Here is a 143873-nt window from a genome sequence, read left to right as displayed (position 1 = left end):
CAAATTATAGGTGTGCCATACAGAATCTAATTAGCTGTTACAAAAATGATGATGCTCTAAGTATAGCAGAAAATTGCCATCACAGGTAAGGATGCACCAATGATTACTTTTTTGATTTTAATTTTGTCATAAAACGGGTGCAACCACGTGGCATTGCGGCTCTGAATCAATTTGTCTAAAACCTAAAATGTGGAATATTGAAGTGAGTACTTTTCAAGTGTTAAATAAGAATTTACCATCCTAGACCAGTGTATCTAATCCAAAACTTGTATTAGCCCAGCATGTTAATAAATACTTGATTGTGTAAGTTCAACCCACATTCGAACACTCAAACTTTAGTGCAGATCTGGAGAGAAGGTTATCCTCACCGCAATCATATAAGAGCTAGGGATGTAATTACTGATTATTTTCATTATCTTTCACTGTCTTTTTTGTTTGTTTGTTTAATCACTTACTCTTGGCCCATGCCAAGTTCCTAGAGCCCATGATATATTCAATTTATAATTATATAAAACTACAAACTTTAAGTCATCCACAGAATATTTGGCATCTTTGTTTGATAAATGCTTCAATTATCTTTTCAATAATTGTTTATTAGTTTTTAATTTATGTAATTTAAGCAGTAATTTGAGCTTGTTGTCACTGAAATATCTTAGCTACAGTACAATGATTACCAGAAGCTTATATGACAGCTGAAATGTCTAGTTAATGATTTGGCTTAATACGGCTTTACAAGTCATATTAAGCCGTCACTGCAGACGTCCTCAGTCGTCTCCTCTTTTAGTTTTCCGCTTTCCGTCTGCCAGGCTGCATCTTCAGCAGGACGACAAAGGATGTACAAACGCTGGAACGCAGGAAAGAACAAGATACAGTAAGTAATTTAACACACAACTGGAATCATTATGACACCCACAGGGGGCATTTTGGACCCCCATAGTTAAAATTTCAGGACACCCACAGTGTCCCCAGTAGATCCTCGACAGACATGGGGGTTGAGTGGTAGATGAAAACGAGAAGATACTGCTAATTCCACTTTTACATTCAACTGCTAAGTGATTGTGGTAGGTTATTATGATAGGTCCTTTAGACTATAAATCATACTTGGTCTCACACATGGCCTCTACTATTATCTCTACGAGGATAATAGTAAACATGAAGGAGCGAACAGCTACAAGTTTGACAACGTAAAAAGAATGTGGGGGTGTGGAGTTAGAACAGGAGTGGAGTGCAATGCTAAATTGAATAGCCTACTCTTTAAAGTAAAGTGAGCACTATTGTGAACTGAGGACACAGAAGTGATTTTTGATAAATACAGATACACGCGTACTATATTTACATCTGGAGGCTGGTGGTAGACCTTACAGAAGAGGTTGGCTCCATTTCCCACTTCCACTGTCCAACTGTCATACCCTCTTTGTTGAGGTTTTTAGGATATTGTTGGATTTATTTTTGTTGCCATATTTTTCTCATATAATGCTTGATCCAAAACTCCTCTTTGAGCACACACCTGTCTGAAGGTTCCTGCTGTCAAACACATCTGTCCAGCTGCCCACAGTGGCACCATGAGAACAGAGGAGAGGGTCATGGCCCATCCTAGTGCGTACGCCCAGTCAGGGTAAATATACCAGTCATTAATCTTGAGGTGTTTGTAATCAACCAGGTACAGGATTAAGGAAATCTGTTGAGTTAAGAATTACAAAGCAAAGTCCAGGAACATAAATAAATACAACAATGTGTCATTCAATAAAAAACAAAGTGAGGACACTGTAACTACTGCCGCCGATTCAAAATACAGAACATAAATGTTGCTTGGCGGCAGCCGCAGCAGCAACCGCTGTCTGGAAGCACCTTAATGGAGACTAATAGTTTACTCCTTTAGATACAGTTAAATTCTAAAACAGCATAACTGTGGCCTGAAATTAGCTTAAAGTGCTATCAGAAGTTAGTCACAATTTTCTTGACAAATGTAAAACTTGACTGACAAATTCAGCTGTACTGTGTAGATGCTGAACAAATTCAAATTTACTGTTGACCAGTGAGGAGGGACAAACATAAAAGTGTTAAAACGGTTCTGTCTCACCAGTGACAGCAGAGGAATGATGTATTTCCAGCACAGTTTGAAGAAAACTGACGGTCTCTGTCTTGTCATGTCCTCAATGATGTTAAAAAAGCGGTCAGCACCTAATGGAAGTTCATGTACTTCATTTTCACATTATGTAAAGTTATTATGAATTATGCTGCAAAATACTGATATTAAGGCAAGAGTGTGATCAAGACAGGAGGATAATCTGTTCAAAAGATTAAAATATTGGATCAGATTTTTCTGATCTTTAATTTCTTGGAAAACTTCTGGAGTTGATTATTTTGAATTTTCCAACTATATGTTCATCTGAATAACATAAATGTATCCACCCACAACTCTGCAGCAGCCCTACTGAAGGTAGTAAACACTTGATACTCATTATGGAGTTCCTCAAAGAAGCATTCTGGGGCCTTGTCTATTTTCGTTACACCTGCTGATCACAATGTCTCTCATCACAGTAATGCAGATGACACACAATTGTATATCTCTGCTTCACCCACTTTTTGTGTGCTCTTATTGCTTGTCTTGCCTACTTTAATATCTGGATGTGTAAAAAATGTTGGGATTTTATGACTAGAAAAGACAGAAGCAAGACTCAATGTTTGACTGTCTGACTATCAGAGTATTCCTCTCGATACATAGCTAAATCACATAATCAAAACAGCATAATTAATTAAACTAATTGGTAAGTGATTTTTACTCACCAAAAATCCAGGCCATAGCCAGGCATTGACATACAGCCATAAAATCCTGACAAGCTCTGGTACAACCGTAATAATCAATAAGCTGGAATATGTAAATTCCTCCCTAGGGCAGAAAGAGGCAACAATTGAATATTAGACATCATTTTGAAAAACATTCAAAACATCAGTGTGATTTTATGTTTAAATATGACTCATAAATATGTGTTTTGTTCACCTCAGTGACCAATGTAAGATGTATGAGGAAGAAGGACGAACAGATGATGAGGACAAAGATCTCGCGCCTCACTGGTGCACGAAACAGCTTTGGAAACAAGTCGCTCACAGAGGTAACAACACTCTCTACTGTCACAAACTGGGGACAAAATGAAAGAGCAAGTAGTGTGGTTTCTATGTCTACCTGTAGGTGTGATTTCAAACACAATTAATCAATAGTTAGAACAACAATCTTACATGTGTGTCAACAGTCAGCAGAATGAGCATCAGGAAGAAGCAGACAGTCCAGAACTGTGGCAAAGGCATCATAGCTGTTGCCTGAGGGTAAGCAATGAAGGCCAAACCTGGACCTGTGTGTTGGACATTAACGAGAAGAGAGTCGATACTGACACGCTATACATATCTTAATGTTTGGATTTTCAAAGATTTTGTTTTTTTAAAGAGTTATACCTGACTCAGCCACAGTGTCAACATTAACACCCTGTTTCTGAGCCATGAATCCGAGTACAGAGAAGACGACAAATCCAGCAACAAAACTGGTCCCACTGTTCAGCAGACAGAGCCAAAAGCAATCCCTGGAGGTCAAGGTAAGACAGACAATTTAAAAGTTTACTAAAGAAACAAGACTGAAATGGGATATACGATGGCTAAACCTACGTCTAACCTCAATATAGAAGAAAGTTCATGTTATATCTAACTTATACTTACTTGTAACAGTTGTTGTTGTAATGATTATAGCTGCCAAGAACATTCAGAGTCCCTATGGTCAAGCTGTAGGAGAAGAATATTTGTGATCCTGCCTCTATCCAGACCTGTAATGTAAGGGAAAATAGTAACTCTTATGACTCTTGAAAGCTGATTGAAATTTGTGTTTTTAGCCAAGCTAGTGGCATGGCTCTATATGGTTGGTCAGTCCAACAACTATTGGATGGATTGCCATGAAATTTTGTACAGATGTTCGTGTTTCAACATCAACGAGATGAATTGGCACAAAATTTCATAGAGACATCGGTGGCTCCTAGACAATGTATTCTAATGACTTTGGTGATCCCCTGGCTTTTCCTCTAGCACCACCATGAGGTTCACATTTGTGTTTTTGAGTGAAATGTCTTGAAAACTACTGCATGAATTGCCATGAAATTTGGTGCACGTATTCATGTCCCCCTAAGCATAAACTGTAATTACTTTGGTGATCCCGACTTTTCCTCTCGCGCCACCAACAGATCAAAAGTTTTATTTGTCCAGTACTTTGGTTTATAAACAAATACCTGTAATAATGACATTCCCATCAACCTCAGCTGTACTTTGTATTCCATGCTAATTTGCTTAACTAAGATGTGATCATGGTAAACATTATACCTGTTAAACAACAGCATGTAAACATTGTAACTGTGCACTGCTGTGCCTAAATACAGCCTCACAGAGTTGCTAGCATGGCTGTAGACTCTTAGTCTTGTTTCATACACACTGTACCTCCTCCTATTGCATGTGCAGCCACTGTTTTTCAAAATATCTGTGTAAGTTTAATGGACAGCCAATTGGGCTAACGACTAATGCACATTTCTGTACTAATGATCCAAACCAAACACATAAAAGCATCTAAAATAGAAATAATCAAAAAAACTTCAAGCAGATTTTAAATTGTGTTCCTCTTTAGTGATACCTGATTCATTCTAAGTTAGTATTAAATACACTGGTCACCTCGAGGTTAGCCAGGTGTTTCAAATCTGGATACAGGTAAAAGTAGATCCCTTCCCAAGCTCCAGGTAGTGTCAATCCCCTGATGAGTAGGACCAGGAGCATCACATACGGGAATGTAGCTGTAAAATATGCTACCTAAAAAGAAAAGGACATTTTAAATATATTTTTTTTAACAATACTAACATCATATGAGGAATTCTTGCTGTGCAAAATAAAATTGATAAAATATTTCCACCGACCTTTCCAGAAGATCTGACACCTTTCCAAATGCTAAAGTAGCAGAACACCCAGCTGGCCAGAAGACACAAGGCCAGCTCCCACCTCACACTGCCCAGCTCCTCAATGCCTCCAGACATGCCCAGCACACGCCGCCTGAGGAGAGTGGAAATTTGGCAAATGTTAACAACTGATTCCAGAAAAAACATCATTGTCATCTTGCTGTTTTCAAAGTTGCATCAAAATGCTGTAATCTGGGGCATCCTGATAGAACAGTGGTTAATGATGATGATACCACGTAACTGCATCGCCCCTGGTTCAATCTTAGCCGGGAATTTTTCCCTCGTTTGCTGTCTGCCACTATACTATCCACTGTCCAATGAAGGCGAAAATGCCGAAATAAAAGCACAAACACAAAGACTACAGCCAGTGGTCAGCTGGCAATAACATGCATGTATGTTCTGTGCCTGCATAGTTGTACTTTTAATATCTAAATATTTGACAATGACAGCATTACAAAACGCTGGATAATCTGATGTAGAGTGAACCGTAAGAGCGCAGAATCATTACATATCATTAAATAACACTGAACAATGTTGTTATGGGTACATTCATCATACTGAAATTTTGAATGTTTACTGGTGCAACACAGTCGATGCATATTAGTGACACAGTAAGTTACACTTCATTATGGCTCATTAGAAGAAAAAGAAGTTAGACTTACTCCCAGAACTCAGTTGCAGCAGAGGTGGTGTTGGTCAACATGGTTTGAACTGCTGTCAGATTAGATGAATTAAATGTGTGAAGACCAAGACAGTTAGCTGGGTTTGGGAACAAACAAAGATTTCATAATGGTAAATGTGAAAGGAATGAATGAATGTCATACAATATAATACTACAATGACAGTGGCTTAATAAACAGTCATCTATAATACATCATGATTGAACCTGTAAGAGGACACATGTTCCTACAGGCAAGTATCCATCAAATGATGTATTTAAAAACAATATTACAAGAAGGCTTACATGCAGTTATAATAATAACTTTTATTATTAGTGTTACCACTGTCCCAACTGAAACCACAGTCTTTTACAGATGACCACTAAAGACATTGTGGGTAAAACATCTTGTTTGCAGAGTTGATTTTGAGTAAAATCTTGTCTAATCTTACCTGTATTCCAGGTGTTCTCACAGCTGGCCCAGGGGAGCTGGGATCTGAATGAGAACACCAGGTAGAAGAGAGCCCAGACTTGGACTAAAATGTAGCTGAAGTCATAAAGTTTCATCATGAAATATCCATATCCAATTCCTGAAATGAAAATAAAAATTATGCTTTAAAATGTTCAAACCTGTGGAGGTCATTCAAATTTAGCCTTGAGCCACATTGTCAGAAGGGCTTGAATAATTTTTGCATAATATACTAAGTGGGTTTTTTTTTTTTTTGCTTTTTCTGCTCTTGATTGATTATAATGTAGCAGAAGTCATACAGTTTAATTATAATATTTCCATATCCAATTCCTAAAAAACATAGTTTACCTTTTTAAATGTTCAAATCTCTGGGGATGGTTTAAATATTTCTGTGAACCACATTGTCAGAGCTAGTTGAGCTTTGGACAAAAAAAAATTTAATTTCTCAAGTTGATGTTAAAGTTTTTTTTGTTGGGTGCACATTTTAGCTCAGCACACATCAACTCACCTTGTGCCAGTGGACACAACTTCCTCCAACAGGTGATGAATCCTTCCTGGGTGTACTGACCAACTGAGGTCTCCAGTAGGAACAGAGGTATCCCACACACCACAGCTAACAGGCCATATGGCACCAGAAAGGCACCTACAGTATTGATATTACATTTTCCCATGGCAATAACAAATTTGTTCAGTGATATCCTTTAATATCTGATCATCAATATAAAAATGTGCATATAAAAGTTATACGGACAAACGAACATGGCAATGACAATTAATTAAATTATATATTTTCACTCACCAATCATCAATGCTAACATTATTTCAGTTCACTAAACCCAGAATAATGCAACTCTACTCAAAACAGTTCGTATGATTCACCTCCACCATTCTTGTAGCAGAGGTAAGGAAATCTCCACACGTTGCCCAGGCCGACCACATTTCCTGCAACGACCAGAATATATTCTGTTTTACTGGCCCACTGTCCTCTGTCTCCAGCCCTCCTCTCGTTTTCTGTTTTTCTTCTTTGTTTGTTCATCTCAGCATCAATAATTTCATCTGTTGTGTGTTTCAGTTATTATTCCAAAGTACTGCAAACTGATCGTTGCTGCTTTTATTGTCTTTTCCTAATTTGACTATATCCTGATCTCAAGCCATAAAACAAAAACCAGTTCCAGTGTGGAGGGGGAAGCCTAGTTGCTATAAAAGAGTAACCAATCGTGACTTAGTTTGAAAGCATGCATTTAAATATGTGCAAACTGATCTTTGCTGTGTCTTTTTTAATTTGGCTACATCCTGGTCTCAAGACAGCAATCATTTTTAAATGTGAAACTGTCATTCTGTTGTTTAGGTCAAATGTTGGGTTTTTGATTTGAAAAAAACCTTACAAGCCATTTTGTTCCTCTTTCAATCCACCTTTACAGTGAAACATGCAAACATACCCCTGTTACAATAACCCTGTTAAACTCAGGTTTATTCAAACTGTTGTTAGTTTTGTAAATTAGTTGTTGTTCTCTGTAAATTGGATTTGAACTGTGACTGGACCAAGCTGTGGATAAATGAAGCATTAAGATCCACTAACACTAGATCTGATATTTTGCCATAGTTGATGAACGCTGTGGTGTAGTTGAAATCCAAACTAGAGAATACTGAACACTTTGATAAGGCCAACAAAGGGTTAAGTTTAGGAGAACAGCTCATAACTAATACTGAGAAAACACTTAAGGCACAATCACACACAAATAGTCAGATCAGTAATGGCTAGCTCTGGTAGTGCATTAATAATCAATAAGATGGAATATGTATGGATGTAAATCCCTCCCCAGGGCAGCAAGAGACAAGATCATTTTGTGACAATTTGTGTGAAGGTGCTTTCTTGGAAATATTTAATTAATCTCTGACCGGGGCCAGATGTACAGGGTATGAGGAAGAAGAAGAACAAACAGATGATGAGGACAATATCTTCCTCTCAACCCATAAAACCAAAAACAGTTCCAGTGTGGAGGGGCCTACCTTGCTGTTTTACAAGAGCCAGGGGGACTTATTAAAGAGTAATAAATCCTGAAATATGTGCAAACTGATCTTTGCTGCTTTTATTATGTGTCTCATATTTATTTGGCTACATCCTGGACTCAAGACAGCAATCATTTTTAAATATGAAACCATTCATTCTGTTGTTTAGGTCAAATGTTGGGTTTTTGATTTGCAAAACTCAGATCCGATCAGATGTCTTGAAGAGTTTCAGTTTGTCCACATTTCCTGCACCACCTAAAATATTATATATATATACATATATATATATATATATTAAAAAAAAAACTTATCATATATTTCATTGTCACTCAGGTAGGCAGTAGCGTGAAGGGTCTTGCCTAAGGACCCACACTGGATGATGGGTCATTGCTCATTGCATATATATATATATATATATATATATATATATATATAGATATAGATAGATAGATAGATAGATATAGATATATATAGATATATAGATATAGATATATATAGATATATAAATATAGATATATATAGATACATATATATAGATATATATATATATATATATATATATAGATAGATAGATATAGATATATATATATATATAGATAGATAGATATATAGATATATATATAATGATGCTTACTGGCCCACTGTCTCCAACTCTTCTCTGATTTTCTCTTTTCCTTATTTCTCTGCTCATCTTACGACCAAGTACTTAAATGTAAATAATCCACTGTGCCATTATACAGCTGGACAATGTATTTTTTATTTTATGAATCTGCTTCATATAAATGTACAGAGGATAAAGGAGAGAGTCTGGAGGGAAATAACAAGGAAAAAAACTCTAGCTAGCCTACAGCTAACATCTGTACTAAAATATTAGTTTGAGGCAAATAGACACTAACGGTCCATGAAATTCACTTTGCTGTCTAAACACACATATGACGTTCACTTGTGGGGTTTCTTTGGGAACATGAATATTTGAATTCATTAACACACCCTTGCACATCAGCTGATTCAAAGATGACAGTTGACCTAATTTTGTTTTGTCAAGGAAATAGCAATGCAATTATTACTTAATTCATCTAAGATACTTTTACCTCAGTAATTCCACCAACAAAGAACAAAGAGGACAGGGGGGGAAAGTCAGAAGAAAACTGTTACAAACACAATTAAAACAATTAAAAAAGACCCAATAATAGGATTTTTTCCAAAAGAAATTAAGGAGCGTGTCAGATACGTTTATTTGCATTGAGCAACTGCTGCAGACTTTATATGATGATCTTTTGGAAAAACTGGCTCAGCTAACACACGGACACACACAGCAGCAAACTCTTCACAAGGACTTCAACACATTTTATTTTTCAATGAACACCTACCTAACATTGTTGGAAACTGAAACTAAACATATGTGTTGCCCCAAAATAAGGTATAGTGTGTTGAAAATGACACGTATGAGGTGGACAGGATTTCAGTTTGAGAACAAATTGCAAGTCTGCTGTGCTTTATCTGTGTAGTTCTTTCAATAATGATGCTCTAATTACAGTACAAAAGCTAAATCATTACAGTTCATACACCCAAATGGCATTTGAAATTTCAATTTGTGTAACAATGTAAGTAATCCAAGCCTTTTATCGGACCAATATGTTACCTCTGTATAAATAATTCAGTGGGTAGATTCAACCCATACTTGAAAATGTAAAGTTAAAGACCCAGACTTAAACAGAAGGTATAGCCTCATCATAATCATATTAGAGCTAGGCATGCAGCCAATGATTATTTTCATTATCTTTTTTTATTATTATTTATATCAGATTTTCTATTTACTTAAGATGTCAAAAAATGCTAAGAAACACCTCAAGATGACCTCTTGAACTGTTTTGTTTAGCCAACAGTTAGCCTACAGGTTACTTTAAAGGTCCAGTGTGTAACATTTATGAGGAGCTATTGGCAGAAATGGAATATATTATTTATGTTTATATATAATATATATGTTAAGTATGTATTAGTGTATTATCACCTGAAAATAAGAATTGTTGTGTTTTCATTACCTTAGAATAAGCCATTTATATTTACACAGGGAGCGGGTCCCCTTTCACGGAGGTCGCCATGTTGCACTGCCATGTTCCTACAGTAGCCCAGAACAGACAAACCAAACACTTGCTCTAAATAGGACGCCTTTTTCGCTGTTTTTGCGAGGTTCACGGCCACCATAGTTTCTCCTACATGCTCAGAAGGGGAGGGTGATGCAAGCAGTTTTCAAATGGTTGCAAAATGCAATTTCACCGCTAGATGCCAATAAATCCTACACACTGGACCATTAAAATAAAACAGAATAGCCACAAATGAATTGTCACATTTGGCATTTTTGCTTGATAAATGGCTAAAATGATCTATTATCAAAATGAATGTTGTTTACGTTTAATTTTGGTTGTTTCAGCACTATTTTGAGCTTTGCCATTTAAATCTCCTAGCTACACTGATTACAATAAGCTTATTTACAGTATGATAGCCGAAATGTCTAGTTAATTTGACTTTGCAGGTCACACTAAGTTATCACTGCAGACGTCAGTTCAACAGCCGTTCTATCCTCTCCCATTTTATTCCTCTGCCAGGCTGGATCTTCAGCAGGACGACAAAGGACAGACAAACGCTGGAACACATGAACAAACAAAATGAGTTTAGTTTACAGTTTGGACAGAGTTCGGTGAAAAAATTGTCATTTTGAAGTCAAAGCTGCATTTTGCAAAGTTGCGTCAGAATGTACATTTAACATTGTGAATTTTAACCAATAGCAAAAGCTCAACACCAGATAGAGTCCTTAAAATTTTCACAGTTTTAAAAACAGATGAAAAAGTAATGCAATGATAGCATGTGACTTGTCTGAAGACATCATAATTCTCACATTTACGTTGGCTTATTTAGTCAAGACACTCTAGGACTGATCATTCAAATCAAATGGTGGGAGAGCTAATGAGTGATCACTGACTGAACCAACTTAAAATATAAGGAAATAGATACATGCAAAGTACACAGTAATACTTAATGATAACTGAGATAACTGTGACAGTTTAGGGAGGCCACTGCTAAGATGTTAGAAATGTACTATTTCTGACAGACAGAACAGTGAAATGCCCCAAATCAGTGTTTTTACTTATTCTATAAATGACCTGATGATAGATTAAAGTGTCTAGTTAATGTAACTTTGCAGGTCACACTAAGTTGTCACTGCAGACGTCGGCAGTTCAACAGTCGTTCCCTCCTCTCCCATTTTTGTCCTCTGCCAGGCTGGATCTTCAGTAGGCTGACAAAGGACGGACAAACGCTGGAACATGGAACATGAACAAGATTAGTACGTTTAAATGTTACTTTAATAATTATGACACTCAGGACATTTTGGCCCCCAGACCTGGAAGTGTAGGACAGCCATGTCCCTCAGACCACACCAAAGGATTTGGAAGAGGTATTATGCAGTCCAACATGCCTAACTACCCACACCACAAAATATGAATGCATGGGCTTCAATCCCATCATACAGAGTGTAAAACCAATCTGTACTTCACACAAACTTTCACGCAATTTGAAAATTATAACTAAACACCAAAACCAGCCAAGTGCCCCCAGTAGATCCATCAGGTGCAGATACACTTCTTCTTTTCCTTTCGGCTGTTCCCTTTCAGGGGTCGCCACAGCGAATCACGTGCCTCCATCTAACCTTGTCCTCTGCATCCTCTTCACTCACATCAATTAACTTCATGTCCTCTCTCACTACATCCATAAATCTCCTCTTTGGTCTTCCTCTAGACCTCCTGCCTGGCAGCTCCAACCTCAGCATCCTTCTACCAATATATTCACAGTCTCTCCTCTGAACATGTCCAAACCACCTCAATCTGGCCTCTCTGACTTTATCTCCAAAACGTCTAACATGAGCTGTCCCTCTGATGTACTCATTCCTGTTCCTGTCCGTCCTCGTCACTCCCAAAGAGAACCTCAACATCTTAAGCTCTGCTACCTCCAGCTCTGCCTCTTGTCTTTTCTTCAGTGCCACTGTCTCTAAGCTGTACAACATCGCTGGTCTCAACACCTTTCCTTTCATTCTTGCTGATACTCTTTTATCACACAACGCACCTGACACTTTTCTCCACTCGTTCCAACCTGCTTGCACTCGCCTCTTCACCTCTTTTCCACAGTCTCCATTGCTCTGAACCGTTGACCCTAAGTACTTAAAGTCCTGCACCTTCTTCACCTCTGCTCCCTGTAACCTCACCGTTCCACCGTTCCCTCTCATTGACGCACATGTATTCTGTCTTACTGCGGCTAAGCTTCATTCCTCTGTTTTCCAGAGCAGACTTCCATCTCTCTAGATTTTCCTCCCCCTGCTCTCACTACAAATCACAATGTCATCCGCAAACATCATAGTCCATGGAGATTCCTGTCTAACCTCATCTGTCAGCCTGTCCATCACCAGAGAAAACAAGAAGGGGCTCAGAGCCGATCCTTGATGAAGACCCACCTGCACCTTGAACTCCTCTGTCATACCTACAGCACACCTCACCACGGTCTTACAGCTCTCAGACATGTCCTGCACCACTCTCTGCCATTCCAGACTTCCTCATACAATACCACAGCTCCTCTCTCGGCACCCTGTCATATGCTTTCTCTAAATCTACGAAGACGCAATGTAACTCCCTATGACCTTCTCTGTACTTCTCCATCAGCATCCTCAAAGCAAATACTGCATCTGTTGTACTCTTTCTGCTCACCTCTGCCCTTAGCCTAGCTTCCACTACTCTTTCCCACAACTTCATTGTATGGCTCATCAGCTTTATTCCTCTGTAGTTGCCACAGCTCTGCACATCTCCCTTGTTCTTAAAAATTGGCACCAGTACACTTCTCCTCCATTCCTCGGGCATCCTCTCACTCTCCAAGATCTTGTTAAACAAACTAGTCAGAAACTCTACTGCCACCTCTCCTAGACACTTCCATACCTCCACAGGTATGTCATCAGGACCAACTGCCTTTCCACTCTTCATCCTCTTCAACGTCCTCCTCACTTCACTCTTGCTAATCTTTGCTACTTCCTGCTCCACACCAGTCACCTCTTCTACTCTTCGTTCCCTTTCATTTTCCTCATTCATCAACTCTTCAAAGTACTCCTTCCATCTTCCCATCACACTCCTGGCACCTGTCAATACATTTCCATCCTTATCTTTAATCACCCTAACCTGCTGTACATCCTTCCCATCTCTATCTCTTTGTCTGGCCAACCTGTACAAATCCACCTCTCCCTCTTTAGTGTCCAACCTAGCATACAAGTCCTCATATGCTCTTTGTTTGGCCTTTGCCACCTCTACCTTCACCTTACGCTGCATCTCCCTGTACTCCTGTCTACTCTCTTCAGTACTCTCAGCGTCCCACTTCTTCTTAGCTAACCTTTTTCTCTGTATAAACTCCTGCACTTCCTCGTTCCACCACCAAGTCTCCTTGTCCGCTTTCCTCTTTCCAGATGACACACCGAGTACCCTCCTGGGAGCACTTCCTGACCACCCAGAGTCTGTCTCAGCTCCTCCCTGAAAACTGCACGACATTCTTCCTTTTTTAACTTCCACCACTTCGTCCTCTGCTCTGCCTTTGTCCTCTTCATCTTCCTCACCACCAGAGTCATTTTACACACTACCATCCTGTGTTGTCTGGCTACACTCTCCCATACCACTACTTTACAGTCACTGGTCTCTTTCAGATTACAACGTCTACACAAGATGTAGTCCACCTGAGTGCTTCTACCTCCGCTCTTATATGTCACCTTATGTTCCTGCCTCTTCTGGAAGAAAGTGTTCACTAGAGCCATTTCCATCCTCTTTGCAAAGTCTACTACCATCTGTCCTGCTGCGTTCCTGTCCTGAAGACCAAACCTGCCCATCACATTCTCATCACCTCTGTTCCCTTCACCTACATGCCCATTGAAATCTGCACCAATCATCACTCTCTCACCTCTGGGGATGCTCTGCATCACTTCATCTAATTCACTCCAGAATTTCTCCTTCTCTTCTAACTCACATCCTACCTGTGGGGCATAACCACTCACCACATTGAACATCACCCCTTCAATTTCCAGCTTCAAACTCATCAACCTGTCTGATACTCTTTTCACCTCTAGAACATTCCTCACAAACTCCTCTTTCAGGATAACTCCTGCTCCGTTTCTCTTCCTATCAGCCCCATGGTAGAACAACTTGAACCCTGCTCCTAAGCTTCTAGCCTTGCTACCTTTCCACCTGGTCTCCTCGACACGCAGTATGTCCACCTTCCTTCTCTGCATCATGTCAATCAACTCTCTAGCCTTCCCTGTCATAGTCCCAACATTCAAAGTCCCAGACTTATCCAGACTTGGGACTGGCACAAGAAGACACTGGCTTGTGCCCCCTTGTGGTTGCATTCAGGTGCAGATACACAATGTTCAGTAATCTTTCAGAGCACCCACTGGTGGGTGGCCATAGATTGTAAAATGATCATTAATTAGATTTAAAAAAAAAAAAAACATTAAGCTCTTTTTGAAGCACCCAGAGTTGCAGAAAAGTCCTCTTTGAGCACTCACCTGTCTGAAGGTTCCTGCTGTCAAACACATCTGTCCAGCTGCCCACAGTGGCACCATGAGAACAGAGGAGAGGGTCATGGTCCATCCTAGTGCGTACGCCCAGTCAGGGTAAATGTACCAGTCGTTAATCTTGAGGTGTTTGTAATCAACCAGGTACAGGATAAAGGAAATCTTTTGAGAGGGAAAAACAGAATAAAGAGTTTATCTTAAAACATTTATTAGTACAGAGACCCTTTCAAATACCCTTAGTTATTCTGCAGAAATATGTCATATATTACTGCTGAAAAAACAGCCAAAAGCCTGCAAAAACAGCCAAAAGCCTGAAAAAACAGCCAAAAGCCTGCAAAACAACAGACATCCTTATCATCCTCAGCTATAATTCGTGTTTAGTGATGATTAGCTAATGTTAGCATGCTAAACTATGATGTGTTTAGCTTCCAGCACCGCTGTGCCCATTTACAACCTAACAGAGCTGCTAGCATGATTGTAAAATCTTCAACGTCTTGCTATTAGAACAATGGAACTAAATTTTGTTTCTGTTAAAACCCTTTCTGACTCACCAGTGACAGCAGAGGAATGACGTATTTCCAGCACAGTTTGAAGAAAACAGAAGGTCTCTGTCCTGTCATGCCCTCAGTGATGTTAATAACACGGTCAGCGCCTGATAGAAATTCATAGACTGTATATTAGACTAGTTTAAAAGTCTTTATTAGTATTGCAGAGTGTTGTAGCTAAAACAAGACTGTGACCAAGGAAAACATTTGGTTGCTTTCAAGCAATGCAGCCAGTCTGACCAAAGCTATTTAATGAAATCATAGAAACCACTCAAATTAGCAGCATTTCTATTCATCCTACCTTTTGACTTGGGACAGTTTTTAAATCATAATCATAATTGATTATTGAATAAAGACATTTAAAGCACATATATATACAAATATTCAGATCATATCATGAAAAAGGGATACAATATAAATGCTTTTATGCTTACCAAAACTCCAGGCCAAAGCCAGACACTCAGTTAAAGCCATGAAATAATGACAAGCTCTGGTAGTGCCATAATAATCAATAAGCTGAAATATGTAAATCCCTCCCTACAGCAGGAAGGGACAAGATTTTAATGTGAGAAAATTTAAAACATTTTGTGACAATAGTTGTTGAATTTACTTTCATGGAAATATTTTATTCACCTCAGTGACCAACATCAGATGTATGAGGAAGAAGGATGAACAGATGAAAAGGACGAGTATCTCATGTCTTCCAGGTTTACGAAACAGCTTCGGAAACAAGTCGCTTATTGAGGTGATAAAACACTCGACTGTCACAAACTGGGGAAGAAATAAAATGAGCAAACGATTCATTTTTTTTGTTCCTGCAATGTATTGGTTATTAATCAATAGGTGATGCAACAAAACATCTCACATGGGTATCAACACTGAGGAAAAGGAGCATCAGGAAGAAGCAGACAGTCCAGAACTGTGGCAAAGGCATCATAGCTGTTGCCTGAGGGTAAGCAATGAAGGCCAAACCTGGACCTGTGAACAGGAGTTAAACAAGAAAGAGAAAGTTATTTGTATCTGAACTTAATATGGAATTTCAACAACATGTCATATCAAATCTTTAAGTATACCTGACTCAACCACATTATCAACATTAACACCCTGTTTCTGAGCCATGAATCCAAGTACAGAGAAGACGACAAATCCAGCAACAAAACTGGTTCCACTGTTCAGCAGACAGAGCCAAAAGCAATCCCTAGAAGCCACAGAAAGAAATATAAAATGTCCTTGTCATAGAGAGGAAATTTGTATTAGTACGTTACCTAATTAAAATGGTAATGTATATGTATAGGTGTATATGTACATGGTATGTATATTGGCTTTTTAGTGCACTACAAACATTTATTCTGTTATTCCAGTTGTTGGTTGTAACATTTAAGTCTTACTTTTTAAATAAATGGTTACCACAGCATACACACTTTTCAAGGAAAGTATTCTTACATAAGTGATTGTGTTTGCAGCTCATACTTACTTATAACAGTTGTTATTGTACTCATTATAGCTGCCCAAAACATTCAGATTTCCTAAAGTCAGGCTGTAGGAGAAGCATATTTGAGATCCTGCCTCTATCCAGACCTATAATATCACAAAAAGTATATTACAGACATATCGTACTTGCATCTTCAAGATCGTTTTTGGCCTCAATAGATTATCTTTCGAGCCTCTGGCTCTCAGCAGGCTTTTACCAGGGGTGGTCATACAGTCTCTTGAGATTTCTCTTGAGGAATGAGAATCTACTGAAGGCCAGATGTTTGATTGGCAGCTTTTTGTAGTTTCCATAACAGAGGTTTTTACACGGTGGCGTTGTTAGCACTATGGCCAACCCCTAACCTGGGGGTCAAAGTGCAGTGGCTTCTTCTGTCAGGCCCCTCACCTGAGACCAATCTGGCTTGGCTGGAGCTGCTGAGAGCTAAAACTCCGACCAGCCTAGCTCTCTTTGAGACACTACACAACAAAGTAACAGCACAAGGATACAGCACAATGAGAAATACAGAGCATTGCTTGTACTTACAGTACTACTGTATTGAGGCCTATCTGTTACTATGAAGATTTACCCAGCGGCCATTTCATCTTACCATGCTTTGACTGACAACAAGACCGTGGGGTTACATTGTCTTGTAAGTCGTTTTCCGAAGGGGGCTCTCCTCATCCTGAACAAAAACAATTGTTGCCTAGCCTGAAGGCTCCTCCAACTTCTCCTCATATCCTCAAATATTTTTAATTAATTATAAAGATGGGTATAAACTGTTCAAAAGTCAACAAATGAACAGGAACAATCTCAAAATATTGTCAGTCACTTCTGTTTTTCTAATTCCATTTGATAAAGAAAGGAAATACAAATATGGGCTGTGATGGAGAAGATTACTAACCAGTTGCGCTGCTCGACTGTCTTTCTCTAGCCTCACCTAGAATGACTGTCAATATGCTGTACATGCTAACATAAACAAGACACCTCAAGGTTAGCCAGGCGGTTCAAGTTTGGATACAGGTAGAAGTGGATCCCTTCCCAAGCTCCAGGTAGAGTCAAACCCCTGATGAGCAGTATTAGGAGCATCACATAGGGGAAAGTGGCAGTGAAGTACGCTACCTTTGAAAAAAAAAAAAAAAAGCAAATTTGACAAATTATATGTATTAACCAGAATTAATAGATGTTATTAATGAAAACAAGACATAGAATACTTACATAAAATGCATACTTATGGTTTATGTGTAACATTTTAAATAAAATATTTCCACTGACCTTTCCAGAAGATTTGACACCTTTCCAGATACTGAAGTAGCAGAACACCCAGCAAGCCAGAAGACACAAGGCCAGCTCCCACCTCACACTGCCCAGCTCCTCAATGCCTCCAGACATGCCCAGCACCCGCCGTCTGAGGAGACAAGAAATTATGATTTATGATTTATAGACATTTTGCATAGTGTTACAAAGTGATGTCTAGTCATATCACTCAGTTTAATCCCTGGTCGAAAATGTTTATAGCCCATTTATGTATGTCTAAGGCAGTGGTTCTCAAACTGGGGGGCGTAGAGCCACTGCGGGGGGGGCGTGGATGTTGAGCAGACCTAAAGCTGCATTAATATGATTCACGTGGTGATATAAACAAACAAAAGTGCTCTGATGCTAGCAAGGACTTTGCTAACCTTAATCTTTTGTTTATTTCAATCACCCATTTTGTTAATGATTGATGAAAATAAAAGTTTCCAGTAGGTCTGCTGTTATTAAGCAGACTCCTGGCTCCTAGCTGAAGTCAGGTCTTCAACATACGAGCCAAGGTAGGAAACTTGATCTGGCATAAATTAATTTTGCCAATGATTTACATGTATTTGTTTGGATTATTATCAGCAGACAAGTGGATACCTGACTTGGATTACGGTTCACAAGGAGTTTAAGCAATTGTATGAAAGTTGTGATATTGTTTCTCTAAATTCGTCTGATCAGCATCATCACAGAAGAAATGGCTATAACAATAATTAAATGGGAGTACAAATGTTTTGTCAAGTATTATAAATTACAGAGGGAGATTAATTGATAGAAAAATTATGATTTTTGGTTGAAATAATCCTTAGTGTCAACAACAGCACCATTACTTAAAATATTTTTTTAACAGACAAGGTTCAGCCGCTCTACTTCAATTCCAAAACTAAAGAAAAACACTATGGACTCTTCTACTTATACAATGTGTCATTGTCAATTCAAAGCAGACAATTGCATCAAAAAGATAATGAATTAGCATTTCTGATGAAGGTTTCCTTTGCTGTTTTATAATAAAATGTGGGCAAAGGTGTTAAACAGTATGAGGATGCTGGAAATGAGCAAGAATCATACTGATAATGTCCTTTGAAGATTGCTGTTGTGGCACATTAATGACACTATGTGTTGTAGGCATGCAGTAACTTGGATGTCATTGTTGGTCATTAAAAGAAAATTAATTTAAACTCACTCCCAGAATTCAGAAGCAGCAGAGGTGGTGTTAGTCAACATTGTCTGATTTGTCAGATTTGTCGAGGGAGAACCCAAAAGACCCATACAGTTAGCTGGTTTAACAAACGAAGGATAATAGTAAATGTGAGAAATTACTGTTACACACATTAACACACCTGGATAAAAGTGCATATGTAATGGTATTATAGAAACTTTTTGCAAGATTTAAACATTAAAGTAAACTCCATAATCTTACCTGTATTCCAGGTGTTCTCACAGCTGGCCCAGGGGAGCTGGGAACTGAATGAGAACACCAGGTAGAAAAGAGCCCAGGCTTGGATTATAATGTAGCTGAAGTCATATAGTTTAATTATTATATTTCCGTATCCAATTCCTAGAAAAACAAATAAAAAACATAGTTTACCTTTTTAAATTTTCAGTCTCTGGAGATGGTTTAAATATTTCTGTGAACCACATTGTCAGAGCTAGTTGAGCTTTGGACAAGAAATTATTTAATTTCTCAAGTTGATGTTAAAGTATCGAGTACAAAATATAACTTTTTTTATGTTGGGTGCACATTTTAGCTCAGCACACATCAACTCACCTTGTGCCAGTGGACACAACTTCCTCCAACAGGTGATGAATCCTTCCTGGGTGTACTGACCAACTGAGGTCTCCAGTAGGAACAGAGGTATCCCACACACCACAGCTAACAGGCCATATGGCACCAGAAAGGCACCTACAGTATTGATATTACATTTTCCCATGGCAATAACAAATTTGTTCAGTGATATCCTTTAATATCTGATCATCAATATAAAAATGTGCATATAAAAGTTATACGGACAAACGAACATGGCAATGACAATTAATTAAATTATATATTTTCACTCACCAATCATCAATGCTAACATTATTTCAGTTCACTAAACCCAGAATAATGCAACTCTACTCAAAACAGTTCGTATGATTCACCTCCACCATTCTTGTAGCAGAGGTAAGGAAATCTCCACACGTTGCCCAGGCCGACCACATTTCCTGCAACGACCAGAATATATTCTGTTTTACTGGCCCACTGTCCTCTGTCTCCAGCCCTCCTCTCGTTTTCTGTTTTTCTTCTTTGTTTGTTCATCTCAGCATCAATAATTTCATCTGTCGTCTGTTTCAGTTATTATTCCAAAGTACTGCAAACTGATCTTTGCTGCTTTTACTGTCTTTTCCTAATTTGACTATATCCTGATCTCAAGCCATAAAACAAAAACCAGTTCCAGTGTGGAGGGGGAAGCCTAGTTGCTATAAAAGAGTAACCAATCGTGACTTAGTCTGAAAGCATACATTTAAATGTGTGCATACTGATCTTTGCTGTGTCTTTTTTTAATTTGGCTACATCCTGGTCTCAAGACAGCTATAATTTTTAAATGTGAAACCAGTCATTCTGTTGTTTAGGTCAAATGTTGGGTTTTTGATTTGAAAAAAAACCTTACAAGCCATTTTGTTCCTCTTTTAATCCACCTTTACAGTGAAACATGCAAAAATACCCCTGTTACAATAACCCTGTTAAACTCAGGTTTATTCAAACAGTTGTTTCAGTTTTATGCTTGTTTAACTGGGGGAGGTTATGGCAAATCCGATCACTCATTAGCAAATTTAATTTGAATGGGACCACTCAATGACACTTTGTAGTTTTGTAAATTAGTTGTTGTTCTCTGTAAAATGGATTTGAACTGTGACTGGACCAAGCTGTGGATAAATGAAGCATTAAGATCCACTAACACTAGATCTGATATTTTGCCATAGTTGATGAACGTGTGGTGTAGTTGAAATCCAAACTAGAGAATACTGAACACTTTGATAAGGCCAACAAAGAGTTAAGTTTAGGAGAACAGCTCATAACTAATACTGAGAAAACACTTAAGGCACAATCACACACAAATAGTCAGATCAGTAATGGCTAGCTCTGGTAGTGCATTAATAATCAATAAGATGGAATATGTATGGATGTAAATCCCTCCCCAGGGCAGCAAGAGACAAGATCATTTTGTGACAATTTGTGTGAAGGTGCTTTCTTGGAAATATTTAATTAATCTCTGACCGGGGCCAGATGTACAGGGTATGAGGAAGAAGAAGAACAAACAGATGATGAGGACAATATCTTCCTCTCAACCCATAAAACCAAAAACAGTTCCAGTGTGGAGGGGCCTACCTTGCTGTTTTACAAGAGCCAGGGGGACTTATTAAAGAGTAATCAATCCTGAAATATGTGCAAACTGATCTTTGCTGCTTTTATTATGTGTCTCTTTTTTATTTGGCTACATCCTGGACTCAAGACAGCAATCATTTTTAAATATGAAACCATTCATTCTGTTGTTTAGGTCAAATGTTGGGTTTTTGATTTGCAAAACTCAGATCCGATCAGATCGGATCTCTTGAAGAGTTGCAGTTTGTCCACATTTCCTGCACCACCTAAAATATATTACATATATTAAAAATAAAAATAAAAACTTCGTCCTTCACCCTCCGCGGGTGGTCTCATCCTTCGAGCTCGGGTCCTCTACCAGAGGCCTGGGAGCTTGAGGGTTCTGCGCAGTATCTTTGCTGTTCCTAGTACTGCACTCTTCTGGACCGAGATGTCTGGTGTTCTTCCAGGGATCTGCTGTAGCCACTCCTCCAGTTTATATATATATATATATATATATATATATATATATATATATATATATAAATATATAAATATATATATATATATAAATATATAAATATATATATTTATAAGGAAGGCGGCCGTGGACTAGTGAGTGTGAGAGCCACTATCCAGGATGAAACATCCAAGATCCACAAGTACATCCAAGATAAGGCCCCAACAGATGACGTGCTCAGGGAATGTCTCAGGCAATGGGGAACAGAGGAAGACGTGCTGGAGGAAGGACCATGATGGGAGGACAAACCCCTACACGGGATGTACCACCGGAACATAACTGAAGTGGCTGATATCAAGAAGTCCTACCAATGGCTAGAGCGGGCTGGATTGAAGGACAGCACAGAGGCACTCATCATGGCTGCACAGGAGCAGGCCCTGAGCACCAGAGCAATAGAGGCTCAGATCTGCCACACCAGACAAGACCCAAGGTGTAGGCTGTGCAAAGAGGCCCCTGAGACAATCCAGCACATAACTGCAGGGTGTAAGATGCTGGCAGGAAAAGCATACATGGAGCGCCATAACCAAGTAGCTGGCATAGTGTACAGGAACATCTGCACTGAGTATGGACTGGAAACCCCGAGGTCAAAGTGGGAAACACCTCCAAAGGTGGTAGAGAATGACCGAGCCAAGATCCTGTGGGACTTCCAGATCCAGACTGACAGAATGGTAATGGCGAACCAGCCTGACATCGTGGTGGTTGACAAACAGCAGAGGAAAGCCGTTGTGGTTGACGTGGCAATACCAAGTGATGGCAACATCAGGAAAAAGGAACATGAGAAATTAGAGAAGTACCAAGGGCTCAGAGAAGAGCTGGAGAAGGCCTGGAAGGTAAAGGCAACAGTGGTACCCGTGGTCATCGGAGCACTCGGGGCAGTGACCCCCAAACTGGAGGAGTGGCTACAGCAGATCCCTGGAAGAACACCAGACATCTCGGTCCAGAAGAGTGCAGTACTGGGAACAGCAAAGATACTGCACAGAACCCTCAAGCTCCCAGGCCTCTGGTAGAGGACCCAAGCTCGAAGGACGAGACCACCCGCGGAGGGTGAAGGACAAAGTTTTTTTTATATATATATATATATATATAGATGCTTTACTGGCCCACTGTCCTCTGTCTCCAACTCTTCTCTGATTTTCTCTTTTCCTTATTTCTCTGCTCATCTTACAACAAAGGACTTAAATGTAAATAATCCACTGTGCCATTATACAGCTCGACAATGTATTTTTGATTTATTTTTTATTTTATGAATCTGCTTCATATAAATGTACAGAGGATAAAGGAGAGAGTCTGAAGGGAAATAACAAGGAAAAAAACTCAGTCAGGCTGAGCTGAACACAAACACACAGGCACACTCCAGTACGTTAGCTAGCCTACAGCTAACGTCTGTACTAAAATATTAGTTTGAGGCAAATAGACACTAACGGTCCATGATATTCATTTTGCTGTCTGAACACACATATGACGTTCACTTGTGGGGTTTGTTTGGGAAAATGAATATTTGAATTCATTAACACACCCTTGCACATCAGCTGTTTCAAAGATGACAGTTGACCTCATTTTGTTTTGTCAAGGAAATAGCAATGCAATTATTACTTAATTCATCTAAGATACTTTTGCCTCAGTAATTCCACCAACAAAGAACAAAGAGGACAGGGGGAAAAAGTCAGAAGAAAACTGTTACAAACACAATTAAAACAACTAAAAAAAAAAGAAATTAAGGAGCGTGTCAGATACGTTTATTTGCATTGAGCAACTGCTGCCGACTTTATATGATGATCTTTTGGAAAAACTGGCTCAGCTAACACACGGACACACACAGCAGCAAACTCTTCACAAGGACTTCAACACATTTTATTTTTCAATGAACACCTACCTAACATTGTTGGAAACTGAAGCTAAACATATGTGTTGCCCCAAATTAAGGTATAGTGTGTTGAAAATGACACGTATGAGGTGGACAGGATTTCAGTTTGAGAACAAATTGCAAGTCTGCTGTGCTTTATCTGTGTAGTTCTTTCAATAATGATGCTCTAATTACAGTACAAAAGCTAAATCATTACAGTTCATACATTGTTTGCACCCAAATGGCATTTGAAATTTCAATTTGTGTAACAGTGTAAGTAATCCAAGCCTTTTATCAGACCAATATGTTACCTCTGTATAAATAATTCAGTGGGTAGATTCAACCCATACTTGAAAATGTAAAGTTAAAGACCCAGACTTAAACAGAAGGTATAACCTCATCATAATCATATTAGAGCTAGGCATGCAGCCAATGATTATTTTCATTATCTTTTTTTTATTATTATTTATATCAGATTTTCTATTTACTTAAGATGTCAAAAAATGCTAAGAAACACCTCAAGATGACCTCTTGAACTGTTTTGTTTAGCCAACAGTTAGCCTACAGGTTACTTTAAAGGTCCAGTGTGTAACATTTATGAGGAGTTATTGGCAGAAATGGAATATATTATTTATGTTTATATTTAATATATATGTTAAATATGTATTAGTATATTATCAGGTGAAAATAAGAATTGTTGTGTTTTCATTACCTTAGAATAAGCCATTTATATTTACACAGGGAGCGGGTCCCCTTTCACGGAGGTCGCCATGTTGCGCTGCCATGTTCCTACAGTAGCCCAGAACAGACAAACCAAACACTGGCTCTAGATAGGGCCATTCAAGCGTTTTTCCCAGTTTTTGCGAGGTTCACGGCCACCATAGTTTCTCCTACATGCTCAGAAGGGGAGGGTGATGCGAGCAGTTTTCAAATGGTTGCAAAATGCAATTTCACCGCTAGATGCCAATAAATCCTACACACTGGACCATTAAAATAAAACAGAAAAGCCACAAATGAATCGTCACATTTGGCATTTTTGCTTGATAAATGGCTAAAATGATCTAGCATCAAAATTGATGTTGTTTAGGTTTAATTTTGGTTGTTTCAGCACTATTTTGAGCTTTGCCATTTAAATCTCCTAGCTACACTGATTACAATAAGCTTATTTACAGTATGATAGGCGAAATGTCTAGTTAATTTGACTTTGCAGGTCACACTAAGTTAACACTGCAGACGTCAGTTCAACAGCCGTTCCCTCCTCTCTCATTTTATTCCTCTGCCAGGCTGGATCTTCAGCAGGACGACAAAGGACAGACAAACGCTGGAACACATGAACAAACAAAATGAGTTTACACACTACCATAATCATTAGGACAATTACAGGAGACATTTTTTAGACTCTTTGGACCTGTTGATCAACCAGTACCAAAAACAACAGCTGCACATGCAGCATATTGAGTGATAGAAGAAAGGTTTCATTATCTCAAAAGGAGAATAGTCTGCTACAGCATTTTGTTTAGGCTGTAACAGATGGACACTCACCTGTCTGAAGGTTCCTGCTGTCAAAAACATCTGTCCAGCTGCCCACAGTGGCACCATGAGAACAGAGGTGAGGGTCAAAGTCCATCCTAGTGCGTACGCCCAGTCAGGGTAAATGTACCAGTCGTTAATCTTGAGGTGTTTGTAATCAACCAGGTAGAGGATTAAGGAAATCTGCAAATGTGTGGAGACAGTTTTTGTGATACATAAACATAATAATAAGTTGATGCATTCCATTAGATCATCTGTACTTGTGTTAGATGGTGCAAAACATAGTTTTGGCAATGCAAAAATCACAGTCACAGAGTTTACATACCAGTTCAAACCTCAAGGTCTGCTGATGATGGAATGTGAAAATGTAAAATTCATACAAAAACATACCCAGCAGCACAAAATCCAGCTGTACTGGTTTGGCAAAAACTGAATAAACTACCAAAGCTAATTAAAGTATGTAAAATGATTGGTAGCCACAAAGAAAGTTTTCTCACCAGTGATAGCAGAGGATTAACGTATTTCCAGCACAGTTTAAAGAAAACAGACGGCCTCTGTCCTGTCATGTCCTCAATAATATTAGAAAAGCGGTCAGCACCTGATGGAGGTTGAAATCATAGTCATACCATATCATCGATAAGTTAAAGAATAAGGATGGTGATATTTGCCATTTTTCTTCATGTCAACAAATACCATTAAAAGACAAATATGTGTATTAAACCGCCACTGAAAATAGTCCCCAACAAATGCACTATTTTTGACTGTTTTTTAAAGATTTACGTCGCCATTAACAACCAGTGGACTTGGGGCTGAAAGCCACACAAGTGAGAACATGTTCGGAGAAAAAAAAAGGTGTCAGAAGAGCTCTCTTGGATGCCCCTATGGTAAATAAAACATTATAAGGTGCCCCTCCAGTAGAGGAAACGTGATGCAGCGCTATATATGCTGCTGTTTCACCATAAATGCATCAGGACGTTTTGCACGCTGGTGCCCCACCACCTGCAGGTGGTTCGCCCCTGCCCCTCAGACAGCAGACAGAGTCCGCCACTGAGCAAAAAGATAGAATAACGCGAGCCTTATGCTTTAAGTAAAAAGTAATCTGACTCACCAAAAACCCAGCCCACAGCCAGGCATTCACAAATAGCCATAAAATTCTGACAAACTCTGGTAGAGCCATAGAAGTCAGTGAGTTGGAATACATAAATTCCTCCCTAAAGCAGGAAGAGACAAGATTTGAATAAAACATAATTTGAATTACATATTTTAAAAGAAATGTGTTTACTGTTTTTAAATATGTTTTATAAAGAAAGTTTCATGAAAATATTTGTTTTCACCTCTGTAACCATGGTGAGATGTACGAAGAAGTTGGATACACAGATGGCGAGGACAAAGATCTCACGCCTCAAAGGTGCACGAAACAACTTCGGAAACAAGTCGATCACTGTGGTGATAAAACTCTCCACAATCACAAACTGGGGACAAAATAAAATGAGGAAACTATTTTATGTGTGTCTGAAACACACCGAATCTATTAGTAGGTTAATGTGACAAATGTTATTACATGTGTGTCAACAGTCAGCAGAATGAGCATCAGGAAGAAGCAGACAGTCCAGAACTGTGGCAAAGGCATCATAGCTGTTGCCTGAGGGTAAGCAATGAAGGCCAAACCTGGACCTGTGAAGTGAACGAAAAGATCTTTGATACTATTAAACTATATACCTATTAATATTAGAACATTGTATTCAACTTTGGATAATTTACTAAGATCTTAAACATTGCATTTGATGAAATCTTTGAGTATACTGTACCTGATTCAACCACAGTGTCGACATTAACACCCTGTTTCTGAGCCATGAATCCGAGTACAGAGAAGACGACAAATCCAGCAACAAAACTGGTCCCACTGTTCAGCAGACAGAGCCAAAAGCAATCCCTAGAAGTCACAGAAAGAAAATAGATCCTTGTCAAAAAGAGGACATTCCTATGGATATAAAATTTATCTTTAAATTAGTCTGTAATCTGACATAAAATCAACTTCTAAAACGAACATAATACAATATAAAAGTTGTTGTGATATCTGACTTATACTTACTTGTAACAGTTGTTGTTATACTCATTATAGCTGGCTAGGACATGTAGACCCCCTGCAGTCAGGCTGTAGGAGAAAAATATTTGAGATCCAGCCTCTATCCAGACCTGTAACATTAGAAAAGGGGTATTATAAACTGAAGTAGGAGTCCTAGTTTAATTTTCAGTGTGATTCCTCGCAGTAATGCTGCTTGACTGGTAGTGTGCACGCCCGATGTAAAAGAATCCTTATCGCAGTGGCCCGGGTTTGAATCTAGACTGTGGCCTTTTGCTGCTTGTCACCCTCTCTCTCTCTCTCTCTCTCTCTCTCTCCCTCTCTCCCTCTCTCCCATATTTCCTCTCTTCGCTTCAGCTCTTCCTATCAAATAAAGGCAAAAAGCCTAAAAAAAAATCCTCTTTAACGCCCCCCCAGATAATTTGACTGATAACTTGATGAAGCTCTTTTTTTAAATTATTCCCCCCACAATTACCTGTCACTTTTCATGTGAACAATGCAGAGTGCAACAACATGAAACTTGTAGACAGCTTTGTGTCTTTTGTGTGTCTGTGTTGTCTTGACATGAGGAATGATACAAATGGTGGTGAAGTGTGCACCCTTATTCACCATTTGTATGATTAATCATATCGAGACAACACAGACACAAAAGACACAAAGCTCTTAGAGAGAGATCATGGAGGCAGCGTGATGCAGCCAGAAGGATGGTATAACTGCTTTAAATAAATTAGCCTTTAGGTGTGGTTGGGAGACGCATCATATAACGTAGTTTGGTTGATGCATAATAAAGCCTTAAGAAATAATCTAAAATGTTTTACACAGATTTTAAATTATATTCCTCTTTAGTGATACCCAAGTAATTCTAAAGTGATCAAAAAAAGAAGCCACCTCAAGGTTAGCCAGGCGGTGCAGGTCTGGATACAGGTAGTAATAGATCCCTTCCCAAGCTCCAGGTAGAGTCAAGCCTCTGATGAGTAAGGTCAGGAGCATTACGTAGGGGAACGTGGCTGTGAAATACGCTACCTTAAATGAAAAAAAAAAGTTATGATTATAGGTTGCTGATGATTATATGCACCACAAATAGATAAAAGATTAAAAATGTTTCCACAGGACCTTTCCAGAAGATCTGACACCTTTCCAGATACTGAAGTAGCAGAACACCCAGCAGGCCAGAAGACACAAGGCCAGCTCCCACCTCACACTGCCCAGCTCCTCAATGCCTCCAGACATGGCCAGCACCTGCCGCCTGAGGAGAGTGGAAATTGAACAGATACACATGATGTGACACAAAGTGCTGAAAAGGGACATGGGAGGTTAGGATTTGCAGAGTAAACCACAATAGCTGTTAGCAATTTTGCAAATGTTAAAGGACATTTCCAAGCAAACTTTTTTTTTATTTATTTTTTTACATCTTTTATTGTTGCCTCTGACACATTTTTGAATGGTCAATTGTTTTAGTTTGGACAGAGTTCGGTGAAACAATTGTCATTTTGAAGTCAAAGCTGCTTTTTGCAAAGTTGCAACAGAATGTACATTTAACATTGTGAATTTTAACCAATAGCAAAAGCTCAACACCAGATAGAGTCTTTAAAATTTTCATGTTCTTGTTCTGCGTACATAAACTTTTAGAAAGCTTTCATTTCAAAGTACTGTACTTGAAGAACCAGAACAAGTGAAAAACAGAAATCCTTCCTAATGTAGCATGAAAACATAGCATGAAAAACATGGCACTAATGCATCAAAAGTGAAATAGTGATACAATAATTTAGATTTCATTATGGTTCACTAGAAGAAAAAGAAGTTAGACTCACTCCCAGAACTCAGTTGCAGCAGAGGTGGTGTTGGTCTGAACTGCTGTCACATTAGATGAATTGAAAGTCTGAAGATCAAGACAGTTAGCTGGTTTTGGGGACAAACAAAGCTTTTATTCAGGTTAAGTGAATTGAAGGATTTAAACTGTAGGGGTGATGTGAAGGTGTTTCTGTGTTTCTGTGTGTTAACCTGGCGACCTGGTGGTTTAGCACAAGTTTAGCACAATTGACCACTGTGTTTTAGGTCAAATTTTGTGATTGTGGAGTTCCAACTTTTTCCCAAGCTTTAACAATTTAAAGTAAACTCCATGGTCTTACCTGTATTCCAGGTGTTCTCACAGCTGGCCCAGGGGAGCTGGGAACTGAATGAGAACACCAGGTAGAAAAGAGCCCAGGCTTCAATTAAAATGTAGATGAAGAAACAGAGTGAAATCATCAGTTGTCCAAATCCAATTCCTACAATACAAATACAAACCACAGTTTTGAAAACAGCACTTGTTGAGGCATAAAACATTGGCAAAACAGCTTGAATGATTTTTGTAGAAAATTGTGCTTTCTTGTCTCCGTATAATAGCCTTATCTATAAAGTGTGATTTGGGCTTTTTTTCTTCTGTTGACTGCACATTTTAGTTCAACTCAAATCAACTCACCTTGTGCCAGTGGACATATTTTCCTCCAAGACGTGATGAATCCTTCCTGGGTGTACTGACCAACTGAGGTCTCCAGTAGGAACAGAGGTATCCCACACACCACAGCTAACAGGCCATACGGCACCAGAAAGGCACCTACAGTATTGATATTACATTTTCCCATGGCAATGACAAATTTGTTCAGTGATATCCTTTAATATCTGATCATCAATATAAAAATGTGCATATAAAAGTTATACGGACAAACGAACACAGCAATGACAATTAATTAAATAATACATTTTCACTCACCAATCATCAATGCTAACACTATTTCAGTTCACTAAACGCAGAATAATGCAACTCTACTCAAAACAGTTCGTATGATTCACCTCCACCATTCTTGTAGCAGAGGTAAGGAAATCTCCACACGTTGCCCAGGCCGACCACATTTCCTGCAACGACCAGAATATATTCTGTTTTACTGGCCCACTGTCCTCTGTCTCCAGCCCTCCTCTCGTTTTCTGTTTTTCTTCTTTGTTTGTTCATCTCAGCATCAATAATTTCATCTGTTGTGTGTTTCAGTTATTATTCCAAAGTACTATCGTAGAAAAGGTTTCAGTCGTAGTCATCTGGACACTGTTTTCAGAATCAAGACGTTTGGCTCCCATCCGGAAGTCATTCTCAATTGTGAAAAATTGGACGGGAACTGGAAATTTAAGCTAATCTGAGTTACATAAGCCCTGCCCTCAGGAGGAATCTGCCTGAGTATCTGTTAATAGCTAGTTTCACCTGAAACTGACCTAATAGTTTCAAGATGGCCCAGTTATCAGTAATCAGGCCTATTGTTCTCTGGCTGCATCTACTTCATCACTGTTAAGTGCCTGATTAGCATGTGATAGGCAAGTACTGCAAACTGATCTTTGCTGCTTTTACTGTCTTTTCCTAAGTTGACTATATCCTGCTCTCAATCCATAAAACAAAAACCAGTTCCAGTGTGGAGGGGGAAGCCTAGTTGCTATAAAAGAGTAACCAATCGTGACTTAGTTTGAAAGCAGACACTTTGTAGTTTTGTAAATTAGTTGTTGTTCTCTGTAAATTGGATTTGAACTGTGACTGGACCAAGCTGTGGATAAATGAAGCATTAAGATCCACTAACACTAGATCTGATATTTTGCCATAGTTGATGAACGTGTGGTGTAGTTGAAATCCAAACTAGAGAATACTGAACACTTTGATAAGGCCAACAAAGAGTTAAGTTTAGGAGAACAGCTCATAACTAATACTGAGAAAACACTTAAGGCACAATCACACACAAATAGTCAGATCATATCATGAAATAATGACTGGCTCTGGTAGTGCATTAATAATCAATAAGATGGAATATGTAAATCCCTCCCCAGGGCAGCAAGAGACAAGATCATTTTGTGACAATTTGTGTGAAGGTGCTTTCTTGGAAATATTTAATTAATCTCTGACCGGGGTCAGATGTACAGGGTATGAGGAAGAAGAAGAACAAACAGAAGACGAGGACAATATCCTGCTCTCAACCCATAAAACCAAAAACAGTTCCAGTGTGGAGGGGCCTACCTTGCTGTTTTACAAGAGCCAGGGGGACTTATTAAAGAGTAATCAATCCTGAAATATGCGCAAACTGATCTTTGCTGCTTTTATTATGTGTCTCATATTTATTTGGCTACATCCTGGACTCAAGACAGCAATCATTTTTAAATATAAAACCATTCATTCTATTGTTTAGGTCCAATGTTGGGTTTTTGATTTGCAAAACTCAGATCCGATCAGATCGGATCTCTTGAAGAGTTTCAGTTTGTCCACATTTCCTGCACCACCTAAAATATATTACATATATTAAAAATAAAAATAAAAACTTCGTCCTTCACCCTCCGCGGGTGGTCTCATCCTTCAAGCTCAGGTCCTCTACCAGAGGCCTGGGAGCTTGAGGGTTCTGCGCAGTATCTTTGCTGTTCCTAGTACTGCACTCTTCTGGACCGAGATGTCTGGTGTTCTTCCAGGGATCACTGCCCCGAGTGCTCCGATGACCACGGGCACCACTGTCGCCTTCGCCTTCCAGGCCTTCTCCAGCTCTTCTCTGAGCCCTTGGTATTTCTCTAGTTTCTCATGTTCCTTTTTCCTGATGTTGCCATCACTTGGTATTGCCACGTCCACCACAATGGCTTTCCTCTGCTGTTTGTCCACCACCACGATGTCTGGTTGGTTCACCATTACCATTCTGTCAGTCTGAATCTGGAAGTCCCACAGGATCTTGGCTCGGTCATTCTCTACCACCTTTGGAGGTGTTTCCCACTTTGACCATGGGGTTTCCAGTCCATACTCCATGCAGATGTTCCTGTACACTATGCCAGCCACTTAGTTATGGCGCTCAATGTATGCTTTCCCTGCCAGCATCTTACACCCTGCAGTTATGTGCTGGATTGTCTCAGGGGTCTCTTTGCACAGCCTACACCTTGGGTCTTGTCTGGTGTGGTAGATCTGGGCCAGTCAGCAGTGGGGACAAAGCATCTCCTTGGTATATGCCACATTTGATGGATACTTGTGCAAGTGGTTTGCCATTGGCCTCAAGGGTGGTTTTCCACAGCCTCATCGAGTTTGCAATGAAGTCTCTTAGAGTCCTGTTGATGTTGTACATCTCCAAGCATTCAGTGATCCATGTGTGTGGCATTGAGTCATATGCTTTTTTGTAATCAATCCAGGTTGGTGTGTCGGGTTCTGCAGTCTTGGGTGACTGTTCTGTCAACCAGGAGTTGGTGTTTGGCTCCTCTGGTTCCTCTGCTAATGTCCTTCTGTGCTTTGCTCATGTATTGATCCATGTATCCACTTATCTTAGCCGCGATGATGCCTGACATGAGCTTCCATGTTGTGGAGAGACAGGTTATTGGCCGATAGTTGGATGGGACTGTACCCTTTGCGGGATCCTTCAGGATCAGGATTGTACGCCCTTCGGTAAGCCATTCAGGGTGCGTCCCATCTCTTAGCAGCTGGTTCATTTGTGCTGTTAGGTGCTCGTGGAGTGCAGTGAGCTTCTTTAGCCAGTAGGTGTGGATCTGAGACTCTTTCTTGGATGTCTGCCGCTGTGATGGTGACTGGATTCTGTTCAGGGAGGTTGCTGTGGTCCTCTCTTGGAGCCACCAGCTCTGAGGCTTGTGTGATGCCTTCATACCCAATCTCTGTTTGGGGAACCGCCGATTGCTCCCCTCTGACCTGTTGTCCTGGCTCCCCCTTGCCGTAGCATTTGTGTTGTATCTCGTCAATCTCAAGTTGTGATAGCAGTTGGAACACTGAGCTACTAGTTGCTTCGCTGTAAGCCTTGATTGTGGGTTTCGAAGTAACCATTCATCCCACATCCTGTGCATGTAACCCCTCTGACTAGGGTTACTGGAGTAGTAGCATTCCAACAGAGCCTTGTTATCGCATCTCGCCCATCTCCGTCTTGTTCCAGTAACCCATTTATCATCTCTGTGCTCTGGTTCCCCAACACCTGACGCAGACCTTGTTTGGCCGGGCAACGTCTGAGCCGGCAAATCAGATATTTCATTGTCACTCTTCTCTGATTTTCTCTTTTCCTTATTTCTCTGCTCATCTTATGACCAAGGACTTAAATGTAAATAATCCACTGTGCCATTATACAGCTGGACAATGTATTTTTGATTTATTTTTTTTATTTTTTGAATCTGCTTCATATAAATGTACAGAGGATAAAGGAGAGAGTCTGGAGGGAAATAACAAGGAAAAAAACTCAGTCAGGCTGAGCTGAACACAAACACACAGGCACACTCCAGTACGTTAGCTAGCCTACAGCTAACGTCTGTACTAAAATATTAGTTTGAGGCAAATAGACACTAACGGTCCATGATATTCATTTTGCTGTCTGAACACACATATGACGTTCACTTGTGGGGTTTGTTTGGGAAAATGAATATTTGAATTCATTAACACACCCTTGCACATCAGCTGTTTCAAAGATGACAGTTGACCTAATTTTGTTTTGTCAAGGAAATAGCAATGCAATTATTAATTACAGTACAAAAGCTAAATCATTACAGTTCATACATTGTTTGCACCCAAATGGCATTTGAAATTTCAATTTGTGTAACAATGTAAGTAATCCAAGCCTTTTATCGGACCAATATGTTACCTCTGTATAAATAATTCAGTGGGTAGATTCAACCCATACTTGAAAATGTAAAGTTAAAGACCCAGACTTAAACAGAAGGTATAACCTCATCATAATCATATTAGAGCTAGGCATGCAGCCAATGATTATTTTCATTATCTTTTTTTTATTATTATTTATATCAGATTTTCTATTTACTTAAGATGTCAAAAAATGCTAAGAAACACCTCAAGATGACCTCTTGAACTGTTTTGTTTAGCCAACAGTTAGCCTACAGGTTACTTTAAAGGTCCAGTGTGTAACATTTATGAGGAGCTATTGGCAGAAATGGAATATATTATTTATGTTTATATTTAATATATATGTTAAATATGTATTAGTATATTATCAGGTGAAAATAAGAATTGTTGTGTTTTCATTACCTTAGAATAAGCCATTTATATTTACACAGGGAGCGGGTCCCCTTTCACGGAGGTCGCCATGTTGCGCTGCCATGTTCCTACAGTAGCCCAGAACAGACAAACCAAACACTGGCTCTAGATAGGGCCATTCGCGTTTTTCCCAGTTTTTGCGAGGTTCACGGCCACCATAGTTTCTCCTACATGCTCAGAAGGGGAGGGTGATGCGAGCAGTTTTCAAATGGTTGCAAAATGCAATTTCACCGCTAGATGCCAATAAATCCTACACACTGGACCATTAAAATAAAACAGAAAAGCCACAAATGAATCGTCACATTTGGCATTTTTGCTTGATAAATGGCTAAAATGATCTAGCATCAAAATTGATGTTGTTTAGGTTTAATTTTGGTTGTTTCAGCACTATTTTGAGCTTTGCCATTTAAATCTCCTAGCTACACTGATTACAATAAGCTTATTTACAGTATGATAGGCGAAATGTCTAGTTAATTTGACTTTGCAGGTCACACTAAGTTAACACTGCAGACGTCAGTTCAACAGCCGTTCCCTCCTCTCTCATTTTATTCCTCTGCCAGGCTGGATCTTCAGCAGGACGACAAAGGACAGACAAACGCTGGAACACATGAACAAACAAAATGAGTTTACACACTACCATAATCATTAGGACAATTACAGGAGACATTTTTTAGACTCTTTGGACCTGTTGATCAACCAGTACCAAAAACAACAGCTGCACATGCAGCATATTGAGTGATAGAAGAAAGGTTTCATTATCTCAAAAAGGAGAATAGTCTGCTACAGCATTTTGTTTAGGCTGTAACAGATGGACACTCACCTGTCTGAAGGTTCCTGCTGTCAAAAACACCTGTCCAGCTGCCCACAGTGGCACCATGAGAACAGAGGTGAGGGTCAAAGTCCATCCTAGTGCGTACGCCCAGTCAGGGTAAATGTACCAGTCGTTAATCTTGAGGTGTTTGTAATCAACCAGGTAGAGGATTAAGGAAATCTGCAAATGTGTGGAGACAGTTTTTGTGATACATAAACATAATAATAAGTTGATGCATTCCATTAGATCATCTGTACTTGTGTTAGATGGTGCAAAACATAGTTTTGGCAATGCAAAATTCATACAAAAACATACCCAGCAGCACAAAATCCAGCTGTACTGGTTTGGCAAAAACTGAATAAACTACCAAAGCTAATTAAAGTATGTAAAATGATTGGTAGCCACAAAGAAAGTTTTCTCACCAGTGATAGCAGAGGATTAACGTATTTCCAGCACAGTTTAAAGAAAACAGACGGCCTCTGTCCTGTCATGTCCTCAATAATATTAGAAAAGCGGTCAGCACCTGATGGAGGTTGAAATCATAGTCATACCATATCATCGAAATTGCATTAAGTTAAAGAATAAGGATGGTGATATTTGCCATTTTTCTTCATGTCAACAAATACCATTAAAAGACAAATATGTGTATTAAACCGCCACTGAAAATAGTCCCCAACAAATGCACTATTTTTGACTGTTTTTTAAAGATTTACGTCGTCATTAACAACCAATGGACTTGGGGCTGAAAGCCACACAAGTGAGAACGTACTGAGAGATGGACTAATACATTGTTCGCTTTGGTCTTGTCATAGGATTGTTGACATTAGCAACTGCTAATGGGTGCTCCCATGTTCGGAGAAAAAAAAAGGTGTCAGAAGAGCTCTCTTGGATGCCCCTATGGTAAATAAAACATTATAAGGTGCCCCTCCAGTAGAGGAAACGTGATGTAGCGCTATATATGCTGCTGTTTCACCATAAATGCATCAGGACGTTTTGCACGCTGGTGCCCCACCACCTGCAGGTGGTTCGCCCCTGCCCCTCAGACAGCAGACAGAGTCCGCCACTGAGCAAAAAGATAGAATAACTTGAGCCTTATGCTTTAAGTAAAAAGTAATCTGACTCACCAAAACCCAGCCCACAGCCAGGCATTCACAAATAGCCATAAAATTCTGACAAACTCTGGTAGAGCCATAGAAGTCAGTGAGTTGGAATACATAAATTCCTCCCTAAAGCAGGAAGAGACAAGATTTGAATAAAACATAATTTGAATTACATATTTTAAAAGAAATGTGTTTACTGTTTTTAAATATGTTTTATAAAGAAAGTTTCATGAAAATATTTGTGTTCACCTCTGTAACCATGGTGAGATGTACGAAGAAGCTGGATACACAGATGGCGAGGACAAAGATCTCACGCCTCAAAGGTGCACGAAACAACTTCGGAAACAAGTCGATCACTGTGGTGATAAAACTCTCCACAATCACAAACTGGGGACAAAATAAAATGAGGAAACTATTTTATGTGTGTCTGAAACACACCGAATCTATTAGTAGGTTAATGTGACAAATGTTATTACATGTGTGTCGACAGTCAGCAGAATGAGCATCAGGAAGAAGCAGACAGTCCAGAACTGTGGCAAAGGCATCATAGCTGTTGCCTGAGGGTAAGCAATGAAGGCCAAACCTGGACCTGTGTGTTTGAGGAGAAAGTTGATATACTTCTTTGTTTGGCATTGAAAACAGTACATTCAACTGTGGATCTTTTTTTTTTGTAAATTACAATTCAATCTAATATTAGTATATACCTGACTCAACCACATTGTCGACATTAACACCCTGTTTCTGAGCCATGAATCCGAGTACAGAGAAGACGACAAATCCGGCAACAAAACTGGTCCCACTGTTCAGCAGACAGAGCCAAAAGCAATCCCTGGAGGTCAAGGAAAGACAAAATATTTTTGTTAAAAATAGGAAATTCTTGTGGCTGTAGAGTGCAGAGAATAGTATTTAATATTGTATTTATTCAATTATTGCACAGTATAGTATTTAGTCTGTTGTTTAATTTTTGACAAACTACCACTTTGCTATTTATTGACACAAGAATGACAAATATCTAAAACCAAACTTGTAGAATGTCAAAGTTGTTGTGACAATGTGACTTTCACTTACTTGTAACAGTTGTTGTTGTACTCATTATAGCTGCCCAGAACATTTAGAGTCCCTGCAGTCAGGCTGTAGGAGAAAAGTATTTGAGATCCGGCCTCTATCCAGACCTGCAATGTAAGAAAAACACATCTTGTATTCTGATGTAGGAGTATCTGTAGTCCCAGTTTAACTTTCAGTATTTCTGTGACTCGTACGGGCCCTAATCAGGAGAAGGACTCCAGGTCAGATCCAGAATGGATGGAATTTTATTTTCTATGGCAGCTGGCCAGGAAGCACCACAGGAGCCCACAGCAGAAGATGAAGACATCCATTTGTGCTGCTCTACCTTTTCCAACTACTGGAACAGAAACCCAACACAATAAAGTTCTTGTCAGAGTATCTAACAGTGTCTGAAACCCTATTTCTGAAAATCAAATTATTAAAAATTGATTGTTGTAACTTTCCAGAACAGGGAATTTGACAACCACGCCCACTTGATGCAGCAATCGGCCAGGTGTGCAGAGGTGTGAAAGTAGTCAGGGTTTGAACTTCTCTCTCAAGCTTTCTTTTTTTAAATTCTTCCCACAATTACCTCTGTCACTTTTCATGTGAACAATGCAGAGTGTAACAACAAGAAACTTTAGGACACTCTCTCCTCTCTGAGTGCGCATCCTTATCTGCCATTTGTATGATTAATCATATCGAGACAACACAGACACAAAAGACACAAAGCTCTTAGAGAGAGATCATGGAGGCAGTGTGATGCAGCCAGAAGGATGGTATAACTGCTTTAAATAAATTAGCCTTTAGGTGTGGTTGGGAGACGCATCATATAACGTAGTTTGGTTGATGCATAATAAATCCTTAAGAAATAATCTAAAATGTTTTACACAGATTTTAAATTATATTTCTCTTTAGTGATACCCAAGTAATTCTAAAGTGATCAAAAAAAGAAGCCACCTCAAGGTTAGCCAGGCGGTTCAGGTCTGGATACAGGTAGTAATAGATCCCTTCCCAAGCTCCAGGTAGAGTCAAGCCTCTGATGAGTAAGGTCAGGAGCATTACGTAGGGGAACGTGGCTGTGAAATACGCTACCTTAAATGAAAAGAAAAAGTTATGATTATAGGTTGCTGATGATTATATGCACCACAAATAGATAAAAGATTAAAAATGTTTCCACAGGACCTTTCCAGAAGATCTGACACCTTTCCAGATACTGAAGTAGCAGAACACCCAGCAGGCCAGAAGACACAAGGCCAGCTCCCACCTCACACTACCCAGCTCCTCAATGCCTCCAGACATGGCCAGCACCCGCCGCCTGAGGTGAGGGGAAATTGAACAGATACACATGATGTGACACAAAGTGCTGAAAAGGGACATGGGAGGTTAGGATTTGCAGAGTAAACCACAACAGCTGTTAGCAATTTTGCAAATGTTAAAGGACATTTCCAAGCAAACTTTTTTTTTATTGTTGCCTCTGACACATTTTTCATGTTACTATGAATGGTCAGTTGTTTTAGTTTGGACAGAGTTCGGTGAAACAATCCTTCCTAATGTAGCATGAAAACATAGCATGAAAAACATGGCACTAATGCATCAAAAGTGAAATAGTGATACAATAATTTAGATTTCATTATGGTTCACTAGAAGAAAAAGAAGTTAGACTCACTCCCAGAACTCAGTTGCAGCAGAGGTGGTGTTGGTCTGAACTGCTGTCACATTAGATGAATTGAAAGTCTGAAGATCAAGACAGTTAGCTGGTTTTGGGGACAAACAAAGCTTTTATTCAGGTTAAGTGAATTGAAGGATTTAAACTGTAGGGGTGATGTGAAGGTGTTTCTGTGTTTCTGTGTGTTAACCTGGCGACCTGGTGGTTTAGCACAAGTTTAGCACAATTGACCACTGTGTTTTAGGTCAAATTTTGTGATTGTGGAGTTCCAACTTTTTTTCCCAAGCTTTAACAATTTAAAGTAAACTCCATGGTCTTACCTGTATTCCAGGTGTTCTCACAGCTGGCCCAGGGGAGCTGGGAACTGAATGAGAACACCAGGTAGAAAAGAGCCCAGGCTTCAATTAAAATGTAGATGAAGAAACAGAGTGAAATCATCAGTTGTCCAAATCCAATTCCTACAATACAAATACAAACCACAGTTTTGAAAACAGCACTTGTTGAGGCATAAAACATTGGCAAAACAGCTTGAATGATTTTTGTAGAAAATTGTGCTTTCTTGTCTCCGTATAATAGCCTTATCTATAAAGTGTGATTTGGGCTTTTTTTCTTCTGTTGACTGCACATTTTAGTTCAACTCAAATCAACTCACCTTGTGCCAGTGGACATATTTTCCTCCAAGACGTGATGAATCCTTCCTGGGTGTACTGACCAACTGAGGTCTCCAGTAGGAACAGAGGTATCCCACACACCACAGCTAACAGGCCATACGGCACCAGAAAGGCACCTACAGTATTGATATTACATTTTCCCATGGCAATGACAAATTTGTTCAGTGATATCCTTTAATATCTGATCATCAATATAAAAATGTGCATATAAAAGTTATACGGACAAACGAACACGGCAATGACAGTTAATTAAATAATATATTTTCACTCACCAATCATCAATACTAACGTAGAAAAGGTTTCAGTCGTACTCATCTGGACACTGTTTTTAGAATCAAGACGTTTCAATGACTTCCGGATGGGAGCCGAAACGTCTTGATTCTGAAAACAGTGTCCAGATGACTACGACTGAAACCTTTTCTACAATAGAACACTCCTGGACGAATGAGGGACTACACCGTCTTTTCAATACTAACATTATTTCAGTTCACTAAACCCAGAATAATGCAACTCTACTGAAAACAGTTCGTATGATTCACCTCCACCATTCTTGTAGCAGAGGTAAGGAAATCTCCACACGTTGCCCAGGCCGACCACATTTCCTGCAACGACCAGAATATATTCTGTTTTACTGGCCCACTGTCCTCTGTCTCCAGCCCTCCTCTCGGTTTCTGTTTTTCTTCTTTGTTTGTTCATCTCAGCATCAATAATTTCATCTGTCGTCTGTTTCAGTTATTATTCCAAAGTACTGCAAACTGATCTTTGCTGCTTTTACTGTCTTTTCCTAATTTGACTATATCCTGATCTCAAGCCATAAAACAAAAACCAGTTCCAGTTTAGAGGGGGCAGCCTAGTTGCTATAAAAGAGTAACCAATCGTGACTTAGTTTGAAAGCATACATTTAAATATGTGCAAACTGATCTTTGCTGTGTCTTTTTTAATTTGGCTACATCCTGGTCTCAAGACAGCAATCATGTTTAAATGTGAAACTGTCATTCTGTTGTTTAGGTCAAATGCTGGGTTTTTGATTTGAAAAAAAACCTTACAAGCCATTTTGTTCCTCTTTTAATCCACCTTTACAGTGAAACATGCAAAAAATACCCCTGTTACAATAACCCTGTTAAACTCAGGTTTATTCAAACTGTTGTTTCAGTTTTATGCTGAACACTTTGATAAGGCCAACAAAGAGTTAAGTTTAGGAGAACAGCTCATAACTAATACTGAGAAAACACTTAAGGCACAATCACACACAAATTGTCAGATCATATCATAAAATAATGACTAGCTCTGGTAGTGCATTAATAATCAATTAGATGGAAAATGTATGGATGTAAATCCCTCCCCAGGGCAGCAAGAGACAAGATTTGAATAATTTTGTGACAATTTGTGTGAAGGTGCTTTCATGGAAATATTTAATTAATCTCTGACCAGAGCCAGATGTACAGGGTATGAGGAAGAAGAAGAACAAACAGATGACGAGGACAAAGATCTCCTGTCTCCCTGGTGCAGTTTCAAAAATAATTAAATTCAAAAATGTTCACTGAGGTGACAAAACAAACTTAAAGAAGCAAAAGAAAATAAAGTTAGAAAACACAAACAAAAAATTATAAATGTAACCTCTGTATTGCTTTTCCTTATAGGCATTATAACAGGGTTATGTTAGAACGAATAACATTTTAATTGCATTTTTATTTATAATACTACTGTACTATATAACTAGCTCTGCTCTGCATTTCAAGAACACTGCTGCTCATTTATTTACATGTCTTCTACATGGATCAACAACTGGTGAGGATGCTGACTTTTTACCTTGGACAGGCACCTTTTGCCTTGATCAGTCTTTAGCTTTAGCCTCAGTCTTTTAGCATTATATTATGTATGTAGCCACCCTGTGCATATTTGAGACATTTTTATTGTTGTTCTCTGTAAATCTATGGAAACATTAAAAGTCAGCTGAAGTTATCACAACCCACTGACTTTATTTGCTAGCTAGCTACAGCTGATTAAATCTACAGTCACAGACTTGAAATTAAAAGCCTGCTTTTGTTTATTTCTGTGTGAAATCACCAAACCAAAAGCTTCACCAGCTGCATTATTTTTACATTTTGCAAACTATGTTATTGTTTTAAAAATTTGCATGTACTTTTCCAGGCCTTCACTCATCCGCACAGTTTGAAAATCAATTAGCAGACTCAGTTTTGTAGAACATCAGATCAGGTGGCACTAATATTTTACATTATTAAGTTTCATTATTGTTGTGAAGTAATGCAGTTCAAACTTTGTTTTTGTCATTTTATCTATCTTATTTTATTTTATTTTATTTAAATACTTAATAATTAATTTTGTTTTCTTACGTCTTAGCCTCATATGCTGCCTTTTATTGATCCCCCCGGGGTGAAAAGTGTTGCACATAAATAAATATGTATAATTACATAATCATGTTATATAATATTCTGGTGTACACTACTATAGCTGATAGTATCATATTACTCTTATGTATACTATAATATGCTGACTTTGCTAATACTAATGACACCACTATGTCACTTTGCTTGAGATGGTATTGAACAGCATCAATTCATGTACAACACTACTTGTGGGTACCGTATGTGTACTGCTATTGCCTGTAAGTTAGAGTTTTTTATTTGAATTGCTCTTGTTATTTTATATACTTATAATTTATCTATTTTATTTTAAGTTTCTCTATTTATCTGTACTTATATCTATACTTAAATACTTCCAATTTAATTATTTAATTTATTAATGCAACAACAATAATAATTCAATATTATATCATAAAATAATATAACACTGACAGGGGCAATTCAACTGGCTAAATTTTTCAGATAATCCTTTTGAACTTTTACATAAGTAACATTTTTAGTGTAGGTCTTTTACTTTTAATGGAGTAACCTTGCAAACACACTGGTATGATCCTTTAAGATCACTCTTCATTGTAGGTACTAATGTTTCAGCTGTAGTATTAGTAAAGCACCTTCCTCACTGAAATAGGAAAAACACTGAATCCCTACCTGCTCCATAAATGCTGCTTTATTCTTCAACTTCACCCATAACCTCCCTGAGGACTTTTGTTAATAAAGCAACTTTTACAGACTTTATATTTATTTAAATATCATACTGAACGACTGAATGTTGTTGTTTTTTCTTCATAAAATGCATAGAGCATTGGGGAAATAAAATTAATGGTGCGGAAATAAAATGGTTATATCCTCATTTGTAAGCACTAATCAAGCAATACAGACAATGTAGATTAATGTAATTTTATTCCCCAAACACATCTATGCCCGCTGTCTAACACATTAACAGTGAAAGGAAAGCTACACGCTACAAGACTATAATAACCAAGACACAGCTGTCAACTAATAGGCTTAGCTGGACTCTGAGCCCTTTGGTACACAGTTAGGGTGGGGTGGGGGGTCTCAAATAAATATGTAACTCAGTATTATAAATTAACACCTTAGCCTGCCTTCTCCTAAAGCAAAGTAGCAGAATGTGTAAAGAAAGGTATACAGAGAACAAAACCAGCTCATATTACTGAATAACCCTTCCATCCCCATAGATGATGAACAGTTGACAATGTGGTCTTTGGGGACTTGTTGCTCAATGATAACCAGGCTACCCTGTTAGCTCACTCAGGAGCACCACACCCTTTCGCTCCCTCGTTGAACACACAAGACAAGTGGGCCAGTAGAACTGGTATTTGGATTAGCTAAGCACTCTAGCATGAAAAAGGATATCCCTCACTGTTTCGGGGAGTGGCCAGAAAATGTATTCAGCCACTAGTGGTTTGCCATGGCTTTTGCTCCATTATGGCATCTGTTGAGTGAGGTCAGACATGATGCATTTTTATTTAGGAGGAGTCCTTCACAGCTGCGGCTCCCACAGCATACAGTCTTAAAGACAGCTGAGTCACAGGCTACAGAATTATCCTTTTTTGGGTTTAACAATAGCACCAGTGTTCATAATTTTTCTATTACATTTTCTTTAAAGCAGCTCACATAAAACATGTCTTCCACACGGTGTGACATCATACATGCATGTGTCAGTTGCCCTGGTGTTTCTTTGAAGCTTTATTTCACTTATATTCAGTAAAACATTCAAATCTAAGAAGCAGTTTCTTTTATGGCTGCGCATCAAATGGAAGATTCTTTTCATTTCTTGTTTCATTTCCCTGTAATTCAGCATAACATATTTGTAATCCTGGAAAACCCTGGGATCTTGAGAAATTAGCTTTATGGGTTTTAACCATAGACTATAACAAAGCCTGTCCGCATATCATGCATATATATTGAAGGACCTGCAAACAGGTCTACAGGTTAAAAAGCATGACAAATGATCACAAGCACATTTCCCATATTATTTCCCTAAACTGAACCACTCTTTTATTCTATTTTACTTTAAGAGTTGTAAGTAATTTTGGGCAATGTTACAAATTAATGAGAAAAATCCAATACTGCTTTATGACAATATTCAATTATTTTTGCATCAATGTGATTAAGTACCTTGACTTGTCAAGGATCCAACATTTTCTCAATGAATCTGCCAGAAAATTTACAACATAATGATATATATCAATAGTGAAATGTAAAATTATATATACGGTGACAGAGGATTTTATCCATATCACCCACTCCTAGCACTGGTGCTTTAGATACAGCATATTATCATTTTGTTAGACTTTTGCTATTAGTCCACTACATTTCAAGGGGAAATAATGACTTGCCTGTAGTTACTACTTTCTGTGAAGAATGTTATTTTAAGTGCAGAACATTTCTTGAGCTCAAAAAATTTGATTCACGGTTAAAGTTTAACTCATACATGGAGTAGTCAGATGACTACAAGACTGTGACACCTCAACTTTACTGCAGTTCTAATAAAGGGGTTCAGACTAAGGAGAGTTGGGCTACTGTCTATTGGACTAAAAGGTCAAGATTAGGACTACTTTACTTGCTTTATTATGTCCAGTAGTGGAATGTAACTATACATTTACTCAAGTACTGTATTTAAGTACAATTTTTAGGTATTTCTGACTTCTTCCATTTAATGCTACTGTACACTTCTACTCCACTACATTTCAAAAGCAAATATTGTTCTTTTTACTCCACAACACTTATTTGACAGTTATAGTTATTAAATACTTTCCAGATTCAAATTTTCCATACAAAACCTATGAGTTTATAAAATATGATGCATGTTTATAGATGAAACTATCCAACAGTATGTGAAATGGTTAAAATAGATCCAACTTGACCAGCCACACATTAAAATGCTTCTTACACATTAATGCAACAACAATAAAAATTATATTATATATATATTATATATTATATTATATAATAATATAACACTAACAGGGGCAACTCAGCTGGCTAAATTTCACACAATCACACAATACTTTTGTACTTTTACATAAGTAACATTTTCAATGCAGGACCTTTACTTTTAATGGAGTATTGTGACATTGCTATTGTTGTATTCAGATGGAAGAAGTATTCATATCCCTTACGTAAAAGCAGCAATACCACAATATAAAAATACTCAACTACGAGTAAAAGTACTGCATTGAAATGTGTACATAAGTAAAAGTTCTTAAGCGTTATCAGCAAATTTTACTTAAAGTAAAGTATTAAGTATTAATAGTAAAAGTACTCGTTATGCAGAAAGGCACATTTTATAGTATTATATTACTATATTTGTTCTGTTATTGGATTATTTCTGATGCATTCACATGTAAGAAGCATTTTAATGTCGTAGCTGGCAGAGGTGGAGAAAATGTAAACTACATATATTGTTGGTTAGTCTCATTTATAGCAATGGACCATATCTTTATAAGCTGATGTAAAATCTTTATCTGCAAAGTAAAAAAAAATTACTTTAGCTGTCAGATATATGTAGTGGAGTAAAAAGTACCCTTTGAAAAGTAGAGGTTTACAGTAGCAGAAAAGTACAGATATCTTATAGTAAGTAGACTACAGTACTAGTAAATGTTACTGTAAACTATGATATTTCCTATTGCTTTTAGAGGCTGATGTGTGTTTTTGTTGATGTCCACTGATTATTGAGTATTTCTTTAGAATGACACAGTGAGGAGGGGAGCGCCGAGGTGACGTCATTGTGAACCACATCCACAGCGGCAGGAGGGGTGAGGTGGCCAGCCTCATCCACCGGTGTCATGGCTTCCTAACAGGAGGGGGAAGTGATTGAGAGGAAAACAAGGATTTTTGTTGAATGTCCGACAGATAATCGCCCTTTCCAGAACCTGAGCTTGGGACAGAGGGGTCCGGTCTCTCTTTTCGACCCCCCCCCCGCCCGCTCCTGGGATCCAGGATTTACTTTAATTTTATTGGTGAATTTCCATTCGTAAACCGTGGAAGATGGCCGACCCGGCGGAGTGCACCATCAAAGTGATGTGCCGTTTTAGGCCCCTGAACAGCTCCGAGGTGACCAGAGGCGACAAATACATTCCCAAGTTTCAAGGGGAAGACACTGTTGTTATCGGGGTGAGTTATTTTGTGTTGCTACCTATTTGACAGCCCTCTGTCACGGTCAGCAGTACGCCATTTTTGATTGTCTTGTAGCTACGGTAGTTAGCACCTTAGCTTATTAGCTAACGTTAGCAAGGGCTGACCTGTTCACCGTTGCGTGTTCCACTGGCCCTCAGTTGCAGCCAACTTCTGGCGCCACCAAAGCAGTCAGTTACATTTAACTTGTCACTTATTCGGTCTCCAGTTCGTGGACAGTCGGCAGCAGCATTCAATTTCACATTTTAAATAAGTCAGTCCAATTGCTGTTGCCGTAAAATGTCTCTATTCGCAGTTGCCCTGTCATGGCTAGCGAGCTGTCATTCAACAAAGCCACAAACACATTGGCTGGCACAGGTTAAAATGTCGCCAGCGTTAGCCTGCCAGTCTTGCACGCTATTCACTGCATTATTATCACGACATTAATTAATAAGTAGCTGTGCATCTGTAACGATAAAGCTATTAATTATGAACAGTTTGCGTCAGCATAAAGCGTAAGCCAGCTTTGATTTAGTAGTGGCTAACAGACTGTTGGCTAGCAGGCTAGGCCAGCTGGTAGTTGACAGATTAGCCGGCCTTGGCTAGCTGGCTAGTTTTAGTACTGTTGCTTAATTAAAGCTAACATTAGCTAGCTGACCAGCTGGCTATATAACCAACCCTTTTGTAGACAGAGTTGAAATGAATCATAGTTTTGAATATAACATAGAATAAAAATATGCTTCCATTAGGGAATAAGAACCACAGACAATGGTAACGTCAAAATAATATCAGTGGCAGTGGAAATGTCCAATTATATGCAGGCCAGTGGTGTTCTGTTGGCCCTCAGTGACTGGGCACTTTACAGTTAATAACCCAACAGGTTCAACTACAAAATCAAAATTTTGAGTAAATACTTAATTTGTTTTCTTTTAATGGGGATGTTCAGTTTGGGACAAACTTTGTTGTCTTTGGTTTAATATGGCTTCTGGTGATCCAAAACCCCTCCTGCACTTGATAAGGATAATGGAATGGACACAATTTCCACTATGACACAAGAAGGATATGCCTTTACTAATGCTGTGCCATGTTACCTCCACTTTACTAAATCAACAAAGAATCTGCCCTGACGACAGTTTGCAAATGATGTGCACTTGATGCTTTGTCATCATATGCCTATACAGTATGTCTTAAAAAGGCACTGTTTACACAACCCCGGTTCATGCCTCTGCACCACATCTATATGGCAGGATTTAAAATCATGCACAAATGGAAAAAGGTTGGTCTTTTCATGTACCTTTATGACTGTAGTAATTTGGAAGCATAACTACAGCATGAAAGCCAGGCTGACATCTCAAGTTTGTACATGCTAAATGTGCAAAAAATCATTGTTAAACATTAGGTTTCCTTAGCGACAAACTATCATTCTCTTTGTGGACTTTGGTATCTCTGCTCACCTGTGCTTTAAAAGAGAGTTTACAAGGCAATAGAAACTGATCTTGAATTCCATTCATGAAGTTGCAAGATTTGGCTGAGTGGATATGAATCACATCCTGTTAGGTTAAACTACTAATTTAGGTGGTGAATTTAGAACACAACAGGACTATTCATTTTGTCATGCAAAACAGAGAGGACTGTTGTAGCTGTGGTGACTTCTTGAATAGTTTTATTGACACTGACTTCAGGCCTTTAGCTAATAGCAAGCATACTGTCTGTGCCCCTGGTGTTGCCCAGCCCAGTTCAGAGTGCCAGTTATAGTGCCAAAATACCAGTGCACATTGTGAAGGACGCAAGTGTTGCAGGCCAGAACCTAGTAACCTCTGCTGGTGCATCTGCTTTGAGAAGTACAACACTTACAGTGCCCATAAGCAGCAGCAGCACAGGCCTCCTGGGTAATCCCCCAGTGTTTTCTCTCCTGCTAACCAGCTGTTCGACCAATCAGAGCAGGCATTTGGCCGTGTGCTGGGCAATCTCTACGGGTGGGGAGAGTAATTATTATGGTGATGTACTTTGTTTTGCAGATGCTCTTATCCATGGTGACTGACTCACTTAGCTCATATTTTTTTATCCGTTTTGAAACAATTTAGGGCGTGGACCCTGTATTAGGGCTGAAGCCTCAACAGCAGTGCTCGACCAGTGGTGAAGCTGACCACACTGCATGTTGTAAATAAGTCTGACAAACAGCTTCACCATTGCAGGCCTTGGTGACGCTGCTTTGACACTCTCAGATATTCCTGCAGTACGCCTCAGCTGTGGCTGACTTCAAAGTCCTGCCAGTCTTCTGCAGGAAAGGGAGGGAGATGAAGTTTCCAGATGAGGATACTACCTCATGTCGTAACTAGCTTGGTTTGCCAGCGTATTGTGAGTGTGCAGCAGGTGAATTATTCATGCATCTATTACTTCCCTGTCAGTTTAGCACATAAAAGATCAGGTCACTCCCCCATGCTTTGCTTTCAGATCTCCTATTTGCATTACAGTAGCCTGGGATGCCCCGCAAGAACACCAATGAGCTACTTTTAGATAGCGTATTGGTGGAGGTGCGTGAGAGATAAAAGGAAAGAAAGGATTAGAGAGATAAGTAAAAGTGTTCCTAAGTTATTTAAACAAGTAAATAACATAGAGGCAATTGCAGCTGTTTGTTGTGTGTTTTTCCTGCCAGCTTTGTACCATGAAGCAAGGTTACCAACAAACCCAAATTGATAAAACTGACCTATTTTGCCTAGCAGCACAAATCCCAATTACATTTCATACATCATACAACAAGAATCATGTGGATGCTGCAGAAAAACCTTGGACTGTGTGCTACCATTTCTCGTGAATAGTTTAGCTTGGGCAAGAACCATAACAAAGTCATCAGAAAGCAGGAACATGACGGAGCACTTTATTAATACTCTTAACAATGCTTTTCACTGTAATTACGTTGTCAGCAAGTAATCCCATTAGACAGAAGTGTAGGTAACGAAGCCAGTAGCAGCAGTAACGATGAGGACTTTAAACTCTGGCTGTGCTATTGTTTGCTGACAGTGTCTGGTAGGCCTGATAGTGGCTCAGCGCTCTTGTTCTGGTCAGGGTTAATTGCCAAGATGTGACTAGCTGCAGTGAATTATCAACGTCCTAAGATGCTGTTGGTCTGTGTTGCACAGAGCTGTGCTTTAGATGTGACCGTCTGTCAGGGGGGATTATGAGCCAGAGTGCAAATTGAGGACATCTCAGCTGTAGTAGTCTGAATAATTCTAGTACTGTTAAAGGTGCTGTTAGCTTTAAATGCCAGTCAGTGGCATATTTGTGGTTTCACCTTGAGTTATGAATGTGTTTACATGGTCCTAAATGAGAAAGCCCTAATCAGTGGCGACTCCAAGGTGACACCTGCTGCTTGACAACATTCTCAGCCTTCTCCTGCTCTTAAAGGTGTTAACACTGAATCTGACAATAACTAATCTACTGACATCTACTAAGATATGTATGTTTTGCAAACTGTGTTATCACATGCAAATGTGGCTGTCTTGTTCTTAATACACCACAGCTAGAACCCCACCCATCAGGCTGGAGAAGTGATGAATCAACTGGGACTTCAAACCTCAAGACAGTGTGCCAACTCAGTTGTACCTCAGAATTGCTTGTAGCATCAGTTTTATTACCTTGTGGTTGCCTTCCTAAATCCAGCTATTGATTGCTATCTCACTTGAATTGTTATTTTAAGTTGTGACTGGCCAATGGGATATCACAATCAGCTGCACTCAACAAGCTCAGGGTCTAGTTTAGTTCATTATAAATGCTGTGCCGAGATTGTTGGAGAGGAGTTCAAATGCGATGCGATAAGCTGTATCAGGGAAGCTAACTTTCATAGGTAAACTAGAATGCAGCCACTCGCGATTAAGTCGGCCGGGTGTACGGGCAGGACCTCGATACCACGGGTCCAACCCCCATCACTACTGCGCAGACTCCAAATGATACCACCAGTGCAAGATGGCTGTGCCCGTATCCGGGATATTTTGGCTTCATTTTTGCACAGTGGGAGGAAGTGGAGACGCTACGTCCACATCAAATTGTGACAGCTTAGGGGCGTCCTGGTGGCAAGACTGACCATGTAACGCAATGTTTGAGTCTGGCAGGGGATCTTTATTGCATATCATTCTCTTGTCACCCTCATTTCCTGTCACCTCTTGTCGCCATTAAATAAAGGCAAACATGTCTGAAATACTTGCCCATTAGTGAAACACACATGTTTTGAAAATCTAGGTACAATTAAGGGTGACTGACATGAGTGAAGAGTCAGTAGGGACTGTATGCATATGCCTTTTCTTTTTTTTTTTGAAGTTTGTTTCTGTAGGTAGATCTTTTGTTTTTGGTCACCTCAGCCATGACAGCAATCACTGATCATGCTATATTGATTCCAAACAAACAAACTACTGTTACTGCCATTGGATTTGCAGAATGAATAACATCCTGTCTGCTAAAGGATTTTTCTCAGCAAACACCTTTCCAATGCTTGGTGTTGAACTAATGTTGAAGAATGGCTTTTGTGTTTGTCAGTTGGTGAAATAAAATAGTACACACAGATGTGTCACAGATCATTATTGTGAATGAGATTACACTATAATGGGTTTTGTTTTGGTACTATAGCTGTTACTCACTCACTCCTCTTCTTCTCTTGATTCCAGGGCAAACCGTACATGTTCGACAGAGTGTTTCAGTCAAATACAACACAGGAACAAGTGTACAATGCCTGCGCCCAGAAGATTGTAAAAGGTGAGGTCTCACTTACTTACAGACTTATTATTTAGAGGCAAGTACACAATGAATGAAAATGACACCAGCCCAGCCTTTTTTAAATCTTGACTTATATACAAAAACCCTTTGAGTCCTTGCTTCAACAAGTTCTGTGGGGTGTCTTCTAGATGTTCTGGATGGATACAATGGGACAATTTTTGCATACGGGCAGACATCATCTGGCAAAACACACACCATGGAGGTAAGGATGACTTCTAAGTACTGCTGTTATTTATTATCCAATTAAGTGCATCTTGTTTTTTAATCGAAATCTTAACTTCACATTAAATTAATTTGCTCTCTGATTGCAGGGGAATCTTCATGACACAGATGCAATGGGCATCATTCCCAGGATAGTGCAAGATATCTTCAACTACATCTATTCCATGGATGAAAACCTGGAGTTTCATATCAAAGTAAGTAGTCAGAACGGGCAAGCTGTTGAACTGTCCACCAACATTGAGTGCTGCAATGGTTATAGAGACACTGCCCTCCAAATTAGAAAATTACATTTTAAATCCCCAAATTCAAATTTCAGCTTCAGATAATGTGTTTCTAAGCATTTAAGACAAAATAAGTGATGGAGGAAGCTGACGTGTAACATGATGTGCTGCATCATATTTCCTGGCTGACTCTCCACCATGTTTGTTGATCTCTACTCTTGCATTACAACACATGGTGTTAAATAATTGTGTTGAGAATGATAGAAATACTGAAATGTGAAATTATGGGTGGTGAGACATTTACTTAATTCAGTTTTACTTAAGAGGTTTTTTGCTGTTCAGAAAATACCAAATATATGTTGCTTCTGTGAAAATATCAGACTTGAGCTGCCTGTCTGAACATAGCCAAAGTGTAAACTATCAGAATCCCTGCAAGGCAAGAAATAAATTCAATTATTCAAGGAAAGAATCTGAAAAAAAACCAAAACATTAGAAAACATGCTCAAAACACCTTTCCACATCTGGTTTGTTTGAGGTGAGTCTTTTTTCTGTGCCTCTTGGGTTTTCCCTTATTCATAATAATTAGGAATTAATGGTATCTTTTGTCTTTTGTGTATTTTTTAAAACCTGTATAATATTACTGTTTTATCATTTGCAGTAAACAAGGCAACCCCTTTGTGATTCTCTGGTCTGATAACTCTGCATTGCTAAATAATGAGGTTCTTTGTCTGTTTTACAGGTTTCATATTTTGAAATTTACTTAGACAAGATCCGGGACCTTTTGGATGGTAAGTGGCTGCAATGGTGTGGTGAACACTATACTCATCATCTCTCCTAGTTGTACCATACAGTGGTAACAGACGTGACAGAACGAGCTGCTAAAAGCCTGTGAAATGTCAAGAAAATGAATGAGCATCTGTGTGCACAACATGATGGAGGGGGATATTAGCTGTAAACGCACTGACTTTGTTCTTAATAGTCAGTTGTATACGTGTATATTCTACATATACAACAACACATAAAAACACTTGATATTCTCTACTAGTCTACTAAGCAAACCATTCCAAGGCAAGGCAGTTTTATTTGTATAGCACATTTCAACAACAAGCCAATTCAAAGTGCTTTACATAAAACATAAAAGCAATTTATAAAGACATTTAAATACACTTAAAAAGAGTTACAAAGAAAATAAAAATAGGATAAAACAGGAGAGTCAAAGTTCCAAGACGAGTGTTTTGACATTGGTCACCACCTTGAATCAAAGTGAGCTGCAGAAACTTAAAAATGAAAATCTTTTTGTTGTATCTGTTATATTATACTTTAAAGTTCTCATATTACCCAGTTCTAATGATGATGATGTCAAAAACACTATGACTTGGTAAGAATTCTATTTGTTTGCAATTATTTTTAATTAAACGAAAAGGAAATGTTTAATTTGAAGACAGTCCCCACAATACTTGTTCTGATTGGCTAACAGTTGTTGCTCATCTGTTTATACGTTATATAAACCTGCTGAGTGGAAGTTTTCTGGTTCTTATGCTGTAAATTGGCCAGTGGGGAAAGATTTTTTAAGTTATTTCCTGATGGGAGCCATTCAAGTCCAAGACCATTTCAGATGTGATGACCAGAGATCATGCAGACTAGCAGCAAAAGCTTTTGTTAAACATTTTAAGCACACACAAGGATATAAACAGTATAGTATAACTTCCTGTCTACGTAAATGTCAACTGCGTAAAGCAGTAAAAATTGTGGTATGCCTACAGTATGCCATGTGTTTCCCTGACACCTTTTTTTTTCTTTCCAGTGTCAAAGACCAATCTGTCAGTGCATGAAGACAAAAACAGAGTACCCTATGTCAAGGTGAGACCTAACAAGTCACATGTCAAGTATCCGGTAAAACTTGTTTGTGAAGGCCAATAATCTCACCTCATATTCTGCTTTTCTTAAAAGGGCTGCACTGAGAGATTTGTCTGCAGCCCAGATGAGGTCATGGATACAATTGATGAAGGCAAATCAAACAGACATGTAGCAGTTACAAGTAAGATACCACCCTGTTTTACAACGATCTGTGTCACAAATCCATTAACAGCCTCCATTTTTGAGGCTGGTACATTTTGACCACATGGATTTCATTTCTCCTTTTAGACATGAACGAGCACAGCTCCAGGAGTCACAGTATTTTCCTGATAAACGTCAAACAGGAGAACACTCAGACAGAGCAGAAGCTCAGCGGCAAACTTTACCTGGTGGATCTGGCTGGCAGTGAAAAGGTACAGAGAATCACGGGACAGCCAAACCATCTGTCATACATATTGGTAGATTTCTTTGATTAGGCGTAGTCATTATTTTGTGATTAAATTTTGTGATCGACATTTTTGGTAGACCCATTTTCCCTGTACTGTCTTACCTGGGTTGGGTTCAGATTATAGTTTGTTCTTTGTCTTAAACATTAAGCTGCACAGCACCTTGTTGAGGTTGTTGTCTGTGATTTTCAGGTCAGTAAAACAGGAGCAGAGGGAGCTGTGCTGGATGAAGCCAAGAACATCAACAAGTCTCTGTCGTCCCTGGGAAATGTCATCTCTGCTCTGGCTGAAGGAACGGTCAGTAACTCAACTTCAACTCTCTCTTTACTCGTGGAGGCTTTGGTGCATTAAATCTGTTGCAATTATGGAGATCCATTTGTTGAATATGTTGTGGTGTTCTGTGGGTTTTGGTCTTTTAATTTGCGCTATAAGTACAAGTGAATTATCTGGTGAGATAAATGTGCTTCATAATGGAGCTTACTGTGACAGTTAACTGTCTTGTGAAGTAAGCTTTAATCTATACTTCAGAACATAATGAGCACAAATTTGTTTTTGGCATTATCATGTAGCTTTTTCAGCACAACAAATGTTAGATCTGTTATAACCTCAGGTGATTATTTTCCCCCCAAATGTTTTTAGAGCATTTTGAAATTACGGACATTACTGTTAATGTAGCAGACATAAGGGGCGTCTACTATTTACCAGCTGCACTGCCCAGAGCTAGGTGTGCATCTGGAAAACCAAGCAAAAGCATCTTTTTCAGTTATCTTACTGTGAAAGGGCCATTTTCAACCATCTACATTTTCAACCATCTATCCTTTGTGCTGCAGAAATAACTTGAGCAGATAAACTTTCCTCCAAGCAATGTTTTTGCTTTAGCTGCTTCCCAGTTTTTACTGTAATCAACGATTGGTTTGTTCTAAGGCCCCTTTGCTGTGTAAACAACCTGGGGCGGACAGCTACTGATGTGTTTGTGATGGTCTAAAACAAATGAGCTACTGTTCAGAGATGTCTCACTCCCGACTGAGCATAGTGGTGTCTAAAGATTCATAGCAGACTGCTGCTGTTTGTAATACCAATAATATATCAAGTATCATTTAATTGCTATCTAGTTTTCCTAAACACATGAGAACTGTAACCGAAGCCATCACATCCAGTTGGCTCAGTGCTGGTGAAACCACATGCCTCTTCTTCGGTTCCAGGACAGCAGCAGCAGCATCATGTTTAAGTGTATTATCCTAGCTTAGAGAATACCATACTTTCTTTTGTATATTTTTCCTCTGTTTAACTCCGGGGATCTGTCACATAGGGTATTATTGACAAATAATCTCTAATCAAGGTGGTGTACCAGTCAGATCTAGATGCATCTAGTCTCATGATCAGTTTAGGTTAGAGATGATAGCTTTAACAGTAGCCACACATAAAATATATGGCTTTTGCTTTGTGAGATAGCACCTATGCTCCTTCTCCCCAAAGTAAAATTAAGTGTATTCAGAGGTGTGGAAAACTGATTTGCTTTTTAAGTTGTGCTGTATGTGTCTCGGTCAATTGTCAGTTGTTTTTTTTTACCACAACTCAGATTTTGTAGGGTCCACTACTGCTCATTTAGATTTCCTGTATGTATTTTTGTGTATACTAGGCCTACATCCCTTACCGAGACAGCAAGATGACCCGTATCCTGCAGGACTCACTGGGTGGTAACTGTCGAACCACCATTGTCATCTGCTGCTCGCCTTCCTCCTATAATGAGGCCGAAACCAAATCCACCCTCATGTTCGGACAAAGGTTGGTAGGCCAGTAGAAGAAACAAGCCATCCTGTTCTATGCAATTACTTCAGTTTGTAATATAAATACGTTTAAATTGAGATCCCTTTTAAAAAAAAATGCAGTTTTTAATTTATTATTTAAAATAGAGTTTAAGACGTCCATGTATATATGTGTAGTATGTTATGGAAGTTAGTTATGGAAAACCAGACATGTAGTAATAATTGTCACAGTTGGTCCAGTGATGGTTCAAGCTTGGTTGCTGGTACATTTAGGTACCTTTTTTTTGAGGGATTAATGGTACATACAATTTCCTTTTATTTAGAGTCCTTTCGGTGGAATAAAATCTGTTATTTTCTAAATCCAGAGCAAAGACCATCAAGAATACTGTCGTTGTGAACATCGAGCTTACAGCAGAGCAGTGGAAGCAGAAGTATGAGAGGGAGAAGGAGAAGAATAAGACCCTGAGGAACACCGTCACCTGGCTGGAGAACGAGCTCAACCGCTGGAGGAATGGTGAGGAAGTAGTGAAGTCTGTCTTATTCCATTGTTTCATCTATGCCCATCCACAGAAAAAGGAAAGCATTTTAACTTTTTACATTTGATTCAGGTTCTTTTGGAGTTTGAGGTAGAAATTTTAGTTTCCTCTTTGTATAGATGTAATGCATTAACACCTAGGAGTGATGATAATTTTCTCTTTGTGGTCATAGACTGCTAACTGCATGTAGTTTGAAGGGCTGGTTTTGGTATACAGAGTATCGGGGACAACTTACTTTAAAATTATTTGCTTTTTTGATAGTACAAATGAAAGTCCTTACACACCATCTGTGCATGCTTAACGTGTGAGTGTGTGTACCCACCTCAGGTGAGAGCGTGCCAGTGGAGGAGCAGTTTGACAAGGAGAAGGCCAATGCCGAGGTGCAGGCCCTGGACAACATACTCAATGACAAGCCGGCCTCCACGCCCAACGTTCCGGGTGTTCGCCTCACTGACGTGGAGAAGGACAAGTGTGAGGCTGAGCTGGCCAAGCTTTACAAACAGCTGGACGATAAGGTGAGGGAGAGGAAAGGGTGTTCGTAACAGAGGTGTATGAATGTTGAAACACATTGAAACAAGAATATGTCATAATGAAGTCCATCATAAAATATGCAAATTACACTTAAAAACCTATTGTAGGTTATTTGGAGGGAAATAGATCAAACTAACATGAAGAATGACATGCCTAGGTAACTAAAGAGTGATTAACAAGATTGAGTCCTTCAGACATTCCTCGTCTGCCACAAGCCTCCCATCCAATCTTAAATAACAGAGAAGCACGGCAACTTCTGGATTCCAAGGTGTTCCTGCTGTTCTTTGGATCGTAGGCCACCAGATGTAGAAATAATTATAGTCTGACAAAAAGAGTGGGACCACTTTGAGAATTTCCATTTTGTAGTTGGTAGATGTCTTTGTGAATTCCAACTTTTGATATATATATATAATTTAATTATTTGATTTTGATGTCAAAAACAAAAATCTCATGCAGGATATTTGCTCACTGAAAATTATACCTTATTGCACAAATATACACTATTTTCTGAATAAGGCAAACTAAACAAATCAGTACTCATAGAAATGTATATATTTGCTTAGCAGGGGCTCAGCAGTCACTATTAAATGGAATGATGCTGATTTCTTTTGGACAAATTCAGATATTCCAGAAAAAGTAAATAAAAATAGTGTTCCCTTTATTTTTTCCAAGGCTTTTTTCATTTATCTGTGGTCTGTCACCATTCTCCAGTGATACATACAGTTCCTGGGGTGAATGCTAATATTGCTTTGTGTCTCTGTACTTTACAGGACGAGGAAATCAACCAACAGAGCCAGCTGGCTGAGAAGCTGAAGCAGCAGATGCTGGACCAGGATGAGGTTAGTACAGGAGGTCCAACAGGTGGAGGGATGGCGCAGGTGCAAAGTGAACTCTTGATCTTTGTAGTTTCAGAGTTGTGAGGTGACACGGGAAGCTATCAGAGCTGTCAAGTTGTATTGATATTTTAATTCTGTCCTGTTGTCTCAAATAGGCCTACGACCTTCAATTACAATAGAATTTACTTGATAATTTAGTCACATTTTACTCACTACTTAGTAATATTTGTGTTGCTAGTAAGCAAAGTGAGTTTTTCAGAATTTATACGTCATAACATTACTACTACAATCCCAAGACTGTACTAAAGTCCTTGTTTCACTGACGTTCCTAAGGTCATTTTCAGAACGGCTGCATGCATCTATCTATCAGTTTAAAAAAAAAAAAAAAAAATCAGCAATGAGGTTGTGTGTTTGACAACAGATCAAACTGAAATGCAAATTGCTTATTCCTCCTTATTGCAACAAACACTGAATAATGTTTGCAGCCCTAATTCATTTTAAAACAAGTAACATAATTACACTTCTCTCCCCCCGCTTGCAGCTTCTAGCCTCCTCCCGTCGTGATCATGAGAACCTCCAGGCAGAGCTGAACCGCCTGCAGGCGGAGAACGAGGCCTCCAAGGACGAGGTGAAGGAGGTGCTACAGGCTCTGGAGGAGCTGGCTGTCAACTACGACCAGAAGAGCCAGGAGGTGGAGGATAAGACCAAGGAGTTTGAGGCCATCAGCGAGGAGCTTAGCCAGAAATCGGTGAGCTGGGGACAGATGTCAGCATGCTTTAATTTTGGTCAAGTGTCTTTTATTTGTCCTTTATTTTGGCTTTGTTAATATGCAGCACACAGACACGCAACACTATAATTAAACTACAACCTTCAGGCATAAACAGAACTACACATGCAGACTTGCATGCACACAATTATTGCTGCTACAGCCCCTTCCTTTCACAATTTAAAAGGACTGACTATATTCCACTAGGCTCATGATGGCATTATGTACAATATGTTAGATTTGTACAGGAGCAAAAATCCTTTACATTAATCACAAAATAGTGGAACTTAAAATAATAATCTTTCCATTGGGGATTATGTAAACCTACACCACAGTTTCGGTTCCAATCCTTAACAACTGAAGAACATACTGAGACAAAGAATGAACGCTCTCTCTCGCTGCAGTCCATCCTGTCGTCTCTGGACTCCGAGCTCCAGAAGCTGAAGGAGATGTCCAACCACCAGAAGAAGAGGGTGACCGAGATGATGTCTTCACTGCTCAAAGACCTAGCCGAGATTGGCATCGCTGTGGGCAGCAATGACATCAAGGTACTGAGATGCTTTGTGCATGGTTACTATAGCAACACTATGGCTACAGTAGCAACACCAGCCTCTAGGAATCTAGAGGAAAAAGGAGTTGTTGGAATTGTTTTAATGGATGATAAGATAGAATCCTTTCACAGGATGTTGTGGTGATAAAAAATATATTGAAAAGAAGGTTCAGGCCCAGTGACTAACCATGATACATATCTATTACAATGTCAATTCAGATATTCTGATCAAATACATGAACACCTGGTTCTTTCTTCTATCTCTTCACCTTGGTTCTTCCTCCATGTGGTCGTGCCTCTTTAACTTTCCTCTTCTGCCCTTCCAGCAACATGAGGGTGGCAGTGGCATGATAGATGAGGAGTTCACAGTGGCCCGTCTCTACATCAGTAAGATGAAGTCAGAAGTGAAGACCATGGCGAAACGCTGCAAGCAGCTGGAGAGCACCCAGTCAGAGAGCAACAAGAAAATGGACGAAAATGAGAACGAGCTGGCTGCCTGCCAGCTGCGCATCTCCCAGGTATGTAGGAACTAACCACAAGCAATGTTGTGAACTGAAAACGTACACCTGCATGTATGTAAAGAAAGAAAAATTTCATTTCTGAATCTTCATAAAGATTGTTACGTATAAACATCTGTATTATTTCTTCTGTCTCCAGCATGAGGCAAAAATCAAGTCCCTGACTGAGTACCTGCACAACGTAGAGCAGAAGAAGAGGCAGCTGGAGGAGAACGTGGACTCTCTCAATGAGGAACTGGTCAAGCTCAGCGCTCAGGGTATGTCACTATTCGAGGACCGAGCAAGAGATGCAGTGACACCAGCACTCACTTCAAGTCCACTTAAATACTTCTTTTGGAGGGAAATTAATCCTAACAGGAGCTGTGGAATAAAAGTTAAATAGCCTTTCAGGAACTCTTAGCTCAGCATAGTTATCCAACTCGAAAAACCTGCTAGGGTTGGGTTAAAAAAACTGGTTCTGAATTGGAACCGGCTCCAAATGAATAAGAATTGGGGATTGGTTAGGAAACCAGCTTTTCAGCTCCAGTTGTTGATTCCTGATACTGAAGTATGGATCTACAATCTTGTATAGTGTTTACAATATGGCAGATCAGAACAAGTGCTAAAAAGTGTGCACAAGACTGCAGCGGCATGGTGAGAGGTATAGCAGTCTGAGTCTATGAAAGTCTAAATCAGCAGAAAATAAATGTGATTGTTTCTTTTCATAATCAAATGATGTGACAAGAATCAGGACCAGGATTTGATTTAAAACCAAAATCAATAAGCGAAATTGGAATTGTGTGAAGTGTAAACAATACCCAATCCTAACTAATTTTCATATTCTTAGGGTTCAGTGAAGACTAACATCACTGTGTTTATCCATCTACTCCCATCTCACGACAATGAATCCTGTGTTTATGTTTTACAGAGAAAGTCCACGCTATGGAGAAAGAGAATGAGATCCAGACTGCCAATGAAGTCAAGGTATGTTCCTCAGCCCCATTAAACAGTGGACACAAGTACACACTACAGTTTTGCAGATTCTACAAGAGAGAGAAAATTAATTCAAAAACTCTGACATTTCTGGTTAGTGTCGCCATCATCAACCATTTGAAAACTCTGACACACAGAAAATTGTTGATTTGCATCCTAAATAGAACAGCTTAGCTTAGATCTTATTCCAAAAACATTGTGTAAAGAATCCCAACATGCTAAATGTTTTGTAAACTTTTGCATCAACATAACAGACTGTTTCAGACGGTTGGTCTTTTACTGTGTTGTAAATTATGCTGTCAAATAAATAGTATTCACATTTTGTGTATTTGTGTGTGTTCAGGAAGCGGTGGAGAAGCAGATCCACTCCCACCGTGAAGCTCATCAGAAGCAGATCAGCAGCCTGAGAGATGAGCTGGACAACAAGGAGAAACTTATCACTGAGCTGCAGGAGTAAGACTTAAACTTCCTTCTTCTTCAGTCATTGCTCCATTAGAAATGGAAGGACAGCAACAGGGATAAATATTTAAAATAGACGGACAAAACAAATTTTATAATCATAAGGAAAACAATGTTTCAATTGTGATATTTAGGTCAAAGGTAATTTCTCATCTCGTTACAATTGTTATTACAATAAAAGAATACTCACAGATTCAGTCAGTAGGTGCATGTAAACATGATGCTATGTTGCCTCTTCCAGTCTGAACCAGAAGATCATGCTGGAGCAGGAGAGGCTCAGAGTGGAGCATGAGAAACTCAAATCTACCGACCAGGAGAAGAGCCGCAAGCTGCATGAGCTTACGTACGTTTCACACACACACACACACACACACACACACACACACACACACACACACTACTGTTTTCACTCTGTTGACTCAATATGGTTCAGTTTAATGGCCAGATACAATACATGTGCTGCCATTTATCACCATTTATATATATTTTCAGCAGAGGCGGAGCACATATACAGCACCTGTTTACTGTCTGTAATTTCATACAGCAGCATTGTGGCTTGTGTATTTCTTTAGATCTTAACTGTTGTTGTTGTTGTTGTTGTTATTCAGGGTGATGCAGGACAGAAGGGAGCAGGCCAGACAGGACCTGAAGGGTCTGGAGGAGACAGTGGTGAGTTCATCTAAATCAACTGATGATTAAATGCACTTATTATGGCTCTATGTCATATTAGATAGTGAGGTAACGTCCCTTTGCAAGTAGAATTTATTGTATCGTTGAGTTCTTGTTTACATGTTGTATTGACACATTGCTGCAAGTTGTAAATGCCAAAAGGGAGACATCATAGAAACATGTCACACCAGGTTTTAAAAACGTAGGAACATCTGTTCACATTTGCTGTTGGAGTGAGTTTCTTCTGCTGTGTTCAATTCTTGAATGTAACGCGTCTTGTCTTTTTTTCCTCACAAGGCCAAGGAGCTGCAGACCCTGCACAACTTGAGGAAGCTCTTTGTCCAGGACTTGGCTACCAGAGTGAAAAAGGTGAACTGCTATGATTAGATGTTCATTGTCTGCTAGACAAGATTTTGCAACGAGGGGAATTTGTTTAGCAAAAAAGACACAATTGATAACAAAATTAAACAGTAGTTCTGTCATGAACAGCATGTCAGGATGACTGAAGTGCTACAGATTAAAGGATTGTCTGATGTGATCAAGTCCCCCTGCGTATTATTTAAGTTTTAATGCTTGTGTTTCATTTGTTGTGCAGAGCGCTGAGATGGACTCTGACGACACAGGCGGCAGCGCAGCACAGAAACAGAAAATCTCCTTTCTTGAGAACAATCTTGAGCAGCTCACCAAGGTTCACAAACAGGTAGGATTTTAATATACACACCCAGCAACAATTAAAAAATGATTGCCGTTCTTTTCAGATCTCACATTCGTTCTTTTTTTTTTCTTGCTCTCTATTGATCTTATTCTCTGCCTTTATTTCAGTTTGCTCTACCATCTTCGCCTTGCTCCTTCTATCTGCCCATTTTCCCGCCTGTGCTTCCCCACTGGTAGACTGATGTAGAAAGTTAGATGAAAGAAATGATTTTAAAACGATGCAAATTGTCCCACAGCTGGTACGTGATAATGCAGACCTGCGCTGTGAGCTTCCAAAACTGGAAAAACGTCTTCGTGCTACGGCTGAGCGGGTCAAGGCCCTGGAGTCTGCTTTGAAGGAGGCCAAGGAGAACGCTGCCCGCGACCGCAAGCGCTACCAGCAGGAGGTGGACCGCATCAAGGAGGCCGTCAGGGCCAAGAACATGGCCAGGAGGGGACATTCGGCCCAGATCGGTTAGTAGGGATGGATGGGATGGGAAACACATCTACACCTTCTTTTAATCAGGGCAGAAAACACAGGATTTTTGTGACATGTCACAGTGGCTGGAGAAAATTCCCGTTATACCACTATTACACAGATCATTTACATTTTTTGGCAACTTTCTTGCTACATCCAACACTAACGAGAAACTTCTATACTGGGTTTTCATAACCCAGTATAGAATTACCATGCTCGCATTGTGAGCTTGTAAAAACAGTATAATTTGTGTTTTGTATGAAATGAAATGCAAATCTCCCTGACATCGCAGACACAACAGTCTTTATCTGAAAAGGCTAATCTTCAATCTCCTCTTTCTCTCTCCCCCCCAGCCAAGCCTATCCGGCCCGGGCAGCAGCCAGTGGCGTCTCCCACTCACCCCAACATTAACCGCAGCGGAGGAGGCTTCTACCAGAACAGCCAGACCGTGGCCATCAGGGGAGGAGGCAGCGGCAAACCAGACAAGAAGTAAGCGTCACACTGCTCTTTTTTTTTCAGGGAGATAACGAGACGATGTGTCGTTTAAGAGATGCAATAACTAAAGAAGGAAAGGAAGCGTTTTAACATTAAAATGACGTTTAAGAACCAAGATATTGCAGAATTTAATATTCTAGGTTTCTGTATGATGTATTGATGAATTCTCTTCATTAATGCCCCCAGTTCGATTCTGGACGGAGGCCTTTGTTACATGTCATGCCACCCACCACCCCCTTTATTGCTCTCCATGTTTCCTGTCTGCTTCTCCTCTGTAAACCACCCAGTTAAAGCAAAATGCCATAACAATCTTAAGAAGATAAAAGAGCATACATAACTGCCCTCTGTTAAAGTTGCATTATAGCATTTTTTTTAAAACATGAAGTTAACAAACTACTTCACAGAATTAGAATAAGTGAACAAAGAAATGAAGATGTGATTAAAATGTTGAAGGAATTATTAAATACTTCTACACTTATTATACCCTTACCTAAGTAATCACATGAAAGTTTATATCAAATATTAGTAGTTCAAGTATTGCTTTGATCTGCGTGGGATACAGTTTTTGGTGTTCATGTGTTAATATTCGGATTTTCCCCGTTTGTGGATAAGTTTGCTTTTGTGACACAGCAGTTGAATGAATGCAAAAGCTGCCCCCTTTTTTGCTTGAACTGAAATTTGTTTGACACATCTTGATAGTCAGCTGCATGATGGATGGTAGCAGTTGTATGTGTAGAAAGTCTACCATTCACTAACAGCATCCTTTCTTTCTATTTATCTGCAGCTGAATAGAAGCGGGATAGAAGGATGACACCACTGAAGAAGCCAATATCCCATCCCGCCCACCCCGACAACCTGTCATTCCAGTACAGTGAACAGGCTCCTCGTCGCTGCTTTGGAGCCACGAAGGAGTTTCTGAATTATAAATATATATATATAAATATTCCTGGCCTGTACAGCTCAAACCACCACCCACTCCCCCAATTCTCATCACGATTAATCTTTTTTTTTTCCTCTCTCTCTTACTGGATATAATAAAAAAGACAACAAATTTGATTTACAAAAGGCAAGATAATATTCTTACCCACCGAACCAAAACGCAGTCTTGAGCGCAGCCTCGGCGAGCGAAACCGTGCGCACCTCAGATGTGTAGCTTCGGTTTTCGTTTTTGTTTTGCACAGTCTGTCGTCATCAGTCGTCGTCGTGCGAGTAGTTCTGCACTGTGCCAAGCTGAATGTAAGGGTAGCAAGATCCGAAAAAAGTAAAAACACAACCGAAAACAGGAAAAAAAGGAGACCCTACCACGAGAAATAGCTTGACCCTATAGGCTAACCTCTGTACATTTCACCATTACTATTATTGGTTGTTAACCACACTTTTCTCTGGATAGATTTTACATGCTTCTTTAAGGAAAAAAAACTACAAAAAAAAAAACTGTACGGTTTTGAATTGACTAGATGACGTTGAGCACTACTGTTCTGTCCGGTCTTGTACAGATGTAAAATTGGCACTACTGCACACGCTTCCCTGGAGAGAGAGCTGTATGGAAATAAGGGAACGGCTAAAAAGAAGGATTAAAAAATGATAAGCCAAGACGTGCGACAGTGTATTGTAGATGTATTTAACTAAATACCTGTGGAGGCCAATTGTTTTTATCATTAAGTTAAAATAAAACCTATACTCGTTATTGGTGACGTCATGAGAAGGATGTGAAGAATGTCAAAAGGAAGGAAGAGAATGATCCGGTTAACACAACAAACTTCCACCTTTTAGCATAGCCTATGCTAAGTAGCTAAATGTACTGTTTTTACTTCTCTCAGTGGTTAATAATGCTGTGTTAATGGACACTATTTATATCTCTCTGCACATTGGAGCACATAGACTGCAGGCGTATAGACTGAGATCGCACACACACAATGCTTGTCCTGTCCCAGCTGGGTCGCTGCACCTCACTCATCTCCAGGATTGTTTTTTAGTTGTAAACCTGACCTGACAGGAACTGTTTGATCCCTGTTGTATCATTATTTCTTTTCAAGGGTGCCTCGCTTCTATTTTTTTGTTTTGTTTTTTGTCTTCCCTCTCACACCCTTTAAGATGTTTCTCATAGATTTAGGACCTGTAACTGTACATGCCCCTTTGGTTGTAAATTTGCAGAAAACAATGTGTTTTGCTGGGTTTTATGTACTGTATCTCTTTCACTGCTCCATAGATCATGTCGATGCACATTTGAAGGGGAACGGTGGGCGGGGGTGTCAGTCGATGGGTCAGACCCTTGCTGCTGATCAGCCAGTCAGGAGAGCAGGGTCTGAAATTGCACAACAATCTTGGCTCGTCTGGAGTAAACGTTTATTTAACTAAATCTAGTCAAGGGGTGTAGGATTTATTTTGTGTTTTGTTGTATTTTTTTCAGTGTAATTTCGTGATTTTTTTTTTTTTCAATTTAATTCCCACACCACAGCTTGTTTTTTTTTTGTTTTTTTAACCCTGTGATGAAGCCCCAGTGCATTGGCAAAGAGCTTGTAGTTGCATGTAGGTTGTAACCCCAGCGTGAGAACACTAACATCTTGTGCAAGTGCAATATACTGTAAAATACACTGTATATCAGTCGACTGGCAGGTGTGATCAGGCGGTGCTTGCAGCGGTAATCCTGCCATATGGAGTCAAAGTCCTGCCCCTCTTCCTTGTTAGCTTCTGTTTCGCTAACTTTTGGTTCTCAATGTATTTTCTCATTGAGGGCTTTGTTCATTGTCCTTTCTGAAAAGCTGGAACGTGATACAGGGGACAGTAAACTCCCTCAGGACGACGAGATGGTCAAACTTTACAGCGCAGTGGTAGATATTTAAATCAGTTTCAGCTCTTTAGAAATACAGATTAAATACAGAAGAATCTTTCTACTGCAAAATACATTTTTGGCTGAGACTAGTGGAACGAATCTAGCTGTAAAAAGGGGAGAGGATTTTGGCTTTCTCTCGTAAAATGTCATACTAAAACCTGTCATCTTGCAACAGGAAAGTTGGGTTTAATAGCACTTCTTCACAATACCTGCACTCATAAAAACACTCCACATGTGGCTGTTTTTGACTGGAGGAATAAGAAGTTTCCAAAGCCCTGTAAATTGTTTGTTGACAGCCAATAATTTAAGTAGTATTAATTACTTTCTACACGCTGCAGGGAGGAGTAGCTCCCCGTATCTATGACAGGACAGTGTTTGGTGTCTATCGAGATGGTTTATTCTCTCTGTGTAATCTTCTAGATTAGTTAAGATTTTGCAGCATGGACCTCAAAATGTTTATCCTTTGACCTTCCACCAAAACTGGATATGAAATGGGGGAAAAAAATTGTTAATAAAAACAGCAAAGACTATTTGTGGTGTTTACCTAAATTGAATTTTGCATTCATTCTAAATTTAAAAAAACAAAACAAAGTGTAGCCACTTTTTTTATTACTGTGTAATAGTTGGTCAATTTTTAAAGGACAGTTTTGAGGATCCATCAGTGGACAAGGTACTGGATCATTCCTGGAGAACTGGGGCACAAATAGCTCTGATATGGACAGAGATGGGAAGTTCATGAGATCACAGTTTTGGATTGATTGCATGATGTAAATGTATGTGTGATTAAATAATTATGAGAAAACACCTGCATATCTCTGTCCTCTTTTGTTTCCGCTTGTTTTGCAAGAGTGAAGCAAGTAATTTAATGCTGAAGAGAGCATCGTGCTTACAAATGGATTTTCTGAATTTGCTTTTTTACTGTTGATCTTGAAGAAAAGTTATTTTTCAGGAAGCGTATACACTATATGACCAATATTTCTATGTACTTTTGGTCTGGGACTGTTTTCAAGTCAAGTTAATTTTATTTATATAGCCCAGTTTCACAAATCACCATTAGCCTCAAGGGGCTTTACAATCTGTGCAGCATACAGCACCCTCTGTCCTTACACCCAGAGGAGGGATCCCTCTCCCAGGACGGACAGACATGCAATAGATGTCTTGTGTACTGAATAAATTCACAACAGAAAGTCATACATGACAATATACATTTATGATGACAAAATGTAGATTGTAAAACATAAGAGGATGGATCCAGGAAGACAACTGGGCATCTTCAGGTGTCACCCACTGAGTAGGATCTGCACAGCTTGCCAGTTTTTAGGGCACAGAAACAAAAACAGAGGGTTGCAGATATTAAAAAGTTTGCAGTCTGTTAAGTGACTTCTCGTTGGCAGGATAAACATGGACTACAAGTACTATTCATTGAGACTTAAATGAATTCTTATAATTATATTTTAGACAATACTGTGCTTCCAACTTTGCAACAGTTTGGGGGTAGGTCCATTCTGTTTCAACGTGCCAGTGCCCCTTTGTACAAAACCAGGTCCATAAAGAAATGATTTTCCCAGTTAGGTGTGGAGGAACTGGCCTGCTCAGATCCCTGACCTCAACCCCATCCGATAAGAGGTGTCAGTATAGTATTTGGCGACGAGTGGGATTTTTAAATTGCTTGTTTCAGTACAATATCATCAATTGGCCATTATGGAGATGTTTCGTTGCCAGGCAACCACGGGTGGAAGTAGCCCCATTTGTCAGCTCCCCACTCCATACGTTACTCCGTGATTCGGCCACATAACGTTCCCTACGCAAATCGGTTTTTTTTAGGCCTACCTGTTACCTAGCAGCGGGTTGCACTTTCAAATATATTTTTTGTGACCTGTCTGCCCGACGTGAAACCAATGATTAAGTTCAATATTTTCCCAGACTGCCTCAGGGAAAAGTTCGACATAATCCCTTTCTTGCCTGACGTTAGACGACTAGCCAGGTTCATACCACTCCTCAGGTCTGTATGCTAAATATGAAGCTACATCTAGCAGCCGGCTAACGTTAACTTAGCTTAGCACAAGGCCTATCCTGGCTCTGTCCAAATGTAACAAAATCCACCTAGCTACCCGCACCTCTAAAGCGGGTAGGTGGAAAGCACAGACTGGATCCAGCAATGTATTTGTAGTTCCATTGTATAATCGTCAGGTGGCGCTAATGCTGCCTTTGCGTTACCGTAACACCTGAGGGCTCGGACCATAGACCACAAATTAGACAAGAGCTCTCACTCTGAGTGTATTTCCGCTCCAAACATGAAGCCGCTTTAATGAGTTGATGGAAATGGCAACAAAACATAGCCATTTGGTGGTATTACATACACGACGAACGGTTGTATTAACAGTATGATAAACGCCATTTTATTTGTTTGAAATATCGGGTCTGATACGCCCCGTTTACCAGATTGGTTACCATGGTAACGACAAAGTTTACGCGTACTCGGGGCACTTGCCGAGCGCAAGGCGGGTCAGATTTTCTCCCGAAAAAGCTGTGGAGTGGTGTACCATCTAAATAGACGATCTTAGCTTGAAGGTAGCTGCCAAAGTTGTCAGGGCAGGCGTGAGTCCGCGGGAACGAGCGCGAGTGCTGCTGTGGATTACACCGGCCAGGAAAGAACAGGAGAGACGGGAGCGCCGCTATCTGACAACCCTGACAAGTAAAGAACTAGTTTCACACGGTGGTCGGGTCGACAGCAAAGTTACCGGAAATTTAACCTCACCCAGGGCAATTGGAGTGTGTTTTCTTTTCTCCAAGGACTGTCTCACCAGGAGAGAAGGTACGTCAGGGTGCGGATCTTTGACTGCGGCGGTGTTTGGAACACTGAGGAATGTTTAGCCAGAAAGCTAATTAGCTAGCTAACGTTAGCGACAGATTAGCTCCTGTAAACCAGCACACACACACACGCCCAGACAAGAGCTGTAACTCCATGTTAAGATTGCCAACCGTGAATATAACTTTAAAGGTAAGACTTTTACACCCTTACTGAACGTGCACACAAGTATTCCCATAGCTAATAAAGTTCAGAGGAGTGCTGTGCAAATATCAGGAACTGTAAAGTTAACTAATCCCTTTAGGAATAACTGTTAATAGCTAAAGTATCAAACCAAAGACAACCAACACGCCTGACAGGTGTATTTATACTTTGTTTTGTACCATAAAGTTGGTGTTAAGCAGCTAAGTTAGCTAACTCGGACAGAAATATTACATTTTTGGTTGTGGGTTAACTTCATTATCTGTCAGCAGTAAGTGAACCTGTCAGGGTGCAGCAGTCCTGCTGCTCACAAAGCAGGTGATCTGTCATTTCACCTATTTGAACTGTAATGACGATGTATGTGAGAAATAACGTGTCTAAACGTAAATATTTTCAGAGGTTTGAAGATATCAGTTTTAAGATAAGCCGCATCATTGTGATTTGAAACTTTGAGTATAAATCACAGTAGAGCTCGTTGATAATACTGTTGATTGATCTTTGCGCTGATTTTTCATTTAGTCGAGCCATCACTTAGCCTATAACGTTAACAATAACCAACCACAATGACAAATGCCCTGATAACAGTATACATTGGAGAACAGCATACATAACTAAAGTGATTAGTCAATTGACATAAAGACAACAATTTTGATAATTGATTAATAATTGATTAATAATTTAATTCATTTATCAACCAAAAATGCCAGTCTTATGAAATGTGAGGATTTGCAGCTTTTTTTGTTGTTGTTGGTTTTGGACTTTTAGTTGGACAAATTAAGCAACTTGAAGATATCACCTGTGGTTTGGAAAACTGTGATGGCCGCTTTGTGCTATTTCGTGACATAGACTAAACAATTAGTCGAGTCATTGAAAGCAAAATCAGTATATTAAACACCATAAATCACATCATAGATTCCCCCAACCACCCACCCACCCACATGGTTGTGATGCAACTTCCAGCTGGTGAATTGGTTTGTTTGGTAAGTGTGAGCAGCAAGATTTACTGTATTGTAGGGGCGTGAACCCCACTGCCTGCTCTCATTCTGACAATGGGTGACCTAACTGCCTCTAAACATGTCCCTTTTTGTGTTTTATTTTTGTTGTGTGTTTTCACTTCTCTCCTTTCTCAAGATGCCCACACTAAGTGAGCCGCAGCTGGCTGTGGTTTGTTGAAGTGTGACAGATTGTGGTTATGACAGTTGCAGGGGACCTCGGGGAGTTGAGTTTCGAGGAAAGTTGTGGTGAGAGGTGCCTAACTGGGACAGCCTGTGCTGAATCCAAGCTGTTTAGGGGAACGTGGACCTATATTTGGTGTGACTACGTGCGAGGGTCATAGTGCAGTACTTGAATGGCTCTGCTTGTCCCTGATGTTACACATTTTTCTTCGGTTTCCCATATTAAAGGTTCAGTTAACCCAAAAAGATACGTTCTCTCACTTACCGATCGCGATATTGAGCCATGCTGATGCCTCTCCCGATATAGTAGAGGTGAGTGGTGTTTTTGCTGCTCAAAGCACTGAAAATGACATTTGCAAAACTTAAAGGCAACACATCTCTCCAGAAACATGTTATGGTTACACAAAACTCTTTTTAGTAGTTCCAATGAAAACAGTTGACGGTGATGTTTGTCAATAAACCTGAATAACTAGGAAAGAAAATCATAGCGTTGTTTCTGAAAAGTAGGCATCTTGGCTGTTCGGTAACGACACTACTTAAAATCAGCTTAGTGAACCTGATAACATCTCTCCAACCTCCTTTCCCTTCTCTTTAAAGAGCTCCATAATGGGAGAGAAATTCACTCTCTCTGATGAAAATAACTCACTCAAAGTAATCACTGGCAGGCCGGCTCTGGATGGAAACAGTCTGAATTCTGCTAACAAATGTCATATGCGACCCGATGCAGAGTAGTGACTCCGCTGCCTCACTTGTCCATGTTTCCGTGGAAACATGCGTTAACGTTGAAAAACCCTTTCCAATGTGCTGCTTTCTGTTTTGCTAAGGCAGGAGAAAATGGGAGGGTGTGTTTCCTACTAGTGCTGACAACGGCAGATTTTCCACCACATATCAGTTCAAACAGTCGTCCCACACATCTCTTCTCACTTCCCATCACTCAATACTCTTCAGCCGAGGCCCTGCGATCATGTCATCATGATCGGACCCACCCACAGTCCACTGTAAATCTTATTACCATCGCATCAAATTAAGGTGCTTACTCTGATTTTGCTGATTGGACTCTGAGAAGATTTGTGCTGTCTACTAAATAGCGGTGCTGATGCTGGAGATTAATCTAGGCAGGAATAAGTGAAAGAGACAACAGCCCCCAGGCACTTCTAAATGCTTTTCAATATGAAGAATAACCAAAAACTCTTAATTAATGTGTGTTGACTGTGGCCTTGCCCGGCTTAACTCACTAGGATAATGGCATTTTCAGAGCATCATTAATTTAGGATAATTAAATTGCTATTAATGCTAGGACATTATTTGGAAAGAGACTATTTCTGATGAGAAGGGTAGAGACAAGATTGTTAAAAATGTTTAATTGGTTTAAAAATGTTAAGGCTACAACTAATGCTTATTTTCATTATTATTATTTAATCTGCCGATTATTTAGTATTTAGTAGTATTATTAATTATTTATTAATAGTTTGGTGTAAAAATTGTCAGAAAATACCAATTTTCTAATGGCCATGGTACCATCTTCAAATTGCTTCTTTTGTCCACCTAGCAGTTGAAAAACCAAAGAAATTCAGTTTATAATCTGATCCCATTAAAGCAGCAAATCCTCCCATTCGAAAAGCTGAAATATTGTTGTTTTTTTTGCCAGGAGAAATGACTCAAACAAGAATCAATTATCAAAATAGCCAATTAATTGTTTCAGCTCTAAAATATGTTGTCTCTACTTGAAACTACAGAAGTTTTCACAGACGAAAGCCTAATTCGATTTTGACCTGAAAAAGTATCTCAAATGTTGTTGCATTTATGTTTACATATGAGCTGTAAATGTTGTTGTTTGTTAAAATGGCATAAAAAGTTTCAAATCTTTTAATTTATTTGCTGGTTTTAGATAGTGAGTAGCAGTACATCATGTGAGATGAGGTGTTTTCTATTTGAATCAACAGCTGTCAGACTGGTTGGTGATTTACCTCGAACCTTTGGCAGGATGTTGACGAGGAGTGAATGACGGAAAAGAAAACAACCAGTGTAAATCTTGCGTAAGGAAGGCAGGAAATTAAGTTTTGTCTAACTGCTGCAGTGAATTAAGTGCCAAAATTTTCTAGTCACTTGGACTAATTTACCAGCCAGATGATACTTCCACTATAGAGCCTGCTCAGTTATGTATAAAAATGCTAATTCTGATCATTTTGATGGATACCTGATTGTTCTTAATAATTCTTAATTTTTTTTTTGAAAAGTGCTTTATAAATAAGGCTTATTATTCAATAAAAAGCAGGCAAAGTTCTTCAACCTCAGTCCACATGTCTTCAACACAAGGATTAGATAAAAATAGAAGAAACGCAGTCGTCGTCCTGTCAGGCCAGCCAGCTGAATTAGCAGGTCACAGGTTAATAAAGAAGGCGGCCAGCTCTTGTCATGATACGCCCATCACCCAGTCTAATGCTTCACTAGTCCGCTGTACTCTGTGTATTGTTACTGTGAGCTGTGAATTGGCATCAGAGACAGTGTCTGGTTTAATTTGGCTAATGGACGTTCTGTATAGCCAATAGATTTGGTGAGATTTCCCTCAGTGCCTATTAGTCTGAACCAGCGAGCTAATCCATGGTGATATTATCCCTGCGGTCACTGTATCGGGAGTAATCTATGGGCTGTTGGCCTAATCACACCTAATCACAGATCTTTATTAAGATAATGCGCAACTGGTACAGGTAAACAGAGATGCCGTAGTAGTATTGGATAATAGCTGCCAAACCCACGTCTACTGTTCATCTGCCACTTTTATGGGGACAACACTTTAAAACGTTGTGCCCGTTTATCAAGCAACTATAAAAGGGCGTAACGCATGTCACTTTATGTGTGTAGAATGTGGATACTTTCCATGATATGCTCATTATGGATTCTTCAGACTTTAACACTGGATAAGAATAGGATGGCAAAATAATCCTCTGCAAATATGCTCCCCCAAATAGATCCATCAGTCTGACAGCCGCTACATAGACTTGGCAATGAAAGCCATTTGTTGTATGGTTGGTTTGTTGCCCAGTCTGCAGCCGTGCTGCTGGGTCTGTGTCTGTGTGTGCATCATGAATATAAAAGCAGAAAGATGAATTTCCAGTCTTGTCCTGTAAAATCATAGTCATAATCTTGGTTATTAAGGCAAAGGTTTCATCGGATGTGACTCACTGATGTGTGGGATTGTAATTACGACTGTAATTGTAATATCCTGCTTTAACTGCTACTGACGCTGTAATATCCTGCCACTTCATCTAGATCAGATGACATCCAGCCAGACTGCACCACTTTCTTTGAAACCACTGTCTGGGGGTAAAAATTCCTTTGAACCTCATTTATTTTGTTTTGGATGGCTAGGAACATTAGATTAATTTTTAAAAGGTCAAAGTGCACCCATTACACCATGAGTTGGGTTTTATTACAACAAGGAGTGCTGTGTTTTGTCCTGTTTTACTCTTGAATGTACCCTTTGGTGATGTCCAAGTAACCATTAAAGTGTAAAATATTATGCAGATTACATTCGTGGGGATTTATTGGTCTGAATTGGTCAATAATTCACATTTAAAAGTCTACAACTACTACACCTCCAGCCCCGTTTTCATTAACCTTAGATGGATGATGTATGAATGCCCAACAAGTGCATGCATTGAATGCTAGTGGGCCTTGCATTTTACTTGCTTACAGTGTACGTTTAAGGCATTTGGTTCATATTCTCTCCTGGATTATTTTGACTGATATTGCAATTGCTATATGATTTGCGATATTAGAGGGAATGATCATTTTTACATCATTATTCTCATTTTCATTAAAATGATTATGGTGGGATATTTGCAGGGATCTGTACCAAGCAAAGATGTTTTCTTAAGTCTGTAGAATATGATGTGTAGGCCAGGACATCTCTGCAGCACGAAAATATTTAATTTTAAATGGTATTTTTGACATTTTTTGCCTTTAACAAATATTGCGTCTCTTGGGATTTGAAAATTGCAGTTGTCAACCGAGCTACCCAGGCAAGATAACATCTTTGAACTCTTCAACTTGTTAGAGCATGAAATCTTTTTTTTTTTCATACTACCTTTGGCTCCAACTAGCACAAGTAGCAATGCGGTACCATGTCTTTCTATGAAAATAGCACATGCACAGAGAAAGCCTGAGGCAGTATATGGCAAAATCTCATAATGTCCCAGGAGCCCACGGGAAAAACGTGTACTATAGATTTAATGAAAGATTTTCTTAGCTTTGCACTGTTTGTTGTCCTTATTTGCCCCTTGGATCATTATTATTGAACTCAGGTTTGCTGTCAAAGTTCACTACAGATAAGATGCCTTTTAAACTAAGATTTGACTCCATCACATGTTTCTTGGTGTCACTGTCAGTTGAGCAATGAGCATGTTTTTAAATTGCTGTAAAGAAAAGACACTTAAAAGCTCAGGTTGTTCAAGGTGTGCTGGAGCCTCACCTCATGTTGTAAGAGTGTGTGTATGTGTGTGTACACATAACTCCAGCAGGAAACTATGTGTGTGTGATTCAACTAATCTCTCTGCTCAACATGCCTCAGTTGCTGCTTGACTTGATGTCATTAGCAGACAGAGCAACAGAGTTAGACACAGAAAAACAGAGATACAGTGGTGGAAGAAGACCATGTGAGTCACATTACCGTCTCCCCTCCTTCTGTCTAACCTTATGTGCTGCTCTGAAGCTGTGCAGCCTTTAAAGAGGATTAAAGCTCTTCAGTTTGTATCTTATTCATTTGTTCGGATTGGCCTGGGTGAGTATTAGGCTTTAAAAGACTGGTTGTCTGTGTGTTTGTTGTAGAACGTGTTGTGTAAGAAGACAGAAAAGAAAGAGGCGTCTTTTCTGATTTATAAATTCATGACCAAGGCTTAAGGTGATTAAACTATAAGGTTGTTGTTTTACTTTTTTGTAGTTTTTTATACTATTTTTACTTTCTAAAATTCATCTTTTGTGGCGTCATCACAGCTTCAACAACTTTTCTGTTATTGCAGCGCCTTTTTCCTTGGATTTTCTTTGTTTCCTTAGGTGACATTATTTTTGTTGACTGTTGATAATCAATATTGTTGCTGATGTTTACTATCCAGTTCTTTTTCTTATTCTAAACTAACTGTTGGCGTTGCTGCTAGAAATATAAAACAGCTTTCTTTGTGCCGAAGGATTTTCCCAGTATTAAAATTTGTATTCCCTAAGTATTTATTTCAGAGTAAAATATGTTTAATAAATGGAAAGTGGAACTTAATATACAGTCTGTATAATAAGCCACTTTCACTGCAATGCTAGTTTGGCTTTTTTTTTTTATTAATTACCTTTTTGAAAAGCCAGCAATGTTAAATTATTTACAGAACTTGATACTATTATCTTTCTTAGCATGATATTGAAACAGATACTGACAAGGGAACTGTATTTTTAGGGGAAACAATCTTGACATAATAGTAAGTGTGTATGTATATGTATATGTATATGTATATATATATATATATATATATATATATATATATATATATATATATATATATATATATATTTTTTTTTTTTTTTTTTTTTTTATTTATTTATTTTTTTTGGAAAATTTTGCCTATTTGATGGCATACATTAGTGAGGCAGACAGGATATGTGGGGAGAGAAAGATGGAAATGACACCTGTTTCCGCCCAAAAAACACTTTTTAAGGCTTTTTTGGATCTTAAAATGACAATATAAAATAGCAAAATGGAAATGTATTTATATGGAAATGTGTTGGATACTTACTTTAGGTCCTTGTTGTTTTCCCTCCAGCTCTGCTCAGGAAGCCATGCTAATAAACATCTTCCTCTTGCGGTGAGCTGCTTCGTGGACAGTCAGAGGCATCATGGCGGAACTGCCTATTGCCCCGGGCCAGGTCTACATCGAGGTGGAGTACGACTATGAATACAAGGCCAAGGACCGCCTCATTGCCATCCGCCAGGGGGAATGCTACATGCTGGTCAAGAAAACCAACAATGACTGGTGGCAGGTGAGGAAGGAGGAGGGGTCTAAACCTTTCTACGTACCAGCTCAATATGTCCGCGAAGTCCGCAAAGCCCTCATGCCACCTCCTAAACCTATCCCACATCCTCCTGCTGCCACTGGAAACACACCTCCGCAAAGTGGGGCACTCTGGGTAAAGCCAACCAGTCTGGAGCTGGGACTCCACCACCGGTCCACTGAGAACCTTCACAGACATGAGCCCAACTATCCGCGCTCACCCTCCGCACAAACTGCCTCTTCTGGCCGCTTCAGTCCCCCCTGTCAACACAGGGACAGCAACCACCATCAGGCCCCCAGCACTCACACCGACCATGAGCAAGCTCTGGGTGAAATCCATGTCCACGGTGGAGGCCCCCAGCCCGCCCACAAAGGAGGGTCCAGTACTCTACCCCGCACCCGAGCTCGATCCCCAGAGCTGGTCAGAGCCCCGCTGGACGTGGACAGCACCCGGCACTGTGACTCTGCAGGTGAAGAGAGACGCACCAACGACTCTGAGTCAGGGGACGAACTGAGCAGCAGTTCCACTGAACATCCTCAGGTAACAAATACAAATTTGAAATAATTTTTTTGTGCTGTTGAATGTTTTTATACACGTGAAGCTTGGCATTAATTTAGGCTCTGAGACCTACTTTAAATTCCCCAATCCAGGATTAGTGTTAGTTTAGTTTGAACAACAGTCAAAGGCTTTTAAAAATAAAAATCAAGAATAAACTTGCCAAAAGAACTGATATACAGAACTTACTGTATCACTCCACAGGCATCATGAGATTCTGGGGCACATATGCAATGGAGCTGTCTGCAGCCATTAGCTGATTTCAGACCGTTTTTTGAAGTGGCATCCCCTTCAAGCTGTCGGGATCATTTGTAGCTTAACAAATGTGCTTGTAATAAATCTGTGCTAATAGTGATTGTTACATTTTGCCTGTTCCTATTATTATAGCTATATCATATGTCTGTGCTGGTGCAGTTGTATATTTAGTTGATCTGACCTCTTGACCTAATTCAGAAAGTTTTGTCTAGCAGGGGAGTGATCTGTCACTTCAGGCCCTAAAGCTATTGAGGTGCAGACAAATGCAGCTTCAGTCAGAAAGCCTCAGTGAGATGGGGCAGCTGATTACTTGCGAGCCTGGTCAGTGGGGGTGTTTGTTCATGAAATCATTAGCCCAGTCTGCTGCCAGTGAGAAAATAGAAACCGGGTCTGTGTGGTGCTGCCACTGGGTGTAGACCTCCTTCTTTTTTTGTACAGAAAGGAGGGGATTGCAGTATGCATCGTGTTCAAGTTACAAATATATAGAGTAGTACTTTTACAGTTTGTGGACTATTGACTTGAATACCAATACTAATATGTCATAAATATCACTTCTGCCACGGTACCATGGCAAGCAAAAATAGTTATCAACTGTTTTTTGCTAGGTGTCCTGCATCTCTGATGCATTAAAATCCAAAAGGACGCGGTGAACTCACGTTCGACGTGTCCTAGGCACGCACCATATTTTTCCTCTGATAACGCTACATTGTGAACAACAAATCCATTTAGAAATTATAGAAATAAACAAAAGAAACCAAAAAATTGGTGTAATTTATTATCAGGCTGCAGCCTCTCACCTGCTCTCTGTGTCGCGCTGAGCTCCTCCACACACACACACGCACACACACACGGAGCAAAGTCAGCGCAGAGCAGAGAGGCTGCGGTGGAGATAGCGAAGTGAACCTGGTGAAGTGAACTCAAAGATTACTTGAGTTGACCACAACTACGCTTGTCACTGTAAGTGCAATAAAACCTTCAAACAGGTGTATTGATAAAGCCAATACTTTATCAATACACCTGTTTTAACAAGTATAAACATGTAAACATGTAGAAAGCATGTATTTTAATCTGCTTTAATCACTAAATGACTCTTGACAGTTGCCTGTTAAGTTAGTTAATTTGTCTCTACACGTTCTGGTCACACTGTCACTTTCAGAAATTGACACAATGGCATAATCACTGACTCGATGATGTGTTGTTAAAGGTTATCTAAAAGTGAGCATATACAATTTCAAAGTGCGTATATTCTCTGAAAGCAGCCCAGTCCACAATGGAGTTCCTTCCTTCCTCTGCCATTCTGTGTGCCATTTAAATGGCAGGAGAAAGGTCAAAGTAGTCAAGGTGGTTATGGTAATGTAGACAACCAGTAAATGCTCTGTGATTTTCTCAGTCTGTTAGTCATTTGATCTGTAAGTGCAAATATTACAACAAATACAAAATCTCTGCCTTTTGGTCACAAGGCTTATCTGTTTTTTGTTTTGTTTTTTAAATCTTCCTCCCTCAGATACTTTTAGAGCCCATGGGTAGTTCAAGTATTTATTTTTGATTGGTTGTTAAAATTAAATATCAGGGCACTGTAAGTAATAACAGCAACAGTACTAATGCTTTATGTTATCAGGGCTCGACAGTAATGGTTGCCAGGTTGGCATTGGCAACCATTTCGAGAAACTGGCAACAAATTCTTGGCCTTTGGTTGCCATCAGTGGCAACCACTTTTCGATTTCAAGCTTTGAAATCAAAAGCAGGATCGGCGATTCTCCCAGTATTTTTTTTTTTTCTCTCCACCCACGCCTACTTGCGCGCTTCTGAAGAAAAACACTTTTCACTTCAAAGAGACACAGTGTAGCTTACCGGTAGCCTGCAGCTGCACTTTTCAAGACACCCAGGGACACACACCTGTAAGTCAGACCGTTAGAGAGTCACGAACCTGCCAGCGCATCAAAAAAGTCAGCCGTTTGTTAGGCCGCCCTTCCTTACAGTCCGGATCCGTCTGCTCTTCACCCACCACCCCATTTACCCACTAACCATCCGTCCATCGTCCGTGCCGCCCATTCCCAGGAGCCTGCATTTAGTGATATTTAAATATTGCTGTTACAGTCGGAACCAGGCAATGCTGCACGTGCGTTGGTGAGTTTACTCACGTGTGCAGGCATCTGTTTTAGAGAAAATGGCGAAGCAAATTAAGTTGTTTGACTGTGGGATGAAAAGTTCGACTAACCCGTCAACATCACAGCAAATGCTGGAATTTTGTATACCAGGAATTGAGGATGGACACGTTAACTGATAACACTAAAGATTCAAATTCTGTAAAGTATCAGATAAAACACAAACCAGCCTGGCAACCACTTTTAAAAGTTAGTGTTGAGCCCAGGCTATGTTGATTTAATTGGCTATGTGTTTCTTGATGTTGTAAAAGTTTTGTTTACATCAGAAATTTCTGTTGACACAGGGGTAAAATAGTCATGTTTTAATTTTTTAAGTGGCCCAGGTGTAACTGTGATGTTTGAGGTGTCCTGCTATAGGAAGGAAATGATGTAATGTAGTATTATTCACCTCCACTTCGTCCAGTATTTTCCTATATCAGCTCATGTAAATGACTGAATTGTTAACACCATGCTCTTCCTTTAGTGATTGATTGTTGTTTGGTCAGGTGGATACATAGTTGTTCTACTAAGCTTTCCTACACAAGCCTGGTGTTGTGAAACTGTCCCAGTTTCAGTGGGTTGCTCCTCTGTCCTGGCAGCATGCTGCTGGTGACAACAGCTCAGGTGTAAGTCAGGACTTCCTATATATGCAAACCTCACCCCTCCCCTATCTCTCTTCTTCTCTTTCCTTTCCTGCATCATATTTTTTTTTTTTTTTGAAGGGAATAGGAAATGAAAGAGTGACTTTTAAAGCAGCAGAAGAATGACTGAACATTAAACAAAGCAACAGTGTAAATGCAGAAAGTAGAGCTGTGTGTTTGTGTTTCCAGTTGCCAGGCCTTGTTCCTTTTTGCCAGCTCATCCAGCACCTTCTGATAAGCTACTTGCTTAGGCAGTAATGAGTGTGTCTGCAGAGCTGCACAGCTCTTATCTGCTACACTGGACCTGACACTGGGGCTTACTTTGTCACTACTTTTGTGACTAGTCAACTTTCAACAGCCGCTGCTCTATCATCCTCCAGGCTTCATTCATTGGCACTTTTGTTTAGGGGGGGGGATTGTGGGGCTGTGATTATATCATCCATTTCTCATTATCCCAGACAGCTGAGTTGCTTTTTAATGAAGTTTGGGAACGTTCTTTTTGTGGCCAAAATATTACCAGTGTCCCAATATAGGCATTCATCTATTTGTCATTAGCGATATGTCAGAAACTGCTGACTGAATTTTGATGAGATCTGAGGGACCGATTTAGAAGATGGGCTTTTATTGAGTTATTCTCTCGCCATTTATTTTCTCTCCATCTAAATGCCCGGTCACACCAGAATTTAAAACGGTGACATTTCAGTCGCGGCACGACTTTGGTGAACCTTGAATTCACACTGTTGACCAATAGCAAGCAGCCTTGACAGTGCTGACCTTTGAGGGAGCAGAGAGCTTGCGAGTCAGTTAGCAATATAGCTAGTTCAGAGAGCTTTTTTTTTTTTTTTACCACTCTTCAGTAACTCTATTGAATGAAATGATGCACAAATCAGAGAATAAAATGTCAGGAGGAGTAAACGGCACAGTACAGAGAACATAGAAAGCTCTGGGAGCTATTTTGACTGAGTAGCGCTAGCATGTTCTCAGCTTGCTTGAGTGTTACCAGTTTCAATAGTTCACCAACCAGACTGTGTGTGATGTAGTGGGCCCTACATCGCTAAGCTTTTAGCATCGCCTATGTGTGGATGAACTTCGCTGTGCCACTTTTTGGTGTAACCAGGCCTTAAATGTAAGTTAGGCCTCTTGTGTTTCTTTTTTTTTTTTTTTTCAATGTGACTGCCTTGTACAAGACATTACATGGGCCACAGGGACAAAGCCCTGTTGTTAATGCAAGCTCAACTCTTCCCATTGCTTTTTCACAGTAAAACCCTTCCAGTAAAGAGAATTGATAATAGCATTTATTGTTAAGTAGCTACAGCAAGTGTTGAGTTGTAGTCTTGGCTGGTAGTTCAGCTTCAGTCAGGTCAGGTTTTAGATGAGGCTTGAAGTTGGTTTAAATTTGTATTTGGGCATTGCAGGCAGATCAGTATGTAAGTGTAGGGGTTTGGTAAAAAAAAAACAGCATTTTTTGCAGTTCCCCTCAATACATAATCAAGGTAAACAATACTTTTCCTATAATATTATCCAAAGCAGAAGGCACATAGTTTAGAGGAGACATGCTGCAATACAACCATAAAGTAATAAAATAAATGGTGCAGGCATGTTTGAAAAACAGCACAGAGCAGTCACAACATAAGTGTTGAGATTCTTATAAGCCCAACAGCCATTGATACTTATTTGGAAAATGTTGAAGTTACCAACTGAGATATCACTTGATACTTTCATGCATACAGTACTTCTTAAAGCCTCTGGCCACGGTGTCCACTGAAGCAGATGTTTCCCCCTAGCCACGGAATATAATATATAATGGCTGTCAAGGTCTCAGTGTGTTTTAATTTGCTGCTTCAATGCCCGCATCCATTCTGCTTTCCATCACCCCTCTTCCTTCAGGATCATAATAATCCAACAGCACTTGTGAGAAACACTGAGTATGCTCTATAGTATAAGCTCTATATGTAAGAACCTTACCTAATTAGTTCTGGAAATGAACGATCAGTGTTGGCTCCAAAAAAGGAGCTTTTGTTTGACTCGCACCGTCAAGTGTGAAATCCTGGCTGCTGAACCCTGACTTGTGATATGATAACACGTCTTAATCTTTGGTCTTGTTGCAGTGGATAAGTAGAAATTTTACCGGGGAAGTATAAAAATATGTGGACCTACAAATGCAGTCCTGGCTTTACAAAGATAATATGCAAAAAAGACAGCTGGAGAAATTGTCTCTTCAGGTGGGTATAACATGCTAAACTCTACAGGATCCAAGACACCACCTAAAATTTGTTTATATACCATATGCTTAACAAACTGGACAATGTTGTTGAAGAGTTTAGTTGTGGTAAATGTGGTTTTACATGCATCAAATGACAAGCCTCATGTAATACACTGCTTTGCTACTGCGGCGGTGTGTTAAAGACTTAATGTTATTTATTATTATTTGTCATAAATACCCAATTGACAGACTTTGACAGCAGTCGTTGATTGTTTAATGTTCATGCATGAACAAAACTTAACAATATAATTTGGTTTCCTCAGAGTGATAAACCAGAATACATTTAACTATTCAGGACAAAAAAATGAACAGGAATTCATTCATTGTTACAGGTGCACACATCATACTGACACATTACGCTGTACACTGCACATGAGGAAACCCAGACCTCATGCAAACATGTTGGGCAATGTAAAACATGCATGTTATGGCTCTGAACCAGTTAAGCTCAAAGGACACATTACAACAACTTGCTTTCTTGTTAGTTAAGTCCACTTACTTGCTTGATGTGGTTGATTGAAAGTCTGTGGCATGTTATGGTAGAGCAGTAGGCTAACATTAGTGTGTGTAAAAAAACAAAAAAGAGAAAAGTTGATGCATGTTCTAAACTTGAAAAATACGAATCAAGGTTCGACAAGCTTCAAATGGTGCGTGCGAGGTCCATCCAAAAAAAAGCAACCACAGCAAAAAGTTGTATAAAAATGTTTTCTTCTCCGTGTCCTTTTAGTAATATTAGTTCATACGTATATCATATATCACATATCATTTAACACAAATGCAACACTTTGTAATTCTTTGTAACTACACAAAAAAATGTCTCCTTCAATTGATATTGACTGAATTTGACCTTCAGCATAATGTTGTACCTTGGTACCTTGAATGTCCATATTAGTGTTATAGATTTGGCCCTAGTTTACCCATAACTCCCCATTGACTTTTTTGTCCTCATTATTAACCTGAGACTGTTTTGCTGCAAACACTGGGAGTTAACTTTAACCTTTGTCTGTCTCTATATGTTTCCAGGGTGTCTGCAAGTCTTGAGAAAGCTTTAAAAGTCTCATTCTGTTAAGGTCTTTTCACACGGGGATCGATTGACACGCCTGGTAATTCATTTTCAATGAGAGGCGAGCGGGCAATCTGACAGACGGAGCAACAAGTGGCCGCGATCCTGTGAAACTGTCGCAGTCGTGCTCGTCTCCCGCACACGCCTGCCCGCTGAGTTGAATTGTCTTGAACTTTTTTCTACGCTACGTGCAGTGCGCCATGCAAATCAATAGATGAGGGACTGATCCTTGCCATTTGTGAGTTCCCTGAAATATATAGGCCTCATAAACAGGAGGGCTTTGCATGGTAGAGCATTGGCACAAGACTGTATGTATCAGGTAACACTACATATAGTTTTAACTTAAGCTAAGCTATATAGAAAAAACAGTTGTACTCATACAGTGGTGTACAGAAGCCGTTTCCCTGGTTACCATGCGCTCAGGGCGCCTGGAGTTTACTTGCGAGGCGCTTGTCTGCCTGTCTATTCACATGAGGAACGCAGTGCGACCTTGCGGATCCAAGCAAGTACGCAGGAGGAGCGTCGCTCCCCGTGTGAAAAGACCTGAAGTCACCAAAAATGAGGATAATCTCAAATAAGAACATTTTAAGTCCATAAATCAGTTGTTCTTTCTTGGCACAGTGTTCAGCTTCTGCTTAGTGTCTCACTTTTGAAAGTAACAGACACTTACCCCCTCTCTGCACCCCCCCACACACACACACACATTTGATTGTCACAGTGAATAACACCCACTTAACCCTGCAGACTCCCATCGTTCTTTATGACAGCCGTAATCAACTAAGAACCTCTAATGACTCGCAGCAGGATGATTGATTGGAGGAAGCACTTCTAATTTCTTTGATTACCTAGTGTGGCAGGAAGTTGAGTTGGCAAGTGTACATCTTTACGCTGTCACACCTACATTAAGTGGTTGAACACACCCATGCACATTAATGTACGTCTGTAGCACATAAAATAAGTAATTTATTAATCCAGTCATTCATTCATCCTTAACACACACACACATACACATGCATTGAGTCAAGTGGTCTTGTCAGCAAGGACACCCATTTCTGTTCAGTTATGCAAAGACACAGTCTATACAAATATGTTCATAAACACGTCACACACTTACACATACTTCTATACTTTTGAGGACCCTCATTGAGATAATGCATTCCCCAGCCCTGTACCCTAACCTTAACCTTAACCATAACCATCACAACTAAATGCCTAACCCCAACACTTACCCTAGCCTTAACCTAAACCTAATTCTAACCGGATCCTTAAAACCAAGTCTGAACCCTCAAACAGCCCTTTGAAGGTCTGTCGAAAAGTGAGGACCGGCCAAAATGTCCTCACTTTCCAAAAATGTCCTCTTCCTGAGGTCTAAAACTCAAATTTGGACCTCACAAAGATGGATGTACAAGTTCGCGCACACACACAAACAGTATGAGGGATCTGTTAACGGGAGCCAGACCATCTGCACTACTGTTAATTCTCTTTCTCTGCCTTATTAAAAAGGCTTATTATATCACATGTTGGCAGGGAAATCTGAACTCACTGCAGGGTTATTTACATGCTAAATCATCCTCTCTCTCTCAGGGGGTCCCAAATGATTTCATGCTAAGGACCCCAGATGGAAACACAATACGCCATTGGCTCCAATTTGAAAATAATTTTAATAAAGCATGAATTAATTGCAGTTGAGTCAAGTTTTTTTTTTTTTTTAAAGCTTTAAAGCTTTTCCATTGATACAGTTTACACATTGGCCTTTTCCATTTTTTTCCTCTGCTGTTCACTACTGAACAGCTTCACTGCATCAATTAAATCATCAGTGCTCAAGGGCACTGTGGTGCTAACTGTTGACAGAAGAGGAGTGACATTGAAATTAAATAAGCAATCCAAACTTTTCCCCAGACTTACTGCTCTTACTGTCTTTATATTTTTGATAATCTCAGCTGTATGTTTATATTCTTTATTTTTAGTCTTATCTTTACTCCATCATGTTTCCTGCCAGATTGTTTGTGGATTACAATTGGTGACCTTCTGTCACAACTGGGTCACTATTCAGCCAACCAGAAGACTGTGACTGTCAGCTCAATGACCTGCTGTGTTTTTAATAGGGCTGCAGCTAATGATTATTTTCTTTATTAATAATCTGATTATTTTCTTGATTAATTGATTCATTGTTTGGTTCATGAAATGTCAGAAAACAATGAAAAATGGCCATCACAATTTCCCCAGAGCTTCGGCCATCTTGTTTTGACTGAAAAACACTCAACAGCACAAAGAAAAACAGAAGCTGGAAGCAGTAGATTTGAGGCATTTTTGCTTGAAAAAATATTTAAATGATGAATTGATATTCAAAATCATCCCCAATTAATTTTCTGTCAATTGATTGTTTCAGCTCTAATGTCTAATGTGCTTTGGTGCAGTTATTGCACTGTTTCTGTTGTGGATTCTGATGTATTTTGGGATTTGAGCCTCAAAATCACAGATGTCTCCTTTCAGGAAAATCACCGTCAGCAAACAGCAGTTCATTTGGGAATAAGCAGGAAAGTCTCAGTGGAGTACTGCAGTCTGTGGTAGTGTCAGTTTCTGTGCTCATCACCAATGTTATGAAGCAGCCCTGAGGGGTTTATAGTACTGTTCTGCACTGTTCTCAACCTGGGACACACACACACACACACAGAGCTGCAGGCGGTCTGGCAGCTGACCCACTCCTTTGCAGTGTGTTTTGCTCTTGTATAACAGAGAAGGGGTAAGGCCAGGTTTGACACCTTCACTTTGTATCTCTTTCTTTCTCTCTCCCTCTCCTTTTTTGTCTGCCTTAATTTAAAATTCACCTGCTCCTCTTCCAGCTCTTGTCCAACTGTCCAACTTAACCTCTTTATGTTGAAGCACTGCAATCTTACCTCTCTTTAACACTGCAAAAAATCTCTGAACCTGCACTAAATTCAGTTTAAAAAACAAAATCTATCTATCTATCTATCTATCTATCTATCTATCTATCTATCTATCTATCTATCTATCTATCTATCTATCTATCTATCTATCTATCTATCTATCTATCTATCTATCTATCTATCTATCTATCTATCTATCTATCTATCTATCTATCTATCTAAAACAATATATATACTTAATGAATGCATTCTTTTTCAACTGATCTCTTGCTCCCTGGGTGATTAGCTGCTTTTCTTTTGATAAAACACTCAAACCTATACCACGCAACCTATACCATCGAGGGATCCACAGATCCAACTTTTTCTGTCCCACTACCTCAGTTCGGGATGTCTGCAGATACGGAGTATCAATCCGACATCAGTGCTCCCTTTTTCCAAAATATAAAATCTGTATATGTAACTGATAGTGGAAACACTGAATTTTATAATGACATTGGCAAAGAATCTGTGTATAATGTGGATCAGTCACGTCATGGCTGGTACCCAATCCACCTGATAAGTTCAGTATCGGTCCTTTATCGATCCAGTGTATCACTGAATGATAGCTGTCTAATATATGGAGAACCTAGACTTGTGACACCATCTAAATTAATTTACATATGAACCAGATTGTGGGAGTTGTGTCACAAATTGCAACCAAGATGTGAGGATTAACAGCTTTCACACTAATACAGAAATAGACTTTTATTAGGGAGATCAAGAACAGAAGGCTTTACTTGTAGAAAGTGATTTTTGCCACAGCATACTGTAGATTGATGCCTTCCAGAGGAAGGAGTGATTGATCCTCACCCTGAGGGATGGAAGTTAGACTATTGATAAACTGTCAGCAGTATAATAAATATCCTGGATAGTGATTAAAGGGGATAATCCAGTGTAAACCGTAACTCTGCCCTGTATGACTTGTTTGATTAGAGACAAAAAAGTATGTGTGTGGGGGGGCGGGGGCACAGTGTTCCTCACTTTATGGAGCTTTTCTTAATCCCTCTGGGAGCTTCAATTGGATTGTGTGTGTGTGTGTGTGTGTGTGTGTGTGTGTGTACATGCATGTTGGTTATTACTTCAGCTGGGGCGTCCTGCATTGTGCAGAGTGGCATTATGGGAGGGCAGGTCATGTAGTGTGTGTTGTGGCAGCTCAGGGAGAGCGAGCATCACGCAGCTCTCTCTCTCTCTCTCTCTCTCTCTCTCTCTCTCTCTCTCTCTCTCTCTCTCTGTGTGTTTGTTTATGTAAGAACGTGTGAGTGAATAAGAGACAGTGTGTGTGTAGGGCCCCAGAGTGACATTATCTGGTTTGCCACAGTGACATGTCAGTCAGGGAGAGAGTTTGTGAATAGGCAGAGGCTGCTGTGTTTCTCTGCATCATCAGTGTCCTTGTCAGCACCGCCGGCTACAAGACTTATTCCTCTGCAGCAGTAACTCCAGCAACAGGACAGTATGTACCCAGATGAGAATGAGACGGTAAGACAGCTTCTTTATCTGTGCATGTGTACTGGCAGCAAGGACACTCAAAAATACAGAAACAGTCAACTTCGGACGCCTACAGTTCGATCTGTTCATACAACTACGTGCACATTTTTTGCCAAGTCAGCACATCCCTCCATGTATTGTATTCTATTGTAACAAAGTAATGTACCGCACAGTAGCTAACGCTCATATTAAAACACAGTGCAACTCCTTATAAAGCATCAAGCTTTTTGGATTGTAGGAAGCGCACAGAAGCACACATGCCAGCTGGCATTTTTGCATTTACTGTTCGAATTATCTTTAAATGAAGTGCTGTCTGTTTTAAATATAATTAGGCATGCTACTTTATATTGCACTCATATTTTGATCCCAGTCATGCAAGCAGAGAGTGTTGATCCCTAAAGTTATCTTCAGATGCTTTCAGTCATACACGCAGTCAGAGATTTATGACTATTCCTTCTCAGCTTTGTATTTCTGTCTCTGCCCCATTCTCTGCCTTAGTGTCTCTTCCTCTCTCTCACTCACTCACACACACACACACACACACAGCAGCTGATCTTGCAGCTTTTGTTCACTAGCTCAGGGCGGACTTGTGTTTATTATCCGTTCAACGTGAGCACTCAGTGATCCAAAATAATCGATTGTTTGAATCCCAGCTACTTTCTAGCCAGAAGGAACAGACGGGAGGTTGAGTTGTACTCTGAGATGTTTGAACTGATGATGACATGCGACAGGATAGCTAAGAGGATGCGCTAAGCACTTGCCAGGCTTCATTACATAAGCGCTGGCTACGTAACATTTGTTTGGACAGCTGGCTGGTGAAACAAGCTCGGGGCAGCGGTGATGATGGTAGAGAGGATGAGGAGGAGGCGGGGTGGCAGACAGGGCAGAATATTCTGTGATATTTATTTGGATTTCAGATACACTGTAGCTTTTATTTTACACAGCTAGAATGACTGACTGATATTTAACATATTGAGTGCACTGAATAGAATATATTTTACAGAACAGTGCTTTATTTTCCCAAATCATTAGGAACTGAATGTCAACTTTACTCTTAGTCACTTTTAGTGTCTTAAGATATGAATTTACTGGCAGCATCAAGTCATAAACTGCTTCATTTATGTAAAGGTCCTTTTTTTTAAACAATTTTTTATTATTGATTTTTTTTTTCAATTACAATTACATGTCATTTTGCATCACATTGTCTTCAATTGACAGCAAAAAAAAACATTATCCCTTTTATTCTTTGTTACATGCAAGAGAAAAATAATATTTAAATATTGCGAACAATTTACATATTAGCATCTTGAGAAACATGTAAAAAAAAAAGAAAAGTGCATACCAACTGCCTTTTACAAGATATACCATTAGAGGTTTCTGTAAACCCAGTACTTAATACATAAGAAGAAGCTCTTTTTTGTGTTTAAACACTGCTCTTTGTCTGTATGATGAGATCAATCTCCTCCAAACCACTATGTATATCTGAGAAGCCACTTAATGACAGAGGGCCATCTGCACCATATAATCTCCTGGTCTAATATAAATAAAGGTTTGCTTGTGGCCCTGCCCATGTGTACTCATGCATGTCTGGCTGACGACAGCGTGCACTATAATTTCTCACTTTCTAGTAGAAAGGACTGCTTTTGTGTGCACTTTGCCCCCAGTGAGGTTCAGAGTCGGGAGATTATTAACTTGGCAACGTGGGAACACGATATCTTAGTCTTACATTTAGCCTAGTTTTGATGTGAAATATAATGCATTATAAAAGACATGGAGAGAAGAAGAGAAGAATCAGATTTTAATTAAAATATGTTTTGATTTTCTTCAACAGTATTTACTTGAGTAACATGTAGCCTTCTCAGACTGTATTCTTAAGTTTGGGAAAGTCCAGGAAATGAATGTCTTCACTTGCAAAAATTTAAGAAATGTGAAAACATGAACTTTTCCAAAACAATGGAAAATGAGCTTATTACTGGTATAGACATTACTGCATATCTAATAAGAGCCTCAGGTCCTCACAGCAATTATGTTTAGCAGTTTCAGTGTTAAAGCTGAAAACTATGGGTTGTCGTGCTGTTGTTGTTTGACTTCCCTCAAAATCTGACAGAAGCCAAATAACTGCACATTTTTTGTCTTTTTCTTATTTTTCTTTTCTTCAGTACTTCAGTACTATCGACTATATACAGTTTAGAGTTGAAATGATTAGACTATAAATTGACTAGTTAATTGACAGGAAATTAATTCATTTTAATAACCGATTAATCTCTAGTCAAGCAAAAACACCAAACATTTTCTGGTTCCAGCTTTTCAAATGTGAGGATTTGCATCTTTTATCTGTTTTATATCATTTTTAAGTTAATATCTTTTGATTTGATGTCACCTTGGGTATATTGGAGTAATTTTATTGAAGAATTATCTTTATTTTATTCTTTACTTTTTTCTTCTGTAACAGATCATTTTTCATAAGGTGGTGTTGTCATTTTGCCATACCATAGCTAACATAAGGTTAACAATTACCTCAATTTCCAAGGCGTGGAACATACATGGAATGTAGAGATGGGTACATGTACAGGAGCCATTCACAGGTTGCGCGGGTTTCTGCAGCTCAAGCGTAAAAGAGGAGCATGTATACATATTGGGCAGTCAGGCTGGTTTAGCCTTCAATTATAAAGACCTACTTTCTCCCCAGAGCTTACAGTGGGTTTCTTATGGACGTCGCAAGTTGAAGGTTTGATGTCAGTGGGTCACTGCATCTTTAGCAAATTAGTTTTTTTTTTTGTTTTTTTTTTAACCCTTTCAATTTCATGTAGCTCAATAAAATAGTCCAGGCTGGTTGTTACAAACAGGGCAGAGGTCATAGGATAAAGAAACCAGTGTGTAAATGATATGAACTGGTTTGGGGATCAATGACAGGATGATCCCAGCGTAAATTTAGTTCTAGTTCTGCTAGGTGTGACATATAGGCTTGTAAAGGCTTCTCTAATAATAAACCTGTAGTTGCATATAAACCTGAGATTATGACACCAGATCTTATGTACACAGTCCTGCTCACTGGGTTGAGCAAGGCATTAACACTGTCAGGTTTAGTTATGTGAGATATTGACACACCTAGTAAGTTGCAGAAGTAGAAAAAATACAAGGTAATAAAATTCACATCTATATTTCTCAAAGAAATGTGTCACTTTTTATGTTTTTAGAGACATTTGTTTAGACAAAAACAATGACAAGAGTGCCCGCACACTGCTATCTTGTTTCCAGTATTTTTAAATTCTATATGGACATGAAAATCTATGTAGAAAAAACAAACGTTGCCTATCAAAGTTTTGACTACAAATTGTCCTTTTCAGGTCCTGAAGAAGATTCATTTCTGGTCACTTCCATGTAGAATAAAAGTAAAAGTGGGAACAAGATAGCACTGTGTGGTTGCTTCTTTGTCTTTTTGTGCAGGTAATTACTACCCAGGACTTTGCAAAGAATTTGTGGATGTGCATGTGCCTCATGATGCCATGTTTTTCAGTCAGGTGAAACATTCACCCAGGATCTGATCATCTACCGTATATCTACTGTTTTAGTTTCAGAGTATTCAGAAATCCTGAATCTATGAATATGTGAATATGTTGGACACAAAATGTCTCCTACTTCACTGGATGGCTGATCGGTTCTTGTCAGATAACACCTTTGTGGCCTGATAGCCAACACTCTGTGGACCGGTACCGGGTCTTGTCCTGGGTGTTGACAATGACTGCACTAAATGATGTAACTATAGCTAAATAACACAGCTGTTTTTTGTAGCCAGTTCATCATAACCACACTCTACTGGTCTGAACAAACTGAATGGTTTTCTAGGCTCGAATGTTTCTTCATAGTTCAAGGTCTCCTTATTTGGATTTTAATCACGAGTTAGCTAAGACATGTTTAGGCTAGTATTAAAAGTGTTTGCTGAAATATTCACTCCTCAGCATAATGGTATCTTACAGTGTGGTGTAATAGTTGGACGGTTCAACCTTAAACTGCATAGCTACAAGTTCAAACCTAGAGCTACGGCCTTTGTGTTTATTTGTCAAACCATCATCAAGCAGCTGTGCAGCCGTGAACGTCTGCCTGCTCCCCACACGTCTGTCTGTAAAGTCACAGAACAAAGAAACTAGCTCCCGAATACACTGTCTGAAACGCTGTGATTGAATTGTTTGGATAAAACAAAGATGAACAAAGATTACAGCATGAGTTGATGGACCTGCAGAGTCATGCTGGGAAATTAGCTGCTCACTGTCAGTTCTCCTAGGTTTAATGTCAGCTCCTCTCCTGCAGGACAAAAGCTCCTTAACTTCCTGTTTGGACTGTGCCCCTGAGATAATTCCATTTCAGATTAGATTAGTAGATTATTCTAGGAGACTTGCCTGCCTGTTCCTCTTCCTCCTATGCTTGCCTTCCATTTACGATAAGTGTTAAACAGATGTAATATGCCATTCTGCATTAAATGTGTAATTTTTACTGTTGTAGTTATGTGTAAAATGCACTTAAATCCCACAGAGAAAATCCAGCGAGCCCCCTTTGTCTTGTTGAACTGGTTTGACATAAGGGTTTTGTACCTTGTTCAGGTTTGCTGTCTGAGAAGCCAGAGAAATTATGCAGACTTTTGTTCATTTCCATTCAAGACCAGAAGTACAGGTTCAAGCCCAGTTAATGGCTGGTATTCTGAATAGGGAAAAGTAGTTTTTTTCCCAAGGGCAGTTGGATTGAAGAACGCCTGAGTGAATACTAATTTTAATCACACAATGCTTGTTGTTATCTGTCAGTTTCACAAAGCCTTCTCTGTGCTGGGCCTTCTGCTCACTGTATTCTGGTAATATGTAATTATTAAAGTGCAAGCTGAATCTGATCCTTCTCCTTGCTGCTCTGCTTCACACTGTAATAGAGTAAATGTATCAGTGAGGTGACAAGACTGAGCCACTAAATCTTACCAACATGTAAACTTCTGCAGCTCTGGCTTTATGTTTTATCAGCTTTTGTGGAGATAAAATGTCTTCAGGCAGAGAAAGGCCACTAAACAACATGGTTCATCCTGACCCAGAGATGCCTGCATTTTATTTTTATTTTTCCATCTAAAGGCCACAGTAAATAATGATAACAGATGAAGAATTCCTAGGGATATCTAGTAGGAATTTAGTGTTTTCTTCACATCTATGTCATCATGGCCAATCTTTGCCAACATTGACGTTAAAGAAAAATTCTGGTCTATTACAACTTATTCTTATTTTCATATTTTTGGCCACCATTCCTACCTGTATAAAATAACATTGTACTCAAAGTTAATTGCAGAGATCTGGAAGTGCTATCGCTAAAAAGACGCCAAACAGGGCAAGAAACATGGAGCAGTCAGATGGTCTTACAGGTGTAAAGCAAACCCCAGGTTAAGACAAAGGCAAAGGGTAAAATTATCACCCAGTTTGTTGAAAACACCCACCATAGTTTACAGACCAACTTCCTGATTCAACTTTGACCAACCATACTAACTGTAGTTGTGTGCACAGTTTTCCTGTGCAATGAGGGATTATAAGACATTTCTTGTGCCTGCGCTTTCTCTTTTACCTCCAAATAAAGTGGTTTTGATAATCTTAACTAAACTATTTGCTTGGTTACAACCTGTTCTAGACTGACTTTGTTTTAGCAATGTTGCCAGAGCTTAGCAATTAATTTGGTGAGTACAACATTATTATATTATGGACAAAACTACAAAAGTAAGATCCAAGTTGTAATAAACTGTCCAGCCTCTACCCCTAAGAGATCATGCTACTCAACCACCAAAATTTAACAATGAACCATGTCATTTTACCACCCAGCTAGATTCTAAGATTATGAGACCTAAAAATAATGATTGTTTCTTAACATGGCTGCTTGTATAGACAAAATAATCAAAGTCAGAAGAACAGGACGCAGAGACTCTGCTGTTTGATGTCATGTGGTTGTTCCCATTCAGCCATGTATCTTTCATGGAAAAAACAAGCACTTATCAGATTGTTCCCACAATTTGTCTCACTGCCTCTTTGCTGTGGAGAACACTTTATCTCAGCCAACTAGACAACATTAGTCCACATATTATGACATAAGAGTATAGCTTTTCAGGTCTACTGTAGCTCAGTACAGTGTCACCAATTATTAACATATATGGTTTCTGTCACAGAGAAAAGTTAACCTCTGCTGGATCTGTAGCACTTATGGATTGATTCATAGACTGTGGTAGTTTTGAGTTTCCTTTACTATTGCAATTATTTTGCTTTATGGGCAAATTCTCATTTTTCGGTTCAGGTTGGAAAATGTCTGGGGGAAATGGCTGTCTGGTACATTGTTTTCTCAGAGCTCCCTGTTGAATTGTTGTCACTACTGCATAATTGTAGCAGAGTTTTCCTTCTACCTCTCTGCCTCCCTGCGTGCCTATCAGAATGACCTTGCAGGATTTGCATGGTCATTGAAGTAATCACAGCCAGCAGTTTCTATCTCTAGCTCCTCTCTCCACATTGCTTCATCCCCAGAGAGGAAGCTAGTAAATGGAAAACTGCCAGGAATCATTTTGAAGACAAGTTACAGCAGCTGACAACGCCTGTGCAATGCAGTTTTCCCCTTTTTTCATTTTGTATCACTTTCCCTATATTCCCCACATTTTTACTTTTATTTATCCAGGGTAGGTGGGCTGAATACACAATTTCTGAGCAGCACCCTACTTCACATGTAGTTAGCCGCAATAGCTTCTTAATACAACTACTGTGTCTTTTGTTGGTTACTGAACTGCCCAAGTGGAACAGCTGGGATGAGGTGCTTTTCTCAAGGGCTCCTTATTCACTAGCCCAGCTAGTTTTATCCAGCAAAGTCACAAGCAGTCACAAGCCCACCTCTCTAGTGTCTGAATGTTGTTAATTATTGACCAAAGTCTATGAACTTTCTGCAGAGTTTTTGTTCGCATTAGATAGATGATAGGACTGATAGGATAGATATAAATGACTTTTCAACCCACTCAGAGAGGAGTCAGTGTGTGAGAGTTTGTGAAAGCTCTGTTGTTATTTTACTCTACTTTAATTTGTTGAGAAGCACATAACTTTATACCCAGACGCATCATTTTAAACACAACAACTGAAAAGTTCTAAATGTTGCAAACAATTCTTACACCAAATATTTACCCTGTAGAGGAGAAGGTTCAGAGACGACATTAAGAAAACTATGCTGCATAATTTTGCATACTCAATTGGAATAAGTGATTTTCTTAATACAGCTCCTTAAAGGTACCCTGTTTTCTTGTAAACAAACCAAGTTATGTTTACATCAAGTGTTACTCACCAAAATGCATTGTGTGTATCCTTGAGGTCTAACGTACTGAATGCATTTCCTTCCTCATAAAACATTTACAACGCCGATTTTTTAATTTATGTTTCTCTACAGAAGTACCTCATGTTAATGCAACATTAATGACATAAATATTTGCTATTACAAAGTGAGACATTACCTCATTGTCATAACTGAATATGATTTGATATATCAAGGTCATAATAGTGGGACATAAGGTAGCTTATGTATGGTTTAATAGTGTTTTAAGTGGATGTCTCCCTTAAATATCACACTCTAATGCTGGAGTTAAATAGTACTTAAAAACTTATCTTCATTTTCTGAAATTTGATTAAACCGAATATTTGGATACAGTAGTATTTTGATTGTCAGCCCAATTTTTGCACAGAAGTTTCTCTCAATATGAACCCATAAAGTCATTTTAAAAGGAGAAGTTCTGACACGCTACAGGCTGAATGAAAGATCATCCTTAGCCAGAGGGATCTCTCTTCCTGCCTCTGCCTTCCTCATTCCTGCCCTTTACTCTCCTCCTCCTCCATAAAGAGGTGCGCTGTTGAGGCATGCGGGTGTAAGGAAACTGGGACACGTAGCCTCTTCTCTGTAGCTGGAGGAGGTGAATAGTATTTGAGTACATTTATTTTTTTCTCTCTCCCTCCTCACCACATTCTTTAAGATGTGCAGAAGACAGGTCGATACATGATTCCCTGATGGACAAAAAGAGTGTGAAATGAGCTATGAAAGATAACGGTCGAGAAAAGATGCACAAAAAAGAAGGAAGTCACTGATGGGGAGACGACGAAAAAGCAGACATTTTATAAGGGACAAGTCTCAACAGCAGACATTTTGTGCTGATGTTCAAAATCTTAAACTACTCAGATTTTTACACCACACCACTTCACACTATGAAAACAGTATGAAATGATCCAATACTTTACATTATCCAACAGCAGCACTTGTGGTGTAGATATTAATGAATTGAATGAACAGTAAAAACACTTTCCATTGTAAAATGATCTTTCTTCTTCAAGAGAAAATACAGTAGCGTTGGCCTGTTTTCTAGAGGCAGCTCTCTGCAGTGTCTCGTAGTTTTACTGGGATACATGATGATCAATGAGGCTCTGGCAGGACACAACACACAACACAGCAGGCTAACCTACACGGACTGAGAGAGATGCAGATTTTGTTATAGTTTTGGGGGTATGTCCTGTTTCCTGTTTTATTTTGTAGTGTTCTCCTCTCCTCGTGTGTCTTGTGGTTTTACTTCCTCTCTTTGTTTGCTTTCCCTCCAGTTTAGATTGTTGGCCCCGCCTTGAAAAATTGCACCTGTGTCTTGTTGTCTCCCCTACCTAAGTGTCTTTAATCCGGGTTTTTTCCTTCGTTCAGTGTCAGTTTGTTGTCATTATTATTTGCATCAGCAGTGGTATGTGGTCTAAATGTCAGGTGTCCCAGCCTTGTTTCCTGTGCATCTCCTGAGTCTCTTGGATTTATTTCTGCATTTGCTTGGACCTCGCCTGGATTTTTGGATTTCATTTATTGCCTGCTCCTTGTCTGATTTATTTTCCTGTCTTGGACTGTCCTCGCGATTTGGACCTCTGCCTGCCTGCCTATACTTGTAAGCCTTTCCCAGTAATAAATTAATGAACTGCATCTGCTCTGCCTCGAAGTCTGTATTTGGATCCTATTCCTTGTGTTCCCTGCTCCCTTGCATGACATCCGCACGACAAAACGAACAGCCCATAATGGACCCTGCAGACACAATGTCTGACGAACTGTTTGAACTAATCTTGGACCTGATGAGCTTGAAGGAGTGTTGGAGGACAGCCAGCAATGAGCAGTATAAGCAGACAGCCATAGCTGGTGGACACTATGCAGTGTCCTCCAAGCCTCGGCTGAGGGACTCTGTACCTGAATGGGCCATGGACTTTGTGAATGCCCCCGGTCCTCAGCCTGATTCCCGGCCTGCTAGCAGCCCCCTGAACTCCCTGTTGGGCCACAGCACCACAGTCCTGCCTCTGTTTGATCGCAGCACCACAGTACTGCCTCTGCTGGATCGCAGAACACCCCCAACCATCCCCTGCTCCGGTTGGGCCGCAACCATCTGAACTCCCGGAGCTGCAGCAGCACCCTCCTGCCACTGCTGGATCACAGCAGCACCCTCCTGTTCCACTGGAGCGGCAGGCTCCCGGTTCCCTGGCATCACTGGTTCCGCCGGCTCCTCTACCAGTCTCCCCGTTGCTAGCTTCCTGTCCTGCTGCCCTGTCGCCGGACCCTGATCTTGTTCTCCTGCCACACCGCTGGCCTCTAGTGACCTTCGGCCATCGCCGACGGCCTCCAGAAGGGTTCCGCCTTCGCCGCCGGCATTGCGCCAGACCTCCAGATGATTTCCATTTTCATCACCAGCCTTTGGTCCGGTCTCCGGAGGGGCTTCGCCTTCGTCACGGATCTCATGAGTTGCTGTATGTCTGGTCATCACTCTGACCTACTCGGCCCTTCAGCCCTGCCTCCTGGGCGCCCACCTGACTTACTCTACTCTTCTGTCCCTGCACCGCACCTGTCCAGCTCCCAGGCCGTCCGGCTGAGATCTTCCGCTTGGTCCTTCTGTTCCCTGCTCCCTTGCTTGACATCCACACGACAGATTTACTCAGATCTACCTCAGTACCACAGAAAACAACAATGAAACTAAGGCATGCAAAGAGCAAGGAGTTTTCATTACGTATAACTGTCCTCCGAACAGTTAAATCTTAAATCTTTGCACTGATTGACTCTAGTTGTACATTATTTCCTCGTTGCTCACTGTCAATTAATTTGCGTTGTTGTTGACCTTGTGACAAGACTTTGGAGGGAGTATTTGGGCACATTGTCAAGCTTAATTACACTCTCGGCTTTTCTAATTGCTGTGTCATTTTGTCATTGCATGCTGCTGCTCAGCTTTCCTGCACTGCAATTATTGGCCTCTTCACTTGCTGTATAACAGTGTGTTTAACTGGTGTTCTGGACCTGAAGGCATGCAGTGTTCTCCTGGTGTTTTCTTATCTGTTAAATATCATCCTGGGTTTACTTTTGATTCTATATTTTGAATTCAGGCAGCAACTGACAATTACTTTCATTATTAATTGATCTGATGATTATTTTCTCATCCACAAAATATCAGAATATAATTTAAAAAAATGCCCATAAAAATTTCTCAGAATGTAACTTTTCGCCTCTTCAGATGTCTTGTTTGTCCGACCAACAGTCCAAAATCCAAAGATGATAAAACAGAGAAAGTCTCCTCATTCCAAAAGCTGGAAGCATTACATTTTGGTCATTTTTACTTGTGTGTAATTTAATCATTTCAGCTCTACTTTTACCTTTGTACTTTGGTCAGAAGTAATTTTCCAGATTTTTGCTGATGCTCTTACAGATCCCATGGAAACAACTTCACTACTTCTTAAATGTGATGTATTTCCTGTTAAAACAAGACGGTGAGAGATCTATTGTGATTTGAAACCAATGGGCTATTACTGTAGTTATAGAGACAAAAGCAGTTTGATAGTAGACAGTAGTAGACAGTTTGATTTAATAGTACAGGTAGAAACATGGAATTGTGGACACATTTTTGATGACTTTATTGGTTGGACTTTTTAGCTACAGCTACTGGTGCAGCATGAGTTTTCCAGGAAGTAGCTGTTTACCAGGAATTTCAAGTGCTCATTTCATGGTATTTTAAAGTTTTCAAAGATGGGGAAACACCAGTGATACCAAAGGAAAAAGTTAAGTCAGCTAAAAGTCTGTTTACAACAACAGTTAGATCAACAGTCAATACTGCTTCTCAATCTAATGGAAGCACAGGAGATGAATTACTGTATCTCATCCTCCTATATTTAACTGTTGGCTTTCTAAATAAACCAGTTGGCTTAAAATACAACTGGATCCATCAGAAAGAATGTCCTGTATAAATGTCAAGCCGGTAACCTAGTTAACCCAATCAGGCCAGCGCTGCACTGACCTCTTAAAAGCAGGCAGTTTATCATTTTTCCACTGAAGTGCAACAGCGTAAGAAACTGGGAAATTAACACCAGCCAAATATAGACAGTGTTTTTATCTTCCCCTGCAGCTATTTTTAACCAGTGCTACAGATGCCATTCGATTTTGAAAAGGTGGATGGCTGTTAAAGTGGTCTAATTTGGTGCTAGATTTTGTGATTTGCCAGATACTGTGGCCTGAAGATGAGGAAATACTTGTTTTAACCATGTTTCAATGGAAATTTGTTTTGTCCAAGTACATTTCTGACTCAAACCAAGTCTGTGAGGAAGAAGGAAGAACCATTTAACCCAGAATGCCATCAGGGTTTGTGCTATTGTAACATAACTCTCCCTCTTAAGTAGCGTCATCTCACTTACAGGAATCCCTTAATTTCTGGGATCCGTCATGATTTGTGCTTTCAGTAAAAAGGCCACTTGTGTCATGTCTCAAGCGTGACTCACTCTTTTCTAGTGCCCACTCATGTATGAGGTCCACTGTTGCATCTATGCCTTGAACGCATGACGTTTAATGTTTCCATGATTTGTACAACCCTATAAAGCATTTTATCAGATTCTTTTCCATGATGTCTCATATCTTTGAAATGTTTACATCTGGTTAAGTATTTCCTTCATCCCATGTTTGTCAGTTGTACTCCTTTGATGTCACTTTAATAGGGAACTTTAGTGGCAACACTGAGTCATCATATTGTTTGTAGACTGTGTTTGATGTACCTACAGTCCCTCAGACCGCCTCTGTCATCAGCCCTGCTGGCATTTGACTTATCACCCACACGTTTGACCTCACAGCAATTATTAATGCGTCAAGGAAAAGAATGTGGCTTTTCATGAGTCCTGAAGTGGAAAAAAACTGTTTTGGGCACTAAACTAAAGCTATGAGACTGATGTTAGGATGGTGTTTGTGATTATTGCTGAGGTTCTGCAGACCTCCAGGCATCCTTGATATTGTTCCAGGAATTCTCAAGTAGTATGATGAATAACTTATTTTCATCTTTTTCAGGAAGCAAAAATGACTATTCTGATTATATCTTGACATTCCCCTTTTTTGTCTCTACATAGATAGCAATTATGTATTGAAGTCTCAGGAGTTTAGGGCTGTAACTAACAATTATTTTCATTATCAATTATTCTGCTGATTACTTCTGATTTAATTGTTTTGTCTGTAAAACATCAGAAAATAGTGAACCAATGGTGAAGACCCAAAGATATTTAGTTTATCATGTGAGACAAAGGAACTAGTTAACATTCACTATTTTTGCTTGAAAAATGTTTTAAATGATTAATTGATTATCAAAGCAGTTGCAGATACATTTTCTGTTGATCAATTAATTGACTAATTGTTTCATCTTAGGTGTTGCTTAAAAATCCTAACAAATGAGATAAAACATTATGTGCTTAGGTGTTCTTGACCTGAAAAGGTTTGGTGTTAAAGAACAGCAGAGATTAGTTAATTATTTGGTTTCCTGTTGGCAAGTTGTAGGACTCATTTTCAACCATATATATTTTATTTGACAAGCCTTATTTTTTTGTTTGCATTGTCATGCAAAATCTGTCACTTTGCTCCTACAAAAGGCTGCAGGGCAAAAGGCTAAAGGTATGAGGAAGTCAGGTGAGATTGTGGAAGAGAACTGCTGCTGCAGTAACAGACCTGGGAAATAATGAGGACACCGTGTGACTTTGCAAACAAAAAAGGAGGTTGCTAATGGTTTGGAAAACTTCACTTTATAGAATGGAAGTTGTATTTATAGCCCAAATAAAAGGTCACTCAGAGTTTTGATTTGGTGTTTGTCACCACTATGTATTTAGGAGCCCTTGAGACTCTGAAATGAGTCTGCATTAGAAGGTTTTTGTCTCCTGAGGGTTTCACTTTTATAACCCATAGTTTATGTAAACACACTACTTGTGTGTTGGTTGAGGTCCCATTATGATTTGTTCTTTTGAAGAAAGCCTGGCCGAGAAACAGCATTGAGACCAGCATTTAAGCTGAATGTCTACAACATACAACTGTTTCTAAAGACGTTTCTTGACAGACTGTATTTCAGCCGGTGGTCTCGCTCAAGGCAAACATGTAGCTTTGAAAGAATAAAGTTTTAGATTGGATACTGCTCCACACCGAGCCTCCTTTTATCTTTGTCACTTACACTGTGCTGAGCTCAGTGCATCATGGTTGTGTTGTGTCCCTGTTTGCTGGGTTAATGGGCATATAGCCTCATTCATGTCCATGAATGGACATCCAACACATTTGGACTGATGGCCTTAAAGGACCTGTGTCTATGTTTGAAGGAATAATACTCACTTCTGTTCGTCCCCACTGGGTTTGGTCTTAACCCATTCAGTGGGCCCAGCTGTGTCAGGCTGCTCAACAGTGAAGCTGTGTCTGTTGTAATGTGATCTGACAGGATGAGCAGAGAAGGAAACTAATGTGTTCAACTCCTCAATACACTGTTTGGTGGTTTCTAAAATTCACTGAAAAGTTGTTTCCAGTTTCTTTCAGTTGCCAATTAAGATTTGTTCAATAAAAGAGACTGTTCTAAGTAGATTTTATTCATTTTGTTATGGTCATTAATCTCATTTATTATTTTCAGCTGGTTTGGGTCAGTGTGCTGGTTGATGAACTCAGTAAGGATGCCATTCACGTAAATATGTAGAAAGGGAACTGTAAAGCTTGCAAGACAGAATTTTCACCACATTAGTGACTAAGTTCCCAAATTCACTCGTCATAATCTTGAAAGCCATTATGTGTAGAAATTGAAAATGAGTGACTTTGATGTTGCTCGGTTGTAGTATCAAAAAGACTGTCAGACAGAAAGACAGAAGTTTTCATCCAAATCCGAATATTAGGAGTTGGTGCATCGAGATAAACAGTTGCACTAAGTGGCACTAATTCTCAAGTGGGGCGTCTTTAAACCATTGCAGAAGAAGACGGCCAGTCAAACCTCAAACGATGGAAAACCACGTTGGAAAATGTGATGAAAATATTGTATTTATGTTTGTCTCTTGTATTAATTAGAGGAGGGTTACAGCCTCCTCATCGCTCCACACAGTTGACGTTTTTGTCCCTTCAGTGTCAAGTGACGTTTGAGTCACATGCTTTATGTACATCAGAATTTTTATTTTATTTTATTTTTATTATTACACCAAGCATACATTTTAAAATTCATACAATTTTTCTAAATATTGACTTTTTTTTTTCAAATTCCTGGTTTTCCACTGAGGTTTCAAATTAAACATGTGCATAAAAACTGGTGGATGGAAACACACTTACTGAGTTGAAGGGGCTGAAAGCAACATATACACTGCACCAATCTTCACTTGGATTGACTCATATTTCTACAGACAAAAAAATCTGCCTCCAGAATAATTTAAAAGATGTTAGAATCACAAATTAATTAAGTGTAATTAAAGCCAACAGTATGTTTCGAACTGAAATGAACTAAAAAATCTTTCTACTGAGGTTACTTTTGTTGAGATATACAGTGTGCTGTATGGGACTGATTGAATTGAACATTTTATGGTCCTTGTTTTAGAAGTCACTCTTTGATTGGAGAATAATGCTGTTGTTAGTTGACTCCAATGGAAACCAGACTGTGTCCTGCTTGTGTTCTCTAATGTGCTGCTGAATGGGAAATGAACTCAATGTGCCCTGTCTGCCACAGAGGGATTACAACACACACACACACGCACACACCACATATGCAGCCATCTGCCTCACCACTTTCAAATCAAATAAGAGGTCTGGTGTATCAAATTAGGCACACAAAGGTCAAACGGTGTCTGACAGTAAGTTAAATACTTTTTGTTTTCAAAAGCATGTTGTCACCTCGGATGTGTACCTAAGGTCAGACTTTACCAGGCTACAATTATCAAGCATATTAGAGTATTTAAATGGCTTCAGACTTGTTTCTGTCTGTTGAACAGTTAACAGACAAAGACATGTCTTAACATGTAACTAATATGTTGATTATCTCAGGGGGTGGCTATACTGGTGCAGCATGGTGATGTACAGTGTACCAGAAAAGAGTAAAAGGCATCAGGCTGCAGGTGTTCTCTCTCACTGTCTCGTCTGCCCTCTAACCCACATTTTCCCATTTCCCACTGAGTGGCAAATGTCTGGTATGGGCTATGGCTATGGGCTGTTCTGTTGACATTCACTGTTGCTGACAATGAGGAGTAAATGTTGTTGTCTGAGTGAACTCCCCGGTTGCTTTTTCCGTGACATTTTCGTATTTGTCACTTTGACCATGAAAATGCATCTTGGCAGAACTACATTCAAAAGTTTAAAAGAAAAACGTGCGTGTTTTCACAAGTAGGCCAATAATTGCAGCTGGATGGCATGCCACTACAGAAAGTTATATACATTTCCACACCTTATCTGGCTCGTGACCCTTTGTAACTTAGCAATACCTACTCGAACCTCCTCATAACAGGTTGTATGTGTCGATGAGCTTTGAGCGGCTCAACCAGAGAGTTATTCAAGAGTTATGTTCCCTTGCCAGATTGTTTAATTTTTATTGAGGTATGACAAAGTAAAACTCTCCAGTATTTCACATAAAAAGTAAATATTTGAGAAAAGTCAGAAAAAATACCAAAACATTTAGTCAGTATAACAGTTTTTTTCTTCTCCTTTCCTATCTTGTTAAGGAATTCACAACCCCTCAGATTTATTCTACCCGTAATTGCTTCCTATTGCACCAACAATTCATTTGTCAGAACAGTAGATACATGACACCGGAGAGCTTGTGTACATTGGTGTGGTTTGTGACCAGAAGGTCACTGGTTCAGACCCCCAGACCAGCTGGGATAAATCTGGGTGCACAGTAAATAAACATTCCTCCCTCCTGAAACTGCTCACATTGCTCTTGAGCAAGTTATTGAACACCCAGCTGCTGTAATGAAGTTTCTCAGCAGCAAACAGTAGAAAACTGTCCCTCCCTCAGGCCTGAGAGAGTGTAACTTCATTAATGTAAAACAGGGCGCTGCTGAAAAAGAGCTTGTGTACTGAGCCGTACCGTCCCAAGATAAATAGACGGTTTAAATAAAGGCACAAATTAAATTGGGTGTTTCTGCTCAGGACTTTCATAAAGCACTCTATTGAATACGCGTGATGCGGCGCAGGATAAACAGATTCAGATAACCAGTGGATGTTGAGACTGAGAGAGAAAGAGTCTCCATATCTCTGCTTCTTATCTTAATCCTCCTCAGCTCAACAGAGCTGGTCTGCCGTAACAGGTGTAAAGATGTAAACATCCATCAGTGTTGATTTAGATACTGTCTGATAGCCTGTTGTGATGTGGTCGGCCATATATTTCTAAAAGATGCAACCAAAGAGCAGCAGATAGGCTAATCTCAGGCTTTTATATTCTGAAAGTGAAAACCTTTCTAGTTTGGATGATTCTGTTGTTTAAACTTGTATTGAATGACTTCATTCTTTCATTGTGGGTTTTTGTACACTTTTTTTCTTTTCTTAGCCCCTGAAAATTGCTATTTTAAAGATACATTTTCTACCTATCAACAGGGTTTTATGGCTCAATGTTTCTGCATGAGCTAATAACCGTAAATCCTCCACAGAGCCCAAATTGGAGGAGACGGTTACACACAGCTTGTATCTTTCTAAGTCACATCCCATTGCAGTATGTGTCCTGAGCAGTGCCCACACCTACCCCTCTGCTACCCTCTTACATAATCACACACACACACACACATATATATATATTTATATATACATGCCAGCTGTCCTTAGTGGACCCCTCCAACCAACCACCACGTTGGAGAATCAGCGTCATTAGCTGCGACCAGTCAGGTAGATAGAATTAGAGGATTAATCATTCAGTTGAGGCTGTCAGCTGCGTCGCTACTCTGTGTTCCCTCAGGCTTGTTCTTCTCTACTGCCTTGAAAAACAACATCACCACAGCACTGATCATGTATTAAAGGCTGAGTCAACTCTCAGAATGTTATACAGTCATTTTAAGAATTTATTGAAAATGTGTGTATCACCGTGGGAAAAGCTTCAAGTCTAGAGAGGGAAAATATGTCATTGAGCAACACCGAACCCCTTCCTGCTCACTTGTTTTAAATATCTATGCTTAAAAATGTCAGTAAGGTGTCTGAAAACCAAGAGTCTTGCTGCTAAATTAGATTTTTTTTCTCTGTTTAGTAAGGGTGACTGTGGGTTCAGGCATCAGGTCCCAGCCTGCAGGGAATACCCCTCGCCCCCTGTGGAGAGGACAGAGCAGCATCCAGACAGCTGATGTTCAAGACACACAAGCATATGGTCATACTCTCTGCAATCTAAAAAGCACATGCAGACATCTGTAAAAGTTAATTTTCTCCAACATTTTGCCAGTGCCAACACTAATCACTTTTCACGTTACGCTCGTGTACATTTAGTCACACAATCCAGTCTTCTGTATGCAGTCCCTACAGAGAATCGCAGTATTGCTTTGAAATCATGGAGGTGGACATTTTGTTTCGCAGGGTTTGTGTTCCATTATAAAGGGGCATCAGACCAGCTTTTGCCCTGTTTGAAAAAAACGCAGAGGGCTCCAGCAAAATAACGCGGGGTTGTCCGGCAAAAAAAAGTTGAACCTGGCTCAACTTTTGCCCCAGTGCAATGCAACTTCATCTGGCAACGGGTTGCATTGGCTAATCCAACATGTACAAGTTTACCTTCCTTTTGCAATGACCAATAAAATAATTGCAGCTGTGGCAACTTTCCAGATCAATAAAATCCTTCCTCATAATATTATGAGCTACTGTGCAGTGTTTTGGCATTTGATAAAGCTTCAAACATAATGTATTTATTATTTCAACTGGACTTCCTGGATTTTACTCAATTGTCTCAATGGCACCTGAAACAACACGCCCCCACCACAGCTTGTTATTTTAAAACGGTGCTGTTTTCGGTCACCCACTAAAACACACAGAGCCCCAGCATAGTACATTGTTGTAACAGTGGCTATATGAAGTACTGTGGGCTGGTCAGTCCAGTGGGCTTATCTTTAAAAAACTTCTGCTTGTAGACAATTAAAAATGTGAGACCAGCAGGAGTTTAGACTAGTTATGTATTTTTATTCTCATGGATGTTTTTCTAAACACAGTCAGACCAGGCTGCATTAGAATTTGATTGAATGTTTTCACAAAGTACTATAAAATGACAATACTTGACTTTAAGTTTCAATGACACATACATAACCAGACCTTTTGATATATACAGTATATACCATAATGTATGAACTCTATTCATACAGAGTACCTATAAGTGACTACCTTTTATAAAGGTTGTAATTTTTCCATCATAATGATATGTATGATATTGCTTGTACATAAACTTAACCCATAACCCAAACTTTTACATTTCACTGTGTGGAATTTGGAGGGTGTTTTGACAATATGATAAAATTATGATAATAACCAGACGTTGTGTGGCATAGATTTCTTCTATGAACATCTTCCAGCAGCTTCTCTGCCTCCTTCTTGCATCACTTTCTTCGTTACTTTCTCACCCCCCTGCTGCTTCTTACATTCGACCCATTTGCAGCTCGTGTAGAGACACGAGTAGATCAGAGTTAGATTCAGAACAAGACCAGGATTCCTCTGTGGACCTGCTTCTCTGACAGACTTCAGTGATGCTACACCCAAGCAGGATTATGTAAAAGAGGGCACCGTACATCACTTGTCTTTGATCTCTAACTGTGTAGACCCTCATATCCCACAAAGAACAAAGAACCTTTTTTTTTCCCTTTTCCAACGGACTCCAAACAGGGACCTTATTGCATATGTCACAAAATATCACAAAGAGGCAAAAATTGATGTGCTGTGTAATAGACCAAACATGCAGTTGGTCTATTAGGGTAAACTACTTAAATGTATTCATTGTCAGTCAAAGGCAAGTGAAAGATAATGTGGGCTTTGGTCCATTTGAGCAGCAAACACACTGGTAATCACTAATCAATTACTACTGAAACAATGAGTCGATTAATCGATTCTCTGAATTGACAGAAAATAAACTGACAGTAGTTTTGATAATGGATTATTGTTAGTAATCTATCAAGCAGAAAACAACTAATATTTGCTGGTTCCAGCTTCTCAAATGTGAATACTTTCTGCATTTTACATCATGGTAAATAATAGATAATGAAAAATGATTAGTTGCAGCTACGGCTGGGTAAAGAAAATATTTAAATTTTCTTTTAAATTTTTCAGTTAAATGATCCAATATTAATTTGACTGTGGTTACTTGTAAATGTTTCACCTATAGCTACATGTTGTGTAACTTGTATGTTTTGTAGAAATTGTATTATTACAACATGTACAAAACGGTTGTTATTAGTCAAAAAGTAACGTAGATGATAGCTGCTTACTTGTCGAATAAAAATAAATTTTAGTGCCCAGGATAAGGATCTGAAAAGATTTTTTTTGTCTATCCAATAGACAAGACTTTCTGAATCAAATTTGATCGAATGTGGAGATCTGTGCCAATATCAGGCTTTCCAGCGCTGGTTGTCACCCTAAATCAGTTGTATCCAACACTAGTGGAGATTTCATCATTCGTATTTTATACAAAAAAGAAAATGCTCCTTTCTTGCACAATTCAAAAGCATCCTCTCATTTAGTATTTGTCACATTGTCGGTGCTGTTAAGGACTGCGTGAACAAATGGATGTTGTCCCAAAACAGACACACGGAAGTGAAGCTTAGTTTCCTTATTTAAATATGGATGTAGCTACCTGCGAAGTGTCCAGTGCAGCCTGACTGCTTCCTGATTACAGCTCTGAGCTTCATTCTCTTTTCTCCTGTTGAATGTTGCTCTGGAGTTGCATAATTACCTTGGGTGCAGCCAGTGTTTCAAGGCCTTTTTGTGTTGACTTGCAGTGTGTGTTATGGCTTTTCTTTCCTCTGTTTTCAGTCAGGTTTCAGCGAGATTACCTCAGACCGGACTGGAAGAGACACCAGGCTGTAATGGACATGTATTTTCAAGCTTGAGGGCTAATAAGTTGTTAAACCTCAGAGGCTTTTAGATTGTTTTATAGTATCTGTGATGTAATCTTATCCGGAAAGACAGCCTGGCCATTTTCCATGTACACAACTCCTCTCTAATGCAACCTCCTTTCTTCCTGTTCTGATCAGGCTCTGTCACACCTCCTGACACCTGGCTAGTTTCACTGGTCATTTGTCCTCCAGCAATGAATGTAGCACCTAGCACTATTATATGGAAATTAAATTACAGTGAAATATGTACAGAAATTAACAAAATCAAAGCATCAACTCTGTTTTTGTAGCTACATTTTTCCCACTTTTATCCACTCAGATAGAAGGAAAATTCACTCAAAATTACTTTAAATGCATATTTGTCACAGTATGAATCTTAAAAGTTGGACTTAGTTAAACCTTTTGCCCAAATATGAATTAAGTTAGCTATTTGGCTCCTTGCTGTGGTAAATATTGGTGTTTCTTGTTGTCCACCATGCTAATATTATGATAGTTTCCTTGGCAGACAAAGGTGTATGTACAGTAGACTGTCTGCCTCAGGATCAAATTGTGTACCTTGTGACTATGTTGTCCAGATCCAAAATTAATCAAAAAGTGACTATAAGATGAAACCCATACATGAAGGAAATAGTCTGAATGTCTGCCTCTGGCTACACCCCCAATGTAGCTGACAAGGAGGGAAATATTAAGAAACATTTCCTACTTATGCAATATTAGTTTTTTGATAGCACCTCAGTAACACACTCTGTGTGACTATGAACGTGTAAAGCACTGCAGTGGCACTTTTCCCCAATGAAACTAAAAACTTAATGGACAAGGAAGTAGAAAAAGGTTATCTTTTGTTTTTGTGAGAAGGTTTGTACATGTGCAAACTTGCACATGTTTGTGTATTAGTCTAACCCACGCACTTAGAGGTTGGCATCAAAATACTCCAGTGTGTGTATGTTTATAAGCATGTATGTTTTGTGTTTGCATGGCCCAGCTCCCTGCGGTGCGGTATGTAGCAGAGCAGGTTAATCTGTGTCAAACAGAAAATGGGAGGAGAGAGGAGGTGAACATGTGGAGCCCCTCCTCCTCCTCCTCTTCCTCCTCCTCCATTACTTGCCCATCCCTTTTAAGACTTTACAAACTTTGCTGTCAGGCTGCCACCTAAAGGACACTGAGGCCTGCACCTCTGGTTAACTCTCTGATGTGTTTTTAAACTGTAGTCCACTTACAGTCGGTTTGGTTTTGAAATGATTTCATTAGTTGGGTATCAGCTGAAGAAGAGCTTAAACATGTCGACTGTGAAATAAATACACAACTTTAGTTTTTAAGACAGCATGTCATATCGGTTTTGAAGGTTATGATGTTCCCCATTGCGTGTTTGATTGTGGGCTAGTCTACATAAGTCAGCTTGTAGTTGTAAACATGATAATACGTAATACATTCATTAACCCTTTTCAGGGTCAGTGCTCATATGATTAGTTAATAAATCCATTTATCAAACGTCTCATTTAAGTCATTTTTTGTCAGGGCAAAACTACAAAATGTTTGCTCCAAAGTAAAGAGATTTGCTGCTTTTCTGTCTCAAGTCCTTGTAATTTGAGTATCTTTTTGTGTTTTCACTACCAGTCAGACAAAATAAGCAATCTGAAGACAAGAAGTTGAACTAAATGACCAAAACACCACCGAGAGAACCACTGAAACAAACACTGAAAGGACCCAGCAGGCTTCTCCTGGAATTTGCTTTTAAACAGCAACCCAGCAGTTTTATAGTGACCCCAACTTTATGTGAATCAGGACAACAACTTTGCTTGAAATGAACACAGTGTTCTGAAACTCACACCAGACTAGTCTAAATATAAACTAAGTGTTGCCAAAGCATCTGTAGCCATTTCTGTCTAATATTAGCTCTGATGCATTCAGTGCCTGAAGCAGTCTTCAGTCTTCTCTCATTTCTCTTTATCTCTTTTTCTTTCTGGCTCTGATGTGGTTTATCTCCGGCTGACGAACACTGGACCAGTTGATTATTATTCCACCACAGAGCTGCAGGCAGTACAGATAAGACTAGCAGGTCTCCTATCTGGAACTGGCAGCGTCCCTTCCTATTCTCTACCCATTAACTCCTGCTCTGGCCTGAAATAGGAAATTAAGAATATGCTGAGCTGCAATCAGAACTGTTGATTGGCTGCAGCAGTGTAGTCTTCCCTCAGGCTCAGTGTTTTACTGTGGACTGTACAGTAGGTGCTGTGGGTGACTTCTGGTTTGATCGAGGCTTATTGGTCAATATTGTAATCAGTCAGCTCAATTCAGTTTGAGGTCTTCAACTAATGACCACCTTTGCTCCCAACAGCCAGATTTTGAGCTTAAAACTATAGTTTTAAGCTCAGCGATTGGATGTTTTTTACTGAAATACTCCTTGACAGTCGTAGTTGACTTGTCTCTTTACGTTTTTACATCTGTACACAGGCTAGTACTTTTGACTTTTTATCAAGTACCCTGTATTTTCTAAGTCAGTTACTCATGTTTGATAATTCAATCAGGAGAGTTTATCCAACTGCCCACCATTACCTAACATTGCCTATGCAGCATAAGATCAACCCTGGACGCCCAAAGTAACTCCAGGCACTTCACAACTCTATAGTACATGATAACACTTGTACACCTGGCAACCTCTACTAAAGCACAGTGTGTTTTCAAAGAGAGCAGCTCCCTCAGTGTAAGAGGTCAACTCTTAATGTCCCACAGTGGTTCAGTGGTTTTAGAGCTCAGTATTGTTTAGGTGGTCAGTCTGTTCACACCAGATGTCCAGCACCAGCTGCTCAGGATATACTGCTGCTGTAATGGAGTTAAGAGACACCTCATGCATTTTTAATGAGCCAACCTTTAATTGCATAATGAGTGCTGTTATTTGACATAGCCCGTATTGCTGCTGTCATTGGAAGACCTAGCTGCAGTTTTTATGTTTTTTTGCTCAGGCTTTACATGAACCTTATACTGAGAGGGTTTCACAACCGTGTGGCCTCTAAAACCAGTTCAAAACCAGTCTCACAATAAGACTACTTCTTGAAATTGCTGCTAAGTTGCCATTTGAGGATATAAGACATTTATATGACTGCAAAAAATACGGTTTCAGGACTGTTCTCCTTATATTGAGTTGCACCCAGCTGTATCTTTACTTTAAATCCTTCTTAAACCTTCGTTCTGTGTCATCTTCAGCTTCTCCTCCCTTGAATGATCAGGTGAAAGGGAGTAGATTGCCTCATGTTACGTCTGAGCAGCCAAGATAACGGATCTTTTTGAGTCCTGCACAGGTTTGATAGGGACTGGAAAGTTTGGCCATGAGTTGCTTAACAATCTTAATTTATTTTTAAATCCACACGATGCTGTGCCAGGTTAATAAGTAAAATGTTTTCCTGTGTAGCTCCACTGTACACTGCTGGAAACAAACACCTCTTAAACATTTCTGTGGTCAGTTTGTGGAGCCTTCCTACCACTTAAGTGAAGTTTAATTTCAGAACAGCTTTGGGAGGAAAATGTGGTTTTTGCGGCCACCGCTTAAGTGGGATACTAACTTACTGGCTTTTTAACGGTCGATTGACTACCAGGACTTCCCCTTTGACAGATCCATGCACTAAATCACATGTTCACTCAGCAGAATACAGGAAGACCACAGAACAGTGTCACCAGTGAACACTGCATACATTAGAAGAGGCTGACACCTTATTAGGAAGGAACAATGGCAATGATCCGTTTGAGGAGAAGTTTTTGTAGAGCAGTCTCAATTCATCAAGAGGATGACGTGTTTACTAGCTGCTCACCGCCAGAGGTAATATTTTATACATTTTCAACTCTGCTTAACTTTTAAGCTGCACCTTGCTTCATAGTCTAGTCAGTTTTGCACAATAGCATTACAGAGCATTTCTGGTAAAAATCAGTCTTTTACCTGCGTTGCTTAATGGCTCGACGGTAGAACTTGCAAAGAAAGTTTCCCTGTTTTGTTTGGGCTTTCCAGTGACTTTCTTGCAACTGCTGCCTTCTCAAGACTTTTCAAAAACAGGTAGAAGAAACTACGATAAATTATGTAACATATATATATTATGTATATATATGCACTCCACCTTAATTTTGTCATGCTGTGATACTGTATTGAACAGCCCACTTCTCAGGCTTCTTCTAGTCCACTAAATATTCGATACTTGTGGGTACCTCCAGCTGTTTGCTCGGCTCCTGCATATTTCATCCGTATTGATCCCCCTGCAATAAAAACATCACAGGGCCAGTGTTAGGAGGCCTCGGTGCACTGGCATTATTTATGACTCTCTCTGCCCTGTCGCTCTGCAGCCAGGCAGCTTCTTTGTAATGCCAGCATGAAATAATCATGACAAGCAGCCCATTGACTGGATCAGTCGTGCGTCAAGGATGCTCTGTCATTAGAGGCAGCATGCTGTCGGTACTTCAGCTTGGAAATGTTGTAGTTTGACTGGAGGTAGGAACTAACTTTTTTGTTCACTTGTCAATAGTGTTGTAATTCATACACACATTCACTTATCTTATTTCACTCGTTGTTAACCCAGTATTTTTAATCCTATGTGGTCACGTGCCAAGTTACATGTGCAGTAGACTCTCCCATCTTACCATTAACCGCATAAAAACATTTGGTTTGTGGTTGGTCAGGCTTCCCCATCCTGTTTAACAGGAACATTTTTGCAGTGTATTAGTAACTTGTCAGAGGTTTTGCTCTGCCAAGAGACCTGGTTTGCCACATTGTTGTTAAAATTAAAAAAAAAAAGGACCTGAAACGTAATTCACATTTTTCCTTGTGATCTTGAAAAGTCAGCCAGTGTCAGTTTCTACTGTCTGCAAAGACGTCTTCTTCTGATTCAAAATCTAACCTGAAAAGTCCAGGTTTCAAGGAAAAATGTGGCGATTTTTGTTCCAAAATTAGATATAGAGAATCATTTTAAAAAGTGATATTAAGATGGTAGTTTGCTATCAATCTATACTAAATGCATTCATTTAGAAAAGATTTTATTTAGTAAAATGGTTATGCCAATTATTAGAGATGATATTATTAGTCATTTAATCTAGCAGTCATTCGACAGAAAATGAATTGGCAACTATTTTGATAACCACACAATCGTTTGATTCTTTTTCAATCAAAAGTGGGAAACATTTGATTGTTCCAGCATCTCAAATATGATGATATGTTGCTTTTCCTTGTCTGTCGTGGTAAATATAATGAATATCTTTGGGGTTTAGACGACAGTTAGTCAGACAAAATTTGTAAACGTCACATTGGGCTTCAAGAAATTGTGACAGGCGTTTTCTAGATTTTCTGACTTTTTATTGGTCAAACGAAAGAATTTGGCAGATTAATCATCAATGAAAATAATCATTACTTGCAGGGATTATTTTCTCCTTTTGTATATGGACTCTTGTTCTTCATGTATGAATTCTGTTTTGGGGTGAATCTAATTTTTTCACAGATATTGTTTATGACGACCAGCAGATTTACTAGGTATCTACATAAGCTGACATGTTAGTACTCAAAAATTCAAATAATATAATCAGACAGGCACCAAAAGAAATTGAGAAACGAGTAATTATGCTATTTTGATGTACAAATTTGTGGATCTGTATTTAACGAAATACTAAATATTTTTTTCTGTAGATTTCCATAGTTGTCTTTATTCACAGTTGTAAGAGCCTGGACAAACTGTCCTCCCAATCTTCAGGATGCATCTTGATAATCAGTTTTACTTCCTTATTTCTACCTGACATGGGTCCCTGCCACTTTCAGTTATATAACAACAGCACTTCCTTCCCCTGTCTTCCTCCTCTGAGTCCATTCAATGCTCTGCTCCTCTATGGCCAACAATGGCTATGTCAGCTAGAACTGCCGATAGTTATTTGACATTTCAACCATTCCTTTTATGCTCAAATGCCACACAATGTTCAGCACAAACTCTGCAAAGATTAGGTGATTGACTCCACGTGGCACTCCGTAGGAACATGGCATTAACAGTGTGGGGGTGAGGTTATTGATGTACAGTATGCTCAGAGGGTGTTTTGAGGCATTTTTAATGAAAGTGTCCACCAGCTTGCAGGTGCATCTTTTGCTTTACACTCTGAAAGCTGTGAATTTCTTACGTCATGGCACATCACTCACTGTCGAGGAACTTTTCCCTGATTATATAACAGACTTACATCCACTCACAGATGACTCACAGTTCCATCTCTCTCTCTTTCTTTCTCCCCATCAGACGGTATCTTCGTCAGGCCAGGGACGCTCCGAGTCGCCTGTCTACACCAACCTCCAGGAACTGAAGATCACACAGACCAACCAGCCCCCTTTCCCCTCCAGCTCCCCCCTCCACGTGCTGGGCGACTGGGAGACCTACAAGGACCAGAATGGCAGGCACTTCTACTTCAACCGCTCCACCCAGGAGAGAACCTGGAAGCCACCCCGAGCCAGGGACACCAGAGGAGAGAGCCACAGCGCAGGAGAGAGCTCCGAGGTACGGATCATGTACAGCGGTTCCCAACACAAACATGTGCACACACACTGTTCTACATCTTTATGAAGAACTTCCAATGACAGCTCACACAGTCCTAAATTAACAAGTGCCAGTTGCTAGTAAAGTCAGTCTTTGGCAAATAAATCCATAATGGTTACTTGCCACAATGGCTGGTAACTTTTTGTAACAATGATAATCAAAACAAAACTATTAAAAATGCAGTCGATTGGCTGCCTGGATTGTCAGCAAACCTCTCATTAGCCAAAACTGAACACTATTTACATGTTCACCACAGTGAGAACAAGTAAAACACGAGAGAAAACACTATAGAGAAAAGCTACAGAAATTAAAACACTCAATGTACAGGTAACACACAGGTAGCCACATTTCTTGTGTGTGTTTTAAAACCAGCTGAGCCAATGTGAATTTCACAATTTTGATCACATTTTGATCCTTAAGTTGCTTCACTGAAAGCACACCTTTCCACCCTCCATGACTGCAAACACAGATGTAATCAGTGCAGCTCAGATGTAAACACTGGAGGATGTAGGAATTTGAGAAATGTGAAAGGAAGAGTTGCGACGCGCTTTGGCCCTTGTTATTTCACACATGTGAACACCTGGTCAATCGCTGCAGAAAGCAGGTGTGACTGTGATTTAAGTTGGGTAACTCAGATCTCCCCTCCTGTCTGAACATCTGAGACTAGGTTTATAACAAACATTGTTTTCTGAACAGCTCTTCTGACAGAATATATATTGGCTTTTAACCTGTAAAGTCAATCCTAATTCTTTGATTTAATTATTTCAGAATCCTAATATGAACTAAATAAATTGAGAGTATTACTCCTAAACTAAACCAGTGAACTGGTGAAGGTCAGCCAAAATTAACTGACTTTGCAAAGATGTTGTCAGTCTAAACTCAGACTGGTTCTCACAAGCATAGAATTACAAGAACTCACACATACACTTTATATATACTCAGTCAGTGTCAAAGCATTGTGAGTCAGAGACGGATATTAAATAGATAACGAATACGGCATGCCAGTACTTCATCACATATTGTGACTGCCTAGTGATTAACATTGCTGTACATGCTGACAGAGTGAGAATTTGGCTTCTGCAAAATTGTTCTTTCAGCACTGACAGATTGTCAGGGGAGATTTGAATTGTCAGACAAAAAACATCTCAGAGAAAATTAAAGTTGTTTTGTTTTTTTCTGACATGAAGCTTGATTATACACCCACACCAGAATAACTCTCCACAGCCTTTTGCATTGTGGAAATTATTACAGTTTACCCTATATATTTTTTATGATCAACACACACACACACAGTCATTTGGGAGTTATCTCTGATTATGAGTCAGCCTCTGTTTCATTAAATGGCTGTACCACACTGCCACCTACAGGCAGAAAGCAGTCACTGTCACTTCATTTATTCTGTGTCATACTGCAGCAGCCACCTTTAGCCACACTGTCCAAAATCAAGCATGAACATTAGTGATTTTTAGTTTTCTGATGGGTCTTCTCTGTACTGTATTAAGGTGGCATTGGGCAGTTTCTGATCATTTATTGGTTCTGGGTGCTTGACTGTCCCCTCTTCTCTTTAACTCCATGGTGAAAGATTCCCTCTCTTTTCTCTTCTCTCTCCCCCTCTCTTTCCACTGATGGTAGACCACTCCTCTCTCGCTCTCGCCATCTTTCCTTCCCTTCCTCTCACTCTCCATTGGTCGACTCCAGCCTCTGTCATCGGAGGACACCTGCTTCAGTACCTACTCTAGCCAGTCAGACAGTCAGTATGGCTCACCGCCGCGTGGTTGGTCGGAGGAGATGGACGAGCAAGGCCACACACTGTACGTCAGCGACTATACTAATGAGAAGGTACCTGCTGCACAGGGCTGATCTGCTGTCTCTTTACTGTGGTGATTTCTGGGAATGCATGTGGGAACGGATTTTGGGTCGATTTGAGGTAAAAGTCCCTATAGCGCATGACTCAGATGTTTTGTCCACACTGATTAGGCAGTGTTTTAACACCACAGCATGAGAATCATTATCACTACTAGAGAAAGGATTTCTGCACTTTCCCTCATAAGGCGCTCGGAGCAATTTTCTCATTATCCAGAAATAGTTGTAATCACACATGCAGATCCAAAGAGAGAGAGTTGAAAAATGCAGGGTTACAGGAACAAATTTAAAACTTAACACAGCATTAGGATCCACTTGCAACATTTCATATAACGAAGAACACTAAAAATTAAGTTTGTCTGTTGGTCAGTGAGTTTGATGTTATTGCACGAATACTTGAATAATGTCAGGACTCACACTAATGAGGCTTGTGTTTCTCCTGTCTGTCCGTGTGTGCATCACCAGTGGTTAAAACACGTTGATGACCAGGGCAGACCTTATTACTACAGTGCAGATGGTTCAAGGTCAGAATGGGAGCTGCCAAAGGTAAGACTCTGTAGCAATCCTTACAATTTATCAAACTGATAAACGTTAATGTTGTGCTGGGCAGCTCAGCATGTGTACAGCTCAAAATGACAGGTATGGGTATGGGCTGCAACTGATGATTGTTTTCATTATGGATTAGTGGATTAGCTCCTTCTTCAGGTTCCTTTTTTTTGTAAATAAAGTCCATAAAGTCCAAAACCACAAAGAGACAATTGACAATGATACAAAAATAGACAAGTAAGAAAACCCCTCACATTGTAGAAGCTGAAACCTGTGAATGTTTGGCATTTCACTTGATAAATTAAGTTGTTGACAGCTTTTTGTCGAAAATCAAATTAGTTTTAGCAGTAAAATGCAATATTCTGAAGATGAAGAGCTTAGTCCCTGCATTTTGGGAGATACTATGGTGTGATTTGGCGTTGTGAATATCTGGCATTGTTTCAGTAGAGGAGTTATATCCACGATTTCTGTTAATGGGGATCCTTTGCTTATACAGTATTTGCAGCCCCACTTTGTGATTGTGACTTAAAAGATGAATGTTCAGTTGTAACATCATGTTAACTTTTGGCAGAATCAGGTACATATATTCAGTTATAACTGAGTATACTTATATATAATAATACTTGTTATATTCAGGTGAAAAGCCTTATATGTATACATTTGCATTTGGTAAAATTAAAAGTATATTGATACAGTATGATTCCCTGTTCCCTCCCTCCAGTACAACCTCTCCCCTCCACAGCCGCCTGGAGATGCTCCAAAGAGTCGCAGTCTGGACAGGAAACAGGTGGAGCCCATCGTCCTGACCAAGTGGAGACACAGCGCCTACGTCCAAGATCCCATCGACAAGGTCTGACACACAAATCTGCAAACTACAGATTTGAGACTAGTTTCACTGTTAAATACTTAATTTCACTGCTAGCAAGAAAAAATTCCACAGAAAAGTTAATTTTATAAACCATTTCTTTAACACCTGCCAATTGTGCTTAATGTTTTCTATTTTACTTAAAAGCCTTCTGTACAGAATTAGTTTGTTCCAGATGGAGCTATCTGATGTGTTCACTGCTAAGATGTATTACATGAGTCCAGAGTTTCAGTTGTAGACTGGTTGCTTTGCAGCGGCTGTTAAAAACCAGGCGTTTTCGCACAGGCTCTGCCCGCCTACACCCGTACAAACACCAAGTCAGTAGCCTGTCGGACCGACCAAGCTGTGCCTCGTCCTTTAATCCAAGCAGACAATCAGCTTGCATGATAATAATCACATAACAGGAGCAATAATTACATCCCCATCTTCGTTTCAAATTCACCTGTTTTCACCTGATTCCCTGAGATGATTGAGCCTGTTCATTTGAATCATTCTACCAAGAAACTGAACATTCAATCATGAACTTGATGAACTTTTGTATTTGAAGGTTTAGCCGCAAAGATACTGATGATGATTTGTCAAAAATGCTGAAGATGAAGTAGTTTGTAGTAGCAGCATGGGGATTGTAATAAATACCTGCCTACACATCTAATTAATACTCTATTCGCGCCTCCTGGACATCACACAGATACTCGACACACTTTGCAGCATTATAATCTCACTGCTAATTGCCATCACACTCTTTCAGCTGTGTCTTCTTAACCTCTCATCGTCTTCTCATTAACCTTCTGTTGTTCGCCGATGTGACAGTGTGTTTTTTCATTCATGTCTCCTCACTAGGACGCTCCTCTGGGCCACAAGCCCCCCTCTCCTGACTCTGACTCCTGCCCTTCGTCTCCCAAGCCCCCCTCCTCTGTCAGTACACACCCCTCACCTCGCTACCCACTAGGCTCTGTCCTGCACTTGGTCCCTGGTTGTAGGCAGTGGCACATGTTGCAGCTTATTGCAGGTTTTCTACACAGGTTGTGTTCCAGTACACAATTACCTTTTGTCTTCTCACCTATTTTTGTATTTGTTGTAGTAAAGATGTTTATTTTAAGCATTATACAGCAGAATAAAGTAGCAGTGGGAGAATAAATTAGAACTTGAGCCTGTGTAGAATCCCTGTTAGTAAGAAGTGCTGATGGTAACATTGCCCGAGGAATTGCTTGGACTAGTTGGAATCACAAAGGATCCTCTTTTTGTTGCCAAGAAACGTTTGGATTAATTGTTGGGTTTGTTCCTGGGTGTATTGATCGTGTTGCCCCCGAAATTCCCCTGTGTTTCAAAATCCGAAACAGAAGATCTCTGGCTAAATGCTGCACAAGTAGTTTTGCCAAGAATCCATGGTTTTACCTTTTTAGCTTCTTCTAATTTATTTTAATCTGATGCCTCTGTGCACTTTCTAGTGTTTAGCCGAAAGCTGTGATTGTTCTGGTGGCAGGGTATTTTGTGGTGGTGGTGTTTTGCAATGGAGTGACACAAATATTTAGTTTTTACAGCAGCTTTCTCTCTTGTCATCCTGCTGTGGTTGTTAATCATACTTTAAGTGATTGATTGATGTAATCTGCTTCTTCAGAGTGAGTCCTAATGCTTTTTTCTCTCCAGCCATCTGAAAAATGCGGCGTTCTGAATGTGACAAAGATCACTGAGTATGGCAAGAAAGTACGGTAAGTAGCACTGACTAAAACTAGACCAATGTTGACAGTATTGTGCAGAGTTAGTTTTAAAGGTACCCTGTGAATATTTTAACCTCAAGTAGCGCTATGGAGCAATGTTTTTATGAGTGGATCCCTCTTTTGTTTGTATCTTATGCACACACACAAGGACTAACACGAGCACACAAGCTACGCAATACAATCCTGCTGATTGGTCCACGCTATTCCACTAATCGACAGTTGGTGGCGAGTTTGCAAACGTTTTGAGGAAGGAAATACATTAAACATATTTGTTGGGCCTCAAGGGAACAAGAAACAGTGGTCATGTTTCCATCAAAGTATTTTTATGTGCATTTTGAAGTATCTCATTAGAAAAGGTTGATGGAAACGCCAAAATTCGAGAAAAAAGTTTTTCTGCCGAGGTGGTTTTTGCCTTTTTTTTAAACAAAAGAGTTAATGCGCTTAATGCGAGATGGAAACACCTTTTCCGAATAAGTTCTGACCTAGCGAACATTTAACTCACATGACTGATCAGCTGTTTCCACTCCGAGAGGAGAAGAAGAATGTTTCTGCTGTCGGCGGCTTCCCGGAAATTCCCATAACGCGCAAAAACATGGCTGGTAGTAGCAACAAGTACGTGTGGACCGATGAGACCAAATTATCCCTCTCTCTCCTCTCTTCTTCTTTTTGAGGTTTATTGGCGGTTGACAAACAACTGGTTTTGTTTCCAGTTCGCGACCTCTACTTCTTCTACTCTGTTTATTTCAGCCATCCGTAACGCAGCTTATACCGCCATCTTCTGACGAAACTACGCTGTAGCTCAGTTTATTCACTCCAAACCAGTTGATGGAAACACACCTAATTTGCATTTTTGTTTTTGCGACATTTCAAAAGTTCTCTTAAAATTCACTTGACATTTAGATGGAAACACGGCTAGTGATTGTAAACATAACATTTGTTTGTTTACAACAAAACTCCACAGGGTAACCTCAAGCCAAATTCATTTGTTTAGTTAGTTAGCTTAGTGTCCCCATTTTCTCACCAATTATAATGATAATACCATACCATAGCATTATCGCAAAGCCAACATTTGTTCCATGATTATGAAAAATTTGTATTTTCACATTTTCTGTCTTATTGTTGCACTGCACCACTGTTGAACAAGGCTGGGTGTCTATAGAAAATTGAAAAAATGCCAGAATGATGCCTCAGTTTCAGTGTTAATACTAAATTATACTTTTTTGAATACCTCCTTTAAGCTATATAAAAGCATTTTTGTACAAACCCTTTTTTTTCCTATTTAATAAAATAAGACAAACTTCTCAAATACATCAGTGTTTTTTTCTTAACATAAAGCAGTTGAACAATAACTTTGCCTGTCTAAATTAGGAAAGAAAACAAGACTAAGAACCTGACCGAGATTTTGATGGCAACTTTTGATACTTGACAGCATTAGTACTTGGACACATTGCAATCATCACCCAAACAGAATTAAGGTTTGATACTCTGCCCTTATGCTGGAAGGTCTTTGCAGATTTACTTTCAGTACTTAATGTTTATGAATTATCTGTTGCAGGAAGAACTGGACTTCTTCCTGGACTGTGCTCCAAGGATCCACGTTGCTATTTGCCAAAGGCCAAGGAGGAGGGGCGAGCTGGGTTAGTGACATAAACCTTTTCCTGAAAAAAGAGGTTGTTTCATATCAGCACAGCAAGATCCTGTCTAGAAAAAAGTACATAGAAATAGTAACTGTTCATTCATTGATTAGAGGGTGAGGAAGACTGTCATCTCTGTGTTGTGCTGCTCTTTACATCAAAGGACCTCCTCCAGTGACTTTTTTTTTACTAGAACAGCCTGTGTTAAAGACTGATTAAGGAAATAAACCTGATTGTCTCAACCAGTCCCAGTCTAGATGACGTTCACGATGAGATTACAGCTGTGTCTTTTTTTATTCTGCAGGGTTCACTTTTTATGCCCACTTTGCTTTTCCAATACAGTGCCTAGAAGTAAATTTTTTTCACTGGAGGGGAGTTGGGGTTGAATTTTCTCTCTTCTAGATGTTTCATTGTCCTTCTCTTTCCATGCCTCCATCTCTTTACCTTTGGCTTCATCCCCCCATCTTCCTTGTCTTCATCCCCCTCCATCCTTCCATGCAGCCATACTACCACAGTGGCTTCTTCCCTGAATTTCTCCTGTCACTGTTGAGTAACTGGAGGCCGTCTGCTAAGAAACGTCCTGCTGTCTCCTATGGCTGCTCTGGGCTCGGCAGAGCCTCCTCTGTATGTGCTTCCTCCTTCCTTTTGTGTGCTTTTCTCTCTCCTCCTCTGCATGCCTCCTCTCTCCTGTCTGCCATGCTCTGACCCCAACCCCTCTGTGTGTTATTAGTTACTAGCATGGGGCAAAGATTAGGGACCATATTACTGCGTCGTCATTTGCAAAAATGTTTTACTCTGTGGTTTGAGTTGACTTTAAATAGGCATATTGATTGTACATTATAGGCAATTAGGTAATGTGTTTTGCCTCAAAAGGCAGGATGGGGTTCATCGGATGGAGGTCTGTAGGAGTGTGGTAGGGGTGTCATGCTTTCTGATTACACCAAGGTGTTTTTTGTGCCTAAACCTAACCAATTTGTGAAACAGTTGAATTGTTGAATCTCAACTAATAAGCTGTTGAAATGTTACAAAAACTATAAACTATCTGTAGGCGGACTAACGAAGTAAAGTGTAACCTTACCTTTTACATTAATTCAGAATTAAGCATACACATATGTATACGGAACATATGCATGTCTTTTAGTTAGTTTTGATTATTATCCTTTCGGAAATTCCTTTTGTGTCTGTGGGAATCGTTAGACAACAACAAAAGACATTACAGTTATGGACAGATATCAAACAGCATCGTGCATCACCAACAATCAAAAATCCAGTTCAACAAAATACAAGTGACACAGGTATCATGTCACAATGATTTGTTAAACAGAGCTATACTGTTGAAGAGCTACACTGGAAGTTAAAAAGTTAGCAGAACAGTTAAGCAGAAGTGAAGCCAAATTTGGAATCTTTATCTGTACGTGTCCTCCATTGTCAAAGTAGCATATTTTGTCTCATCTACACAAATTGTTACATGGCTGAAGACATATATGAACAGGGCCTCTGTGTGTTAATCTGCCCTCCTTTGATTCATTACTTCTCTCTGTCCAGTTTGGAGTCGGCCAATCCAAACCAGAGTTCACTGTGGATCTGAGGGGTGGCTCGGTGGAATGGGCTTCCAAAGACAAGTCCAGCAAGAAGCACGTTATAGAGGTGGGAGAGAGCTCAGAGTGAGGTTATTTGTCCTTCCTCAATCTCTGTATTTGTGTTTTTTGTATAATAAAAGAAAGCCCTGAAAAGTCTCAAATACAAACAACAAATCCTTCAGGTATAGTTTCAGACATATTATCCCGTTGGTACACGTGTACTCCTTCCCAAGATTTGAGCAGTACAGTTCCCAAACGCTAAATATTAATGCTTCTGCCTTCATGTAAAAAGGACTCAGGCTTTCCAACTGTTAACACACACGTGAAAATCAACAATAAAGATGGTTTACATAGTTGATGATTGGAATTGCTTACTTTGTGTCTCTCCTGGTTGCAGGTGAAGACTCGGCAGGGCACAGAGCTGCTGATCCAGTCAGAAAATGACGCTGTTGTCACCGACTGGTACCGAGCGCTGCAGGACACCATCAGCACCCATGTGAGGACCCACACCTTCACCCAGTCCAAATTCCAATCCAATCCAAATTTATTTATAAAGCACATTTAAAAACAACAACAGCTGACCAAAGTGCTGTACAATCAAAAACAGCCAAAACCATAAAACAACACAATAAAAACACAAAGTTTAAAGGACAATAAAATAATAAAAGCGATAAGACCATAAGAAAAAAAAAAGGCAACTCTCATATGGAGTTAAGACAGGAATAGGCAGTGTAGGGGACAGCCTAACATGCAGAGGCATCTTGTTTCAGAGTTTGCAACTGCAAAGGCGCAATCTCCTCTGTGCTTCAGTTATCAGTCCCAAAACGTCTGCCTCTGCCAGAGTTGCCAAATTGGACTGACAAAAAGTAGCCCAGTCAGAGCTTAGAACCCACCCAGTCGTCATAAAAGTAGCCTAATTTTAGGAAAAAAGTTTAAACTTAGGTGTAATAAACTAAAATGACATTTGTTATTGATGGTTATCATCAGTCATTGCTTGTTGAGGTGAACTGCGGAAATCTCAATCACACTACTCTGATGAGAGGAGGAATATTTATTGAAATATTACTATTCGTCGGTGGAAACTGCCCAGATGGTACAAAAAGTACAACAAAAAGTAGCCAAAATAATCACAACCCGCCCAAAACAATTTTTACCCGCCCAATTAAATAAAAAGTAGCCCAAGTTGTCGACACTGTCCTCTTCTTCAACCGAGTAGTAAGATTAGTTTAGAAACTTGAATACCCACAATGAGAAGATTTATGGTGCAGATTAAAAGAACACATCAGTTAAGAGATTGTGGCAGGTTGTTGAGAAGAGAAACAGAGTGGACTTTGTCACTGCTATCTTAAGACTGTCGGCATGTTCAGCTTTTTGATGAAAATACATATTTCAAGTCAGATGTCCTTCAGCTCAGCTGCATCTCCAACTGAACACCAGCTGCTCATTTTAACCACTGGGGGCAAACTGAGAAGATAAACAGCAGTGTGATAAATACTTGTGTTTGCAGGGTAATGAAGAGGGAATGTTGGACATTGAATCATTGGTTATGTTTGGTTTTTTTTCTAAATACTCGACACCTTACTAAAATGCTAAAACCACTTAACTCGCTGTGAGAATTAAGACTAAATTGAAATGGACATACAATTTGAAAAACTGCATCAAAATGACAATAGTTTGAAAAATAACCCTGGATGTTAAGATGACGTTTGTTTTAAGGTCGACTCACTTGAATCTGTTTGGCTTCACCATTAATCAACAGATCAAGTTCGTTGTTTTTCTGCCCTGAGAGTCCAAAGGTGCAGCTGGTAGAGGTTTTTACAACCGTTATCTTATTTCCGTGTGTGTGTGTGTGTGTGTGTGTGTGTATGTGTGTGTGTCTTAGGCCTGGGAGTCTGATGAGGCCATTGAAGAGGACATGCCGGAGTCGCCTGGTGTGGAGAAACATGACAAGGAGAAAGAACACAGAGACTCAAAGAAAGGCAGAGGTATGTGTGGTGTTTAATGGTATCAAACACATGTATAAACACATACCATGTTTGTGGTATTTAAAAAGTACTACATAAACATGCTACACTAAACACGCTAAACTACAAAAACAGCTTATAAATCATCAAAAGTCAGAGATTTAAGAGTTGAATGAATTGGAAAAAAGCAAATATGATAGCAGGACAAAAACAGGGTACATATATGAGAGTGAATGAATGAAAGCATAAAGTACGAAGTTTCTGTTTGGCTCAGTGCCCCGACAGCCTCATGTGTCCAATAAAACAACTGCTTATCAGTTTCATTCCCTCAAAACATCGAGCAGCCGACATGGCGATCAGTGTGTTGAGACGAGTGGCGAGCAACACTCTCCTGTCCCATCTCTCCTCTGCAGCCATGAAGAACTCCACCAGCATGGACGGCTCCGACAACAAGAAGACCAGACACAAGCTGAAGAAGTTCCTGACCCGCCGTCCGACCCTGCAGGCCGTCAGAGACAAGGGATACATCAAAGGTACCAGAGAGCAACGAGTTCCCCTTAGAAGCACGAACACAAAGAGAAAAAGGCTCAGTGTTCCCACTGTTTTTAGGATTCCTGGGATATTAAGGAATTCCAAAAGGTATCACAGGCAGCAAAGAGTTCAAAGAGTTTGATTCATTCTTTGGGGAAATCAATAAATATCAAGTTAATATTACTAATGGATTACCTTAATGGAATATAGAAGAAAGTACTTTAGGTTGATACTGTACATTTGTGGTATAAGATGATATTTTGCTATTTTTAACCACAGAAAGCTCAACTGTAGAGGAAACAGACTGGTTATCATCATTTCATTCCTTTTTTCATTTATACCTGTACATTTTCTGTACTGTATACATAATTTGGATGAAGTCTTTCTTTACATAAATCCATTTGCTCTAACCTTAATGATATCCTATATTTATTTAATGTGTCCCTCCAACGAGCCAGTTTGCCCACAGGAATCAGGAAAAGTTCACGTTTTATAATTTGATAATAATTAACTGGGAAAAGTTGTATAATTATAGTAATTTTATATATTTGTTGCATGAAGTTTTTGGCCTACATCACATTAAAGAGCCCACAGAAAGATAACCTGCCTTTCTTTTATCTCTAATAGAAAGTAATAAGGCACAGGGAGGTTTGGCAGGCCGCTGTAAAGATCTGAGTGTCTATATAAAACATACTGCAACAAAACGAGGACCTTGGACTGTTTTGTGACTGTGTATTTGTCTGTTTGTGTCTTCAGATCAGGTGTTCGGCTGCAGTATGTCCAGTTTGTGTTACAGGGAGAACACCACAGTGCCGAGCTTTGTCAAGATGTGCATCGACCACGTGGAGAACGACGGTGGGTTCAGATATGTGTCAGTTAGAAGGAGATGATTGCTGACGGTCACTGTGCTGTCTTGTTTTGGCTGATTCAAATCTTCTGGTGCTCAAAGCAAATGAAAACAAACCATAGGAATAATTTGCAGATATGACTGAACTGATTTCAGTGTTTTCCTGCCATGATCCCCTGCAGGTTTGTGTGTAGACGGGCTGTACAGAGTTAGCGGAAACCTGGCTGTCATACAAAAACTACGCTTTGCTGTCAATCACGGTAAGTTACTGCTTTATGGAACAGCTTCTCGTCATTATTTGGGAGAAAACAATGTAGAGAATGAGAAAAGACTGAAAGGTTATTTAGAAGTATTCTGACTTTAATCTCTGGCAGTTTCTTTTTGTCACGTAAGATTTTACAAGTGTCTGTGGATAGCACTCTGACTGAAGGGTTTGTGTGTGTGTGTGTGTGTGTGTGTGTGTGTGTGTGTGTGTGTGTGTGTGTGTGTGTGTGTCCAGATGAGAAGGTGAACCTGGCAGACGGGAAGTGGGAGGACATCCATGTGACCACTGGAGCTTTAAAGATGTACTTCAGAGAGCTGCCCGAACCTCTCTTCACCTACGCTCTCTTCCACGACTTTGTCAGCGCCATCAGTACGTGTCACATACAGCTGTACTACAGATATCTGCATTCATTTATGCATTAGCTCACAGTCTGAAGCGAATGTATTACTAAGCATGTTATCAGCCTCTTTACTTCAGAAGCAAGATTGTGCCTGGAAATTTACTGCTGCAAAACCCCAAACCATCATTTTGTCGAAATTCTTCTTGTCATGGACCTCAGCTAAATACGCTTTTTCCCCCCAGGAGCTCCTTATGGAGAGATTTTTGTTACTGATTTGTGCTTACTTGAATAATTTAAACTAAATGCAGGGATATGTTAAATAGTGAAACATTTGATATGAACTTTATTCTTTTTTTATTGTCCAATTGGGAATTAAAATTAAATTACTTTGTTTGGAAACAAAAACTTGCATGGACCACCGAGGACTCCTAACTCCATTTAGAAACCACTTGTGATTAAGTGATTAAGTAGCGGGAACTTGTGAATGCTAAATGTTTTCCAATCCCATAAACCACTAGCATCAAGGTATACTTTACCCAACATTGCATTAGTGAAACACTATAAGATGGTTGTTGGACTGGAAAGAGTTAAATACAAAGGCAGCTAACGCTATGATGGCTCAGATTGTTCACTCAGACTTTGATAAATGTTATGTTTTCTGTTCTGCAGAGATTGCAGACTATAAGTGTCGAGTTCAGTCCATCAAAGAGCTGGTCAGACAGCTGCCCAAGCCCAACCACGACACCATGCAGGCTCTCTTCAAACACCTCAGGAAGTAAGAAAAACACTGGATTTTATTGATTTCTTTTTCTCCCCAGAAGAGAGGTTAAACCATGAGAATTTTAATACAAAATCACAATGAATACACCATTCTCTACACATGAGTGTTTCACATACAGAGATTTAGAGCTGCAACAGCTGACAGACGATTACTTAATTGCTGATTAATCTGTTAATAATTTTTTTTCAAGTACCAGATTGTTTTGTCAACAATATGTCAGGAAATAGTGAAAAATGCCCATCCAGAGCCCACATATGTCTTCTTTTGTTCGACTTACAGTCTAAAACTCAAATATATTCAATTGACAAACATAAATGGAGAAAAGCAACAACTCATATCTGAAGCAGGAACCAGAGAATGTTCGGCACTTTTACTTGATACACTACTTTTAAGCGATTCATCGATTATCAGAATTGTTTGTTTTTTGGTGACTAATCATTTGACCACTACAGAGATTAAAATGTATTTTCCAGCAATGCAGACCTCCATGTAAATGACCACTTCAAACAGCTTTGCAGGGGCCAAACACTGGGAAAATAATTATCTTTAGCACATAAATGGAGGGTCATTCACCTGGTCCATACCAGTCTGTTTAGATGATACCATTTGTCTGTTTTTAAAGTTTCTCTTTACTTATTACTCTGTGACTGTGAGCACTGGTGTTATATTATTATACTGAATAACAAACCCGATTCTACAAATAAAACTGCATTACGGGGCAGGTTGACAAAGTATTTCTGTGAGAAAGGTTTTTTGAGTGATTAAAATTGTTCTTGTCAGGGTTTATTTCCACTTTACCAGCCTTTAGGGTGTTAATGTTTGACACTGTGCCTAACTCTCCCTTGTTCCTCCAGGGTGATCGACTACGGTGAGGAAAACCGTATGACCACCCAGAGCGTGGCCATCGTGTTTGGCCCCACGCTGCTGCGGCCTGAAACGGAGACCTTGAACATGGCGATCCACATGATCTACCAGAACCAGATAGTGGAGCTAATACTGCTGGAGTATGAGAACATTTTCGGCAGGTAGAAAGAAACGCCAGAGGATGAGCCTCTTTTCTCTCTCTCTCTCTCTCTCCCTCTCTCCCAACGCAGAGCTCTTCCTAACCCAGCATGGCCCTGCCAAAAACAGCCTGGCCTGGCTAGGTTTGGTCCAACCTGGCCCGGGGGCAGCTTCTCTTCATCTCAAACTAACCTGCTGTCACCGGCTTGCAGCCTCCGGACCAAAGCCACGCAAACATGTCATGAACCAAAACGTATATGTAACTAACTAGCGACCAAAAAGTTTAGGCTCTTTGCACTTTTCAGTATCTCATTTTCTCCTGCAGCTGCATTTGTGCCACTTTACTACAAAGGTGACGTCCTCCTGTCCCGACACTGGATTTCTAAAAGTAATACACGGGCCAAACAAGCCTCTAACTACTGCACAGACTGACTGAGGCCAAAGGAGCTGCAGAAGAATGAGCCTAAGTAGCCTCTATTACAGAGGAGGCGTCAGTATTGGATGTTGGAGGCGGAGGTGCACCTTGTATGTACTGTACTGTATATCCTATGACCTGTAAAGACTCCTGTATAGACCACACTGGGGAACCAACAGAAGAAACGAAACTGCTGTGCTTGGCTTTAGATGTTTAGACACTAAGAAAAGAAACAGAGTTAGAACAAGGAGAAGAAGGGATGATATGGAGGTCTTTTATTTAGGGACTATATGTTGTTAAAGAAAATTTTCTGCCCTTTCTGTACTGTTCTCTTTTTCACTTTGTCTTTATTTTAAATGTTTTGTTCCCCTTCAGCCTCTTTCCATCCCTCTCTGAATGTGTTTCTCCTCCTTTTTATTCCTTCCTCAAATCCTGAAATACTGGACCGGGGTCCTCTGAACACAATAAGAGGTTATTATCACTCTGTAATATATATATATATATTTGCACGCCACTTTCTCCATTTTGCTTTAAGAACAAATCATCTTACAGTGGTCAGAACATCAACTTGAAAAAAAACAACAACCCAAACATAGGTACTCAGCTGTGTCTCTTCTTGACTCGTGGATATTAAATGTTCAGGCAAACGGACTTTGAACATGACTCCATTGATAAATCTGTACAGTGTTCATTTGTGTGCATGTGGATGTGGGGGGTGGATGGATGAATGGATTTAATAGCAATATATTGTACAAATAGTAAATATAAGTACGTATGCCTGGAGTGTTAAATATATGATACGAGGGAGAAATCACTAATTTGTGATCATTGTGTAAACGGATGTGAGGAATGGAGTTATGAACTGGGGATGTGGAGTTTTACCCTTGTGTCAGGTAAATGGAAGAGTGTGAATGTAACTATGGAGCGTAACTGTTGGCTTTATCAAACTGGAATAAAGACCTCAAATAAGAGATATTCCAAAGGTGATAATCTTTATGCTGTTTTTATACTTATTCATACATTTAGTGTCCACTAAACAGCTACAGTGGCTCCATGTGGTTCAGTGTGAAGATCAAGGAAGTGACACTGCCAGAATTAGAGGTTTGATCACACATGCTAAAATGTCTGCATCTATTTCCAGTATTAAAGGCCATTCAAGCCAGTAATTAAAAACACTGAAAGGTTAGAACTGAAGTAAGTCAGAATAATGAGCCGCCAAGTCAAAATCACTGAATAAATAATAAAAAATATACGAGTAAATCAAACTTGGGAGATACAAAGCCACAATTTTAAGTCAAATTTAGTCAGAATTTTGACTTTCTAAGTTAAATCTATTTTTGACTTATTATCGCCATTGATTTAGAAAGTCAAAATTTTAAATTGCTATCATGAATTTGTCTTAGCATCTCATAATTGACATACTACGTTATATATGTCAAAAGTCTCATATTGACTTTATATTTGACAAATTTTACTTAATATCTCATATTTGACTTCCCATGCCATAACTTTGATTTAGACCGTTGAGATTTTGACATTGTATATCAATATGTTGGATGTTCTATGATATTTAATATATATAAGTCCTAATATTTGATCAATTTCCCCACCCTGTCAGGACTATATATGCCAAATAAACTTGTCTATGGATATAAGTGTGAAGAATGTGAAGAAAATTCAGTTTTATCTGAAGCAACAGCAGAAAATATAATATTTCAATGGGGTTCCTGTGCTCTGCGACAACTCTACAACACACTTTTTATGGCTACAATTATTGTTTCCATGAAGACAGCTCTGAGATAGCCTGGGGGTTCGAGTGAGTAACTTTTAAGCCTTAAAGGTAGTCATTCTTAATTAAGGGTATTAAGTACCACTGTGATTTTCCTGCTAATGAGCTACACCTATGGAAGTGATAGTTTGCGTCCTCTGAGCCACAGATTAAAGAGACCTGAAGGGGAGGAGAGCAGGATGGCAGAAAAACAAACCACTGGGTGAACAATGAACTGCTGCTCCTCACCTCTTCACCCTTGAAGACGAGCAGAGTCTGCCTCCCTCTCTTTGTCTCTGTTTGTCTTTTCATTTAAATGGTTTGGTGAAGAGCAGTGGGTCTGTGTTGTCTTGCGGCTGACTTTTGCCTGTAAGGATGCAGTGGTGGAAGAAGTACTTGGATCTTTTACTCAAAAATACTCTTACAAGTAAATAAAAGTCATGCAATCAAACTCTCACTTAAGTAAAAGTAGAAGTATTAGCATCAAGATATACTTTAAAAACAAACAAAAGTAAAAGTACTCATGCAGAATGGCCTATTTCAGAATATATATATATATATATATATATATATATATATATATATATATACTATATTACTGGATTATAATTAGTAATGCATTAATGTGTTTATTACTTTAATGTTGCAGCTGGTAAAGGTGGAGCTCATTTTAATTAGTTGATTTATAGTTTGTATTAATAACCTAAATATGCAAAGTAACTTTAGTTATTATAACAACATGTATCAACATGACTTGTCATTTCTTGTAATTTATCAGGTGAAGGTCATTTTGTGAAGGATTTTGGGATGGATTATTTTCACTAGAGTTTAGATTTAGGAAAGCCATGATGAAGCCAGTCGATTTGTGAAAAACCATGAAGTAGGAAAACCAAAATAAATCAGACATCAGGCCAAAAATATGGCTAAATATCATGTTGCTTTGTGGCTAGCGCGGTTAGCTAAAGCCGTTAGTTTGCGTGTGTTAAGCTAACCGGTTAACCACATTAGCTAACTAGCTGTAAAACCATATAACCTATTTCAGCAACTTTTGGCAAAATATTAGTATTTGGAATAAGTAAGTGAGTATACAGATGGACAGTAGATAAGTGGATTATGCGACAAGAGCGGCTTAAGAAGTTTATGTGGACATTTTTATACATGTTTTCCGTTGGAAGAAAGTAACGGCTGTGAATCCAAGCTAGCTTGTTAGCTAACTGCAACTGCCTTCCTCGAAGAAGCAGACCTTTCAGTGGCAACTTTCAACCCTGCAGGAGGTGAGTATTTAACTATATTTAGCTAAATGTTTCAGCAAGTAATTGAAAAACAAAGGTGATACAGTTTTGAACCAAACCAGCAAAAGGATTTCTGCATCCATTTCTAATTTAAAACGTGTGGGGAAAAAAAGATAAAACGTTAAGAATGATTAAAGAAAATATTATTTAGGTGTTCAGGATTATGATACTAAGTCAACATGTTTGACTTTACTATCTGAAAACAATAGGAAAACTGAAATGTTCAGTTTTTGTTTAAACTTTATGGTCATTCTGGAGGCTGTAGTTTGTGGTGCTGTTTAATTTTATTGCGTTTTAATAAGACATTTTTTTTGTCCACCCAAAATATCAAGCCTACAGGTGGAGTAAGGTAGTTAACTTTATAACATTAGTGTTATGATTTGGATATAATTCCAACATCCTTTATCAACATCAAACCATTGTCACGAGAAAGTTTATAAAAGTTTAAAACTTGTGGCAAACATAATCATAATGTTTTGACTTACTAAATATTTACAAAAGTTTTTACCAACAGTTGTGTCTCAAGCTAGCTGTGTTGTGCAAACAGAAGCTGTATTTAGCAATATTTATGCACATTTTGGCAAAAATATGGGTATTTGGAATAAACTGAGCATACAGATGAACAGCAGGGAAGTGGATTTTTCTGTGGACATTTGTAATTACTTTCTCTCACCTTTCTACCTTCAGTATTTGTAGGTTATTGCTGACCAGCACATGTTTGGTCATGTTTTACTTTGTCTGAAGCCCAGGAAATGGTCAGTACAGTTATCAGTTAAAGCTACATTCAAATCATGATTGTAATCCAATTGACTGTAATTTTTTATCAGGTTCAACTTGTTTCCTTCACAATGATAATAATATAAAACTTGTACATTTCATACAAATGAACGCAATGCCATGTGCTTCACAGAAGATGAAAAAACAGGAAAAATATGTCAATGAACGATCAATGTAATTTTGATAAACATCAAAAACTAATGAGAGACAAGACAAATGAGACATTTAAAAGAAAAGGAAGAAACAAGAAAACAAACAGGTGTGGAAAGAAGTGTAAAATTATTATAAAGTATTTTTAAATGTGAATTACTATAAGATTGTATCATGTGACTAAGAAGTAAGTGATGCTGAATTCTGTGCCAGTCTTAGCTTGTATGGCACAAAAATACATATCACAGGGAGCAAACAGTTAAACTTTTTAAAGGTAAGCTTTATATAAACGGATATCTACATTATGGAACGCATTTCAAAGGACGATTACAATCAGAAATGGCATTAAGGCAAAGCACAAAGTCAAATTTTGCAATGCAGATGCTCAAAAAGGCAGTGGGATTGTGGCACATTGATTCAGATGAGATCTTTGATATCTGGTCTGGGTTAAACCTTGATAATGGATTCTTTTATCAGAGATTTCCTGGTGTAAGAAGGGAAATGCAAAACAATCGTCAGGGCGCAAAGGTTTTCTTTTACTCTGCTGTGGAAATATCTCCTATTTTGGAGAAATTGCCAACATTTTGACTTTCCTGCCTGCTGTTTTCTGGACTCTGATTTTACATCTGATTGCTCCGGTGCTTCAGATCCACAGAAAAAGAAATATCTGCCCTTCAAGAAATGCACATCACATCTATTAGCTATCTAAGCGTTCGCTCTCCAAGAGCATGCGGTTTTATAATTTATAACCTCTAAACAACAGTCGCCCTGAGGGGGGGGTTTATCTGCTAGAAGCCAAAGCTGCTGACTTCCTTAGCTGTACAACAGTCACACCTACCATCACAGCACTCAGGGAAGCAGACATGTGTGAAATAACATGTAGAGATCAGACAGATCCATGCAGCTCACAAACTGTGATGTTACTGATATGACATGATGTGCAGACTCCTACAGATGTCTAGTTCACAACCTCAGAAAGCTTTTCATGTCAGGAACCCTGCTTCAGACCACAGATCAACATTTGATAAGATGTTTTACTCAGAAACACAGACAGAAGATTTTTGATGTTAGATGCAACTTTTATAGGCAGCAGGAATAATCAACAAAGTAGGCTTAGTACAGTCTATCAGCATGCTAACCACTAGGGAGTTATAATGATCATAACAGTGACTAATGTCGTCACCCCCTCTGTTCTCAGTTACAGGCTGGATGATGTCTGTTCACACTGTAATCAATGTAAGAAAAGCTGCCAAACACAGCTGCCTTGCTCTCTTGTTTGTTGGTATTTGAAATTAGGTATCGGAATAACTTCAGTGGAGCATTTTTAGTTGCGTCAATAAGCTCCCACCATGTTCTGGTCCATCAAAGAGGCCTAATAAAAAATACTCATGGATACAAATACTAAAAAAAAACTGGCTAAAATGGATTACTGTGGTGTGGGTGGCTGAAAACGGTACACAGTCCATTGTGTGTGTGGGGTCGTTGGATGAATACAATTATAAATCAGGTCACAGTTTAAAGGGTCAGTTCACTCACATTCCACATATTTGCTCACTTACCTGTAGTGGTATCTAGCCATTCAGATAGTTTTGATTTAATTTGCCTTTGACATGTCTGCCTCCACTTAAATACACTGAACGTTAATGGGATTTGTTTGTGGCGCTCACGGCATTGAAAAACTACACTTAATCAAACCTCACTGTGGATTATCTTGAGTACACTGTGAAGGCAAACTGTTGTTTTTGTTTTTAACTGGGGAAAGGGACACACATAAACACACAAGAGGCAAAACTCAAGCACACCATTCACACAAGTAGGAGGGAGAGACAAGAGGAGAGACTGAATCTCCTGGAGGACGAAGATCCAGAACCAAGTGAAAACGTCCGATGTAAATCCATAATGCCACGTTCAGTTGTGATAAAGGTTGAAGACTAAAGGTTCGGCCTGCGGTCTGTAGTGTCTTCCTGTTGTGGTGGATGTTTTAAAAACATTGTGACCAAAGTGTTGTCGCTGTCCAAGGTGCTGATCCTGGGACCCCTGAATGACAAGAGACACTGACCCATAGCATGTGTTAAAGGTGGTGTATATGCGATTCTGGAGAAATCCAATACCATGATATAGACCGAACAATGACACAGCAAGTAATGTAACTAACGTTAGCTAGGTTGTGGGTTAGCAAACTGTTGCTACAGTTGCTGCGAAGCTAACAGCCAGAGAGGACGAGACGGTTTCCCAGAGCCAGCAGACCAGCTCCAGACAGCGATACTCACAACTCTCCTGCTACTATAGCTAACATCACAACAGCAGCACATCTTGGTAAACTAGAAAGTAAGCTGAATGTCCGTGAGCAAGTTATTTAACGTTACCTGACGCACAGATCATGGCTGGATCAATAGCGGACTGTGAGGAGATATTCGCTGAATTTGACAAAAAGACGTGTTTTGAATTAGAATACCCCACCTTTAAATAAAGGTAAAATATGCCTCAGAGAAGGTTTCAGCTATATATATAGACCTGTCACAATAACTACTTTTGTTGGATGATAATATTGTCCCAGAAAAAATTGCGGTAAATGATATTAAGACATAAGTACATCCATTCAAATAGCAATGAACTTTTAAGCTGCCTGAGCCCCGCCCGTGGTAAAACTCAGACACAGAGAGCAGACAGCGCGAGGACAGAAGCGGCCCGACCAGACATGACAGCAAATGTGTTTTTCAGTACCAGGATGGCCGAGTGGTTAAGGCGTTGGACTTAAGATCCAATGGGTATATACTCACGTGGGTTCAAGCCCCACTCCTGGTAAACATATGCAGTTTCATCAAATGCAGGTGTGCGCCAGCCCGCATCCTGACTTTTGCCGCTCCCATGTTAGTTTTTCTTATTTATTGTTATTGATATCATATACCTCTATTACTCTCGACAGTACATGCACCTCCGCTTATTACTATTACTTATTACTTATTTGGTTACATTGTATTATTATACTGTACTTTCATCATCAGGTAAACCCACTAGGTACTCGACACTTAGTTTATCTTATACTTATACCGACCTGATACTTAATTTATTGTCTGACCTGTTTTATAGTGTTTTATAGTGTATCATATTGTTTTCTAGTACTTTCTCCTGTGTGCACTGACGTAAAGGCAAGCTACTGTAACAAAGAGTTTCCCTACAGGGATCAATAAAGTATTTCTGATTTCTGTTCATTCGGCTTAGGCGCTGCACCCAGGTCTTATAATGTAGGTAAAACCCTGCTGTTTATTCTGGCATCATGTTGGCTAAAATGTTGATGACATTCTTATCCAAATAAACACGCATGTAAATACAACGGGCAGTATCGTACGATATATGGACATGACCTCAATTTATATATGCCTGAAAGAGGCAAAATCCATGTGATGTGTGTGTGTGTGTGTGTATATATATATACGAAATTGCCTCTTAATATGCACTCAGTAACTATGCCCTATATAATCCACTACTCAGCATACAGATGGCAACAATTTCACAGTCTCTCAAAAGTTATGTACATAAAATTGTCCTTTCTGCTATAAATAAATGTGTATTGACCTGAAAGTTATTGGGGGATATTTTATAGAAGCATTTGGATTGCTATAGGTAGCTATCTCAAACTAATGTGCATGCTTTTAAAGCTGCTGTAATCAGTGTTTCTATATTACCAATGAATCAAATGACCATGGTGACAAACCTACATAATTCTACATAACTATCACCTGACTCCGCAGTTTCCCTCAGCTCTACGAAGCGTGTCAGCGTCTTTTAGCTTTTTGTTTTGGTTTTTTGATTCAATGTCGCTGCTTTTATCAACTGTTTTCAAAAAAGCTCTAGAAAGACTAGACCGTAGTCTAGACTGTATGCTACCTGCCCAGCACCAAACGGCAGACAGACAAAGTTAGCGACTACCTGATGAACATATTGTAGCAGTTAGCAGCTAAAGAGCCAGATGTTTTTGCACAATAACAAACAGTATCTCGATCCCGCAAAATTCTACCAGATGTTGGGTTCTCATATATATATGTATATATATATATATGTATATATATATGTATATGTATATATATATATATATATATATATATATATATATATATATATATATATATATATATATATATGTATATGTATATATATATATATGTATATATATATATATATATATATATATATGTATGTATATATGTATATATATATATATATATGTATATATATATATGTATATATGTATATATATGTATGTATATATGTATGTATATGTATGTATATATATATATATATATGTATATATATATATATATATATATATATATATATATATATATATATATATATATATATATATATATATATATATATATATATATATATATAACTGCTGTTATCTGGCCTGCATGGTCTCAACATTACGCCGTAATTTATCCAAGAAAAGGGTTTTGCTGAGCTTGCATGCTCCTTTTTAAGACTGTCCTACTTTAAATTGCTCCAGTTACAGATGAGGTCAGGACAACCGCTGTTCCTCTGGTAGCCTCTGACTGAATACAAATTAGCCAATTAAACTGTATTTTCTAATGACTTTAACCTGAAAAAGTCACAGTCAAAGTGAGCTTAATCCAGTTAAGGTATGTGGAGTTTTAGTTGCAATACTGAAGGGCATTTTCTACACCTCAAACCTGTTACCACACATGCATTACTGGACCCATTCAGCAATCAGGCTTCATGAAACCAGCTGAATCTGCTCTGAAAGTGTAGGATGACTATGCTGTACAGATTGTAAAGCCCTTTGAGGCACATTTATGATTTATGGCTGTATACTGTAAATTAAATTGACTTGGTTCATGTAAATATAGTCTTAAATGGAACAAGATGATCCAGACTTCAGGCACTGATGAGGGAGCTTTATGTCGGATATGCCAGTCTAAGGATTCGAACAATGACTTTGCAGTCCCCCCCTCTGAATTATAACCAACTAAAATTTTAAAGTTAATATCAATACTCTGTGAACTCAGACTGTAGCTACAGAACGAGGAAATTCTTCTGTTAACATTGAAATTACACTGTAGCTGTCGCTGCCTGTCCTCCACAGAGAGGCAGTAGTGGTGGCGCCCCAGGCCCAGTGTCAGACTCCGTCAGCAGGGACTATCATTAGCCTGTCTACCACAGGAGCCGTTCTCCCCTCAGCATCCGCTCCACCTCACCCTCAGCCCTTTGTGGCTCCTGCTGATAAGGCCAAGCTAATATCTGCTCAGTCGCTGGCTGCATGGGAAGTGATAAACAGACTGAGCTGCCGTCCACTCCAACAGAAACTGGAATCTAGCTCCCAAAAATGCAATCTCAAAATAATTTAAGTTATGTTTAAAGGTGGGGTATGCGATTCTAATCCCATACACGTCTTTTAGTCAAATTCACCAAGTATCTCCTCACGGTCCGCTCGCTGTCTGTCGGTGTTTGTACACAGCCCTGGCTCTGTAAATGGGAAACAAACACAGTGGCTCGCACCGAGCCAAACAACACTATTCCAGTCAATCCAGCCATGATTTGTGTGTCAGGTAACGTTAAATAACTTGCTCACAGACATTCAGCTTACTTTCTAGTTTGCCAAAATATGCTATTGTTGTGATGTTAGCTATAGTAGCAGGAGAGTTGTGAGTATCGCTGTCTGGAGCTGCTGTGCTGGCTCTGGGAAACCGTCTCGTCCTCTCTGGCTGTTAGCTTCGCAGCAACTGTAGGGGCAGTTTGCTAACCCACAACCTAGCTAACGTTAGTTACATTACTTGCTGCGTCGATGTTCGCTCTGTATCATGGTATCTGTCATGGTATTGGATTTCTCCAGAATTATTGTTATTAACAATAACAATAAAATATTTTTTCATGTGTTTGCATCAATTAATGAGGTTACATTTCTTGTTTTAATAATAATGTACATGGTTACATGAAGTGATTATAATCCACATGTGGCAGGATCCAGGCAGATGTGTTCACCTATTATCTGAAAAATCAATTGAAACCATAGTCGAATGGAATATAAATCAGGGTTGCAACTAGGGATGAGTTTTTATTATTGATTAATCTGTTGATTATTTTGTGAAATAATTGATTTATTGTTTAGTCTACTGGCTACTAAACTGACTGTTGGTCAGACAAAACAAGCAAATATATTAAATTTATAGTGACACCATACAAAAAAAGAAGCAAATCTTTTGATGAGAAGCTGGAACTAGCGGCTGTTTGGTATTTTTGCTTTATAAAGCTTCACTTTATGAAAATAGATAATCGTTAAATAGACTAATTGTTACAGCACTAATATGAAAGCTAGAAATTGAGAAACAGACTCAATTAGACACTTAAGCCAACAGATAATTTCCTTGGTAATGATATTTTAATATGTTATTATTCAGACAAAGTTCTTGCACACCACAAATTCATATTGACTGGTGTGTAATATCAAAAGCTCTTGCACACTTGAGGTAAATTTTAACCTGATGAAGGTCTTAGGATCGAAAGTTTTGTTAATCAAGTGAGTACAAGTGTTCGCACTCAATGTATTATTATTGTAATATGACTGCGGACAAGAACATTTTCATAACTAACATGTAGTTTCTTCTTGGACAGCTGCTCTTGACTTCAAAAGTCTCAAAAAACACATTTAAGTTCATGTTTGTCACACCTCCATATCCAATTTTGTCTCATTTCTTTCTTCTGTCTTTTCTTAATAAGATGTCTGTTACATTAATAGAATATTTCCACATTAATTTAGGTTTCATTAAACAGCTGAGTGACAACCGGCCTCAGAGGATGAGGAGACGTCACCAGCAGAGGGTGGATGGAGAGACATGAGGAGCATCAACAATGGTGGACAGTGACAGGTCAACATACACACACACACACACACGTAGTCTTTTATCTCTTCACTGAGTGTTTGATTGTGTGTGACCACCTCTGAGGAACTCCCTTCCCATCTACACACATGTAAATCCAGACAAGACCTCCTCTGTGTCTCCTGCTACCAGTTCTGCATGGTAATTACATTCTCCTTAGTCATTTAAACACAAACACACACTCACACTCACTTAGAGGCTGACAGGGTTCCTCTCTGACTCCTGCCAGCAGCTCTGCATGATGATTACATTCCCTACAGTCATTTATGTTGCCACCTCTCTACTCTTAACCCAGACTCAGTGCTAACAGCCAGGTGGGCTGAGTGTGTCAACATGCACTTCACTTTACTCAGAGTTTACCCAGTGAAACCAGAGAGAGAGAGAGGAACAAATACCAAATAAAAATTGCCGAAAAAAGGGAGAGCTAAAATGGATTTTTGTGGTGTTGATGGCTGAAAACGGTACAAAATTAACAGATTGAAGGTATTTCAATTAGTTTAGTGAGTAGATGTATTATGAGAACCTGTCGACATCACAGACTTAAAAATAGCTTTTCTACATGTAGGCTCTGGGAAAGTGACGAAATATGAAACCATGTCTTAGAAATTAATAATAAGGGTAAAAATTTACTTTTACAGTTTGAGGTGTCCTGTCAACAGTTTTATAGACCTCGTCTTTTTAATGGCAGTGTTTGGGGGGAAATGGTTTTAGGCTGCAAGGGAAGTTTTGCACAAATTGGCAGCAAGGCTGACTTGCCACACCGAATCTACATGTGGATTTGTGCTGTTGACCAATTGCAAACTGGAGGAAGCTATCGAATTAGCTTTGTCGCACCATCCAATTTTATATAACCCTGCTTTGCCGATTGAGAAGCAATGCCAACAGAGCGCTCCTCTTTGTATCAATTTGCCATGACCAAAACCAGCCACATCCTTTAATAGCCACTTCATGATCACCTAGTAATTTGCTGCGTCACCAAGCTTCCAGTACTACCTTTTCCCCTCCATCACACAAATTAATTTGGTGTGATCAGGCACCGAGGTTGGAGAGGATGATTGAGCGTACAAAGCGTGTGATTTTGACATTGTACACTTCTTGTAGTTGCCTAAACTTAACCAGACCTTAACCATAGATGTGTTCCAAAAACACTCATATGAATTGTTTTGGAAGGTATGACAAACCAGTCATTTTGTTGTTAAGAACGTGTTGTGTATTTTCACACTGTTGGTATTGCAGCTCTTGGCTGGCTTTTGTCTCCACATGGTTTTGAGCTTCAGTGGTTACTGCAGGCTGTGAGAGAGATCTCTATTAAGATTGACAATGCAGCTAAAAATCTCTCTCTATCTTTCTGGTTGGCAGTGTAAGCCAGTCACTACATGGAGAAAAATCAGCTAACCAGCAGGATAAATCTGCTGGGAAGCTGCTCAGTCTCTCAGAACGCTGCTCTGAATTTCTACCCTTTTTTTTATTTTATCGCAGACAGGACTGAAGAGTAGCTCCTTATCTGTCAGAATGAGCTAAAAACCTCATCCTGTCAAAATATATTTCACACCTCGATCCTTACTAACCAGATTTTCTCCCTTTACTGCTCTCCTCTAGTAGAAAGACCCAAAGTGTTGATGTGTGAGACGATGTGCTCTCAGGTGGTATCTATTGCTACTTTTAAATGGAAATCATGAGGTTGTGTTTCCCACGTGGGAAATGGCATGCAAGTTGTGAGACCGCTGTTGCAAAGTGACTAACAAAAATGGGAAATGAAAAATCAAAAATGCTAAATATGCATGTCAGTATCATGGAACAAGAAAAGGGTAGAAAACAAAAGTAGTTCAAACATATATATAAAAAAACCAGCATAAGTCACAACGCGTGACCTCAGAGCTTTCAGAAAGTTAACGTCACTGCCATTAGTGTTGTCTTTTAGAAGAATTTTGGAGGGTTGTGCATGCTGAAGAGCACTAACAAGGGCAGTTGTGGAGGTGAAAGGTATAAAACTCCTATTTCATTGCTTTTTTAACATCTGGTTTTAGGATTCAAACAGGCAACCAAAACGTGTTTCTGTTACTCTCTCCTTTGATCATGTTGGTCAAGCCCAAACTAAACTCCCACCTCTCATTGGATGTTTGACTCTACCTGATCATCACTCATTTTTCTAATGTATTTGAGGCTAAGCATCACTGAGTAGATGGCCTGACTCATTCAGCACTAACTAACTCCAAAATGAGAGATCTACTTAAAGTGACACCTACTTCACAAGTTGATTGATAGTCTGAAGTGGGGAAGGTTGAGTGATTTTAATATTGCATATGCTGAACAGATATGTGTGTGATTATCCTCCTTTGGCCCCAGTATTAATAAAAGACCTACAGAGATACTGTTTTTCGGCTTGCCTGTGGTCCTCCATATTTAAAGTCTCTTCTGTACAACACTTGTATTAAAATCTAGTAGTTGTCTGTCTTGAGAGCTAGAAGCCCTCTGTTGTCACGGCTTTACCAAAGCGAAAAACAGGAAGTTTCTGCTCTGTTTGAATTCCCTCACCACTTGGAGCAAAGGTGCCAGTTTTCTCTTGACATTTTGGTTTGATGACTGACAACAAAATGGCAATGTTACCAAGTTAATGAGATTTATCCAGAAAGGCCAATCTGCTGATCCACAGAGATGCTGTGACATTTCTCTCACTGTAGATTCATCGATAAGTGGCCAGACCTTCCCCATTAACACATTAAAACAAAAACACACAACAAAACAGAACTGGCTTTAAGTGAAATTGCTGACTGGAACCAAACAAAACAAACTTTTTATCATGCAGAACAGATTCGGTTGAACATTTGCAATATTCTAAAATATGGAGGATCCATCAATATATGGCACTGTCCTTACGTTGGTAAGGAAAATGTGCTTAAAAAATATGCTATCAAAAACCTTCGGAGGGATTTTGTTTAAAAAAATTATTGAAATTATATGAAATTATCTATTTTCTAAGAGTAAGTGTGGGATACGCACAGTTGTGCCATTTTATTCATTCATTCATTTGTTTAGTGATTTAAGGACTAATTTAATTTTAGATATGAACAGGAGTGTGTTATAATATGCGGCCAAGGAGCATAAATATATTTATGCTTTTATTTGCTCAACTAGAACCACCAGCATTGTATCCATGCTAGCAGGTGCAGCACCAGCAAAATATCTATTAGCTGCATGTTCACTGTCAGTTGCATTTTCTGTCCTTCAACACTATCTGTACTTTACAGTATAGATAAATTGAAAATAACTCTGGTTTACACATTACATATCTAGTTTATCTTTGCCTCACCATATTACGTCCAAATTTCATTCTTTAAATTGGAAACTTGGCTGCTGTTCTCGCTTGTTCCCAATTTACACATACAGTATCCTGATCCTACTTATTCTCCTGTATGAATCTTATAGCAAAGCTACCCATTTTTTGTCTATTGTAGTTTACAGTAGTATATATTGTGCTTTAAATTCCCCATTTATGTTACTCAAAGAATTGAACCCCCCAACAGAGGACATCTAATGCCTCTATACAAGTTTCATTTTATTTTATAGAGCAGCGATGGCCTAAAGGTTAAAAAAGTGAGCATGTGTTGATTCTGGACTGGTTGGGTAATTCTGGCCGGGGAGGTGAAACTTTAGTGCTTGCCCCTGCTAAAAGCTACTCATCTCTGTAACCATTAAGTCTGCATTTTATTCATTTTGCTTTGTATACAAATATCGATGCTTTTAATTTGTCTTACATACACATGGTGCTGACATGGTGTGTGTGTGTTTGTGATGTACTACTGTGTGTAACTTTGTATTATGTGTGTCTTGTTTGTCTAGTTTGTTTAGTGCTGTTCTATCACTGTGCGGATGTTTTAACCTCGACCTGCCGAGGGACTGCAGATGAGTCAGGCAGGGTTAAAACCTTTTGACCGAATTCTTCAAGGAACTGTTTGTGTCAACAAAAGTTAAGTTTAAAGGAATTTCACATTTTTATTAGCTTTAAGCGCTGGTACAGTACATCAAATGGTAACCTTTATGTTTGATATTGTACATGGTTCCTTACAAATAAAATAAGTAAAGATGAACTAAATAACTTGCTAGAAAAATATTAAAACATTTTATACATTTCCAGTTGCATTTTAAACCCCCGACAGATGCTCTTGTCCACGACGATCTGCAGGATTTATTTAATGATTTCAGATGGAAGTTTAGCTGCTCCCAGTGTCTTAAAAAACTAAAGAAAAAAACAACCATTCAGCCTTAAAGCCCCAAGTTTAGGAGGACGTGTTTCTCCTGGTGTTATTTTATGCAGTGAATACATTTACTGGAGACAGTGTGCAGTAGAACTGTAGAGCTGTTTCTTGACACTTTATGCTAATCTGTTCTATTATTTGCTTCCATTTGCCC

The 143873-nt window shown here is 39.4% G+C and overlaps 6 protein-coding genes and 1 non-coding gene across 23 annotated transcripts; 3 read left to right on the top strand and 4 right to left on the bottom strand.

Annotated features, from left to right (window-relative positions):
- Positions 1-64: 64 nt before the first annotated feature.
- On the bottom strand, positions 65-7277 carry LOC122886779 (sodium- and chloride-dependent GABA transporter 3-like). 3 transcript variants are annotated; one of them, XM_044219375.1, is made up of 14 exons: positions 6986-7277; positions 6615-6749; positions 6090-6227; positions 5642-5693; positions 4941-5073; positions 4702-4836; positions 3709-3812; positions 3451-3575; positions 3238-3350; positions 3002-3139; positions 2788-2890; positions 2081-2181; positions 1508-1678; positions 65-844 (listed from the first exon to the last, which is right to left on the bottom strand). In XM_044219375.1, exons 1-14 carry the CDS (start codon positions 7140-7142, stop codon positions 737-739), a joined length of 1713 nt encoding a protein of 570 aa, XP_044075310.1. In that variant the 5' UTR covers positions 7143-7277; the 3' UTR covers positions 65-736. The 3 variants fall into 3 exon arrangements, with proteins under 3 accessions (XP_044075310.1, XP_044075308.1, XP_044075311.1); XM_044219373.1 differs by having other exon boundaries at positions 5642-5738; positions 6986-7276; XM_044219376.1 differs by having other exon boundaries at positions 5642-5738; positions 6906-7045.
- Positions 7278-10148: 2871 nt separating this feature from the next.
- LOC122886778 (sodium- and chloride-dependent betaine transporter-like) lies at positions 10149-20535 on the bottom strand. 4 transcript variants are annotated; one of them, XM_044219369.1, is made up of 15 exons: positions 20160-20535; positions 19789-19923; positions 19441-19578; positions 19204-19297; positions 18000-18132; positions 17712-17846; positions 16731-16834; positions 16330-16454; positions 16122-16234; positions 15890-16027; positions 15691-15793; positions 15263-15363; positions 14703-14873; positions 11326-11432; positions 10149-10760 (listed from the first exon to the last, which is right to left on the bottom strand). In XM_044219369.1, the coding sequence occupies exons 1-15, from the start codon at positions 20314-20316 to the stop codon at positions 10676-10678; spliced, it is 1839 nt and encodes a 612-aa protein (XP_044075304.1). In that variant the 5' UTR covers positions 20317-20535; the 3' UTR covers positions 10149-10675. The 4 variants fall into 4 exon arrangements, with proteins under 4 accessions (XP_044075304.1, XP_044075305.1, XP_044075307.1 ...); XM_044219370.1 differs by having other exon boundaries at positions 11278-11432; positions 20160-20534; XM_044219372.1 differs by having other exon boundaries at positions 20080-20219.
- A 4368-nt stretch (positions 20536-24903) lies between these two features.
- LOC122886780 (sodium- and chloride-dependent GABA transporter 3-like) lies at positions 24904-30468 on the bottom strand. Of its 2 annotated transcripts, none has more exons than XM_044219377.1 (14): positions 30169-30468; positions 29798-29932; positions 29466-29603; positions 29148-29235; positions 28450-28582; positions 28225-28359; positions 27346-27449; positions 27062-27186; positions 26815-26927; positions 26588-26725; positions 26362-26464; positions 25751-25851; positions 25266-25436; positions 24904-25044 (listed from the first exon to the last, which is right to left on the bottom strand). In XM_044219377.1, the coding sequence occupies exons 1-14, from the start codon at positions 30323-30325 to the stop codon at positions 24940-24942; spliced, it is 1746 nt and encodes a 581-aa protein (XP_044075312.1). In that variant the 5' UTR covers positions 30326-30468; the 3' UTR covers positions 24904-24939. The 2 variants fall into 2 exon arrangements, with proteins under 2 accessions (XP_044075312.1, XP_044075313.1); XM_044219378.1 differs by having other exon boundaries at positions 30089-30311.
- On the bottom strand, positions 24909-40655 carry LOC122886781 (sodium- and chloride-dependent GABA transporter 3-like). The gene is made up of 15 exons (XM_044219379.1): positions 40195-40655; positions 39637-39771; positions 39305-39442; positions 38985-39072; positions 38501-38633; positions 38276-38410; positions 37340-37443; positions 36976-37100; positions 36748-36860; positions 36521-36658; positions 36292-36397; positions 35594-35694; positions 35181-35351; positions 34352-34958; positions 24909-25044 (listed from the first exon to the last, which is right to left on the bottom strand). The coding sequence occupies exons 1-14, from the start codon at positions 40349-40351 to the stop codon at positions 34854-34856; spliced, it is 1749 nt and encodes a 582-aa protein (XP_044075314.1). The 5' UTR covers positions 40352-40655; the 3' UTR covers positions 24909-25044; positions 34352-34853.
- Positions 40656-45805: 5150 nt separating this feature from the next.
- On the top strand, positions 45806-66595 carry LOC122886651 (kinesin-1 heavy chain). The gene is made up of 26 exons (XM_044219104.1): positions 45806-46176; positions 50835-50922; positions 51072-51145; positions 51255-51359; positions 52126-52174; positions 53191-53246; positions 53337-53424; positions 53532-53656; positions 53882-53986; positions 55329-55474; positions 55821-55969; positions 56319-56506; positions 57293-57361; positions 57900-58106; positions 58529-58672; positions 59001-59192; positions 59332-59449; positions 60100-60155; positions 60508-60617; positions 60865-60966; positions 61232-61292; positions 61590-61661; positions 61888-61992; positions 62243-62459; positions 62817-62952; positions 63743-66595. Exons 1-26 carry the CDS (start codon positions 46051-46053, stop codon positions 63744-63746), a joined length of 2892 nt encoding a protein of 963 aa, XP_044075039.1. The 5' UTR covers positions 45806-46050; the 3' UTR covers positions 63747-66595.
- A 1711-nt stretch (positions 66596-68306) lies between these two features.
- LOC122887349 (rho GTPase-activating protein 12-like) lies at positions 68307-129548 on the top strand. Of its 11 annotated transcripts, none has more exons than XM_044220448.1 (19): positions 68307-68792; positions 75778-76546; positions 113933-114187; positions 115859-116065; positions 116555-116635; positions 117357-117485; positions 117755-117817; positions 118341-118415; positions 119148-119209; positions 120774-120855; positions 122398-122499; positions 122830-122928; positions 124315-124417; positions 124810-124929; positions 125684-125782; positions 125957-126034; positions 126274-126408; positions 127049-127154; positions 128015-129548. In XM_044220448.1, the coding sequence occupies exons 2-19, from the start codon at positions 75851-75853 to the stop codon at positions 128187-128189; spliced, it is 2667 nt and encodes an 888-aa protein (XP_044076383.1). In that variant the 5' UTR covers positions 68307-68792; positions 75778-75850; the 3' UTR covers positions 128190-129548. The 11 variants fall into 11 exon arrangements, with proteins under 11 accessions (XP_044076383.1, XP_044076382.1, XP_044076387.1 ...); XM_044220447.1 differs by having other exon boundaries at positions 68309-68606; XM_044220450.1 differs by lacking the exon at positions 68307-68792 and adding an exon at positions 74488-74631.
- A 5738-nt stretch (positions 129549-135286) lies between these two features.
- Positions 135287-135369, top strand: trnal-uaa. Its single transcript has one exon. It is a non-coding gene; the product is annotated as a tRNA-Leu (tRNA).
- The last annotated feature ends 8504 nt before the right edge of the window (positions 135370-143873 follow it).

Source organism: Siniperca chuatsi, linkage group LG13 (genome assembly GCF_020085105.1).
Source record: "Siniperca chuatsi isolate FFG_IHB_CAS linkage group LG13, ASM2008510v1, whole genome shotgun sequence".
NCBI lineage: Eukaryota > Metazoa > Chordata > Actinopteri > Centrarchiformes > Sinipercidae > Siniperca > Siniperca chuatsi.
Note: the sequence above shows the minus strand (reverse complement) of the source record. Positions and strands in the feature narration are given on the sequence as shown.

What these genes read in the sequence shown, in the direction of transcription:
- LOC122886779 (XM_044219373.1), bottom strand. Translation starts at nt 7,142, where the DNA reads ATGAACAAACAAAGAAGAAAAACAGAAAACGAGAGGAGGGCTGGAGAC. An exon ending in TACAACAACAACTGTTACAA is followed by an intron (nt 3,576 to 3,708) that starts GTAAGTATAAGT and finishes CTTGACCTCCAG; the next exon opens with GGATTGCTTTTGGCTCTGTC. An exon ending in TGACACTGTGGCTGAGTCAG is followed by an intron (nt 3,351 to 3,450) that starts GTATAACTCTTT and finishes TCCAACACACAG; the next exon opens with GTCCAGGTTTGGCCTTCATT.
- LOC122886778 (XM_044219369.1), bottom strand. Translation starts at nt 20,316, where the DNA reads ATGAACAAACAAAGAAGAAAAACAGAAAACGAGAGGAGGGCTGGAGAC. An exon ending in GCTGCTTCTGAATTCTGGGA is followed by an intron (nt 18,133 to 19,203) that starts GTGAGTTTAAAT and finishes TTGTCTCCTCAG; the next exon opens with ACGGCGGGTGCTGGGCATGT. An exon ending in CAGCAGGAACCTTCAGACAG is followed by an intron (nt 11,433 to 14,702) that starts GTGAGTGCTCAA and finishes TCCATGTTCCAG; the next exon opens with CGTTTGTCCGTCCTTTGTCA.
- LOC122886780 (XM_044219377.1), bottom strand. Translation starts at nt 30,325, where the DNA reads ATGAACAAACAAAGAAGAAAAACAGAAAACGAGAGGAGGGCTGGAGAC. An exon ending in CTGCTACAAGAATGGTGGAG is followed by an intron (nt 29,933 to 30,168) that starts GTGAATCATACG and finishes TCAATACTGTAG; the next exon opens with GTGCCTTTCTGGTGCCGTAT. An exon ending in TGAGAACACCTGGAATACAG is followed by an intron (nt 29,236 to 29,465) that starts GTAAGACCATGG and finishes CCCCAAAACCAG; the next exon opens with CTAACTGTCTTGATCTTCAG.
- LOC122886781 (XM_044219379.1), bottom strand. Translation starts at nt 40,351, where the DNA reads ATGAACAAACAAAGAAGAAAAACAGAAACCGAGAGGAGGGCTGGAGAC. An exon ending in TGCTGACTGTCGACACACAT is followed by an intron (nt 36,659 to 36,747) that starts GTAATAACATTT and finishes TTTTGTCCCCAG; the next exon opens with TTTGTGATTGTGGAGAGTTT. An exon ending in CAGCAGGAACCTTCAGACAG is followed by an intron (nt 34,959 to 35,180) that starts GTGAGTGTCCAT and finishes CATGTGTTCCAG; the next exon opens with CGTTTGTCTGTCCTTTGTCG.
- LOC122886651 (XM_044219104.1), top strand. Translation starts at nt 46,051, where the DNA reads ATGGCCGACCCGGCGGAGTGCACCATCAAAGTGATGTGCCGTTTTAGG. An exon ending in ACCTGGAGTTTCATATCAAA is followed by an intron (nt 51,360 to 52,125) that starts GTAAGTAGTCAG and finishes TCTGTTTTACAG; the next exon opens with GTTTCATATTTTGAAATTTA. An exon ending in AGGGTCTGGAGGAGACAGTG is followed by an intron (nt 61,293 to 61,589) that starts GTGAGTTCATCT and finishes TTTCCTCACAAG; the next exon opens with GCCAAGGAGCTGCAGACCCT.
- LOC122887349 (XM_044220448.1), top strand. Translation starts at nt 75,851, where the DNA reads ATGGCGGAACTGCCTATTGCCCCGGGCCAGGTCTACATCGAGGTGGAG. An exon ending in CTCCCAAGCCCCCCTCCTCT is followed by an intron (nt 118,416 to 119,147) that starts GTCAGTACACAC and finishes TTTTCTCTCCAG; the next exon opens with CCATCTGAAAAATGCGGCGT. An exon ending in GAGTATGGCAAGAAAGTACG is followed by an intron (nt 119,210 to 120,773) that starts GTAAGTAGCACT and finishes TATCTGTTGCAG; the next exon opens with GAAGAACTGGACTTCTTCCT.